The sequence below is a fragment of the Pyrus communis genome, chromosome 16 (genome assembly GCF_041283825.1).
Source record: "Pyrus communis isolate YQ-2024b chromosome 16, ASM4128382v1, whole genome shotgun sequence".
NCBI classification, from domain to species: Eukaryota; Viridiplantae; Streptophyta; class Magnoliopsida; order Rosales; family Rosaceae; genus Pyrus; species Pyrus communis.
This window is the reverse complement of record NC_142580.1, coordinates 6983351-7092691: the sequence shown is the minus strand read 5'-3', so window position 1 is coordinate 7092691 and position 109341 is coordinate 6983351. Positions and strand designations below refer to the sequence as shown.

Genomic DNA, 109341 nt, shown 5'->3' with positions numbered 1-109341 from the left:
AGTTTATGGTTTTGAGATTATACTTATCAACGTCAGAATTAGAGATTACGAGAGAAATTAGAATAAGTAATTAGAGGACGATGTAACAGCAGGCCGACGTTGCTGAAATTTTTACGTTTTTATTTCTGTTTTCTTTTGGTTCGATCTGGACGTTTCGTTCCTCATGCGACCACAAATCTCCGTTTTTCAAGATTCTTTCCCTAGTATGTTTTCTAAAGAGTTATGATTAAGTTCTGCTTAGTTATCCGTTTAATCACTTGTCTAATGGTACGGTCAATACAAAAATGTCCAAAAGAGAGTGCCAAAATCTTGACTTTGCATTTGGGATTCATAGAACTAAACCTTTAGAATGCTTCCTTAAATTATCCAAATTACGTACGTGATTATTCCTGGGTGTTGTTACTAGAAAGACACCAAGTAAAAATACGATACGACTCCAGTTTTATTTTTATTTTAACTTTTTAATAAAATAGTCTCTAAGATTGTCATAGCTTTTTAATTTTTTTTTAATTTTTTTTTAGATTTAAAATTGATAGGAATGACTTCTGAGATTGTCCATCATAAATCATTTTGGTCATTTTTTAAAACATCTCAGTTAAATTGAAGAAACCACCAATTTAAGTGAAGGAGTTGGTTTGACAAAAATGCCCTCAATTTAATGGAAATTTTCATGAAATAATCAAAATGATTGACGGTAGACAATTTTAGAGCCCACGTCTTTCGATTTTAAATCTTATAGACCATAAATAAGGAGTTGTGTAAATCTCATAACCATTTTGGATTAAAAAAAAAAAACAAAAACCTTTGATTTTTTCTGATTTTTGGCGTGTAAAAACGAGAGCAACTTGTATAAACCTATTCAAGTCGTCTTGGTCAATCAATGCAGTGTAAATTAAAATTTAAACATGGTATTATATTATCAGACAAAAACTTTACGAATCTGTTCTGTTTTTTTATATATGTAAGTTTTTAATTCACGAGTAAAAATAAATGTGAAATTGTTGTGCATGCACAGTGAAAGTGTGAAAACATGGCCATTGACTTGAGAATAGTAGCAGCAGTGTCATTATGGATATGTCTGTGCACGGAGGAATGGGGATCGTGTCTCCGATTTTTGCCGTAGCCATTTAGTTTTGTTGCAGTTTTACGGCGCCGTTGCTGTTTCCGTAGGTTGTCGGGGGACTGTTGGGGCTAGCTCGTGATTGAAGCCTTCAATTTACAACTTGACCCAAGAAAACTTATTTGAGAAGAGGGGCATAACTTTGTATGTACAGATAAACGCTCATAATCATTAAAAGTACGATGTTTATCTTCTCAATCATTGAGGTTAACAGAAATCATAAATGTGTAAGTTATAACCTAATTATTGAGTTTTGTACTTCAATTAAAACTGAAGATTTCATTTTTTTGGGCATTAAAATGCATTGAGATCTCAATCTCGTAACATTTTTTTTTTTGTTAATGCATTGAAATGTTTAAGATACTATTAGCTTAGGTTGAACTTGGAAGATTTTTGTGTACACGCATTCGGCTTGAAGTCTTTCTCTAGCTTCATCAAATAATGGTATTACAGTTTTGGATATAGAAATTGGCATCACCTAATTCTTCGTTTAGTAAAGTAGAACTTATATTATGCTAGTATGGACTAGTAAAAGTAAAAAGATACGTTGTAAGCACTAGCTAGTTTAATACGTCGTTAACTACTTGCTTATAGGCGCATTCTATAATTTCATTCTATTATCATATTTGTTAGTTTTCATTCAAAGATCATATTTTCTAAAACTCAACCAAATCCAACATAATTATCATATAATCCAGAAGTCTTAAAATGATAAAAATACACTTGAAAATTGCATGTGAAATACATATACTAAAATTCCTAGAAGTGCGAATTTGGCTTTTCTTTTCTACTGCATCGCTTTTGGGTAATCGGATCAATACCATTTGCCAAAAAAACCACCATAAGATATATAAACAAGCAAAATTTTGCACCATGTCAGCAACAATGTGTTGGCAAAAAATATTTAAATGGAATATTAAACAGAAAACAAAAAAATATACACGTGAACCAAAAAACAAAAAATCGTAAAAAAAGAAGAGATAAATCCTAAAAAGACAAGTAAAACAAAAGAGAAAATGATCATTTCTGAATTCCTTCTATCAAATTTAATTAATAAATTCAGACTTTTGAAATTTGATCCAACGGTTAAAAACAATGGATATGTTTAAAAGTTATAATAATTTAACCGTTAATTTAAATTTAAGAATCCGGATTGGGGGATTAAATGGCTTTAATGGATCTTCCAAACAAAAGAAGAGTAACTGAACCTGTGCTAGTGCTGATTCATTCGTTTGACCTTCATTTGGCTGATTTTGCCACCTGAGTTTGTTGAAACGACCATGTTTATCTCCCCACTCTCACGCCCAACGCGTCCCCGTAACGCTCCCAGAAACAGAGGGGCGCGGTTGTGTGGGGGTGAAAGAGTAAAACCCACGCGCAAGTTCAGTGTTTTTAACCGCGGGTGAAATTTGGAAATACAGAAGATTAACCCAAGATTAGGTGTTTTTACCGGTAACAGAAGTAACTGCCTCCGTAACGACTCGGAAGATAAATATGTATTTGTAGGAGTGAAAGTAAATTACAGCCAACAAACAGTTAAAATAGAGATAAGAGGGAAGAAGGTGAAGAAAGGGTCTCTCTCACCTCCCTCACCCTTCTCTCTCTCTCTCTCCTCTAATTGGGTTCGGGTCGGGTTTAAATACTTGAATTTGTCGGGTTTTAGTACAGGAGGAGGGAGTGAAAAGGCAAAACGAACCGACGAGGGACAGACGAACGGATCTGGGTCAACTCCGTTTGACAGTAAATACAATAAACTCCAGGGGTGAGAAGTTGTAAAAAGGACGTTATGTTTATTAAATGTGTAATTTAGGAGTCGCTTGAAAATATATATATTTATTTGTTGGAGAGCATTCGGCTGTGTGTTTCTTTCTACTCGCTTTTCCCTCTCTTCGTATATAAGACCTTCACTCGGCTTTTTATTCATTTCTAAGAGAAAATATGAGGACCAGGGGCGGCGTTTGTTATCCGAGAGTTGGAGGCAACGGCGGCGGAGATATGTGTTGTCAGAGGAAGAGGAAGAAGGAATTCCCCGGAGGAGAGAGGACGGTCTGCCGGAAAAGGAATAGATTCTCGCCGGAGACGACGACGAGCTCGTCGGCTCCCGATTCATTCGATGCTTTGCCTGACGACCTCCTCATTCTTATCCTCTCGAAACTCAGCGCCACCGCTAACACGCCCGCCGATTTCATCAACGTCTTGATAACGTACGGTCTAGTTTGTATAAATTTTAATTCGATTAATTTGTATAAGCTTGGAGGTTAATCGCGGTTAGTTAGAGAAACGTGGTGGGAGTGTGTTTTGAATTAACGGAACTGACGATTTGATTGGATGACAGATGCAAGCGGTTGAACGGCTTATCTCTCCATTCTCTAGTGCTCTCCAGGGCTAATCCCAAGGCGTTTATCCTCAAGGCCAAGAACTGGTCCGAGTCGGCTCACCGATTCCTCAAGCTCTGCGCCGACGCCGGCAACACCGAGGCCTGCTACACTCTCGGCATGGTCAGTTCACTCCGTAACCCTCCAAATTCTCATTCAATTTCATTTAATTACTTGTTTAATCGCCTTTTATGAACATTTCGCGGCATTATTATTTATTAATTGTTTTTGTTCATTTATCTCTGCAGATTCGCTTCTATTGTTTGCAAAACAGAGGAAGCGGAGCCTCGCTCATGGCCAAGGCGGCGATTGGCTCTCACGCGCCGGCGCTCTATTCGCTCGCCGTCATTCAATTCAACGGCAGCGGAGGCTCCAAAAACGACAAGGACCTCCGGGCCGGAGTGGCGCTATGCGCGCGTGCCGCGTTTCTCGGCCACATCGACGCGCTGCGAGAGCTCGGGCACTGTCTCCAGGACGGTTACGGAGTTCGTCAGAACATAACGGAAGGGCGACGGTTTCTCGTGCAGGCCAACGCACGTGAACTCGCGGCGGTTTTGTCCTCTGCGGCAGTTTCGGGAGTCCCCATGCGCCAGTTACTGACGTGGACTCCACTCCCTCATCCGCACCCTCATCCTCATCCGCAGCTGCGGCACCTGACCGGGTCGGGCTGCCCCTTACTCAGTGACTTCGGGTGCAACGTTCCGGCCCCGGAGGTGCATCCGGCGAACGGGTTTTTGGGAGAGTGGTTCGCTGCTCGGAACGGTTCGCCCGGACCCGGTTTGAGGCTTTGCTCGCACGTGGGGTGCGGGAGGCCTGAGACTAGGAGGCACGAGTTTCGTCGGTGTTCGGTGTGTGGGGCCGTCAACTACTGCTCCCGCGCCTGCCAGGCACTTGATTGGAAGCTGCGCCACAAGGCGGAGTGTACCGCCGTTGAGCGGTGGGTGGATGAGGAAGGTGAGGGTGCTGACGGTGACGGAGCTGTCAATGGTGGCGATGACGTTATGGCTGAGAGTTAAAGATTAGACCGTGACGGTAACGGCAGGAAAATGTGAATTGAAGACGGGAACGGAAAGGGCAAAAAAGGGAAACGGGCCGTTTTTGTGGAAATATATATGTTAAGATAATCATGGCCGTTGGAAATTTTGTTCACCCTTTGTTACACAGAGGGGGATCTCTCGAAGGAAGTATTTTCTTTTCTGTTTTTTTTTCCTTTTTGGTTCTTTTTTTGTACTATAGAGCAACTTTAGCCTTAATTTCGGTAAAGCAAATTTCCAAACTCAAGAAAATTCAAATGTTCTTTCCTCTCTTATTCTTTTCTCCATACGTTTTTTCTTTTTTCGCTCTAAAATTCAAATGTTTCGGTTTCGGATGCAAGGTGGCGGCCACAATCGAGACCAACTGGGCCACAATCGAAACCAACTGACCTAAATTACGTATGCTCCAGACATTATTCTTATTGTTCTTTTTTCTAAATAACAATACACAACTGTCTTTTAGGTAGGTGCCAGATGAGTCATTTTATATTTTTCACGAAAGAAAAATAATTTATACTAAATTTATCTAAATTACAGGAATGTACATTCAAATTTGAATGCATATTTTCAAGTTAACTTGACTAAACTCTTATCAACAAAATTGAACTTGTCATTTCAAATAATACCATTTAATAGTTTTATGGGGTGAGAAAATGGCTTGACTTTAGGGTAAAGTTAAGATGTTCCTTATCTTGGATGTGTAATAAAGGAAATTAGATTCGAAATTCGAATTTACAGCTCAGAAGAGTAGAAATACTTTTTATGCAAATATGAGTGCATGCAGAAGAAAGAAAGAGCACAAGCAATGAAGCGATGAGCAAGTTGTGAGGCAGACACCAAAAGGATGTGTTAATTATCGCACTTGCTTTTAGGTGGTCAAAAGGGATCAGAACACGCATTTAAGTTATTGACCAAGAACAATAAGAACCAAGAGTTAAAAACTAAGAAAATAAATTCATAAAAGCTATTAGAATTATAAAAAAAAATTCATTAGAATTACGATGTTGTGATATTTCTCTGTATTTACAAGAGGAAAGGTTTTATGTTTGATATTTTGAATTAACTTAAATTATTTTACTTAAGGCGATTTTAAGCCAACAAAGCTCCCTACTTTGCGAGGGTCGGTGGGAAACTCGAACCCGTGACCTTCGTCACAAAACAACAATATTTTAGTTGCGTTAAAGCTCACCCCAAATTATTTTACCATATAGTGGAAATATCGTTATACACAAAACTTAATTACAAAAAAAAACCAAAAGGGGAATTGAAAGTAGTGGGAGTGGGCAAAAAAGATGTGCAATTTGCAAGTGGTGGGCATTGTTGTTTTAGGGATTGGTCGTTTATGTTCACAAAACCAAATCAAGTGGAGAAAAAAAGAAAAGAAAATCAAAACAGCATCTCTCCTGGTGGGAGAGCACTTTTATTTATTTTATATATATATATATATATATACTGCTTATTTTCTTTTTGGCTAGAAATTAAAATGATTGTTGGTGATTGCATGCCCAAAAACAACATATGATGTTGAGTTATGGTGGTCCAGGCCCAGAACATTAAAACAAATTAATTGAGATCTGATGGGCGTGAAATTATTGCTCAGCAGCTCCATTTACTCTTTACAAAACCCAACTCCAGGCCCATTCTAACCACAGTAGAAAATTATAGCGGCCTCAAGCCTGTAGTTGTAGAACCGTGAGACATGAGGAAGATGATGAATTGTACTCGTGAAGAAGTTGAGTCGAAAGACGTCGTGTCTAATATTCTCCCAACAGTTTTGTTTGTTTAGTCGTTGTGGTTTAGTGAAACTCAAGAATGAGGTTCTAAAACAACCTAATCAAGTACTCCTTGCAGACCTCTTCTCTGCCCTCCTTTTTTCTGTCCACAATTCAAATCAGATTTCTTTGTATTTTGTTCGTATAATTTCAAAATTTTTACTGGTTACCTCCCACTTAGTTGTGTTATACACTTCTTTTGATTCTCTCTATTAAATTTAACGGGTCTTACAGTTTTGTGAAATATTTATTCAGTACGTCATGTTATGAGTTCAAAATTTTCTCAATACATATATGAAAGACCCTCTCTTAGAAAGAATTCTAACTCCGTCTATAAATAACGATTTTGATACCTCACAATCATGGTACTTGAGGTACAAGTAATTTACAAAACGCATTGAAAAACCAGAGGGTATAGAGATGACCCAGTTTGTTGCTTTCCTAAGTGTAAGCAAAACCCACGGAATTCATGGCTTCCATCTCTGAATTTTGGTCTACAAAACCAATTACAAAATGATGACGACGACGACAAATCACTGCACAAAACCAGACCGTAAATCTGAACATTTTGCATCGTAATTTGGAAAATCCAAATAAATACAAACAAATTAAGAAAAAAGACAAAGGTTTAGCAACTTAACTTCTATCTCTATGTACATGTCAGATTGTGAAATTACTTTTGTCTCAAATGGATCATGCGTAAAACGTCACCATGTTTGTTGTTTGCATTTTTGCTTTCTCTTCTGTGTTTTTTTTATTTTTTATTTTATTAATTAATTAATATTTTGGTTGGAGTTAAATCTGTATTTGCATTTTTTAGTAATATGAAACAAAGTTTCGTGATGGAGTGGGATTTTTTATCAGAATACTGGGAACATGGTTCTGTACATTAAATATTATAATATAAGTGGTTGAATATTAAAAAGAAAAAAATCTAACTACTTGTATTATGACACTTAATGTACCAACCGTGTTTTCGGCACATTGAAAATTTTCTCCATGCAGGGGGCCTAAAGTTTCTTCAAAAGATGGTGCACATTCATTGCCCTTCTGCCTACTCCAACTCCTTTTGAGTTTTGACTGCCTAAACAAGGAAACCGCAGAAGAAGATTAAGTGCTTTTGTATTGTATAGAAGTGGGCAGCTAGCAGATAACTTCTGGGTATACACTAGAGAAGCTCAGCTCAAATTCTTCTAGTGCTTAGTTGAATTGGGAATGGCCAGCTGTATTTCACAACCCAACAGACCCTACATTCTAATACTTTTCAAAATACAACAAAATAAAGTTGTTTGTGTGGTAAGCATCAAAACTTCAACTTTGGTTATGTTTTGATTGAACGAAAGACCTATCAATCATTGAATATGTGGAAAAATACCTAGCAATCACTCAATATATGAAAAAAAAACTATCTTACTGATGGAGTTTGAAGTTCAGTTGACGAAGAACGTTCATCTTACACTAAGAAATCCTGAATTTGATTTCTCCTCTTTCAATGTTGTATGTATTAAAAAAAAAAAAAATCATATTACAGAACATATGTGTTATCCTATTAGTCTATGAGTGTTTGATTGATAGCTTCAGTGGTAGACCACTTTACCATTGATGGAATGAATACGACAATCATTCTCCCTCCTTTGTACTTTGTAAAAAAGTAGTTTGAGATCAACACTTTTATTAAACAATTGAAATGGGCTTGTGAAATTATGACTGTCTTTCGTTTTGTCCCCTCTGACTGAATTCGGTTTTGACACATAACGTTTTATAAGATGTGTTGAAGAGTGCAGTTTCGCTCATCATCCTTAAGTTGTAGTAATACTCATCACTCCATCAATTACTATTAGAAGCAGTTAAGTTTCAAAGTTTGTGTAGCACATAGATTAAAACAAACTCATTCAACAATAATCAATAAAGTGACGAGCAATAATCTTTCTCATGTTCATTTGCCACTTTGAGCAAATTAGTATGTTGATTCATCACTCAAAAAAATCATGAATTCGAAATTTGGGATAAGCACTTGAAATGGGTCCATACGCTTGTTTAAAGTGTTTGGCCCAATTGAAGTTGTAGGCTTCAAATCTTGTACAAGTCCAAAATCATCAAAATTGGGCCTTAATTAGATAATAAATAGAAGTTGATAAGGCTTGGTCCAAACATAGTACTTTTAATCCGCTGCTTTGCCAGTTCGACCCCAAAAATCGTTTGCCATACACTCTGAGCTGAGCGGGAAAGCTCGAATCAACGAACAGGTAAGCTTCCCAATCGATTCTCCTCTTCAAATCTGTTGATATATTTGTTTAATTTTCTATATGATTCGGATTAATCGTTTGCCATCACTTTAAACATAATTACTTGAGCCTGAAGGATTACATTTCGAACACGCAGGAGTCTTATGAATGTGCCTGTAGACGAAGGTCTGCTCCTATCGATGCTTCTGAAGGTGATGAATGCGAAGAAGACGTTGGAGCTCGGTGTCTTCACTGATTATTCTCTTCTCACTACTGCTCTTGCACTGCCCGCCGATGGCAAAGTATGTAATACTCGTTTATTAATATTATTCATGTGTTTTTTTTTTAATTTTCTTTGAAATAGTTAGATTTTCATCCTTTTACGTGTAGTAGCTAGCTAGATTAATATTTCAAATTTCAGATAACAGCAATCGATGTAGATAAAGAAGCCTATGAGGTTGGACTGCCATTTATTCAGAAGGCTGGGGTGGAATATAAGATTAACTTTTGCCTGTCAGATGTCTTCACGGTCCTAGATGATCTCATTATCAAAGTAAGTTAATGTTGGTGATTTAAGTTGGAGAAAGTAGGTTAGGCCATTATAATTTATAACACGGGGTGACCTGTGTGTATTGGAAATTGTACTTGTGTGTGGTTGGAAGGAACCCATACACAATGGAGCTCTTTCCTTTGGCAGAGTGCATGACCGTTAAGCTGGCCCACCTAAGTTTGTCTCTAGATTTCGAGTAACAAATTGGTAAATATGAATAGCATTTGTCTTTAGAATGAAGAGAAAGCTACACAGTTATGGAGAATGTTATCTGCATTCTCAAATTAGCATGTTAAACCTCTTCTATGAGTGTTTAATAATATAATGTTGATCCTGAGTAAATACTAAATAATGGTGAATTTGGGATGTAATATATCATCACGATACTTAGCTTAAGTAATAAGTAGTAGTAGTTAATACTATATTATTTGATTTGGAGAATTAAACGTGCAATCAATTAAGCAAGGGGAGGAAGAAGGGAGCTTTGATTTTGAATTTGTGGATGCCGACAAGGACTGTTACATGGAATATCACAAGCAGCTGATGAAGCTTGTGAAGGTTGGAGGAATCATAGCTTATGATAACACATTGTGGTTTGGGACAGTGGCGGAGCCTGAGGAGAATGTGCAAGAATTTGCAAGGAAGGGCAGAAAACAGTTGCTGGAACTCAACAGCTTTCTTGCCGCGGATGACCACGTTGAGCCAGCCGTTGTTTCCACCGGAGATGGACTCACCCTCTGCATGTGTCTCTGTTAGCTTGCTGAGCAAGAAAAACCTCTCATTTTGAAGTTGTCTAATAAATAATTAAAACAATTTTATCTGTGTCAATTAAAATGGTTATGAACATTATCTTGGTTGCCTTCTTAACGAACTTCATTTAATCTTGGGAGATTTTCTATTCCAAATTTTAAACATAAAATTAATGTGGGTTTTATTTTATTTTGATTTTAAGAAAGTTTTTGTTTTTGTTTTTTTGGAAACAAGGAATTCTGTGTTAATTAATTAAATTTGGGAAATGCTTTTGCTACCGGCCACCTTTTGGGGATGCGTCCGATTAACCTAATGGTTTATGGTGTGCTTAATGTGACCTTAGCATTTGAACTTTGCGTCTGCCCTGTTTTTTAAATGATCATTTTCTCCTAGCATAGCCAAAATGAACATCATCTTGAAAAATACCTCCTTTGTTAAAATTTAACAGAGACGCCTGTTTTTGAATTTTCTTTGTAGCATGTGATCAATGAGACACTCAAATGAAATTATATTTCACCATTCAGTACTACGGTCTGGTAGTATTCCTCTTCACTTGCAAGTGTGAGGTTTTAGACTAGAATTTAGTGGGTGGCGAATTCGATACCAAATTAGGCCGCCCATTGTATGGCTTTGCTGAACTTCTCCTCCCCTTAGTGTAAAAATATCGATGTACTAGTAAAAAAAAAAATTGATGTTATATTTCTAATGATACGGTAATATTTCTTCAGAATAAGTAAGAGTTATATAAAACATGTTTACTATTATCGTGGCGTTTTGAACCACTAATACAAAGTCATGTGGAAAACTCTCAACATGACCTTGTAAAAATAACCTGTGACGTCACAATAGTTGTGGATCTGTTTCATCTAAGTTCTTTCCTAGAATATATATATCATAAAGTGCTATTTTGTAGGGTAAAGTTAAGATGTTCCTTATCTTGGATGTGAAATAAAGGAAATTAGATTCGAAATTGGAATTTACAGCTCAGAAGTGTAGAAATACTTTTTATGCAAAATGAGTGCATGCAGAAGAAAGAAAGAGCACAAGCAATAAAACAAGGAGCAAGTTGTGATGCAGACACCAAAAGGATGTGTTAATGATCGCACTTGCTTTTAGGTGGCAAAATTGGGGGAGGGGGGGATTCTCTACCCTTCTATACCCTCGTATTTGAACGGTATCAATATCTTATATTGATTTTTTTTTTATAGAGATAATAAGACAAAAAACAATATGTGAGAGGAAGGGATGGAAGGGGATGAAAATAGGAGGATAGAGAATCCTCCTATGGTCAAAAGGGGTCAGAACACACATTTAAATTTGAACGTAGCACTTTGGGATCTTTTAAACTTTTGATCTCCAACCGATATGTCAAATTTTAAACATAAAATAATAATTCATATGTATTTTTTTTACATTGGGAATGAAAAGAAACAAAAGGATAATGATTTAAACCATTAAAAAAATAATAAAAAGCATTTAATAATTAATTAAAAAAATCTGAAGGTGGTGTCAAATTTGAGCGTAAGGGGGAGAGATGTCAATTCATCATGCCACATCAGATTTAGCTTATCGGTTGAAAAACATTAATGCAGACTTTTGTTACCGTTATTGCTGATTTGGACATTTTGACATCTCCTTTGGAGATGATCTAAGAAAATAAATTCACAAAAGCTATTAGAATTAAAATATAAAAAAAAAAATCAGTAGAATTATAATATTGTGATATTTCTCTGTATTTACAAGGAAAGAGGTTTTAAGTTTGATATTCTGAATTAACTTAAATTTCGGTCTACAAAACAAGTACAAAATGATGACGACGACGACGAATCACTGCACAAAAATTTGAATATTTTGCATCCTAATTTGGAAAATCCAAATAAATGCAAATAAATTAAGAAAAAAGACAAAGGTTTTGCAACTTAACTTCTATCTCTATGTAAATGTCAGATTGTGAAAATACTTTTGTCTCAAATGGATCATGCATAAAACGTCACCATGTTTATTGTTTGCATTTTTGTTTTCTCTTCTGTTTTTTTTTTTATTAATTAATTAATATTTTGGTTGGAGTTAAATCTGTCTTTGTCTTTTTTTAGTAATATGAAACAAAGTTTAGTGATGCAGTGGGAGATTTTTCAACATACAGAGAACATAGTTCGGTACATTAAGTGTTATAATACAAGTTATTGAATACTTTAAAAAAAAAAAAATCTAACTACTTGTATTATGATACTTAATGTACCAGTTATGTTTTCGGCACATTCAAAAATTTCTCCAGGGGGCCTAAAGTTTCTTCAAAAGATGGTGCGCATTCAATGTCCTTCTGCCTACTCCAACTCATTCTTTTGAGTTTTGACTGCCCAAACAAGCAAACCGCAGAAGCAGTTTTTGAAGGCTGTGTTGTTGGCTAAATAAGTGCTTTTGTATTGTATAGCAGTAGGCAGCTAGCAGATAATTTCTGGGTATACACTTGAGAAGCTCAGCAAAAATTCTTCTAGTGCTTAGTTGAATTGGGAATGGCCAGCTGTATTTCACAACCCAACAAATACTACATTCTAACTACTTTTCAAAATACAACAAAATAAAGTTGTTTGTGTGGTAAGCACCAAATCTCCAACTTTGGTTATGTTTTGATTGAAAGAAAGACCTATCAATCATTGAATATGTGGAAAAATGACATGTCAATCACTTAATATGTGGAAAAATTAACTCACTAATAGAGTTTGGAGTTCAGTTGACAAAGAGCGTTCCTCTTATACTAAGAAATCTTGAATTCGATTTCTCCTCCTTCAATGTTGTATGTGTTAAAAAAAATCATATTACACAACATATGTGTTATCCTATTAGTCTTACGAGTGTTTGATTGATAGCCTCAGTGGTAGACCACTTTACCACTGATAGAAAGAATACGACTATCATTCTCCCCCCTTTGTACTTGTAAAAAAGTAGTTTGAGATCAACACTTTCAATAAACAATTGAAATGGGTTTGTGAAATTATGACTGTCTTTCGTTTAGTCTCCTCTGACTGTGAATTCGATTTTGACACATATATCATTTTAAGATGTGTTGATGAGTATATTTTCGCTCATCATTCTTAAGTGACGGTAATGCTCACTACTTTATCAATTACCATTAGAAGTAGTTAAGTCTCAAAGTTTGTGTAGCAGATACATTAAAACAAACTCATTCAACAATAACCAATAAAGTGACGAGCAATAATATTTCTTATGTTGATTTGCCACTTTGAGCAAATTAGTATGTTGATTCATCACTCAAAAAAAATCATGAATTCGAAATTTGGAATAAGCACTTGAAATGGGTCCATACGCTTGTTTAAAGTGTTTGGCCCAATTGAAGTTGCAGGCTTCAAATCTTGTACAAGTCCAAAATCATCAAAATTGGGCCTTAATTAGATAATAAATAGAAGTTGATAAGGCCTGATCCAAAGAAAATACTTTTAATCCGCTGCTTTGCCAGTTCGACCCCAAAAGTCGTTTGCCATACACCGTGAGCTGAGCAGGAAAGCTCGAATCAACGAACAGGTAAGCTTCCCAATCGATTCTCCTCTTCAAATCTGTTGATATTTTTGTTTAATTTTCTATATGATTCAGACTAATCGCTGCTTAGGTCGTTTAATGAATCAATTTCTTCCCACATTTAAAATTCCCATTCCGCGACTATCCGATCAGTTTGGTTGCCGAGAAAATGCTAGAAAGGAAACGAAAATCTTAAAATTCTCAGTGTATCTGAACGTAAATTTCCCCTATTGAATTCCAATCGAATAATCTATAGTAGTTGAATCGTGTTTTGTATGAATATTTTGGATTTGTATAAGCTAGGGTTTGTGGAACTCTGAACAGAGCTGAGATTTTTAGGTTAACGTTGTTCAGGGACTGAGAGATGGCGTTTATAATGGAGTTTGCTGAGAATTTGGTATTGAGGCTAATGGAGGACCCTAAGGAGAGGGATAGGAAGTTCAGGGAGCACGTGTATGCGGTGAAGGACCGGTGCCAAAAGACCAAGGACATGTGGGCGCTACCCCTCCGTCCCTACGGATTTTGGACCTTTGAGCGCCACAATTCGCAGCTCCGTTGGGATGCTCAGATTAGCCAGGTTGAAGGCCGGAGGGATCCCTATGATGATCTCCTCGAACACAGCAATGATCTCGTTACCCCCAAAACTAAATGAGTGCATAAGGTATGCTTTTTCAGTTTTAAAGGCATTCTGTGTTTCTATTGCATTGTTCGGAATGTGTGGATGCTCTGCATTTGCTTTCAGTGGCCTCCAAGAGAATGGAAGCCAAATACATCTTCATGCTAATTGCTCCAACGCATGTACCCAGGAGAGTGTGTATTGCCATTAGCGGTAGCTTTGTGCTATATGTGTGGGTCATTGCTACAAGTTTCATGTTAATTAGTCTAAATATTTCCGGTGAGAATCTTTCAATAAACTCATGGTTTATATTGGCATGGGACATTGCTGGTCTTGCATGTGTTTTGATTTGTATGACCCTTCTCTTTTAGGTAAGCCCTGGTTCTGTTGGATTGAATCTTTTCATAGGTTAGGCACCAACATTTCATCTGTTTATGCAAATTCATGGTTTTATCTTTACGCTTATCCGCTTGTCACTTTTTGGTACGTAGAGAAACAGTCAGTAAGTTATTTTGTATTTCAACTATCCACTATGTACATTTTATAGACGAGAACAAAGGATTGCATCCGCCTTAGATTTTGTCGAAGGGCATCATCGAAGTTCAAATATGTCCTTTCGAGTTGAAACTAGAAGTGCTATCTTTTACGTTCGATTGTATTGTGGGATAAGCACACTGTAATGGGGTTTTTTGGGCTTCCGCAACCTTTAAGAATAGTGCTTAAGATCTCAGGTTGACGAGATGAATGATATTGGATGCTCTCTTTCCTTGTTGCAGGTCGAGCCATCTGCATAATTCAAGTTGAGGCTTCTGTTGCAGTTCGGAATTTGGTGTTGTCGTAAAACGTTGTTCGGTTTTAATGTTTATTCAAGATTGGTCTCTGTTTGAATAAGAGTCCCATGTATCTTCGGTATTGCGGAACAAAACATTTAATGTGTTAATTCTACAAGTTTTCTATTATCGTACAATCTTTGGTTTTCCATTGGCTTTAGTTTGGGATTACGCAGACAACACGAAATAAAAATTCGAATTAGGTTTTTTTTTTTTTATAAGTTTTGATACCTTAATCTCTGTAAACTGAAAACGTTATTTTTCGGAAAGAAAATGCTATTCACACTTATTTTTATCTTTTACGCACCTTTGTTAAATTTTTATTATTGATTTTCAATTTATTTGATCCAATGATCGAAAATTAAAAATAATGAGACATAAAAATGAGTGTGAATGCCGCTAACACCCTTTGTAATTAGATAGTTTGGACTTGAATCCGGTGTAAGACTCTCTCTTACTATTATGATTTCCTTTCCTCCTTTTTTATCACACTTTTCTTTTTGTCTGTTTCTTTATATAAAAATTTCAAAACAAGACAATTGACGCAGCTTAATTATAAGCGTTTAAATAAAAGGAAAGATAACAGGAGAGGAAATAGAAAGAGAGAATCCTACTCCCTTGTATCCATGGAGTAGGAACTTAAACGAAAACGGTAGCAATGCATGCTGTCGAAATCGTAAGCCGACAGGACTTGCTCGCCCCTTACATATTTGTGAAGATGTAAGAAGCAAAGCAACATCGCCGAATAAACTTCGAGTTCCGACAGATAGTAACCCATCCAACGGAGGCCTCAATATCCATCAGAACCAGACATTTCCCTTCAACCAGAATCGGCACCAAAATCAGTCGGTATCTAAACAATCGCACGCCAAGAGAAGGGTAAACGACCTTTAACAAACTGAGACACAAGTTGAAAGGGTCTAGAAGTAAATTTACAGAAGTCGCTAGCTAAGCTAAGTAGCTATCCACATATCTTCAGTTCATCCACAACCCGCCAACCCTAAACACAAAACTCAAAACAAATCTGATTCTTACGATTCTTCAATCAGAATCGGAAGAATCAGATTCAGATTTGTGCTCGACGTTTGCAGCTGCATCTTCTTTCTTCTCCACCTCTCCCTTTTTAACCGCATTGGATATCTCTTCGATCGGAACAAGGGGTAGATAGCGGAAGATGGCATAGCCTTTGCGGGTCATGTGCTTTACGGTGTGGTTGTATTTGTCAGACCAGCGAGCAGCGGTTGGTGCAGCCTTCTGTGCCACTGTGTGGATGGAAGGGTACTTGTTGAGTCCGACCCACAGCTTCACAGATTGGTTCAAGACAAAGTTCTTGTACTCAGTAGCTGCATAGTGAATAGCTGAGCGTGGACCGCCAGTTTGAGCCTCCCTTACAAATTTCTGTCCCTTCTCCGCTGCTTTCTGGATCAAACAATGCGCTTGGCTCGCAACCTGCTTAGCCACAGGTGGAGCATGCTTATCGAACTTGTCTGTAGCTTCATCTACCTGTTGAAAATGTCATTAGTTCTTCAAGAATCTCGTACTGTACAAATCTTTGCTCATACATGATACATATCAACATCTAATAAATCTCAATCAACGTTGATCATATATGTAAGCATGCACAGAGCATCATAAAACCGCAGAACATATAAACTAAAACTCACTAAGCACGTAGCTCAAAAATCAAGTTAGCAAATACACAAAAAGTAAACTAGTTGGATCAGAAGCATCAGTTATCCATGAAGATGTCGAAATCGCAGTTCACGGATGATCCTTCACTCTTATTACAATGGGATTCCGATGGGACTTTTCGGCATAAGGATACATTCCCAGACACAAAATACAACTACACAAGTAAAAACCCCCTTTCACAATTCATAAGCAAACCAACAGTCACATCCACCGATCAAGCACAACCTCATACAATTTCTACCATCTGTTCACAAAGGACACCAAAAAAAACCATAATTTAGCACTTCACTATTCCTTCGACAATCCGAACCAATCTTACATTTCGACTTTGTAATTTTGCATAAATTACATTTCGACATGCATAACAACCACACATCTTTCTCATTTCACAAATTAACAGTTTCAGTTTCTTTCTTTCGAGTCAGGAAAAGAAGAGAAGAGAATACCTTGGTGTCGAGAAAAGAGAGGACATCGTCAGGAACGCCCTTGAACTTCCGGTAAACAGGACCGACGACGGCGGTGACAGCGCCCTCCACAGTCCCGACCGTTGATCTGAGCGGCCCAGAGTTTTGCTTAGCGTAATCGTACAGACTCGAAACGAACACCAGCGTCTGAATCGCCGCCACCCTCAGAAACCGTAGATGCTTCAGTTCCTTCTCCTTGCTGTTGATCTCTACCCCATCCTGCACACACAAAAAATCAAGAAAATCAGATAGTTGGCAAAGATCTACGCAAACAAAACGCAAAAACAAATCCAAAAAATATAGATAAAACGACAATTCAGATGATCGGAAATTCAATTACATCAACGGTTGCCATTGTTTGCAGATTGTTTTTCTGGTTTTTTAGGCTCCGGGAAGTCGCGACTGAAAGAGCAAATTGTGTTGCGAGGTCGAAAAATAGAGAAATGGTTTTATTTATAGCGGCAGGAGTTACGAGAGGAGTCTGGTGCGTTCGTACGACGGACGGTGGATGTCGGATCTGTTTTGTAGTGAGTGGGCCCCAAAGTAGGTCGACTAAGGTGCCAAAACAAGGAGAAGTGATCCTCTCTCCGGATCCCTTCCTTAAGACCACCAAATCAAGTGATCTGGATTTTTAAAATTTCATCCAATTGTTCATCTGTTTTAAATTCTTAAAAATTATCATAATTTTAAATCGTTAGATGAAATTTTAAAGATCAGGATCATCTATCCGATGGCCTCCGGATCTCTTCTCCAAAAGAAGGGAGGTTTGTGGAAGTTTCGGGAAACGAGCTTGACATAAGGAGTCTCGTGGCGGGTACCCAGTAGCTTTGCCTCCATCATGATCGAGTGTGAGACTGAAATGTTTTCTGTGGGCCTTGTCATTACATCGTACGTGGGTCCCACTACGAAACCACTCGTTCTAAGTCTAAAACTAAACGGACGCATTTTAGGGGAGAGATCTAAGAAACGTTGAAGTCCTCGATTAATTTATTATACAGCGCAATGTAAAGAAGTTTCTTTTTATAATAAAATGATATTATTATTTCAACTTACACTTGAGTTAGAATTCAAGACATAATAAGTTAAAAGAAGTTTTTTTTTTTTTTGAACAAACGAAATTATTTATACTAAAGAAGAGGGGGAGGGGAAAGGCTTAATGTCACAATTGGTTAGTAATAATGTGATTCAAAGTAAGAATCGAACCTAAGACCTCACACTTACTAATGAAGACGAATATCACTAGATCATACTGCTAAGTGGCTATTTATTATTATAAATTTGATAGTTTTCTTAATACTAATTACATTGCTATTTATTATTATAAATTTGATATTTACCTTCATTTATAATTGAGAAATTTTAAATTTAATTCCAGTGAATGACGAGTTTGTAATTTTGACATAAAAGAATTGATGATTGAATTATTACTTAAATAAAATATTAATTAATATTTTTATATTCTTATTAATGACATATTCTTTAATTTATAAATTTAATATTCCGTATCATTGTCCTAAATACTAAATAGCAAAAGTGATTTTGACATGAACTTGCAATTTGCAAGATAAGAAGTCATCTGTTGTTGTAATTATATACTTTTGTTGATAGTAATCCACTACGTACGATTGATTTTGAATAATCTGTGGGCTGCCCCGTCACCAAAGCATTAATTCTTTTAAAACGTAATCTTCAAATCTGTTGGCTTATGTCATTGCTTTCAAAGGATGAGATAATCATAAAAATTGTCTTTCATGAAGAACTTTCTTCCAAACTTCTTTTTTATGTGTTTTTAATAAGAGTGGTGTTGTTCACACATAATTTTTTACCTTTAACATATTTTTATTAATTTTTATTCATCAATTTTCTTCAATTCATTTGATTAGTCGGTCGAAAATTAAAAAACGTTTGAGAAGTAAATAGAGTGTGTATAGCACCACCCTTGAATAAAACATTTTTCCAAACTAGTTTAGAACTTACTATCTGTGCAGTCAAATGATCAACCACTAAACCTGTATTCAGCACCAAAACGCACAGCAGCATTGCGTGTGCTATTTACAATGGGCAAAACCATCCCCAGTTTACCACATTATACTCCTAAGTAATCACCGTAAAGACTTACATAATAAATTTCCGCAAGTATAGGAAAATCGAGTCCGGCAGACGGACAGCAAATGCTGGAAATTTTCAGACGGCTTGAGACTTTTGGCGCTTCAAGTACTGAAGAATTGGCTCCTTCACCTGTACAAAAGTTAAAAAGTCCCAAAGTGCAACATATTAAGGACCATAGCACTTTTTTACTAGCGTTTTGCTGGTCACAAAAACTACAGATTTCGAATCATACGCACCGTGCTTGTTTTCCTCGACCGCTTGTCTTGGCTTGACCTTCCACTGCAGATCACTCTGTCCCCATCGTCACAGTAATCAGTGTTGCCATTTGCTCTGCCATTATCATTTCCCGGCACGAAGCTCTCCCTTGAAGTCACTGGCTGCAGAATATCCAAACAAAATTTAAACTTAGTGTAAACAGTTAAGTTGGAGGAAGAGAAAAAATGACATGAAGTGAAGGGGTGGAGGATCTAAATTAATCGATGCACCTGAGCCCTGCTTGTGGGAGTGTTTGGATGCTCCTTTGTCTTTGAAGTAGTCTGCTCACTCCTCATTGGACTGTAATGAGGTCCGTTCGATTTTATTCTCATTCGTGTGAGATCTGATCCGATGGAGTGGAGGACGCCGCATGTGGATGTGTCCCTGATGTTGCTTCCTGTTAACAAAAGCAGTTCTTAGGCCTTAAAAATGCTTATTAAGAAAGTAACTAGAGACTTGAATTCATTTTAATGTACTGAAAGCACTTGAGGCTTTTACCCTTTGTATGGAAATCCAGATGATTGGACTTGTTATTTGGTTTGTTATTTGGTTCAGTGTTGTCCACATCCTGTGCATTGTAAGAAATCCAAGCAAATATGTAATAGAAGAGAAAAAAACTACGGAAATACTAAATTGATAAAAGATACCATTGCATCATTGTTCAGAGCTTTCTTCACTTCAGCCAGCTTTTTCTCGGTGATCTCAGAACGGATAACACGCTTCCCTGGTTTAGAAAACAAATGAAAATGGTAAGTTAGATATAATTTGATCATGCATAGTACCTAAATACAAGGATTTTAAACTGGATTAATCGCACACACCTAGCCTTCGGTTGTCTTTGGCTTCAAGAAAACCCTCTCGTGCCATTTTATCAATGAACTTGCGCACAGTAGTCTGATTCACCTCTCCACCGAGCTTGTTCTGAAGCTTTGTAGCCGCCACATACTGCATTGGAAGAGCATGATAAAGCGCCTGAGATAGACAAATAGAGTCAGGTTAAACAAAATGTGACAACTGAAACAGTCTTATGAATTAGAAGTAAATTTTCAAAAGTACAGTACTTGGGGATATTAAGAAATTTGAGGACTCTACAGGGAATAGAAAGTTTCGAGACAGGAAACACAATCACCTTCATGTACATGAGATCGTTAACCATTGGAGTTTTGGCAGCAACTGGTACTTGACCATCCATTTCTTCTTTCACCACAGTGAACTTATAATCAGACTTCTGCATCGAGGAGAAAGAGTTTGACTCAAAAGCAATAAAATATGGCCTCATAATTGAAACACAAAGGAGAAAACATAAAGCAAACCTTCGGCCTGTTGAAAGTGTAAGTGTCCCCTGCAGATTTCGATAGAACACCTTCTATGACAAGCTTGTCCATAATCTCTGTGATCCAGCCAAATAGGGTTGGAAAGTAGCAAATCTTGTTACCAAGTCTCACAAAATAAGTTAAACAAAACCAGCAGCTCTAAGGGCATTCTTCAGTTTACCTTCAATCAAAACCTGCAGCATATAAAAAGGGAGAGATGGAGTAAAAAAGTACACTACAATATGCCAACAGAGCAAGGTTTCGACACAGTTTTTTCAGCAGTGACTTGAGAAGTTGAATTACTTACCACTGAGATGTCTGGGAAATTTGAGAGAACATCAGTAAGTTCAACAGTGTCAAGGTGGAGGCTACTGATCCAGTCTTTTATCCGAGCCAGTTGTTGTTCGTCTTGCACTGAATCCTGAGTATTATCTACACATCATAGAAAAAATCATTAGTTGAACTGTGCGGGAAAATCACAAAGGAAACTCGAAAATTAAAAGAAAAGGTAGTTTAGGAACTAAAGCCAAGAAATAGCTGTCATTCAGCACGGTTTTTAAGTTCAAACAAGTTTGTATCACTCTCACTGTGGTATCGAAATTGGTCTGCTAACTTAGTAAAGTGTAATTGCTTTATTACCTTCATCAACCATGCTGTTATCTTCCTGCGGTGCGCTGTTATCTTTCTGTAGTTGTTGCTTATCTGTCAAGAAAACCATTGTTTCTTTAGCTAACAAGTAACAACGCAGGCCAACAGATAATCAGGTGGGAATTACAATACAAAGCCAAACCATACAACAGATTCAGAACCCTCACCTACTGGAGCAACTATATAACGATCGTTTTGTGATTGGTTAAGCTGAAAGTAGTATCAAAACATATCATGTTTCATGTGTAAACTATTTTCTAAAGAAAATACTGACATTAATTAACACCATTAAGCTCATTGGAAGCTCTATATCCAAAGAAGATATAAAATATCACCTCACTGTCAGAATCAGATTCCGAATAATCATCCCCTTGCATAGAATCAGCTCCTAAGCTCACTTCATCATCTTGAATATCGTCATTTTCGTCCTCACAAGGATCAAGGATGCTCTTTACCTGTACACGTAATGAGAGAAACAAAGTTAAATCTGGAACGCAAATCATGAATTTGAATATCACACATTCAAAAAACATTCTCAATTCCCTACCTTCAGCGCTAATACAAGATGCTTGCTGTTTACATTCCCAACCTCCATTCTCAAAGGATTCTTGGCCCATGCATTACGAGCTTCTTCCTCAGAGCAGCTCCTGAAGAATGGAGGCTCATACTCCGCTGGCTGCAATGTGAAATAACTGTGTCGTCTTGTGGCAAACAAAGCATATTTGACAAAACGAGAAAGAAAGTAATCAAACAACACATGAAACTGAACGACTAGAAAGCAATTAAAAATGGTGTACCGTCACATCATCATAATACAGGAGCTTCATCAGTATTGTTCGCTGAAACAGAGAGATTCAAACATCTTTAAGTACCATACCAACACAGAAAAACTCTTCCAGGACATTGCAGAATGCATTAAAATTTGCAGGTAGCTCATCAGAAACTAAGGCGAATTATAGGTTTACCTCTTCAGGCATTTTATCAAGAGTTCTCATCAATTGAACCAATGTGCGAACCATTTTACAAGCAGAACTCCTGGAAATTAACATAGTTGCACCAATTCACAAATTTGCCAAACAGGATGGGAATACAATCTGGAACGAGTTTCGATCAAAGTTACCTCATCTGGTTGGGAGTAATTTCTGCTGTGGAGTTGCACTTGAATGTTCCACCCTCTTTCTTGTTCCCAGATCGACTTATATTCATCGAAACCTCCTGGCTTTCAGAATTTGAGTAACTAAAAGAAACTGAAGGTGAAGGTCAATAAGAACAAGTCAACTCTCTAAAACTGAGGAATTAGAACAAGTCAATTCTCCAAAACTGAGGCAAAATCAAAATTAGACTAAAAAATTCACACTCCAAAATCAACCAGCATTGAACCTAATCAAATTTAGAAAAGTGATTTAGATGACTAATTTCGTGAATGGCTTACAAGTGTATTCCTCAATCATTGGTCCTTCAACTGTTTCGCACACGCAGAATAAAAGTGTTTTCAGGTATTTCTTCTGCAATGCATCGTATACACCTGAAAATAACATAGAATTTTTAGCCAAACAAGGAATCGACAAAACCACATTCAAAAATTTCAAATTAATGATCGGCGAGTACAACGATCTATACCTTTCTCCATCCAATCAATAAGCCTGCGAGACTCGGCATCCATTGGCATTAGCTTTTTTATCTTCATCTCTGTCGAAGATTTCAAAATTTCAACAAAATCACAACCCGAATTTTGAACTAAACTACAACAAATTGTGATCATTAAACAAATTTACCTAAAGCAGGAACAGACTTATCGTTGAAGTACTTCTCCGGAAAGAGGCCTCTGATGTAACTGATATTGAATATAGCAATACGAAGCAGGTTCCTCGTCTGATCTCAGATCAAACGAAATTACTCAGAATCACTTCATACAAGTATCGAGAACTTCGTCGTCACAATCGTATAATAATTACGATCTATGAATTTAACGCGTTTCTTCAATCAAACTTAATCATGCTAAGACATAACACTACTAATATTCAAATACTAATCGTCAATTACTCGCCAAAAACTCGTATGATCTATATTTTGAAAATGCACAACTCTTCCATCATAAATATTTCAGAGTTTCGCAATATATCACATCAAATTTCACCGAGAGAAAGCCAAAGAGATTCAATCGAAGGTGAGAAAAAAATTAAATGAAATGAAAACCGATCAGATTTAGTAAAAACGAAAAGTATCAACTCTGAAATTCAGAAGAATCACTAACAACAACTTCAAATTATCGCTGCGATTGTTGTTAAATAGATGAGCGATCGTTGATTACCAGAAGAAGCGAGTCCTGCTCGGTGATCTCCGCTTCCTTCACCTTCTGTGCGACGACCTGAGGAAGACGAAGAAGTTGCAGTGAGATTCAGAGAGATTCAACAATCGGTACTAGCAGATTGACGAAGATCGTCGAGTATAAAGGAATTGCTCAGATAGCTGAGAAGCTCACCATTGTTGCAATTTTCTCAGAGAGAAAAATGACAGTCGGAAGTTAGAGAGAGAGAGAGAGAAGTAGCGAATGAGAGCTCTGGATTTGATTATGAGGAGCTTGCTAGCTGGACGAAAATTTGAATAGTTACAAATGGCGGGAGGCGGTGAAATATGAAAGTTACTTGAGAGTTGAGACGGTTCACGAATTGCAGAGCATGCGGAACGCGTCGAGTTGAGATAGAGAGTCAGTTGCTGTACACGTGTCCCAAAACGGAAATCGAAAAGTTTGTTACGGCCTCGGTTTTTTATTCCAGGAGCGGTGCACGGAGGCCGTGCCTGTATTAGTCGCTAATCACTATTCGTTAGTGATTAATCAGTTGCAATTTGATAACCAGCGCGCCAAATCCAACGGTAACACCTGATTAGCTGGCACTTAATTAGACATCAGTTCTTCATGCTCGTCTTGATTTAACTACTCCAAGAATTATGGGTAGATTCGTGTGTGACCCAAGGCTGCCTAAATTACTCATGTATAAATCACTTTCGAGGTTGCTCAAAAACGCCTTCGTTTTCTTTTTGCTTCTTAACTACTTTTATGTGTGAAATTGTGAACAAGCGTGAACTGAAATTAAAACATCATTGTAACTACTTTTGAAGATTACCTTTAAATTAATTTTGTCGAACAACTTTCTTACCAAGCAACTTAGCAAACTAAAAATTTTGAAAGGGCAGAAGCTGTACCAAATAATCAACCCCAAACGGGCATTTAATTTCCTTTCTTGTCAAATGAGAGAGTACGTAAATTCATAACTTCTTCCAACATTTTAACTCAGATGATTAAATCACAAAATTCTAAAAACCCAACTTTTCAGTGTCAAATTAAACTTATTATATGGTAATTACTATAGTTTTTTCTTCTTTTGCTACAACATTTCAAATAATGCAGAAAAGGATAAGATGCTGACCGGACTAGTGTAGCAAATGGAAGTTCTTCCTTCACTCATTGTAGATTTTTAGTAAATAGAGATCACCTTCTTTGTGGATGCGAATCACACAATCGGAGGTCGGGTATGACCGTATGAGACGCAGGTGACCACATATCCTTGCTCCATCTGCGTCTCATCCAAGATCACCGCCTCCGATTGATCCACCGATCCCCAAACCAACAACCCGGTACAAGTAGATCAGGCACCGGACCGGCATAAGTAAGGCAACTTCAGACCTGCGCTTTCAGCTGACTCAAGCATGTGAACATCATCTGGAGCTTCAAACTCGTTCTCCTCACCATTTGGTCCCAACAGTTTCACTTTGTATACCACCATTGCAGATACACAGAAAGAAGAAGATTTCACCCCAAACGCTTTAAAAATTGTTCGTCACATAACCAAGAGACGAACTGCGATACTTAACAAAAGCTGAGCCTCTGCCTGATGATGCACTTGTTGTTGAGCATAATGTCAAGAGCCAGGCAGCTGATAAATTAACACTCGCCATCTGAACTCGGGTATTGCGTAGATTTTCCGAAAATAATCGGGTTTAAATGTGTTATATACAGCAAAACTGAAGTGGCACTTCGTAAATAAAAATTTAACAATCAATAAAAAGAGCAAACAGTCTTCCATTTCCTAACATTTTATAAGACCATTAAATTGGTAGGAAACTTATTTGTAAGCAAATTTTCTATCAAGAATTTTATGCGTCGTATTTGAGTCTTTGACCCATGTTACACCCCGATTGTATCCCCGTTTTTCTCAATGAAAGCACATAACTTCATAACAAACAGAACAGCGTTTCTGGTAGGAAAAAATCTAAACGTACAGGAAATACACCCTTTCAAACTGTGAAACTGGTTGTAGGCTCACCTTTCGAAGGGATCGCCTCTGTTTGAGCTAAAAGGATAAACAGCAGCAGCAATTTTCTCCCTAAGGTTGAATTTGCTTGCAATTAGTGGCCGAACATCTTCTACTCCGACCAGGCTCTCCAAAAAAGGAAGTAAGGAGAGTAACTCTTTATCAGAACGATCATCAAACCAGCTCTCGATTGGTATTCCATTGTCTACTTGGAACCCGAATGCCTGAAACAAAGCCAACGCACTCAAAAATGTTATATCTAGAAAAAAACAAAGTTAATAAAATTGAATAAGGGACAAACATAATCCTAGGGGTTTCCTCCTGAGATTGGCATAAATTAAAGTTGTATTCGTGTTTCATATTTCATATTTCACTCGATGTCCCTGACAAAGAGATCCAATGAAGTCTGCGATCCCGTGTCGTAAATGTTCATTAAATGAAATCTGAGATATCCCGTTGACACTAATCCAAACATGCCTTGGCCGAAAGCTTAGAAAGGACTGACTAGATTTTGATTTCAGAGCAGGCAAGGGAACCGACTAATGATGTACATTACAAGCAACAACTGCAGAAAGATCGACCAGTAACTGGAAATATACAATGCTGATAAATTTCACCAAGACTAGAAGGAGCTTCTTTCAACTCACTTTTATTCATCACCATATTAGGCTTATCCCGAAACTCACTGATCCAAGAACAGACAAATACATTCCAAAAACTATGCCAAAATATTCTCCTAGAGACAATAAATTCAATAAATCACCTTCAAGGGCTTAGTGCACAGATAACTGCTAATGGCAGAGAAGGGAAGGTTGGAATAGCATACCTGTGGAGAGTTGTCAATTATGATAGTGTGTGCCAAATCACGACCAAGAACTGACAAATCTTTGAGGTAATTCCCCTCCACAAAAACACACGAATCCCGAAAAACACGATGGCGAAATATCTTCCTTTTTGGGTCCAGCACATTTAGAAGTTGCTCTGCATAAATACTTTGACTAGCTGTAAATATTATGATCTCAAAAAGACTGGACACTCTGTCCAAAAAATCTCTGAGATGAGGACGGCATCGGACATATACTGTGTGCTCTTGGAGGTTAAAATTAACAGGGAAAGTGAAGTCTGCATCATCGCAAGGTTCTAGCGTGGAGTGTACCAAAGTTTCTGCCAGATCAAAGTCAGTCTTAGCATGCAAGTCCAACCAATAGTTCAAACAAATCATCAACAAACGAGGGATGATAAATCAAGGACTAAATGTTGCATCATATTAAACAATACAGTGAGATAAAAATGCATGCCTATGTCCTAGAAAAAGACACATTTGGCACTCCTTACAAAGAAAAACAAATGCAAAAATTTGGACTATAATTTAAAATCAGATCTTCCATCAGACTAGAACCAGCAATGAGAAAATGCCCATGCACGGGTCCCCGTCCTACCATACAGCTACAATTATCATGCAATAAACAATTGAAATGAAGATAAATGGCACATGACTGAAACATTATCAACAAATGTTCTATTTGACTCTCATCATAAAGACGACAAAAGAAAAAATGCTAAAAGGAAGACACATCCAGATTATTTTGGCAGAAGAAAGCAGGCAAAGATCAAGCTCAATGCAATGAGATGTGTAGTTACCAATCGTTCCTAAGTTGATAAAAAAATGATACAACAGTTTGTCATTATTCTCACCATCCAAGTCCAAAACAAGACTAGTAGGAGGGCAACGCCGTGTCTGTTTAGGTAAAAGCATCGGCCGAAAAGTTGGAACAACTGCTGACAAGTCAGGTAAGTTCTTGATAAAGAAGTAAGGATCAAAGTCATCAACTTCCTCATTCTCGTCATCATCTGTGTATAAATCAGTTGACATGGGCTCCTGACCATGCTCATCCACACATTCCAACTTGGAATTTCTCATGGCAAGATATATGGCTGAGACTTCAGAAGAGATGATGGCTGGCTCCACAACTGCATTACAATGAGGATACACATTAATTGTGCCACATACCACATAGTGTTGTGCCTTCTATTTTGCTCATGCATTTTTGTTTCATTTCATTTGTATTACCAGGATATGTTATATTTACTGAAGAAAACGAGTTCTCACAGTAACTCCCTTTGCCTCTAACAATGGATTCGGAAGTCTCTTGAACAACATGACCATTCAGCACATCAACCCTTGAGTACATTATTTCACAATCTTGATGAAAATTGTGGTCTCCATTTCTAAATAAGTTAACAAAATCAACTAGGAAAAAGAGAACTGTAAGGTCACAACATTCCTAAGAAAACCACAAAACATTTTTATGAGATCTTTCTAACCATTAATAGAGAAGGAAAGAGAAACAATTACAAAATCATTGACGTGAAATACATATATAAAATATAAAAATGTTTGTTCATCTACCTCCATTATCAGATTCAACTTCGGCATGTTTAGATATTTGAAATGCAGGAGAAAATATTGTTTCCGCTGTGCAATCAGCAGTTCCCTCTATACAATCCTGCAATTTGAGACATTTCTAAATACTGAATGCTCAGGCAATGTTCTGTTTCTTTTCTTTCTTTTTCTTTTCTTTTTTTTTTTTTTGTGGGGGGGGGGGGGGGGGGGAGAGATAGGGAATAGGGTGGGAGCATAACACATAAAATGCCTTACACGACTTTATAAGGAAACTTAAATGAGCCGGCCATGGCATAGCTAGTTAATTACCTTAATCTCTATGCAATCATCACTCATAGCATCATGCCCCAAACAAGTGTCAGCAGTCTCATCACGCATCGAATCATAATTCAAATCCGAATTGGTTGCAGTAACAGCACCCCCGTTCTTTTTATGAGTGCCACCTGAAAGTTGCGGTAGGAAGATGACGTTTTAGAAACAGTAATTGGACATGTTCTACATAAGAATATAATCATAAAGATAAAATCTTGACGACAAACAAAACGAAGAGCAAAAGTTTCAAAATTGCCAATATTGATAACAGTATACTACCACCCTATACCAAAAGAAATTTGTCCAGGGGATGTCGACACTCAACACTTAGAAGTAAACGTGCACTAATATATTCCACGCAAGCACGAGGAACATTTCCCGAGGTTATTGTGCAACAAGTAAGAAGGTAACCTACCTATTCTTTGCTTCCTTGCTGAAGATGTAATTAGGTCTGCAACTTTCTTTTCCACAACTTGCACACTTTCATACGCTTTCCTCTGAGCTCTTGTGACCTTGGGGCTAGCATGCTCTCGCACAGCAGTTCTTCCAGAACTTCTTTTCTTCGTTTGCATTTTGACTTGAATTAAACAACTTAGCTTTGAGAAGCTGCAGGTGTGCCTACTTGACTTCAGAAGAAAGGATTCAAATTTCAGAAATCAGTTAAGCATCCTACATGCATAATAACATCCAATTTAAGAATCAATCATTCCATACGGGCGAATCAACTATTTCTAATTCAAACAAATCAAGATTTCAAAACTTGGGGTAAATGAAAAATGCAGCCTTTCTAAGTTTTGTACATTTAGTTGCAGCAATTGGTTCGGGAAAAATTCACCACGAACCGAAAAATCAATCAGTAGCTAGAGTACCCCCAAAACTATGCTGAATTAGTAGAAAATTATGCAATTAATAACAGTTCGAAGTAAAGATTAAACCCTAGAAACCCATTAACCAATATCACTGACTGAAGTCCAAAACATACCTAAATCAAATCAATTATCTCACTCCATTCATTTCTCACGAGCAAAATAACACAAATTTCCCCACAAACCCAACATGCAAAACATCAAAACCAAACAAACCCTAAAAATTCAGCTAAAAAAAATGCACCTCACAAAAACCAGAGCTACAAACTCCAGCTAAGCCAAAAACCAATTATTCTCACTCCACCATTTGTACCTGAGCTAAAATCAAACCGGAATACAAGACGCCGGAAGCTGCCGCCGCTATTCCTGTAACCAAACAGTAAACAAACAGCGAATCAGCAGAGAGAACGATTGCCGTCAGTGAAGCTTGAGCATTTGCGAAAACCCTAATTTTGCTCTGCTCGTTAAAAAGCAGGGGGTTTTGGATTTGGAAGGGTTTTCCCTCCAAGGGAAAAGAGAGGGAAAAGTCGGAAGGGATCGAATTTTTTATTTTGTCTGAACAGAGGGATGTGATGATAAATAACTTTCACCGAAATTTTCTCTGAATATTTTTGAAAATGTTTGAAAAATTTTGATCGGTTGAGCAATTTCTTATGGAGGTGTGCAGAGGAAGGTTTTGTACTCGCTGGTGTGGGTGTGAAGCGTACTCGCTTTTGGATGATTGACGCGTGGTGGGTTTTTCAGTTTCGACGGTGCAGATGGAGGTTGTTGGTTCGTTTTGGAATGCAATGAGGGATGTGAAGGTGGGAGAGATTGTTTTTTTCCTTTTCTTGCTGAAATTTCGATAAGGGAGACATATTGTTGCTAGGTATTTGTCTTAATTTCATTTACAAAGGTACGTCAATTTCCGGAATTTCTAAACTTTACCCTTGACTTTTGGATATTCCACCGTGGTCCTGTATTTCTATGATCTTTCAATTGGAATTTGGCCACTATCTAACGTCATTTAAAATTGTAACTCAGTTACTTAAAAACATTTTCATTTGAGATCTTAGAAATTGAGTCGGTGAAGACACACGTGTCACCATCTTGTTCTCCATTTGACAGCAAATTGGTAAAGTTGAAGCAACAACAAAGAAGCGGGTAAAAATGGAATCGCATTGTAGAATGAAAAGTGTTTCAGTCCATTTTCTCTTTTAGTATATATATAATATAATTTGTTATATTCATATCACATGATATTAGACTTAGACGGTTTAACCATCAATATTGGTTTGATTTTGTTGGATAACCCACGTTCTAATTGCGATAAGGACGAATTAATTGTTAATAAATGAATTAATAAGAGTTAAATATTCACAATGAACACTATAGTACATTCATACATCCATAAAGTAAGAATGTTATGGAAAGAGTGAGGATCTTCGCCAGATCCTCTTTGTGAAGATTTCGGAGATCCTCAAATCGTTCATCATATATCGTACGGTCAGAAATCATTGTAAATTTTTTTATTTCAAATTCAATATAAATAGTACCTGACAAAAACTGATTGTACAATGTACGATAAACAGATCTAATTGGAGGATCCGGCGAGGATCCTCTCTCTTATAAAAACTTAAGTCTAATATCGTACAAAACAGAAATTTAGTCTACTCCAACACCTAAATCACTCGCACTACAAGGAAAATAAATTGGAGCTGGCTTCGCTGCCCTCGCACTTCCCATACACTCTCATCCCCTTCTATTTGTGCAGTCACATTTAAATCACGTCAACATTTTATATTACTGTTGCTTTTTGTCTTATTATCTTTATAAAAAAAATCAATATAAAATGTTCACGTGGCTTAACCGTGACCGCACAAAATAGGAGAGAATGAGAGTGTATGAGAAGTGAGAGGGCGGAGAAGCCAGCTCCCAATAAATTAGCTATCTTGTAGTTAAATTCCTAGCTCCACCCTTGACTCAAACTTAACCAAACACAACCATTTAACAATTATTAATTTAGTCGTAGTTTATAAACATTAAAAAGTTTATCAAATGATAATAGGTATCTGTATCAAAAATAAAGGATAATCATTATAAAAAAAATTTCACTTTCAATTTGGATCAGTTATGTATGAGAGTAAACTCTATGTTATAATAAGTTATGCTTTTTCTAGATCCCGTATTAAAGGAACTCACATCCATATGGCAAAAATTGTCAATAAATACAAAAATATGTAATGTCACAAACAAAGATGAACTAAAAGATGGGAACTATGATTTGCGTTCCAAAAATCTCATTATGCACTCCTTGCAAATGTATTTCTCTTTCTAAATATAGAAAGTTTGGAGTTAAAATAAGGATTTGAGGATGCTAATAACAATTCTCCTAATATATATATATATATATATATAATATATAATTGTTTGAGATTGTTTTATTTTTAAGAGTTGATACCATATCTTCGAGTTCATGAGTACGTAATACCTCGTCAACATGGACATCATCTTGGTGAAGCTATAACGCTTCTAGCTTCTCAAGCATGTTTACATATAAGTATTAAAGAGAGCACTGCATGTATACATGCATCAAATTTTGAAGATCAGGTGTCATACCACTATTAAGCAATAACTTTTCTAAAGTTACAAATGACTTGTTTAAAAGTGTTTTTAAATGACTGAAAGCAGTTTTACATAAAGTAGTTTGAAACCAATCCCTACCACAAAATTGAAGTCAATTATGAAAAAGCACTTTTAGTGCTTATTGCAAGAAGCACATAACTGAGACTTCTTGCAGCAAACACTTCAAGTTCAAGTGCTTTTGGAACCTAAAAATATGTTCTCTAACAACGATTTCAGTCATTTAAAAGTACTTTCCAAACGAGCACAAAATTTATTTGGTCCCAATATTATTAACTGTATAGAGGTTTAGAGTATATACATATCAATTGCGAGCAACTGAGCACAGATTGTATGTTTATGACCAATTGGCCAAAGGGAGAAGAAAGAATAATAAGTAAAGGTTTTAATACAATTAAGCCGTATTTATTTTGGGCGACTTGTTGGGAATTCAAAAGTTGGAGGACTGAACAATTGTGTTTTATAAAGTGCTTCGTTGAGAGAATCTTTTCGAAATTTTGAAAGTTGAACCTCATCTGCGAGGGCCACGGAAGCAGCCTCCACCTACCCTCAAATTAAATCGGTGTGTTTCCACGTGTTAACCACGACATGCAATGAAGGGCCCATCAAACGGTGACCCACTTTCATATTTGGGCTCTAGTTTAGAGTTAAGGCCCAAATCGGATTTAGTCACAATTGTTTTTCGTATTAATTTTGTGAACATGATCATGAAAGTTCTAAATAAAATGTTGACTTTTGGTTTATTTTAAGACTTGGTTAAAATACTTATATTCATGTCATATAATTAATATCTTAACGGTTTGATATGACCTCTTAATTTATATAAATTCACATGAATTATATAATGTAAACATTGTGTTCTCCCAATCGGGAAACCCACTTGTCCACCCCCCCCTTCCCCAACACTTACGATTAATATATATTAGCCATACGAAATCGTAATAGGAACCGTTCATTCTTTTTATCATTGTCTAAATATCATATATGTGAAAAGAAAATGTTATTGATGCTTCAAAAATCTCGTTTTACACTCCCCACAAGTGTATTTTTCTTTCTAAGTATAGAAACTTTGAAGTGCAAAATAAGAATTTTGGAGTGCCAATAACAATTTCTTATGTGAAAAAATCATTCAATTTGGAGATCTTATAACCATTCACATGCATCAAACAAATGAACAGTTTGTCATGATAATGCTACTTACTACCAAAATTGTCGATTGGTTTGACAACAAATGAATAAAAAAATCTCTAAATGTTTATCCAAGTCGGCCTACCAAATTAGTTAACACACTAGGACCACCATATTACGGTGTTAGGTAGTATTTTGGGGACTGTAAAAAGCACTCCCCTAAGATATAATAAAGTATTATTTGTTATTTTGCTTGCAGATATTGATGAACTTTTTCTTCAATTATTGTTGTCTTTCTGTTCTGTTAATGCTCGAAAAACAACCCCACGTACGCACTCAAATGCTACAATACAATTGCAAGTAAGTGATCATTAGGTACTCCTAATCCTTGGTTAATTACAACTTAACAAAAGCCTTGTCGTAATTAATGAATATCCATGACTGTAATCTGTTCGACACAAATTATTAATTAGTTCCTTCTATGGAACGAACCAATATACTGATATAGCCAAGCAAGTGTGTGTGTGTGTGTATATATATATATATTTATTTATTTATTAAGAGTATAAGCCACTTGCTCCTTTACACTCAAACTTTACTGGTGTAATGCGCGCATGCATGGATGATTGCCTTAGATATACATATCCTTAATTAGTTAGTTAATTCCTTACACATGAGCAGTGGAAATCAACTTGACGAATATAACTATGTTGAGTAAACTTCTGAAACACGTGACAGATCTAGGAAATATTATTTAGGGAATCAGTAAGAATAGTGCTTGTGATGCGTAAATTTTTTTGGACAAATTAACATGTAAATTGGCATTTTACTGAGTCTTAGTAGGCCTAAGGTTGTTTTCCAAGTCATGCACGCTTGTTGGCAAATACGGGCCAACAATTTACAAGCGAGTATATCGATTGATGTCAATAGTTTTTGAGCGAAAATGCCGACATATACTAACGTATGTCAAGTGAGCCTCCGACAGATGACCATAGTAATGCATACAAAGGCATGAAAGTAGCAACTACCCAGCCTAGTGTCCATAGATGTAATTCATGGAGCAGTTGAAGGGCATCTTTCAAGGCCATCTTAGATTTTTAAAGGGTAGCAGCCAACTCTTTCACAGAGAATTTCTGAGCTTGAAAAGATCAGCTGATCAACTACCTTGCCCCAAAGTGGATATGCCCCTACTTATGAGTTCAATAGTCTTATATAGTTTATTTACATTTATTGATGGATCAATAAGAGAGTATTTAAAGTATGGTTGTGGCATAGGGCAAGTTACTCGTACGGGGTGGAACCTCTGACATTGAGTCCCATCCTCTTGTGATTAGTAAGCTGCCTCATATGATAGGCTTACTCAAGACCTTATCGGCGTTCTCACTGTCTAAAAATCATATAAAAAATAAGTTGTGGTGCTTAAGATTGCGGACAAGTGCCTTGTGTTTCAAACCCTAAAAAGATAATGAGAAAGTAAGAAATATGTCATTATAACTCAAAACCACATTTGGGAACACCTTTAAACGTTGAACTAATTTAGCAATATCTACATGTAGAAGAAGCTTAACCAAAAAGAAAAATATATGAACTTCAACAGACATTACATGTATGGGGGTCCCAATTGAACTTGTGGCGCATCAACATGGCAATTTCAAGTCATATATGCAATATATATGTGGGAGGCAAAGGTGAGTTAAAGTGATTTGCCTTTGGACAAAAGCTAAAGATTTGGATCTGAAAAAGCCTAAACTTTAGGACATGCCTTAAAATATCTTTGCCCTTGTGTACAAGTTTAAGGTATATGGGTTGGTCCACATTAATATTCTCTTCATGATCCATCTCTATCCATCAACTAAATGCATACCACTTGGAAACGCCTAATGACTTGTTAGTTGTGATCAGCTAGTGGTTTTCAATCTTTAGTAATCAATCCGTACAAATTAAGCAGATTAAGGCTTGATTATTAGCAAAAATAGATGCCTTTGGGGCTAAGATTTGAGATACACACACACACACACACACACACACACACATATATATATATATTTTATTTTTTTTCTTTATAAGTTTGTAAATTCCACTATTAGTCTCCCTTGCACAACATTATTTCCATAATTAAATTCATAGGCATATTTTAACTGATGTCATAATTCTCAAGATTTTATAGAGGAGGTCCAACGATCAACTACTAATTGGTCACATGTTAATGTTATTCTCAACTTAATCATATGCTAACCAAACATGTGTATGATGTTTTTTATCACAAAAAACTTGGGCGCAATTAGAAAATTGAAACACTCAATATAAGTTATATTTTATTCTGTCATGTTTTCGACGAGAGACTTTTTACATTAATTTTATGCATGATTAATTAACAACATACAATTGTTTAATAATATTATTGAAAATCTCAATATATATATATATATATATAATGGTTTATTTTTAGCTACGTCTCATGAAGCTCCATTTTGATCTTACTTTGCCCATGTAGCTCAAAAGTTATATTTTTACTCCACAAAACTCAAATTTCATTTCACTTTGATTTGTGGACTCTCTCTACTCCCTCAAACTTATAGGTCGCCTCCTGAAACATATGTGAGACCCAACAACCAATAAGACTATGCCACATGTGCAATAAATTTGATTATAAATCTCCATTACGAGTTAACATTCAACAATCATAGAATATTAAGTTTAAAAGAAATTGAAGAGTTGAAAAAGATAAAAAAAGAAATTGATTAGCATGGTGCACCCAAATCAAAACCCACATAAGAAATTAACATATCTAAGGCACATGAAGCGAATTTTGAGTTTTACATAGATGATTTTCAAGTTTCAGGAGGCAAAACGGGAACAAAATCGAGTTCCAGAGGGTAAAGTGGAACAAATTTTGAATTTCAGAAAGTAAATTGACAATTTTTAAGCTACAACGAGCAAAGTGAAATAAAAATCGAGTTCCAGAGACCATAGCTAAAAATAAGCCATATATAAATGTGAGAGTTCCATCCATGTCACCCGGGTGCATGGTTTGTTTCCAATTGCAATTGATAAGGACAAGCAAAATGAGCACGTTCGGTAAATATATATGGTCTATGTTGTTGTGCAATATAATTAGTCACACCAAATTAAGAATGGGATGGTGCAGATGTTGGTGGGACAATAACTTGCTACAACCACAACTCAAAAAACTCATCACTTAGCTGTGCCTTCCTTTTAAGTTGATGGATTTTAAAGACTCTTTCCTCACTCCACTATAAACTGTTTTGAAAACGATTTTGATGTTAATCTGTTCTTGAAAACAATTTACTTGCAAATGTTCTTTTGGGAAAAGTCAAAGCATTATAGATAAAGATTAATTACCTGCCACTTAGTACTACGGTCTAGTGATATTTCTCTTCACTTGTAAGTGGGGGGGTCTTATGTTCGATTTTCGTCAAAAACGAATTTGAACCATATTATTGCTAGCTCATTGTGAAGCTAAGTCAACCCCCTCCCTTTTAATGTAGGTATATAATATCATTTGGTCAAATAAATAAATAAATAATTATGGATGATGTTTAATTAAGTGGAGGCTTTAATTAGTTATTCAACTTTAAGTTTTTGTGAGATATAATTATGTGAAAGTAAGGATTCGCGATCTACTTTTCATACTAATTAATTGTCATATAAAGGGTTAATTATAATTATTTCGAGTTAAAATAAATGACTAGACTACTGAACCAAAGCCATGCATGGCTTTACAGTTTAGATCGTATCATCCACAAGTGGATTACTTACCTACTCGGGCTTAATTAATTTGACAATGTTTAGTGGTTATGGCGGCTTTGACCTGTATGTGTTCAATGTGTGATTGTTGTGATTGTTAATCATATTTAACCTTTAAAAACCAAGATTCGGTTTATCTCTTTTACTTTGGTTGAAAGCTGTAACATATCTAGTTATTCAGTGGTATACAGTAGAATCTCGATAATTTAATATCTGATAAACTAATAATTTGTTAAATTTAAAAGACAATTACAAAAAATTTGTATAGGTCTAACGTAATATATAAATTAATAGTTTCCTGATTACTTTACACCTTTGAGATGAGAAATCATTGTTGTATGTATGATGTGTTGTTTTGTTTATTTAAATAGGGTTTTTGTTTAGTTAAATGTTCATAAAATAAAATAATGTAGTACTTTGAGCAATGTACAAACTATCTTGGGGAAAAATAAGTTGATTCATGAATTTTACTTGGTTAAAAAAATACATAGAATTGTTAGTTTATAAAACGAGAAGCTAAGTATGATTATTATACTTAGGGAAACACTGAATACCTTGATAAATTAATAAGTTATTAATTAGCCAATAAATTAATAAACTATTAAAAATAATACTAAAGAGACCATATATTTAACCATATTTATAAACTACATAACGTGAATATTGATGATTAAATTATTACTTAAATACTTCATTAATGAGCTTATTTTATATTGAGTCACATCATATGGTTTATAAAGCACCGTGAATATATTGGCAATCAGTCATAAAGTAAGACGTTGAACATTAATGCAAAAGTTCAAACCACTAGCTTTTATAAAATAGTCAAAACAATATTTTACAGTGTTCATGAGCCAAGGATTCCTTACATACATTTTTGTGTAGAGGTTTTGAGTGTCCTTTCCTAACCCCATTTTACTGGCCTCAGATACATTATGCAAGCCACGCCCTAGCTACTTCGATCACTACTCACACCATCGTACAATTTTCAATCAGTGCACTGCATTATATTTCCCCTAATTATTCATAACCACTAGCTTAGCTAGCTTCATTAACTCGTAATGCACTGCGTGGGGCGACGCGGCATGCGAGTGGTTTCTTCATTTCAAGAGAGAGCCTCAAACACTCTGAAAGGTCTACATGCTCAGCCGGTAACCACTTGAATTGGTGCAAAAGCCTAGCAAGCCACAAATGCACGGTAGTTAAACCCAACGCTTTGCCTGGGCAGACTCTCCGGCCAGACCCAAATGGTGCGAGCTTGAGATCCGAGCCCATTATTGACACGTCCTCCTCGATGAACCTCTCAGGCCTGAACACCATCGGGTCCTTCCAGATGGATGGGTCATGGGTTATGGCCCACATATTGACCATCGCAGTTGTGCCAGCTGGGATAAAGACCTTGTCCACATGGACATCATGGACCGCAAGACGGGCCCATGATAGCAAGGGGCCCGGAGGGTGCATTCTGAGAACTTCCTTAACTATGGCTTGCAGATAAGGCAGGTTTGGAAGGTCGGAGTCTCGCACGTGCCTCTTGTTCCCCACGTGTGTGTCAAGTTCTTGTTGTGCTTTGGCTTGGATGTCTTGGTGTAAGACTATCCTTGCCATAATCCACTCCAGAAGTATAGCAACCGTGTCTGTCCCTCGAAATATCATTTCCTGGATAATGTCACAAAACCAAAAGACAAAAAGGCTTGGTTAATTTAAGCACGGAAGATCTTATGGTTGTACTAGGAGCTAGGAGATCAAAATTATTAGGGAAACAAATCTTAGTATACATGTTAATTTAATCTAAATTAGTGCAATGTGCATGTTCCACCAAGAATCTTAAAGTCCCATGAAAAAAATGGTAAACAGGAAAGAGATCAACGTGGATAGCACAAAAGAGATATTTAATAATATAGGCCATATTTAGATAGAATTCGTACGGAGTATGATTTATTCCTAGTGGATAAGGGATAAAAATATCAATAATTAATCCCCAAGAACAAAAATAGCATGTGAAAGGTTCTCCATCATCTTATTGTGGCAATTTCTAATTTTAACTTAATGATGACGGAGTCTAAATCAATCTTCTTGATTACTTAGAAGCATTTAGCATTGATGTATTTGACAATGGTATTTGATTCAATGATTTAAAAAGAGTGATAAAAGACTGCTGAATCAAATTTAATACTTAAATACGTGTTGAAATTGAGTTCAAATAGACATTCAAGAAAAGCCGACTCTAAATGGAACTATATTATAATTTAGAATCTTATGGTCAAATACCAAGTTAGCAGCTAGGGTATGGTGTTATTCAATCATGACTCTAGATAGCTTTTGCAGCAGGATTTTGGATTGTCACTTTTTATAAAGTCCTAGGAACTATAGGGAAAAATATCCCCCATAATTATTGATCTATCAAATGAACTATAATAAACTTAACAACAATTATTCACATGCATATAGATGATCGTTAATTTGTAAGTTGATAAGTTCTAGTATATGTAAATTAATAATTGGCAGTTATTCACATCTGTAAGGGTCATATAAAAATCTTATACCAAATGTTAATCACATTTGTCATCGAAGCAATATATATCCGATTTTATGAATCTGTACGTTTATTAAAGATGTGATCAATATTATTTGATGCATGCAAAAATATATAAAATGACATGTATATATACATATACATATATATTGAGCAAATATAGTGAATTATATCAAGAACAATTTAAAGTTGAGAGATTTTTGATTGCTCACCCACAAAACAGCCACCATGTCTGACTCACTTAGTTTATCTTCTTCCGGCAAAGCTAGCAAAGCACTGAGAAAGTCACTGCCGCCACCGAAATCTCCTGCTCTTATTCTTTCCCTCACAATTTGCTCCACCACACACTTCACCTCAGCCGCCAATTTGTGACACTCCCTCTTCACACCATAAAAGTCCAAAAACCTCAAGGGAAAATAATCCTCCAAATTAAACCTAGAAATCAAGTCGTACCCTTGTTTAACTAGCAACATTAACGTTAGATTAGTACCAACCTCCTTCTCTAAACCTAAATAATTAGTGCCAAAAACACTCTGGATTATGTTATCCAAAGAACCCTTTTGCAATATTGCTTTTAATCCCACAACCCTATTTCCCTTCATCTCATCCCAAATTGTCAACACCATTTCATCAGCCACTTTTTGCCTTAGGGTTTCTAGGCCTCCGATTCTTTTTGGTGAAAACATATGGACGGCTGCTATCCTGCGCAGGTGGCGCCAATATGTTCCTGAAGGAGCAAACCCTATGGCGCGCTCAAACATTAGCAACTTAGCTGATTGCTTGATCGGACGGTCGGAAAATGACGAGCCTCCTAGGATTTGCCTAGCAGTGTCAGGATGGCTGCTGATGATGACACGAGTAGTGCCTAAGCTGAATGCCATGAGCCTGGTTGCGTTGAGTGAAGTTGCCATAGTGGAGAGTTTTTGGTGGGCAAGAGAACCCATATGATGGGGTAGGAATCCTAGTATAGGCCACCCAGCTGGTCCCCGGAGGCTGGAACCGTTTTGAGAGTTTTGGGCATGACTGTAACATGACCATGCAAAACCTCCGGGGACGAGACAGTGACATAGAGAGACAAGGAAAAGGTATAAGAATGAGAGGAGGAAGAGAGTGAGAGTGAGAGAGTTCGAGTACGACGTCGTACCTCCAAACCAAAAGACTAAGATCGAAAGGTTGGCTAGCACGAAGAGTTTCATAACTATAACTATTTGAAGTTAAGCGGGGAAAATCTAAAAGCTAGTGGAATTGCCTAGAAACGGACATTTGTCATGAGGATGGAGTGTGGGTTCATTTGAATATATAGTACGTGGGAAGTTGATTAGGGTTAAGGGCCTAGGTCAGTTTGTTAACCATGGTTAAGCATACCCAAGCTAAGGACCATTTCCATCTTGTTAACAGTTAATATATATTATTCATCTTTAAAAATGTTACTCGATCTTATTGAATGTTGTTCACTAACATATATAACACGTAGAATAATAATATTATGTAGTAATATATTGAGTGTTCATAAAAATTTTACGCTATATTTATAATTAATAGTTACAGAATCTGTATTTTGGAGTAAGGCCAAATGGGTTTCACATGGGTTTCACGTCGAACCCACAATTTGGAATTATATCCCACCTCAAAATCAAAATCACAATCACGAATCCTAGCCTTTTGTTTTTTTTGTAGATTTCCCGAAAACAACTTCACGTTTGAAGATACAAGAAGATGCATATTGTCCAATATCTTAGTGAACAGGTGTTGGGTTTCTAATTTTTCATTCATGCTTCTTGGGTTCGAAACTCTATATCTTTTAAATTATTTTAATAGTTTCAAACCCCCTTATATTAATAATAAATTTAAAAAAAAAAATCCAAGAAGACCATTAACGACCGTGTTCAATGTATTCTTTTTGCCTTATACTCATTAAGGGCAACGACCACATGATGTGTATATCGTAGGTTGATAATGGCATGTGTTTGAAGATATATTTGTTCTCATCAAACATGAGAAAATTTTGAATGTGACAAATACACAGTGGTAGTATGATAATTATTTCCGTGTTATAAGTTATAATATAGGTGTACAATATTATCGATACGCTTGCTCATGGTGAGCAATTTTCAGTTTTTGTTATAGAGTTGTACGCGCTCAAGGCTGGATTGCTTCCAACTCATGAAGATTTTCTCCCTTATAGTGACTGGAACAAATTGTTTGGAAGCGATTCAGTTAGTGAACTCACCAGCATTGACTGTTGATGGTATACTGGTGTACGATATTCGAAATTGATGGTATATTGGTATATTGTAAGTGTTATGCCAAAAGAGTCGAATATGGTGGCATACAAGACGCTTGTTATGCGGTGCGTGCAAGAGGTTTTTTTCTTTTTGATAATTAGTTTTGCAATTGTAAGAAGAGCGTGGTATTTTTTTTCCTTGTTCGGAAGTTTTCACAATTAATTTTCTCCGATACTATTTTTACAAAAGCATATAAGATTACTAAATAACAGTATATATCATGACACGAATACAATGGTAGATGTTATTGATAGTGTGACGGTCACGCTGAAAACTTATCATGAAAGTATGAAACACAACAGCGAGTGCCCACCATGAAACTGCCGGGTTGTCACCTTGGAGGCTTGGACAATATTTTAGCTTGTGAAAATAAAAGCCAACGGTCCAGAATCTATTCAAAGCAGCTGGAATGCATTAACTCCGACATGTCTAATTATCCACACTTGTGGTTAACAATATTCAGCTTTGTTTAAACTTAAAACCCAGCTAAATTAAATTACTAAATTCAACCTTCGATTCGACGGCTGTGTCGGTAGGCGTGGGCCACACATTTAAAAATACTTTTTATACTGCCACTTAGTACTACAGTTTAGTAGTATTCCTCTTTATTTGTAAGTGAGAGATCTTTAGTTCAATTCCGCCAAAAACAAATTCGAACTAAATTATCATGGCTAGCTCATTATAAGATTTAACGCACTCTCTCACCCCTTAGTGTTGATAATATTGTATGTATTAAAAAATAATACTAATATTTTGTATATTAATTTTATAACTCTTGACCTTCTTTAATGTTGTTTAGTGGGATCTGGCTTCTCTGCCCTCCCACATCCCATACATACACTTCCATTCCTTCCTATTTGTGTGATCACGGTTAAGTTACGTCAACATTTTATATTACTATTGCTTTTTGTTTTATTATCTCTATAAAAAAATCAATATAAAATATTGATCTGACTTGACCGTGACCGCACAAAATAAGAAAGGATGGAAGTGTATGGGAAGTGGGAGCACAGAGAAGCCGAATCCTGTTTAATGAGCCCAATTGTTGCGTTCCCGTTGTACGTTAGATTTGCCACTCATATTAGAATAGTTAAAAATCGCAAAGAGCCCGTGTGCTTCCGGCTGATTCTGATTTCTGAGACCAAATCTAAAATTTTACGCCTCAAATCTAAATTACCCAAGTAATTGCGAACCACCGAGGCTTTCCGGATGATTCTTTGCAGCTCGAAGCACATGCCACCACCGAATCGTTTCCAACCACGTCATTCACAAAACACCTCTTACAAAGCATTGCTTGTATTTTAATCCTGGTTAATCCCACGCTGCTCCGTATATCCATGAGTAGCGCCTACTCCTTGCAAGCAATACCAAAATTCTGATTCCGTTGGAAACTAAGGCAGCTCTACCAAAGTTTCTCTTATTGGGGGCTATGCGTGTGCTATGATGTTTACGTAGAAAGCAACATTCCTAAGTATTGCATATAATTACAATAATAAAAACTCAGTTGAGATCAAAATTATGTTTTGGGACGAACATAAAATTGTGGGCAGTGAAAGATGGTAGGGAAATGGATTGGTAATTCAAGCAGGATTTTAACCCTTTCTTAGTCGGAGCCCAGCATTCAACCTGATACAGATGACCATTCCAACTATCCGACCCAGCATCGATCAAGCATGCAACACAGAATTTCCGAAGTATGTTATGTCGTTCAGACTGTTGATAAGTCTCACCATTAGGGGAAAACTCGCATAATCAATGATCCAGATTGACAATCTAAAAACCATGGCTAAAAAGTACGCACAATGTCTCGCAAAATCTATAACAAAACCTCACAACAAATTGATGCAATTTCAATTCCGTTGCAGCCTAACCATTCAGTACAATACAAGCATGATAAGTTTCCGTGGAATACGGGTGCAGAAAGAGCAAGTTTTCACAGATCATTTTGTAAAAGATTCACAAAGTACACACAAAAGAGATATTCCCCCCTTAATTTAATTCCCAAATTCCAGCATGCGCAATATAAAGGCTTCCAAACCACATACTAAGTAAACTAATCACATATCAAAACCAGCTTTAGTATTTAAAATCCAAAGCCAGAAAGACAAGCCCTCCCTCAACCAAATACAGAAAGCATACAACCCATTTGCATCAAAATATATACAAAAATGTACTATCTCAGCCGACTTTCAAGAGAATTTAGCCGACGCTAGCATCCAATACTTGATTTACCAATCAGATTAAAGGTTGCTTTCAATCCAAAAGCACCCGATATCACTGGGGCCTATCAACAATAAACTATAAAGGAGGCAAAGCAGATGACCATAAAGTTAGTAAAATTAAAATCCCACAACACCGAGGGAAGGGGCGTGCAAGCCTCTCCTCCATCAAAGTCTCATTAAACTATGAATTATTAATGATCATGAGGACTCTACTTTGCTCAAAGCACGACAGGCCGATGATAAACAAATCAATACAACTTGTGCAACCTAATAACTCCCTTATTGGTGAAAAGAGAAAAATATATTGAACTATGAGCAGTGTTTAAAAAGAATTAAATCTCAGACAGAGACCACCAATTGGTATTCAACCACTGGGGATCAATCAAAGAGGACACAAGAAGTAGGGAGTCTTTGCGACAGAAACTATATTTTCCATAGTACTAGCCAGACCCTTCTGGGAGGATCTCTTAGAATAAACCCTTAAAAAATGCAACCAAAGTGGAACACTTAGCTAACCATTGCTGCTTTTAACATTATCAAAGTATTTTCCTAGCATCTACGCAACAACCAGCCAAGATATATTAAGGACTAAAAGCATATTATAGTCTAGAGAGCATCTTTTGTTTCCACTAATGGCAAGGTGTCCAATGCGTATATGACACCTTACCCACTACTACATACCAATAATGGAATGTGGCAGCACTACTACATACCAATAATAGAATGTGGCAGCAGGTCATACGGAAGAAGGAAACAACCTTGACACCGACAAGGGGTGAAGTTTTTTTAATAATTAAACACGATGATGCATCCTGGATTCTGCAAATCATCCCTACAGGCACCCCGCTTCAATCACTCAACCCAGTTCTTTCAGAGATTTTTTACCAGTCAATCTATTAGGCTTCCCAACATGACTATTTTTCGAGTGAGCTAAAAGGGATAGTCTACTCCTATCTATATGATAAAACGTTTGGCTCAAAGAGTTTGACCCTAGTTAATTTTTCTCGCACAAAAAGAAAACAATTTCATCTCTGTCATCAGAACTGCAAGCAAATGGCCTCCTTCAAAATATTAGATGACATTGACATTTGATAAACAATATGAACAGGAGAAAATTGGAGCAATAGTCCCTGAACTTTGGCCCAATCGGAGCTTTGGTCTGTAAACTAAAAATCTGTGAGTAGTGGTCCATGAACTTGTTATAATGAGGAACAATGGTCCTTTTGGCTAACTCTGTTAGAACTTCCATTCATTTTTTGTCCCTTTAAACCTTTTATTTTGAATGGAAGTTCTAACGGAGTTAGCCAAAAGAACCATTGCTCCACATTATAACAGGTTCAGAGGCCAATACTCACCGATTTTTAGTTCAGGGACCAAAACCTCAAGTGAGCTAAAGTCTAGGGACCATTGCTCCAATTACCTCTATAAACAACTTTAGGGCCACAAAACATGAACCAGAATTAGATATGACAAAATAAATAAAGGACGGTGTTAGGTTTACAAAGAGTTTTATACTTTGCCTAACAAAGAGTTACAATTTCCCAAGCCTAGAACATTGTCGGAGAACTGCAAATTTATGAGGACAAGAACATCAAAGTTTCATAAAGATTGGGGCTCAAAATGTTCTTATTATAGTTGAAACTAAGAGAATCATTACTTTGAAGGTCAATGATTGTTAATATAAAAAACTGAATGTACAAAAATAAGATATTTACTAAAAAAAGCTGTGTTCCCAACAAAATTGGTTCCACAGTGACCAAACCAAGAACCAAAAGAAAGAGAATCAGAAATAAAATAGGTCTCAATAGATTATCCACTGCTTTATTTCAAAAGATTTGGCCTCACTACTTTTCTCAGACATCATTTCCTGTACTAGATATGCCCTAATAAGTCTTATCCCGAGTAGGAGTTATCATTAACTCGGTCCGCATTGTAGTCAACTCAATTATTGAGGATACTTGAGTGTTGACTGTTGAGACAATAGATGTATAGCTAAAAAATGATTGAGATTTGCAAGTAAAAAGAACTGTTTACGAAGCTAACTTTAAATTTTCAAGCACACAACATATTTCTACCTGTAATTTTAGCTTCCAGGGCTTGGTCTTACACATGATGAGTCAAATAACTGGTAAGAAAAAGCATAAGAACCTTATTTCCATGGAAGTGGGAGATTTCTATTGGTCCAATGATCAAAGTGAACATGCTAGTATGTGCCTGTATAAGAGTTTACAATGTAAAACATGAGAGGCGTACTCTTAGCCTATAAGAGGACTTTCAGAACAAAATAATGGCCTTGAGATAATATATCCGACCAATATTATACTTCCCCTCATTAAAGATGTTTAACAACTGAATCCCTAGTTTTATATTTACCACTAGCAAGTGGCAGCCTCCCTACGTGTATATTATATTTACCACTTATGGTTTAGCGCACCTGTTTATTTGTGTAGTCCATGTATTTCCAAAAAGAATAACAATATTACTTTTTTCACATGCTCAATTTTCTTTCTAAGAAAACATCTAATCATTCATGTAGAGGAACATTTCATCTTGAAAGATTATAATGAATATGTCACAGTGCATTATAATTATTATCTTCCATGAATAAATCATATTGCACAAAACATGATTTCCATTAATTCCAACTTCTTTTAAAAATAAGACTTGGTTCTATCATGATTGCATCAAGCTCTTCATAAGAAAGTAACTTAGTATTTTACCAAATTATATGCTTTAGACACTTAACAATGATGATATATTAATAATTAATTTCCGGGTTAATAATTGATCCATTAGTGGAAAATCAAAATGTGCAATACCAGATTGTTTGAGCCATCTTAGTAAAATACTAAAATTACATTAGCAGCAGAAAATTCAACTGGAGTAGTATATATATATTTTTTAAATGGAAAGTAATAATGAAAGACAACTCTTCATTCTCAGGTTTTCACTCAACTTTTATGTATGTCCGAAGTCTGAACCTAAGAAGAGGACTGGTAGCTTCAAACAATAGCTTGACCAATATAAGCTTCTTCCCTTATTAACCCTGAGGTGAAACATTACTACAAGTTAAACGAAAGAGTTATATACAAAAGGCCTGAACTCCACTTATTTAAAGAGAAAATAGCTACGTCCCTTAACAGTTTAAAGAATAACCAACTTTTACCGATTGGGGACTAAACCATCCTGGATTACCTGGAGAAGGTAAAAAAAACTGCATTTAAGTCTAAATTTCCTATATCTCCAAAAGAACCAAAACCAAACCCCAAATTCTCTCTCCCCTTGTCTCATGCAAGAGAGAGAGGGGGGACTGAAAACTCCATTGACATCATTCACCAATTGCTTCAAAACTTTTTGCTAGCCAGATGACCCACAAAAAGAGGAGAGCAAACTCCGTTACTACTGTTAACTTTGGTGCTGTTCCACTAGTACAGTGACCACTACACTAATGGCAAAAAAAATAAGACAAATGGAGGGAGGGGAAGACAGTTGATTGTGGAAAACTTGTCATGCTGCTGAGTATATCCTTGAAACATGCTGCCAATTTTTCATACAAACTCGATTCAAATTTTTAGGCAGAGATTATGTCAGAGAAGGGCCTTCAGCACACATTCCAAAGATTGGGGAATACTCCTTTTCTTTTGACTTGTTTGTGTGTGGGTTATGACTTATGAGATATGGTCAGTTATCAGATTAAGGGCATTCTGTTATTCTTCAGTGAAGCTGGCTAGAATTACATGCTTTAAAGGGTTGGCTAATTCAGAACTAATAATAAAAGACAAAATTCTAGACCAGACCTCCCTAGCTTACGGATATATTACACCACCAAAAAAAATTTATAAACCCTGAGAAAACCTCTAAAGAGGACTAAAGAGCAAGGTAAAATAAGTAGGTTGATGGGAACATAAGCAAACCAATCAACAGACTATCCAATATTTGCAAGAGCAAACAATAATTCATATAAAAAAATGATGTTCTAATTATCATAGCAACATAAAAAAGTTATGGTCAAAATCAACATGTAGTCAACATACCACATGATTTACTTGAATTACTACAGCTCAACCAGATGAATATCTTAAAGAAAATATTACCCTTCAACCAAATGCATTGGCAGGGTTACTTCCGTCTTATTCTAAATAAAGCTTATCTTGGGGGTGGTGGCGGCATGTGGGATTTTGCCATTCCAACCCATGCAACAATGCCAACAGCAAGGATAACCCATCCAAATATGTCATACTTTAGATCACTGCTCTTCTTGGTCTTGGAACTCTGGGATAAATAAACAATTTAATTAGAAGTTCCTATGAGAAAACTGAAGCATTCTTGCATCTACACACTGAGAAATGTAAACTATCCTAAAGAAACTTATATATGCACTAATAAATATGCCTTCAAGCTAGTTTCAAAATATGGAAAAGATGCTACAAGTAACCGAAACCAAATAAAGAAACTAATATTATAGTGATATTATGTGCTCATTCATGTGTGCTATCTATAGTTAGACACGATTTATCTAATGGTCTTTGTGTGTGTGTGTGTGTGATTCTAACCCTAACCACATCCAGTCAAAATTGAAAGCCATGTGCCATGCTCTGTAACCTTTATGTCTTTTATGGTAGCAGTAACTTATTCATATCACAAGAATACAGTATGACATAACTGAATTAACAAAAAAATCCAACAGTAGTTTCGGAACTTATAATTTGTTAAACCAATCAGATCCCATATGACTGGTGACAAGGCAAATAAAGTGTAATTGGATACAAAAAGAAGAGTAATATACTTGTCAATCACACTTCTAAATAGGGCAGCAGTGTTAACCGACAGTTACTATTTGAACCACTAATTTGTGTAACGTATGTAGACTTCAACCATTCTATAACATATACATATCTGGAAGCACGATAGTTCGCAATCAACCAGAAATATACATATTACAACCCTTAAATAGAATTTTAGTAGTAATTGAGCATGCAGGTTCCTAACCAAATAATAAGTTGAATGACAATATAAGAGAGTTGTTAAACATCTCAATACAAGGAAATTTAATATCAATGATTCAATATCAATTACATGACGGACAGCTAAAAACCAAACACAAAAACATTTGCTACAAACAACATGTTGATGTTGGAACGTATTGCACTTAGAATAAAGAAATAAATTGAGAATCTAACCTTTGTACTGGATGATGAAGGAGCAGGTGCCCCACCCAGAGTTTGCTGACCCAACGGTCCCAGTCCATGCTTATGGATCTCCATATGCAATTCTGGTGCCTATGGATACATGATCAACAATTACCTCTGTTGCACTTGCAATGTAAATTCAATACATAAAAATGTGTATTAAACCAACTACGACAACAATCTCCTAAAGTAATTTGTTGGTACTCAGCTGGATAGAAGGTCCTAAAGTTATCAAATTTACAAAACATGATTGCTTCTGCCCAGCCATATACCCATAACCAACCAGATATATATATATATATATATATATATATATATATATATATTTAAAGTGAAATGAAACTTCTGCCCAGCCATACCCGTAACCAACTAAATGTATCCACGTATGGATGCAATTTAGCATCCGTGACCCTTTCTAAACATTGTCATAGCCCAAAGTGGACCATTTATGAATAGTTTTAAAGTTTGAATTTTCATAAGTCTACAAAGCCCCCTCCTTTTAACTTTATTACCTACTAAATTTGTCATGCCATTGTATTACATACTAGGCCACCAAATATTTGAACATTCCAATCAACCACAATATTAACGTTAAATTCAAGTATCTCTAAGGTAGCCAAGCAATCTCCGAGGTCAATCTACGAAAGTTACACAATACAATACTATAAATCACTAACATAATAACCTGCCAAGTGGAATAACAATAGCAATACCTTAGATGTAACTTCTAAGGACTTCTGATAAAGCTCGTTACCGGGGTCCTACAAAATCAAACCCGCTGTCAATCCTCTCTCTGACTCTAGAATGCTCAAGTATAATATAATATAAAAACTCGGATATCCAATATATAACCTCATCGGCCGCCCTCTGGAAAAACTCAGTGGCCTTATCGAAATAAGGCCTTGCCTCGTCGAGATCAGGGGTCAGAAATGCAAAAGAGGTGTGGGCATTTCCTAGGCACCACAGAGCATCGTGCTTCGTGGGAATTATCTGCAAAGCTTCCTCCAGCTTCGAGATGCAATCTAACCAAAATTTCACGTTCAATTGAATACTCATTACAGAACACAAATTGCAATCGAAAATTGAAAATTGAATGGGAAAAAAACACCATAACAACTAATAATTAGGGTTTATGAAAACAAAATAATAAAAAATTACCAGTAATCATGCTCTTCGAATCCGCAATGCTCTGAAACTGCGACAGTTCGAGCAGCGCTCCTCCCCATTTCGTCAAATTCTGCGGTAAAAAACACCACGGTTAATCCACGCCAGGTGAAAATTAAGAGAGAGAGAGGGAGAGAGAGGGAGAGGAGAGAGAGTCCGAACATCGGCGTCGCGAGGGTTCTTGGCGTAGTTAACTTCGGCGGTTTTGCGAGTGTGCTCGAAGAGCAAGAGGCGATCGAAGTCTTCCTGGGAGAACTGCATGGCGGCTGACGGCGATTTTTGGTGCAAAATAGGTTAGTATGACTCGCTCTCTGGCTCAGAGCAGGGAGTTAGGGTTTGTACGTTTTTTTTGGATGGGAGGAGGAAGAATAGTATACGCTATACAACTTCGAGCTTGCGCGAGCGCGACACAACACGGCAGGATTTCGCGGTTGACACGTGTGTTATCTATCACTTGGCCGCGCGGGTCACGTGACCGGTCTTACAGCAATTTCAAGCCTTGCGGGAGAACAAGAGCATTTACCGTTCGTTTAGAAGTATTTTAAATGATTAAAAACGTTTTTAGAGATAATGTTTTTAAAACCACTTAGTAAAAATCCAAGTTTCTCCTGAAGAAGTACTTAAAAGTTATTTTTGCTAGAAGCACATAACTAGTACCCAATCCCTTCGTTGGGTTGCTCTTACTCCTTATATGGGCCCTCTTCCTAAGCCCACCACCTCAAACCGATGTTTCTTGAGCCTTCTTGGTGGTGAAGTGGGCTCAATCGTGGGCTAACAGGTGGGGGTTCCACCACATCTAATATTAAAATCTCTCTTTTGGCGGGAACGACATTTCGCATGGCGCGTACAAATATCTATCAACTGTCACGACAATATTGTCCATCCGAAACTTGTCAACTGAATATTTCCCGCCAATTCAAAAACCTAAACATCGTTTTCCCCTTTTCCACCACTCATTCCGGACCAGAGCTTCGCCGCCATCAATGGCAGAAGAAGAGATCGCAGCTCGAGAGGAAGAGAACCCAGCAGGAGAAGAAGAAAACCCAGCACAGGAAGAAGAAGAGAACCCAGTACCAGAAGGAGAAGAGAACCCAGTACCAGAAGAAGAAGAGAACCCAGCACAAGAAGAAGAGGAAGAGAACCCAGCAGGAGAAGAAGAAAACCCAGCACAAGAAGAAGAAGAAGAGAACCCAGTACTAGAAGGAGAAGAGAACCCAGTACCAGAAGAAGAAGAGAACCCAGCACGGGAAAAAGAGAAGGCAGCAAAAGGAAAAGGGAAGGCAGTAGCAGAAGAATGGAACGCGAATCTGATCCGACCCGAATTTCCGAACGGTCGGGTCAAGAGGATAATGAAGCTGGATAGGGACATTAACAAGATAAACTCGGAAGCCTTACTCCTCGTCTCGTACTCCGCCCAGCTTTTCCTCGAATTCCTAGCGGAGCGGTCGGCGGAGGTCGCGACGAAGAGGAAGCGCAAGGTCGTGAAGCTCGAGCACATGCGAGTCACAGTCAAGAGGCACCGCCCGACATGTGAATTCCTAAGCGATGAGCTTACTGTGCCCTCTCAGCCGTCCGATCATCGGGCAACCGACCGGAGTCAAGGTCGCTCTGTCGTCAGTAGTTCAGCTCCAGCTAAACGAGACCGGAGCCGCCCCGCTGCCGATGGACCAGCTCCAGCTGGTACTCGTCGGATCGATGGTTTCTTTCACAAGCTGGCAAAAAAATCCCCGATCCAGACAGAAGAAGCCCCGATTGAGATCGACGAAGCCTCAATTGAGACTCACGATGCCCCAATTGAGATTGACAATGGCCCAATCACGAACGACGATGCCCCAATTGAGGTTGATGATGTTCCAATCGAGAGTGACGAAGCTTCAATTGAGAATGAGGAACCCCTAATTGAGACCCACGAAGCCCCAATTGAGATCAACTAGTCATAAATCTTCGGTCTTTATAGGTCGAAAAAAGAAACATTTTGTTTGGTCAGGTTGTAATGGTGAGAAATCAATGGAAACCAGGAGACTAATTAAAACTTTTGTAATTATTTATCTAATTATCCAATGCATTTGATATTTTTGATCGTGGTGGTTATTGATTACAATGTTGTGTATGCAAGTTTTGTTCTCATTGTCTTGAATGATATTTGAATCTGCTTGCTTCTTGTCCTGATCATCGTCGAGAAGTGGGGTATCAAAACAGGAAGGAGGTATTTCAGCTTTTAGTTTTGTTCATGAGAAGTGATTGAGCTTCCTGTTGTTTTTCTATGTACATGATATAGTAAATGGAGCAAATGCATTAGATTAGTGCATGAGGAACAGTAACAAACCTTTTGTTGATGACAGTCGAAGAGACGAAAAGCAGAGGGCATGCCCTTACATTTCTTACATACTTATAACAGCCAATCTTGTTCAAAGGAAATGGGGAAAAACTCTACCATTCTGCTCCCGTGTATGTTTTGTGTTGTTCAAGACAGAAGTTCTTTACTTTCTGGCTTGTGTTCATATCCCAATTATTGCTGTATATTGTTCTAAATTCCGATAACCCCTTTTCTGTGCTTTCTGTTTTCCATTTTATTTCTTATTTTTGAATTAGATTGGTCTTTTTATGCAATTTTTTCTTGTCCTGTTGAGATAAACACATTGTATGTATTACCAATCTTGATTGAATAGCTTAAATGAGAATCACAACAATCCTTGCAATATTACAGTCTGAAACCCATGATTTGCAAGCTGCTTAATGTTTTACTTTTTCTAACCTGCAGTGCATGGTAGTAATAAGAAAACAATCTTAGAACTTATTTATTTGCAATTACAGTTGTCTAAAAATTCTAGACTCTTCTGCCGGTACAGGGTTAATTCTTAAAATACTGTCTCTTTAGCTGAATTACTAAACTTATTCTTCTGGATGATCTATTAGGTCTTTCCGCGCTACTAGCTCTCGCGCCTTTCTCCTTTATGTCCCTCCCCGTAGGACATGGCAATTGGCAAATCAGACATAATTCAGGGAGACTGTGGACCAGAAACCGTTGACACCACTGAAGCTGTTTCATCTCTAAGATGAGAAACAAGGCCAGGTCGAGCAAACATCTTTTGTCTGTGTACCTTCTTGCCTTCCTTTATAAAGGAAATTCCTTGAGGGGCTGAGTTTACACTGTTTGGTCCCAATTGCTGAAGGCCTAGTGAAAGCCTTCTGTTTAGAGGCATGGCGTTGCTAAAACCTCCGTTCAAAGTCCTGCTTGAAGTTCGCCTTGTACTGGTGCTTGGCCTGGTTATGAACAGATTTTCTTGCTCAACTACTACTTGGCTTTGGACCTTCTTCACTTCCTGTGAGGGAAAACTTGCCTCATCACGTTGGTAAGTAATACATAGGCCAATAGACCATTATTGAATGAGAAATTATTCTATCGAGTTACATGCAAATATCTAGGAGGTCTAACTGGAAAACTGCAAACATAAAACAGTTTCTGCAGTCTGATAAACCTTTAATTGCATTGTCAAATAAAACTAACCCGTTGTCTTTGCTTATCCTCCTCCTTTTCCTGCCTTAGCACATTATACTCTTCCAACATTTCTAGGAGTGGTACCTGCATGACATGTTTTCCCTGAAATTGTAGATGACTTGGACTACCAGTCTACCAGAGAGAGAAAGCATGGAAAATTTTGAAGACAAATAAATACAGTGTAAAGATGGAAGCTACTGTGATATTCCGCGGAAGTACAAAACTTAAGACATTCATAGAACCCTGGGACACGTAGGTCCATAATTTCTTGTCATCCTTAAAGACTTAAACCATATTACATCCAGCTTTTGTATCTTCTTATCAGATCGATTAATGTGTATGTGGCTATTTTTCAGTAATATTCATGAAACAAGAGGTTGCATTTAACATATTTATATGCATTCAACTAACGTTTGAGGTCCACTGAACCAAGCGACTAAGAAATTTTTTTATGTTTGAGTGGAGAAAAAGTCTAACAAAAACACCAATCTCTTGATTCAGGTTCTGAAATTTCAATTTATTCCTTGTTCTGAGTGATTTTCCTTTGATTGTGGAAATTTGTTGAACACAAACTTCTCTACTCTAGTTTCAATACAGTATAGCATATTGTATGTATGGCATAGCAATTCTTTACGTACCTCATCATACAAGAAAGTTTTCTTTCTTTCTTCTTCCCAACTCTTAGTATTTGTTATTAGCAAATCCACCAAAGCTGCATTTTATGATATTGTGAGAAAACTTATCTGTATTGGATCTCAGTAACGGTGTGATGCAAAAACATGGCACATACATTAAAGATTTCCGTTCTTCTTTGATTGATATCTAGGGAGAAACTGCAACTCATCTGGCTAAGATATTCTTATTAGCGCTACGTATGGCATCAAAGTTTAGTGTTTGTATGTAAACTTTGATTGGACCTATTACATATGACAATCCTGCTTCTGTTGTATGTGAATGCGTATAGCTAACAAACAGTTTTTGGATTTACCTGGGATTTTGTTGACTAATACTCGGGCACGTTCTGCACGTCTCAGGTTCTTGTGTGCACCTCTGCTGACTGAGTACCGGTTCTCGTCCTAAAAGAGGTGCCCTTCATTAGTAAAACCGAAGTCTATGTGTGTACATATAAAGGTACGAGCCTACTATAAATGAAGATCCATATACTGACTCTACTGTATTCTTCCAACCAACGCTCCTCGTCACGTGCTAGCATCCACTTCTCCACCTTTTCCATGATAGTCATTCTGCTAGAAGCTTCTTCTTTTGCTCTTGATATCTGTTGATCCAAGCTCATTAGGAGATCTGCATGGTCAATCTCCCCTGTTGTACATCAAGTTAAGTTTACAGTCTACTTTATCCATAAAACAAAGTAAATCATCTTATTTCTTACGAAAGAAATGAAAATCACTGAGTCACACCAGAGTTGATGAGGTTAATAAGATTATCAATCTCTGATTGCAAAGGAATTTCCATGTGTGATTTATTGCATATCTCCTTGAGCTCATTCTGTTTCTTGAAAAATAGTTCTTTCATCTTGCTTGCTTTTAAGTGATCCAGTCTCTTGACTTCAGCTTCGGCCTTTTAAAACGAATTTGAATGATGTTATTACTCTTTTCCAATACAACGAATTACCATCAAAATTTATACTTGCCTGTTGTATTATATTTAGGGTCAGGCTTCCTGGATCTGATACTTCTGCCGATGAGAGTGATAATAAGCCAGTGACATGGGAAAACGATTGACGATCCTTATAGGGTGTGTCCATGAGATCCCATAAGTTCGTCAATGCTTTGCCAAGATAGTGAAGCTGAAAAAATATATACATAAAGATATGATACTGATGCTTTATCTGACAAGTGAGATTGTATCTTGAAAATCCCAGAAGAATAGAGTTGTATATTGAAATGGAAAAATATGCGAAATTAGGAAAAATGAGAGAAGTTGAAATACCAAAACCATGGAATTTATGCTTGAGTTTACCATAACTTAGGCTACTTAGTCAGTTCTATGAATTTCTTTCTGTAATTATATCTCTGCACAACTAAGATATATTTAGTGAGAACTGGTACAACTGCGTAGGTAATTGTCACCTTTTCGAGTCGCTTTTGCTTTTCTTCCTCTAGGGATTCAACTGTGCTGTTAAGTTTAGCCAAAATATTGTTGCTTATGTTTTTGGCCAACCCACATAATTCATTCAAGCTTGGATGAACCTTGGTGATAACCATTGAGGCTTCTGTTCCTAATATCAAAGACAAATTGTGGACTGCATCTATATATTTTTCGACTCTCATGAGCCTTTCATTCTGCAAGACAAACCAAAGAAGGAGATTTGAACTTATCATGTAGAAGGACATAGTATTCGTTGTCCATGAAACAATTTCTGAACTACATTATGGTACCTTCTCGTTGTGGAGTGTTTGTAGCTCTGTCTGACACTCCTCTAGTTTCTTCAACGAAAGATCATTCTCATTCACCACGATATTTGATGATAAGTCTCCGTACTCTGACTGACCTGCTATTTCTGCAGAAATTTTCTGAATTTGCCCTTGTACTGCTCGAAACTTATTCACCCTATCTTTTTTCCTCAATCTCATCTCCCTCAATGCCGGCGTGAGTGAATCCAGCTGCTCTTTCAGCGTTCCCACCATTTTTTCTGGCTGATGAGATAATAGAATCACCCCAAGAAAGTAAGGATTTCTTATATTTCCTCAAAGTTCACATATGTATATGAGTTCTATATTAATAACATGCATGCAATGTTAATAGTCATACTAATTTTACAGAGTTAACAGGTATTGCTAAATGATGTACCCGTCCAGGGAGAGACGGTTCGCCCAGCGACAGAAGAAGATGGGTAAACTCAGCCTCAGCTTCAGCCAACTCCTGGTGCAAGCGAGCTCTCGAGGTATTTGCAGCATCAACCTTCTTCCTATAAACCTCCAGACATTCTTGCTCTAAATCCAGCAGCACCTTCTCCCTTTCAAACTGATCTTGCCCAACTTCATTCCAAATCATCTGCTTTCATGTAAGTTAAATAAAACAGAAATTTAAAAGTCTCAGAACGAGAATCATTCAAAGGCATTATAGTTAAGGAGCTTCTTCCGATAATGTAGAACGAAATCTTGCCTGCAATTCCTGAAGCAAGTATCCGCACGAAGTTTCCAAAAGCGTGGAGCTTCGCATTCCCATCGGCGTCTGAAACGAACCCATCTGACGTTTTTCCTTGTTTCTCCAGTGATCAGGGCAAACCTGGCATGCAGTGCAGCCAAGTAGAGGCAGTGCGGAAAGAGAAAGAACGTGGGATGTTCCTTGATAAGGCAGATGTGTTACGGTGGACCTCTTTGGGTGTGAGTTTTGCTTAAAAGACAAGTGTGCCAAAAGGTAGGTAATGTCCAAGCTTTGAGTTCAAGGATCTCTGCAGTTTTTTGTTTTTACAACCCTTGAGCCTTTGTGGCTTTTGGTCGGTCTTTCTTTTTTTTCCCTCTTTTATTATTTGAATAAAAACTTGAGGAGAAATTGTTGTAGTTAGGGTTTCTTATTCACAGGTGCACACCTGTTTTTGCACCGCACCGTACCGCACTGACCATGCTTTGACTTAATTCCTAAGCAAACAAGAATGTAGTTCTGCCTTCACTGTTAACTGTTATAGTCTGTTTTCCTTGCTTTTTTTCGGTTCTAATTTGTATTAGTAACATTTGATTAGCAGCATTCCAGGTTGGGCCCTTCATTACTTTATTTGGAAAATCTTCAGTTATGGATTAGCCCATTAACATTTTGATTGATCATTAGCCTTTTTCATTTTTTTTTTTTAACGTGAAGGTAACTCGAACTTAAGACCTTTTCTGATATCTGGGAGAGTGTGCCACAAATTCATTTGAAAATGCTTGTATGGGAATCATTACAACGCACAAGTGTTTTTTTTTGTGTTAGTATGCACATGTGTGTTTAGTTGGTAGAAATCGTTGTTTAGCCCTTCTAGAAACAGTCTTAAACAAACTTTAAGATCCAATTCAAAATGCTTATGTAAAAATCACTTATAAACACTTTCTGTAAGAAAGTTACAAGGTCTTTGAATCAAGGATTATTTTCAATTTTTTCTGCAAAATGTTATCACATATGTTTTTTATTATATGAAAGCGCTCAACCATTCCCAACAAGTCTTAGAGCTTATTTGAATGTGTTTTTAAAATGACTGAAATCGTTTTTGGTGAAAATGTTTTTAGAACCAATATTTACTAAAAATGCAAGTGAATTCTGGAAAATGACTTAAAGTGCTTCCTTGAAGAAGCACATAACTGGTGTTTCAAGTGCTTTTGGAACCTAAAACTATTTTTCCTAAAAGCGCTTTCAATCAGTTTAAAAGTACATCCAAACAAGCTATTAATTGCTAGTTGGTTGTGGTTGATTCATTAATAATCACACTAATAACATTTGTCTCTCTAATAAAATGTAAATGAGAAAATGCAACTTCACTAACCTGCATTAGGTGTGGGATTAAAATCTTAATAAGATGATTAGCACCACACTTAGAGCTAATTAGCAAAATCATAATGTGACAGTCTTTTGGCTTGTAAAGAGGATAAGATACCAAGAGTAGCTGTGGCTGTCACCCAAAGGAGACATAAAGTAGAAATTGAAACCGAGTTCAAGATCTGCCAAGAAGGAAAGAAAAAGAAAAGTTGAGCAACCCAATCTCTCTTCATATTACGCAAACTGGACTTGTCAGCTTTCAACCACGAGAGTTTGGGAAATCAAACTTGAGGAGTATTTTGTTCTACTCCACGGCCACATGAGAATTGGTTTTCTTTGTGGTTGACAAGTAAGAGGGAAAACCTACAAAATAGCACATTACGATCTCTATTCTAGGAAAGAACTTAAATGAAACAGGTCTACAATTATTGTAACGTCGCGGGCCATTTTTATAAGGTCATGTTGAGAGTCTTATACATGACATTGTATTAATGGTTTGGGATGCCACGATGATGATAAACATGTTTTATTTAACTCTTTCTTACTCTGAAGAGATATTACCGTATTATTAAAAATATATCATCATTTGAGACTTTGAGTGTCTCACTGATCATGTACTACAAAAGGAAGTTCAAAAATAAGTATCTATGTTAAATTTTAGGGTATTTTTCAAGTTGGTATTCATTTGGGCTATATGCTAGGAGAAAATGATCATTCAAAAAACGGGGTAGAAGCAAAAGCCCAAATGCTAAGGTCACGTTAAGCCCACCATAAACCATTAGGTTAGTCGGACATATCCCCAGTCGGTGGCCGGTAGCAAATCACAAGCATTTCCCAAATGTAATTAAAACAGAATTTCCTTGTTTCCAAAAAAATAAAAGCAAAAAAAACAAAAAAAAAATTTTAGCACATCGATATTTTTACATTAAGGGGATGAGTGAAGAGAAAACCACCAGACCATAATACTAAATGACAAAAACTTTTTTAAAATCAAAATAAATAAAACCCACATTAATTTTATGTTTAAAATTTGGAATAGAAAATCTCCCAAGATTAAATGAAGTTCATTAAGAAGGCAACCAAGATGATGTTCATAACCATTTTAATTACCACAGATAAAACTGTCTTAATTATTTATTAGAAAACTTCAAAATGAGAGTTGTTTCTTGCTCAGTAAGCTAACAGAGACGCCTGCAGAGGGTGAGTCCATCTCCGATGGAAACAACGGCTAGCTCAACACGGTCATCCGCGGCGAGAAAGCTGTTGAGTTCCAGCAAATGTTTTCTGCCTTTCCTTGCAAATTCTTGCACATTCTCCTCAGGCTCCGCCACTGTCCCAAACCACAATGTGTTATCATAAGCTATGATTCCTCCAACCTTCACAAGCTTCATCAGCAGCTTGTGATATCCCATGTAGGAGTCCTTGTCGGCATCCACAAATGCAAAATCAAAGCTCCCTTCTTCCTCCCCCTGCTTAATTGATTGCACGTTTAATTCTCCAAATCAAATAATATACTAACTACTACTTATTACTTAAGCTAAGTATCGTGATGATATATTACATCCCAAATTCATCATTATTTACTCAGAATCAACATTATATTATTAAACACTCATAGAAGAGGTTTAACATGCTAATTTGAGAGTGCAGATAACATTCTCCATAACAATGTAGCTTTCTCTTTGTTTTAAAGACAAATGCTATTCATATTTACCAATTTGTTACTCGAAATCAGTGTTTTAAAAGACTCGGCTTGGGGCGCGCCTAGGCGGCCTTGGAGACGGGGCTGCACCATTTTTGCCTCTATTTTAAGGGAGTTGGCAAAATACACCCCTAGGCTTCTTGGGGCGCGCCTAGGAGCCTGAGGCATCAATTGGGCGTCCCTTTTTCTTTTTTAAGTTTCAAAAATCTGGAATTTTTTGAGAGTTGTAGAGCTGTTTTGAGTTGCAGGCCATGAACACCAGCGAAGTAGATGAAGAAGATGAAGAAGAAGGCTAGGTTTTTTAGGCTAAGTTGGTGTTTTTATTTATTTTTTTCTTTTTTAATGCTTAAACTGACTCCACTTTGTCACGTTTATTACCCCATTATCTTCACTTTTTTTTAAACTAATCCCACTATAAAGACATTTGTTACCCCACTATCTCTTTTCTCTTCACTTTTTTATTCCTAATATTTATTTTCTCATATACTAGATATATATTAGATAAGCATTGTTTTGTTTTTGTTTTTATTATTTTCCTGAATATTCTCATGATTGGCCGTAGAAAAGAAAACATCATTTTATTTGGATTATTATTTTCTTATTGTTATATTATTCTTCTCTTTTTTTAAGACTACCTATCCCACCCAAATATCATCCAAAACTCTCACATAAATAGCCACTTACTTAAGTAGATGTTTGAAATTGATTAATTTGATTGCTTGATTAAGTCTGGTTATGTGAGTTAAACTTGTCTGTAACTATTATATTTTTATATGTATAAAATATGTATTAAAAAATTAGGTCTCGTGAGGCTTTGACTCACGCTTTAAAGCTTTCGTCTAGGTAAGGCTATCCATCAAACGCCTCACTCATGCCTTCGCCTTTTAAAAATTGCTTGAAATATAGAGACAAACTTAGGTGGGCCAGCTTGACCAGCTTAACGGGCATGCACTCTGGTAAGAGCTCCACTGTATATGGGTTCCTTCCAACCACACACAAGTACAATTTCCAATGCACACAGGCCACCCGGCGTTATAAATTATAATGGCCTAACCTACTTTCTCCCAACATAAATCACAAACATTAACTTACTTTGGTAATGAGATCATTTAGGACCGTGAAGGCATCTGACCGGCAGAAGTTAATCTTATGTTCCACCCCAGCCTTCTGAATAAATGGCAGTCCAACCTCATAGGCTTCTTTATCTACATCGATTGCTGTTATCTGAAATTTGAAAATATTAATCTAGCTGGCCACTACACGTAAAAGGATGAAATTAATCTAACTATTTCGAAGAAAATTTAAAAAACAAAAAACACATGAATAATATTAATAAACGAGTATTACATACTTTGCCATCAGCAGGCAGTGCAAGAGCAGTAGTGAGAAGAGAATAACCAGTGAAGACACCGAGCTCCAACGTCTTCTTCGCATTCATCACCTTCAGAAGCATCGATAGAAGCAGACCTTCATCTACAGGCACATTCATAAGACTCCTGCGTGTTCGAAATGTAATCCTTCAGGCTCAAGTAATTATACATTCATTTATGAAGAAGCGTACAAGAGGATTGGGTGCAAAATGTGGCCTCGTTAAGAGTACTACAAATATCAAACCCTACCAGACCGCATATTTCTCGATGGTGGCCTCCCTTAGTTGCTTCAGTTGCTCGTGTTCTCTTGGAAAGCAGCTTGTTTCAAAGATGTACTGTAATATCAGAAATTAAGGCCGTTAATTGACTGCGTTGTTTGAGGATAAGACCATTAATTAACGCAAAATATAATTAGCACCTTCTGTTTCTTTAGTTTGTAAATATTTCAACAACAACAAAATGCGGACAAGTAAACCTGAATTTCAAGAATTTTTGATACAACGATATATTTACGAATTGCGAACTCGTAATTCCAAACCGTTTTCTTAAAAAAAAAAATAAATAAATGACAAAGGAAATAGTTTAATGCAGAAGATAGACATTTGTGCATCACGCAGCTTCATGAGTTGTAACTGAACGTATAAACAGGGACACTTGTACATCATGCATGATATACTTGTTCATCATGATATATGGCCATCTCATAATTTAAAAAAAAAAAGAAAAAAAAAGAATCTGATTCCCTCATTGAAAAATTTAATAATAAAAAAGCATCTCACTTTTAGCTGAAAAGACTAAAGATTATAAATGTTGATTTTTTTTTTTTTTTTTTCCACGGTACGAGAAATTTTTATTAAAAACAATTAGAACGAAAATGTTGAAAACTCCAATCCGAATCTGAAAGAAAGAAATCTGGAAAACGAGAAAGAACTAGGCAATAACTAGGGATAGAAAATCACTCATATGAAACAGGAGGTCAAGACGGTGGTGTTACAAACTAATCATGGGATACAGTGTAAGAAAATTAAAATGCCTGATAAGTTTGGAAGAACGTCATTATGACGGTCTAGTTTAATATGAATCTCTCTTTTATAAGAAGCGCATATGATCCGTAGAAGCGACGGGTCACATTAGAGAAAAGAAAACGAGAGTGTACCTTGAGAAGTGCTGGGGTTTTGAGGATTATCTTCTCCGGTCTGTCGTCTGCCATGGCTGAGTGAACAACAAAAGGGCAAATGTTTATTTTCTTCAATTTCTAATTTTCTGTGAAATAAGCAGTTGGGTGCATTGTGTGTTTTATATTGGGAATTTGGGAGTAAAGGGGTAGGCGGCAATAACATGGCCTAAAAGGAAAGGTCGTGCCAGACTTTTGGACTGGGCTTCACTTTTTATTTAATAGAAGTGGGCCGTGTGGCTGGTTGGGCTGTTTTACATTTATGGTTCAGTGGAGAATGATTTATATGCAACAGGGTTATTGTTGAACAGTGTTTTGGTTTAACGTTTATGATATAATGTTAGTAAATAAAAGATAATTATTAAGGAGTGTATTGTATATAACGTTCAATGGATTTTCACAGAGTTATGAACATAAAGATTTTGAGGGAGTTTAGTTGCCTTTAATAAGTTCATGTGGATTTGATTTGAATTTTACGTAGATCTTAATGAAGTTTGTAAGATTTTTATCATGAATTTTGGAGCTCTTATTGTATATAAAATTTGATGGACTTCATAGAGTTTTGTTTGACTATCAAATTCAAGCGTATACAATATAATTTTGTGGTATTCAATTAAGATTTTTGTGAGTCTCACATAGATGTATGTGTATTAAAAAATTCGTTGATTTTAAAGGATTTTATAGACTTTGAGTGCTTTTATAATAAATATTTTGTAATTGTGAATCCAATCACCACCCATAAGGTTTTGCTGAATTTTACTTTTCCCAATTCTAATATATTCCACCACTCATCATAATTAATACAATGATTATCTCTGGCTACCACCACCACCACCTTACCATGAGCATCTACGTTACCTCTACTACCAACAATGTCACCTCACCGCCACTACACCACCACAACTACTATCATCTAGCCATGACCATCACCATGACCCTATCACCCCCACCATCACCTTATCAATACCACCACCATCGTACCATAACCTCTTATGATCACTCGCCAATGTCATCACTACCATGACTGCCATCTCTACTACCACCATCTTATATACCTTACCCATCGTCACCACCATCTTTACAACTACCATAACCTTCTACGACTTTCTATGGCCGCCACCCCCACCATGACCACCAGCTTTACCACCATTATCACCACCTCATCAAGACTGTACCCACCCCCACTCCTCCATCACCCCAACATTAGGCTGCAACCACAATCTCACCACCCTTACTCTTATCTCCTTCACCAACGATTAAAGGTGGCAAATCAACTCATTGGGTTGTTAATAGGTACCCCCATCACAGAATAAAATTGAAATATCAATATTTATTAAATGGTCATTAAAAAATTCAAGTCAATACATAAAATTCTATTAAGATAATGGTATTACGAGTGTCTTAATAATATCACATAACAGTGCCTTGTCACCTATACTATTTTATTTGCAGTTACCATCCATCATCATTAGCCATTAATCCATCCAACTTTTCTTCGAAACCGTTCTCCATGTCTACTTTACTCTGTTGATAGGGACCATTGCAACTTGAAAACTTATTGAGGAAGTTGGGTACTTTAATGGAGGAATAACTTAATGGGTACTGATCTGGTTGTGCCATAGTTGGGTTGTGGAATTTAGTGTTAGTGGTACACCAAACCACACACAACAACCCCACCCCCCCCCCCCCAAAAAAAAAAAAACACTAAGATTATCCCAAATAACATCCAGGTGCATCTTCACCACAATTCATCATCTTTGTCCGAACATGAAAATACAACATACTCTAAAAGTCAAATTGACACCACACGAGACATCATCATGTAGTTTAGCGTACCATACATGTTGCTTTCTGCTCCCCATGAATAAAGGCCCGAGCCAACATGCTATGGGCAAAAAATAATCTGAACGTTAAAAAACCGATCGAACCAGCACTGAATATGCAAAATTTCTTTTGTGCTCCATGTATCTATTATCTTGAATTTTTAACCGTTAAATTCTAGTCATCGTATCTTTGACCACAATCTATGTCATACCTCGACCCGGAATGTCCAACTAGACTCCGAATCGAGTTGTGTTGGCCAACACCAGGAAGGTGACGAAGTCATAAAATGTAGTGATGTGGAAAACGTGAGTAAATTTAAACCTATAAGTGACTAAATGCAAGAGTGCGCATGTGAGTGGGATTGAACCCAATTCACACGTAATGTCAGAGCATAAGTACAGTACAGTAAAAGTAAGATAAGAATTATATCATCGAAGGTACTCTCCTATACCAACATTTGCCAATAATCCTCGTCGACACGAAAGCTTGGCCACTAAAACCTGGAGAGGCGAAAAACGAAGATGAGTGGGCCTAAAAATAATAAAATAATTAAAATAGTAATTTTACAAAAATATCTTTTGGATTCGTAGTTTTGTAAAATCTTCGTCGTAACTCTAATTTCAATTTTGCTTGCGCCCACGCGTTCGTAGTGACGAGTACTATGATAATATGCTGAAAATGGTTCATACGTGTTATGATACGACGGCCAACGAAGGTCAATCTTGCCTCTAGGGGCATTTTTATCAATTCACACTTTTAAAATTGATAAAATCGTAAAATTAAGAATGTGTTGTTACAATCTAACAATTAAATATCCGAAGTATAAGAACCTCACAAGCGCCGCCGCCACCACCACCACATATAAATAGAAACTTCAAACTTGTGGTCTCTTTTATTTTCAGCATTTGGTTAACTTTAACGAAACAAAACCCCCTGCTTTTCTCTGTGTTTCCTGTTCGTTGCATTTGTAAGTAAAATGTCAGGTCTAAGAGCCCCTTCTGATTATTCTGAGGAGCCACCTCGTCATCCAAGTCTCCTTGTTAATTCCCAGGTCGGATCATCACATGAATATTAATGTCATTATTTTATTTATCCATTTTCTTGTCTATGTATCTGTTTTGCGTCGTGCAGGAACCTTTTAATGCAGAACCACCACGTGCGGCGTTAATAGAGTCGTACGTGACACCGGTGGATTTGTTCTACAAACGAAACCATGGCCCTATCCCAGTCGTGGATGACATTGAAAGGTTAAAAACATCTTACCATTTTTAGAATAATTTATTTATAATAATTTGGCTTTTTAGCCAAAATAATCCCTGATATTTGTTTAACTTCTCATTTTGGTCCCTAAGATTTGAAATCGATAGAATTGGTCTTTGAGTTTATCCACAATCAATCATTTTGGTTCTTCAACGAAAAATCTCCATAAAATAAGAATAAAATGACAAAAATACCATCAATTTTTGTTAAATCATTTTGGCTATTGTTTATTATATTGAAGGTAATTTTGTCATTTTGATCCTTATTTAACATAATTTTTCACCGAAGGTTCAAAATGATTAATGGTAGACAATCTCAAGGATTACTTCTATTGATTTCAAATCTTAGGGAACAAAATGATGAGTTAGGCAAATCTCATGAACCATTTTGGCAAAAAAGCCTAATAATTTCAAAAAACATAAGCTTGCTAAGTTGACTGTAGCAACGTGCTCTTCTCAAAGCTTGAGTTTGATTCTCACTCTTCGTATTTTAGAATAGATTAGGAGGAGAAAAGACTTCAAACCAATTTTTTCTTTACTTTTTTGTTCAATTTCATGAATCTTCAATTGTCTCCTCCAAAGCAATGTTATACCCCTTTATATTTACTTAATTAGTGTAGTCCTCGTGACGACTCTTAATGTTGGTGAGAAATACTTCGAGAATCGAACTAAAGAGAAAGACGTCAACTGTTAATGTTTGTTGCAACAACAATTGGGTTCAAAGTTTCTTTTGTTCTTCAAAACGGTGTTTTGGGTGTTATTGACTACGGCAATGGAGTTTTTGCGGGCTTGTTTGTGAAGAACCCGTTCATTGACGGCTACAATATATTTGGCGGAGCAGGTATCGATTGTCTATATGCGGTTTGGTGGAGAAACCCTTGGAGATATCAATGGCTGACATTGTGTAAGTACTTATTAGTATATCGGAGGGAGACCTAATCATGATTAGTTAATCTGCTTAAACAATAACATTTCGGTTTTGCGAAAACAGGAATCTGCCGAAGCACATTGTGACAGCCACTCTACAAGTAAGTTTGTTAACTGTGATGCTGAACATTGTATAATTTAGTTACAGCCGCTCGATAGTAATTCGATTTGGTTTGTTTCAAGCTAAGCAGTGTGCAGGTAACAGAAGAACTGCAATGAGCAAAGTGAAAACAGTGAAAGGCGTTGGCTGGGACGTTTCTGCCATTGGAAACGGTAAATTTGCTACTATCTGTCATTAATTTCTTTCACTGTTAAAATGCGAGTGTTTAAACTTCATCGTGTTTGTTTGTCTTATGTCTTCTTTCAGCCGTTTGGGGTGGGGCTAAACTCGCTGATGTTCTCCAACTTGCGGGAATCGCTAAGTTAGCATCAGTTTCCCCGTTGGGAGGAAAGCACGTTGAGTTTGTAAGCGTTGATATGTGCAAGGTGAGCTTCAATTTTTGTGCGACATGTTAATCGCCTTACTCGGGAATGTTTTATATGGTACAATGATTTCTTAAGGAGGAAAAAGGAGGACCCTACAAGGCGTCAATACCGTTGATTCAAGCAACAAACTCGGATGCTGAAGTTTTACTAGCATATGAAATGAATGGAGAGGTAAAGGAATAGCTTGTGTGAAACTCTTTTTGTTTTGGATCAAATTTCTTGAATTGTTCTTATACTATCTGACCATGTTGCTATTTTAAAGCCTCTAAACCGGGATCACGGGTATCCGCTGCGTGTAGTTGTTCCGGGTGTTATAGGTGCGCGTTCTGTCAAATGGCTGAGTTCCATCAACATAATCGAAAACGAATGCCAGGTTGGTTTTCACAAATCCAATTGCGTGGCCTACTCTTTATGCTTGTGACTCCTGAGATGGATGTAATAACTGTGTTTTGTGGTTGAACAGGGATTCTTTATGCAAAGGGACTACAAAATGTTTCCTCCTACTGTGAACTGGGAAAATATCGATTGGTCAACCCGGCGGCCTCAGATGGATTTTCCTGTTCAGGTACTTCTAGATATCAGTAGTCTGCTCCTAGCCTCCTGCTACGACTCTTTTCACGTCGTTACTGCTCAATGCAGCTTCAGTATCTAACTTTACTGATATGATTCTTGATGAAATAATGGATATTGTGTTTGATGGTTTCTGCAGTCTGTAATTTGTTCTTTGGAGGAAGAAAACGCTGTAAAGCCTGGAAAAGTACGTTTTCTGTATACAATTAGTCATTATATTTTGTCACACTGCCCTTCACAATTTACTTCCATGTGATGTAATTATGCACACAAGCGCGTGTTTCTGTGCAGGTAGTAGTTCATGGATATGCCGTGTCTGGAGGTGGGCGGGGGATTGAGCGAGTAGATGTATCGTTTGATGGTGGCAAGACGTGGGTGGAAGCAACCCGATACCAAAAGAGCGGAGCTCCATATGTTGCAGATGATACGAGTAGTGACAAGTGGGGATGGGTGCTTTTTAAGGCTGAGGCGAGTGTCTCTCGCAGCACTGAAATCGTCGCTAAAGCAGTAAGTAACCGTTGCTTGTAATTCGACCAGTTCTCTGCTCATGTTATCTTACACATGAATCTTGTTGAACAGATCGATATAGCTGCAAACGTCCAACCCGAAAATGTGGACGCCATCTGGAACCTGAGAGGAATACTGAACACATCGTGGCATAGGGTTCGAATTCACGTTGAACACACCGATTTGTGATTCTTTTTCGTTCGAATATTTTCTGGTGTACACATTGTACGCTCTTCGAGAGTTGCTCGGTGTTTTAAGGGTAAGCTCTGTATGTAATTCAAGCAACCAGGATTCTTAGCCTACTACAGAACCTGGGGATTTCAGTTGGCACCATATCACTTTGTTTCCAGTTTGACATGTTCGTTCATAAATATGCAATCATTCTCTATAAGATATGTAAGATTCATACTGATTTATTTCCCGAGCGGTGTTTCGAATCATATGAAATTCAAGTTAGAAAACTCTCGATCTGATACCAATTTAGATGCTGCCTTCAGCAATCCAGTTTCATTAAGCAAATATTACATAGACATCGATCTGAATAGCCTAATTGGAAACCACATTTCTTGGGAAGGGCCGCTAATTTGTTTAGCCATCTCGTCGAAAATCAACTGGACGACTACCCAAGGATACTATACACCATTTTTCTGCATTGCGCAAGCTAGAAAATATATCACGATAGCCAAAATCAGCAGCAATGCGGACAGTCGTGTTATTACAACATTAGAACTCAAATAAATTTACAGTGCTCGGAAGTCCGACAACTAGCAATTGTTAAAAAATTAGTGACCCGATGCAACTGATCATCAAGAGAAAGTACCTCCCAATATGTGACTTGAAGAACGGTACTGAACCTCTCAAATGACACAGAGAATTGGCAGGGTCAACGAATAGACAAGTCGCAAGCTATGAAGAACGCTATTGAATCTCTCAAACATTACCCGCAGAATCTGTGGGTGTTGTGGTGCCTATATTTCTTTACCCCGTTAAGGGTTGTCACTATGATGGAAAAAAGGATCTTGAATATACAACAAACGCAAGCTCCTGAAATCACTTTCTCCTCCGCCACCAGTCTGGTATTTTCAACCTTTGGATTCTATGTACAGAGAGTTTGACAGCAGAGAGCTTGTGCTTCACCTGTCTCCATAGCATATTGACTGCATCCTCTTTCTCTGGGGGGTAATTGAATTCAAAATGGTGGGAGATATTCTTAAGTGTCCTCCACATTTCAATCCATCTCTCCTTTGAAACATTACGGAGCTGATTAACCATGTAATCAGGTTTCAAAGCCTCTTTGAATGAGAAGAATAGTGAGAATTTGGTGTAGTCAATTTCATCCTCAAACGGGAGCTCAATTTCATCACTCACGATGACAGGAACACAGTGGCTCACAATAGCATCAAATAGGCGACAAGATGAAGGAGTGTCTCCAGCAGGATGCAGACAGAATTTTGATAAACGCATCCGTTGCGTAGACTGAGATAACAGAAAGACAAACGAACGAGAAACATTAGAAGTTATATTTATACATTAATAAATGAATCATTCCTCAAACTTCTGATGGCTACCAAAAAAATCCTCCTATGCCAATGGAAAGTTATCCATCCGAAGGAAAAAGCAGATCACATAAATGTAAGTTTCCAACCTTCCATGCACCCTCAACCTTCCCGTCTTCTTTATGTGAGGGCATATATTAAAAACCTTCTTGAATAAACTTAAAAGTAAGGAATTTATTCTTGCGATCATTGCATTAGATATTCAGATAGAAAGTACAAGTAGGGGGACTACGGTATGCACATAAATAGTTTTAATAAGAAGGCTAAAGATCATAAAGAAATGTAAATGATGCCAAGGACGACAAAGAATCATTTCCAGTGACTAGTGTTTAAAACCATATTTTCCAGGATAAAGAATATGCACGAAACAATATCACCTATGACCCATTATAAAACTCCATACTCAATGCATACCGATTTTATGTTCTCTCCTGTTGCAACACTTCGCTCATAGTGAACATCATCATAACCAGCTAAGACTTTTGCCAGTTTAACACGAACAATGCCTTCCTGCATATAACAAGACCGTAGATAATCAATTGTAGATCGAAGTACAAGGTTTCAAGATGGGATGCTGTTATTTCAAGCAACTTTGAAGCTAACATACATCTTTCCTGTATGTCCTTCCCTGGAAGAACAGAAGCGTAGTACGGGACTCAAATGGATCTGGACGGTCATCATCTGTAAAGGAATCCACAACATGTACGTATGGGGTGACCACATCTTTGCTCAGATTTGACATTAAATGAGGATACCTGCCAAAATCTACAACAATCTGAATTGACGCATTGACCTGTGGTCGAAGAAATCTGAAAGCATTGGGATGTGTCAAAGGGATAACATGGTCTCGCCCTCCAGATCTTTGCCAGTACTTTGATTCTCCCAAGATTTTCAATAAATCTATCTGAAATCAGAAAAAAAAAAAAAAAAAAAAAAAAAAGAAAGTTTAGTCATAACAAGACTATGGAATTCCACACAGAAAAAGGTCAATTGGAAACACCACAAGGATCTATTTGACAGTGATTTGAAAAATCTGTAGCGCTAGAGAGAGGACTTAAACTTTGAGAAGCCTGTTGACAAAGACCAAGTAAAGATAACAAGTGGAGACACATTCTAACTTACTAAAAATTGTTCTACAATTTCTTGTATAAATGAAGAAATCAAACAAGGCCCGGGTCTCGAATTCGATATGTCAGCTAAACAAGAAAATCCCAGTTTTTACATCGCATCTAAGCTCAGCTAACCACTTTAATCTCAATTTCAGCAGAAGACTCTGTTCAATTGCCTACAAAACTACAACTTAGAAATGAAACTTTCATGTCCAATACAAATAGGGTAAAGAAACTCAATCAAGCCACCGGAATTCGATGTTTTCAACGACCCAATTCAACACCCAACTATCAAATTTAAAAATCAACAGTCAAAACCCAATGTTTACCTGCAATTGGCGATCAATCCGAGTAGCCGGGTCTGTCATGTTGTGCCCATGAGTATTGAAGCTCAACGAAGAGAAAAACGGCACAAAGAACGCATCGGCCAATTCCGGATCAGAAACCCTAACCGCCTCTCTCCCGTCACCGCCATTACCGTCGAACAAAAGCGAGCCCATCATCCAGTACTCAATACTGTGCTGCCTCTTGAGCCCGGAGTTCTTTGGCCACGGAGGCCAAGTCCGGGCGGTGACAGGAGTCTGGTCGGTGCTCCGGCGGTTCATAATTCCGACGTTGAAGCGGCGCGGGAGATCGTACATGTAGACCTTGAGAGGCGGGGAGGTGGTGGCGCAGAGGGACTGGACAACCGACGGCGGCGATGAGGGGAGGAGCGGGAGGAAGTAGGATCGGATGTCGACGGTGCCGATGAAGATTGAGTAGGTGAGGAGGAGGAGGAAGGCGATGATGAGGGCGAAGGCGGCTTTTCCGTACATTTTGTGAGATCTGGCGTTTGGCATTACTGGGTGCGCGGGCAGTATAATAGTACTGGGACTCAACTGTCCGTTTGATTTGGTTAGGGAGGCAAAATCGATGCACTTTTCACGCCTTGGGCCATTGCTTTGCTTCAAGCATTCATTTGGGACTTGGGAGGAACAAAAGAAAAGAATTTTCTAGTCAGCAGTCAGTAGAGAGATTTCTTTCTTTCGAAGACACGAACTGGTACATCACTTATCACAATACAAGTGGTTGAATTATTAGAAAAAATAAGCAAAATTTTAAAATCCGAAGATCAATTTTACTCAATTTTATTTTATTCTTTATTTAGCGCTAGGCTCTTGTGCCGTTCTACTAGTGCCATGCGGTTTTTAGAATATTTCTGATTAACAATTTCCGTCATAAGTGATATTACTATAAAGAGAAAAACCCAACCATCAAGCCAATTGACTACTTACGAATCCTCGACTTTTTAAAATCATTTAAAATCCGATGTTCAAATATAATTACGTGGATTTAACATAAAAAATACAATAAAATTCCTCCAAATCCTTAAATTTTAAAAAAACTTTGAAACTTCCAAACAACCCAATCCTATTTCTATAATTTTGTATTAAAGCATCTCCAACAATATTGGCCAAGTTTATTTTAGAGAACTTTAATAAAAAACTCTTGGTATTGTTCACTTTAACGAAAAACCACATTTTTACACTAAAAAGTCAATACTGGTATTATTCACTTTACCTTTTATTTTGTCCTTATTGTTAAAACTCAAAATTTTCAAGTCATTTTCATTAATTTTCCTTTTATTTTATTGTAGCTAGCCAAATAACTCAAATGTTAATTTAGTTGTTCATCAATTCCAACAACACTAGCTATTTTATGTTAAGTTAAAATACTTTAATATTATTTTTTCATAAAAATAACAATCCAAGCCCTTTTTCTTCTCTTGAAGTTTATAAACAATGCAATTTTATAGTTTTTAACTCTCTCTCCTCCTTGTTAAATCTAGCTAGTTATTGTTCACAAAGTTAAGATAGTTAGGGATTTAGCTAGTTTGTTGGAGCTTGATTTTTCTATAATTTCTTGTTAAATTTACCCAAAAAATCTTATTAAAGCATATCCAAAGAGAATGTCAAATTCTAAGTAGAGACGCCACTATGCATATTTAACATAAAAAATCATTACAAACAAAGTATTATTTACTGACTCAATTTGAAACCTTTGTATTTTTTTTTGTCAAAGAAGTTTTTGTGATTAGAAGTCAAATTGACATTAACGCCAATTTTATTTTTGATTAGTTTAATGACGGATCCCTTCTTCCACTAGCATTTCAAACAATAAAAATTTGGTTTCAACAATTTTTCTAATAAATACAATCATTTAAAGCTTTACACTATAAAAAAACAATTGAGTTACAGAAACACAAAATTTTTGGTAGATTATAGAGGCTTTTTAGGCAAAATGATCGTGAAAATTGACATAACTTCTCCCTTTGGTTTATGAGATTTGAAATCGATAAAAGTGATCCCTGATTTTGACCACCATCCATCATTTTTGTTCTTTTGTGAAAAAAACTTTCATTAAATAAGATAAAATGACAAAATACCCTAATTTTGTCAAATTATTTTGGCTATTGTTTATTAAATTGAGGATAATTTTATTATTTTGATTCTTATTTAACAAATATTTTAATAATCAAAATAATTAATGGTGGAGAATTAGGACCACTTGTATCGAAGTTTAGAAAGCCAATCTATAATTGGCACATCACGCAGGCCACGAGTATGATGTCTTATATTTTGTCTCTTTTGAGTCCATTTTCTAATTTTTTTAACACTTGTCCCTCTATTTAACTTCATATCTAACACTGTTAAATTTTCAATTAAGTTTAATTAAAAAAATAAAAATTGAAGTTAAACAAAACAACCAAAAACCCAACAGCAACCCTTCCCAACCAACATTGTTTCGCAACCACCAACCCCCAATCTCCTCCCCACCATGCTTGTCAGCTGCATTTTCTCACCATCGGCAAGGTTTCCTTTGTTGGGGATATATGATCTAATTATAGTCCAAGCATCCTTTCTTTCTATTTATCTCTCTTCCTTTCTCTCGTCGGTGAAACCAAATCGGATCTTAGAGTCAGTGGCAGAGCCATGAATTTAAGACAATGGGGTCAAAAGTTGAGCTTCCATTATTAGACATAACAGGCCAAAAACGCAGGTCTGACGATCTATAGGTTGCCAGGTGATAGATTCATGGTGGTGGGAAGATTTAGCACGGGGAGAAGAGGTGCTGATGGAGTGATGGCTAACAAATGGAGCAACAGCTCCTGTTGGACCCTAAACTGCTTCTGGTTCCAAGGATAGACGGCAGCAAGTGGAGCTCCAATGGATGAATTGTTGCTGCATCGAAGAAGAAAGAACAAAATAAGGTTTTAGTCCCAACGGCTAGTTTTCAGTTTAAATGCTTTGTATGTGTGTGTGAGAGTGACAAGTGTACACTTCAGATTAGATCACTTAAAACCTCAATGAAGGACTATGATCAAATCTGGAGGAGAATGGGTGTAATATTTGTTTAAATTCTCTTGTCCCCCACTCTTTAAAAATGTTTTCGGAGTTGGCAATGCACCAAACCCTACAAACATTCCTTATTAAATGAAGTAATGGCAGGTGCAATTTGCACAGCCTTGTAGTCGTCCAACATCTCTGCATTATTTGTTCCATTTTTCTGTACAGTTCTAAACCCCATGAAACTAATCAAACAAACACAAACAAACTTTATCAGCTCCTTCTTCTTCTTCTTGTTTGGCCACAAGGTTATTGGGGTCAAGGAATCCCATTGCCCCCATCTTGGCTCCGCTAGTGCTTAGAGTCGTCTTCGTGTCGGTTCAAATCTCAACGTTTGTTCAATCCTTACAGATTTCACCATCGCGCGGGGTTTTCTTTATTTGCATTTATCTCTCTTCCTCCCTCTTGTCGGCAAAGACGAATTAGATATTAGAATTGTATTTGCGTCGGTTTAAATCTTGATGTTCGTCGTCGGTTCAATCCTTACAGATTTCACCAATATTCAGTTGATTAGATATCTTCCTTCAATCCCCAAATCCCAATAACTTGAAAGAATGTTTGCTAGTTCTGTAGTATGCCGATTGGCGGCAATGGGTTGTAAAGGGTGGAACTCAAAAGTTTATTCTTGGTTTTTGTATTACTTTAATTTTTGGTTTTTTTTTTAATTTAATTTTATAAAAAGTTAACAGTGTTAAATTTGAGTTAAGTCAAGAGAATACGGGTTAAAAAATTAGAAGGAGGGACACAAGAGAAACACGAAATAGGGGACAACAGGCTCGTGGCCCATATATATTGAGTGATATGTGTGTTAAAAAATTAATAATTTAAAAAATAAAATTTTTCATCACTTCTATTAAAACACGTAGTGCACCACTTATGTTTCGTCAGGATAAAAAATTTCTTCCCAACATCCCTTATTTGGGAATCGGATCCCCTCTAGATCCAACCATCCTGAGCCCACTAATTAATGAATCCAGACCAATGAAATTTGATCTAACGGCTACAAACAGGAATCTTTTAAAAATTATAATAATTATAGTTGTTGAATCAAATTTTAAAGATCAATTGATTAATGGGCTCAGATGGTTGGATCCGGAGGGGATCCGGTTCCCTTATCTGGGAAAGGTGGCTCTTTGCGTACGCAATTCCCCACTTTCCGACTTCCTTCACCTCTCCGAACCAAAAGCCACCACAACGATCACAAGTTCCCAACGTCCCGTATCTGGGGAAGGTAGTTTTTTGCGTACGCACTACCCCAACTCTCCGACTTCCTTCACCTCTCCGAACCAAAAGCCACCGCAACGATCACAAGTTCCCAACGTCCCGTATCTGGGGAAGGTAGTTCTTTGCGTACGCACTTCCCCTCTCTCCGACTTCCTTCACCTCTCCGATTCAAAAGCCACCATTTCCAATCGTCTCTTCACAAATCCGCACACCCACCAACTGCATAGAGATCGGGAAAAAATGGCGTTGGGATTTAGCTCCGGCGACGCGCCTGGCTTCAAGTTGCTGCTCATTCTGGTAGCGACGTACGGCCTCATGGCGGCGCTGGTTCACTCCGTACTGTACATGCGCTTCATCAAGCCGCTCGACATCGACGCCCCTCTCGATCGCTTCTCCGAAGCCAGAGCCGTCGAGCACGTTCGAGTGTTGGCCCATGAGATCGACGGCCGCCAGGTGAGCTCATTTTTCAATGCCCTCACTGTTTTTTCTCGATTTTTTGTTCAAATTGAAAAGAAAAACAATTTGGGATTTTTCCTGGGTTTGATTTGAATTCGCTATTGTAATTTCTATTGGAGAGATTGGGGACACGTTTTGGGTTGAGGTACTTATTTGTAATTTCCTAATTTGTTGATAGGAAGGGCGTCCTGGCTTGACCGAAGCTGCTCGGTACATTACAGGGCAGTTGGAAATGATAAAGGAGCGAGCTGGGTCCAATGTTAGGTCTGTAATACACTATAAAGATTGTTTCTTTTTTATTTATTCATTGTTTATCCGAGTTTCGTGTGGCAATGGTGCCAAAATTTTTATACTTGCAGAATTGAGATAGAAGAGTCCGTTGTTAATGGCACCTTTAATATGATGTTTTTGGGCCATGGCATTTCTCTTGGTTACAGAAACCACACAAATATTGTGATGAGGTAAACTATACACATTTTCGATTACTTTAATTTCTTGTCAATATGCTGCCGGTCTCAGTTTTGTCACTACTTATTGCTGTCGCTATATCTATTGTTTTGGTCAAAGTTTTAAGAATATTATGAGTAATGCAGTGGCATTGATGTTTTCATCTTGCTGCAGTTTAGTAAATTTCACTTCACATTACATTGTATTCAATGGCAGGATATCGTCAATACATTCACAAGACAATGAACCATCAGTTTTGTTAAATGGACATTTTGACAGTCCACTTGCTTCCCCAGGTGCTGCTGATTGCGGTTCATGTGTAGGTGTGTGGAAACAAACTTTCACTTGATTTTAACCATTTCTTGCATGTTCATGTCATTTTCTTTATTTTTCTATTCTTTTGCAGCATCAATGCTGGAAATAGCAAGGCTAATGGTGGATTCTGGATGGGTTCCTCCTCGGCCTGTTATTTTTCTTTTTAATGGGGCTGAAGAGCTTTTCTTGTTGGTAAGTTATTTCCATAATATTTAGTCTGGAAGTTATTGCATCATTTGCTACCAATCCAGGTTTTATATAGTCTCAAAAATTAATATATATATATATATATATATTTTTTTTTTAGCTTGCTATTGGCATCTGATATGTTTAAGCTCATTGGAGGTGATTTCTTATGTTATTAGGGTTCTCATGGCTTCATGAAGACACATCAATGGCGTGAGACTATTGGGGCTTTTATAAATGTGGAGGCATCAGGGACCCGCGGTCCTGGTAGGATATCATCACTTGTCAATATTACCTTCTTCAAGATGTCTAAGTTGTTTGTTTAACTTGGTAATGCTACTCCAGAGTGCATCTAGGTGTTTGTTATTGCTTTTCATTTCCCATGATAATTTGGGAGTAGTATGTCAGCTAGAATACTCAAACTACCTTGCTTGGATGACCGAGTTATAATTTAAGTTGTCTTGAAGAGATAGGATGCATTTGCTTTACAAAATATCTTTTCCAGATGATCTCTTGATGTGACCTTTATTGGCATAAGTATTCATTACATTTTGAGAGGGTGGTGCTATCCACACACCCCTTTTTACCTTCCACACACCCCCTCAATTTCCGGCCGTCGGATTGAATGAATTGAGAGGATCAAAGGACAAAAATTAACAAAGGGTTTTTGGAAGGTAAAAGGGGGTGTGTGGATAGCAATGAATTTCATTTCCAGTTTTATTGCTTAGTAAACCGAATTTTTTTTGTGCCGCAGCATTCTTTGTTGATTTCTGTACTCTTGAGTTTTGCAGATTTAGTTTGTCAATCAGGACCTGGTTCTTGGCCCTCTCAGGTCTATGCTCAATCAGCCGTATATCCTATGGCACATAGCGCAGCTCAGGTTAATGTTTTGCCTTTTCCACTACTAATTATCAATTTTGATTTTGATGTGTGCAGCTTATTCTGACTCGCTCATTCATTTGATATCTTACATTGTTGTGTTTTGTAAGTGTTTAGTTTTTCCTACTGCAAAATGCATCAGCTAACTTTTTTCGTAACTCCAGTTTCATATTAATAATGCAATTGGATAAACGGGATATTTTTACGCTATTGATTCTACCCATTACAACGTTACGATCTTCTAGTACCTTAGAATCTTTAGTGGCGATACTAATTCAGATAATATATATTTTTTTAGTTTGTCTCATTTTATAAACTGGCTTACTTCTGGATTGATTTATGTGCCATCTGCAGGATGTTTTTCCTGTCATTCCTGGAGATACAGATTTCCGTATATTTTCTCAAGATTATGGCAACATTCCAGGCTTGGATATTATCTTTCTCCTTGGTGGTTATTTTTATCATACATCCTATGATACAATGGAGAGATTATTGTATGCATTACATCTGCTATTTTGGTACATATTTACTTAATTTGATTTTTCAAACCACTTCGTCCCTAAGCACTTCCTCTGATACATTCCAATGCCTCCAGACCTGGAAGTATGCAAGCTCGGGGAGAGAATTTGGTTAGCGTAATTAAGGCCTTCACCAATTCTTCTAAGCTACAAGTTAAACATGAAAGAGAGTCGAATGCATATCACTATGACGGAGAACGTGCTGTTTTCTTTGATTATTTATCATTGTTTATGGTATGGTACCAAGCTGGTGATTTGTAGTATTTTCATGATACTGTTGATTTGACAAGTATGTGCTCGGCTGATATATGATATATGATACTCGTGCTTTCTCTCTCATGATGAGTATTACAGATTTACTATACGCGGAAGGTAGCCAGGCTACTTCACAGTATTCCTATTGCCATTTTCTTAGCTATGCCATTTTTTTCACACAAGCAGAATCGTGGGCTTGTTTCTTGGTTTTCAACTTTCTGCGATTTTACGAAAGGTAAATCCGCTACTTTTCAATGTAAATACGTTCCTTATTGCTAAGAGTCCTACTTTTGCACCCGACAAATTTGGTTCTCTACTTAGTGGGCAGAATTCATTATGTAACTTGCGTTTGTCTTCGTATTGAAATATTTGACATCTTATCAAGAATTTTCAACATTGTTGTCCAATTTGTTAATTTTGCAGGAATGATTTTCCATGCTACTGGGATTTTTCTGGCAATTGTATTTCCAATTATCTTTGCCATCCTGAGATTGCTGTTCACTAGTTGTGCTATGAATTGGTTGGTTCATGTTTGTTGAGTTCTTCCTTTATAATTTATAGTCCTGTTAGCATTGTGCTTTTACAAGATTATGAGTCTAGCTTTTAATCAATATTGAAACTTTTCAGTAGAATTTAATTACGCTCATTGATCAGACACTTTATTTCAGCAGTTAAGCTTCATATCATTGATGAAAGGGCTGCCCGTTTTAGTTTGTATGGTTTATAGTGATAACAGATAAATTTCTTTCCACTGAAATGGTGTGTCTCGCTTGGTTGAAGTTCTGGATCATAATGTAAAAAAAAAATCAAGTTAAATGTATAATTTCTAGTCCACTAGTTCTAGCTCCTACAAAAAAGAAGAGAAAAGAAATCTATCTAAGCTCCTGATATGTGTATTTTGAAGATGGAGCTTTGTTCCTTGAAACTCTCACTTACCTTTTGTGTTCAAATGCAGGTTTGCTCATCCATATTTGGCTTACTTGATGTTCGTCCCCTGCTCACTTGTTGGTATGTTGATTCCTAGAATTATTTGGAGTAGCTTTCCCCTCTCTCAAGATGCATCAGCTCTCAAGTCTTTAAAAGAGGTACTCTTATGCACCAGACAAGACCAAGTTTATCTTTTTTCCCCAATAGAAGACAATTATGGAGAAATGCTTTTTTTTTTCATTTATTGGTTGAAAAGTTATAGATTTCTTTAAAATCTCATTGATTACATTATCTGGTTTGTCAATCAGCTTGCATATAATAAGAAAATGTTTTGAAACTATGACCTACTAAGTTTAGTGTGGGCTTATATTTCTGCCTTAGAAATTAATTTGGTGGCATCATGTCTCTTTTTCAGTCTGTAGACCTATTGTCTAATGTCTGTGCAGTAATCCCAGCATGTTAAGTTAGCAAATCAATCATCATACGTCTGAATCTTGCAGGCTTTATCTGATGAAGCGAGGTTTTGGGGAGCATTTGGATTATACGCTATATCAACTTTGGTAAGTGGCATAGTTACTTTTTTCATAGTTTCACTTAAAAGTTTTATTGATCACTTAAAAGGATGAATCATGAACTTAAGATGCGTAACTCATATTTGTTTAGTTAAACCTGAGACAGCTAAAACTATTTTAGTGAAAGCAGGCTTACCTTTTGGCTGGGCTTAGCGGAGGCTTCTTGACTTTTTCAATATCTACCTCTATGCTTCCTGGATGGATTTCATACTGCTTATCAGTCAAATTATTTGGTCACCAGTCACTCAGGTACCCGTTTCCAGAGTTATTAAAGTTATAATTTAATGGGTGTTTTTGTTTGTGTGTTTCCTGTCTTACAGTTCTCGGTAACATTTTAGTCCTGTTCTCATAGTTCGAAAAGAAATTACAGTTCTTTAACAGAATATATATCATTTCTCTCAGGTCAACATTATTTTACGTGTTACCTGTACTTCCATGCCTTGCATACTCTGTATATTTTGGTGGATTTCTTGTACAATTTGTGGTTGAAAAGCTGGGTATGATGGGTGCTTTGCCACCTCCATATGGTTAGTATTTTTGAACTTTCCTTCATTACTGCTGTTATGTGTTACCTTCACATATGAGTTATTATGTTCTTCAAGTCAGTTTTTTTATTGAATCAATATATGGTGGTTTCCCATTTTTATCATAGTTGGGAGATTCAGTTCTCTATGGATACGTTGTGCTTGCAATAGAGCAAGATTATTAAGATTTTGTTGTTAAATATGGTTCATTCTGAAACTTTGAATTATGCTGCAAGTACTTTGGATTCCCGTTATTCAAGAATTCACAAAATCTTCTTTTAATCATCAGTTGCATTCTTGCAGGTTATTTTGTTCCTGATGTTGTGATGGCAACAACAGTGGGAGCTGTGACTGGTTTGTGTGTAGGCCCTCTGATACCAATCTGTGGTCGCTGGTTAGCTAGGTCATCCATTTTGCAGGTTTTGCTGCACATTAGTGTGCTAGGCTTGGCTTTGTCGTCTCAGTTCTTTCCATACAGTGTGGACGCTCCTAAGCGGATTCTTTTCCAGCATACGTTTCTTACTGCAGGTATTCAAGCTAGCAAAATGATTAAGTATAATTCCAAAATGCTTTCCTTTTGATCAGATTTATCCTAGATCCTATGCAAACAGTTTTTCTTGCGTGGCAGATGCAAATCAGGTTATGGACTCCAGCTATGATTTTTCTGTTGTAGATTCCAATTCTTTACTTTTTGTATTCAAACATGCACCGGAGGTGGCAAAGGAATTGCACATTAGTTCAGAGTTATCTTTTGAAACTGCAAAGTTATCTCAGCCGGAAAATTTTATGGTATGTAAGATTGTAATGAGTTTACGTCAATTAACTATTAAAGACAGCCTTCCATGACCTTTTTTTATATTTATACTCTAGTTCTTATCCTTGAGATTGGATCACTCATCCTAAGTATTATCCATGGTCCTCATGTCGTGCACTTAGTCATTGTTCTTTGTGTCTGATTAATCACCTGAATGATTTTTTTACTGATGAGCCTAATATGTACTCGAGATTCAAGAGCAGACCTACACTTTAGTCTTACTGTAAACCATGGATAACTTGTTCATGCAGGTCAATTGCTATGTTCAGTTAATTGTTCAACATTAATTGCGATGAAAGATTATCTGATGGCCTTTTTGTATGTATGTGCAGGGAATTTTTCCTGTGTCTTTTTTGTTCTCAAGAAGCTTGAAGTTCCCTGCAAAAAGTGACAGTATTTTGAAGCAATACAGGCAGTTCCCCCATCTGTCTACTTATGAGCCGCATACGGTTTTCATTGAGGGATCTCGCAGAGTATACTTGCAACTGTCTTTAGGGTAAGTAGAACAAACCACCACATACATGACCTACTATTGGATACTGAATAGGCTTTCAACACCGTTTTTCTGGATTCTTTTTATTAATTTCAGTTGCAAGTTTTAAAGTTTACTGTGTGATACCTTTCTGTCAGTTCCTTAAAGGAGGTTTGGGTTACCGTCCTCAACATAACAGGCCCTTTATCCAGTTGGTCATTTGCAGACAATACACTTCCAGGTAACGGAAAGTTTTTTGCGTTTTGAGTTTCTTATACACATTTACCTTTTCACATGGTGTATGCTTATGCTTGAGAAAAATTGGAACAGCTACTGTAACGAATGACGGAGGTCCACCATCATACATATGCCGGCTTAGTGGAGCTAGCTCTGAGAATTGGAACTTCTGGTTAGAGGTAAAGCTCTTTTACCTGGTGTTGGTTTATTTTCTTTACTGCTCATATCGCAAATCTCTCTGTCAGCTGCTTTAGTTTATTTTCTTTAGCTGCTCATATTGCAAATCTCTCCGTCAGCCGCTCAAGTTTGCTTGCGATAATTGCAGGCTAGGGGATCCGACGGTTTGAGGGTTGACATAGCTGTCATAGACCAATATATGGTTGACGAAACAAAGAAGCTGAGAGGCCTTTTTCCAGAGTGGGTGGATGTCGTTGCTTATTCGAGCTTCTTGTCAAGTTATATCTTCTAGTTTAGTTTTACTTTACCACCGGCAAGTCCAGAAATGCAAAAGACAAAGCGATAAATTTTTTTTTTTTGAGAAGAAACGATAACACTTCAACAAGAATTACAGAATAGTGGATAAGAAATCCACCATGTAGCAAAAGCCAAGACCTCTCAAACAGATCTGATAACAAGTAACATAACCTCAACCATAATCATTTTACGGCTGCTAACATATCCCGCACTATATGAGAAAGAGAATGATCCTTGAACTCATTCGAAACTGATGCGTGGAGGGTTGCCTAGTATCTTACTCTACCCCATAGTTCTGCTACCCCCACCCCCATTATAATCTTCAAAAACTCTTCTGTTACGCTCCAACCAAATGTTCCAAAAAACTGCCAACATCAAATAGCCCCACAAAGCTTTAGCTTTCCTCCCCTTTCCTAAAGCCTCAAAATTGGTGCTTAGAAGCTCGAAACAACCCTTTGGAATGACCCAACTAACTCTAACTTCCTGAACCAATTTCCATCACAATTGTATTGAGTAAGAACAATGGAGAAAAATATGATTAACACTCTCCTCAGATTTACACAACTGCACCAATGGGGAGAAATACAAATAAAAGGCCTTCGCCTTTGAACTTGATCACAAGTGTTGACCTTCCCAGTAGCCACAAACCACACAAGAACTTTGACCTTCAGAGGAGCTTTTGATTTCCAAATCTGAGAAAAGGGTGGAAAATGTTGCACAGTTCCATTGTTGCTCAAGAAAGAGCAATAGGTTTTGCAAGTGAACAATCTTGATAAGTCTAGTTTCCACCTTCTGTTATCCGCTCTTGATTGAATCAAACGAACATTTTCCACCTTCTGTAATAACCTAGCTGCCTCTTCTATATCCAACTCATTCAAATTTCTTCTGAAATCAAAATTCCAACTCAAAGAATGAAGAGAAAAATCCACAAAACTTGAAATGATCTGGTTATGCATTCTCAATAACAAGAATAATCTAGGATATGGCTCTTTCAATGGTCCACCTTCCAACCAATCATCCTCCCAAAACCTCACCCTCTTCCCGTTGCCCACCTCAAACTTGCAGCACTCTAGGAACGATTAAAGACCAGACGAAATATCATTCCAAGGGCTATGACTTGAAACACGCAGCGAAGGATTTGCATCCCACCCATTATCCTGCAACCTGTACTTGCTTCTTATCACCTTGTGCCAAAGAGAATTTGATTCCTTTGGGAATCTCCACAACCACTTAGCCAGTAACGCTTCATTCCAAATTCCCCACGCCTAAACCTTCTTCCTCCTCACTTTTAATAACTACCTTCCATTTCACCAAATGGTTTTTCTTTCCTTCCCCTACCCCTTCCCAAAGAAACACTTCCAGTAGTTTTTCTAGCCATCCAATCACCTTGCAAGGAATTTTGAACGAAGACATGTAATAAATTGGCAAACTTCCCAAAACAAATTGAATCCAAGTTAATCTACCACCTCTAGATAAGAAAGCCTTCTTCCAACTTTGAAGTCTTTTTTCCATCTTTTCTACAACTGGATCCCAAAAGGTAAGTGTTCTTGGCCTTCCCCCAAGAGGGAGACCCAAATACTTTATTGGTCAGCTACCCACCTCACAACCCTAGGAATCTGCCATCCTTTTAATTTTCTCACAATCTGAGATTATTCCAGCTAGAGAGCACTTTGCTTTGTTAATTTTCAAACCTGAAATAGTACAAAATAAATTGAGCAACTCTAATAAATTGTTCCAAACTTCCTCAGCCCTCGCCAAGAAAAAAAATGGTGTCATCAGCAAATTGAAGATGTGAAATCTCCACCTTTTCTTTCCCAATGCACAAACCTTTAATCAGACGATTCTCTTGTGCCTTCTGCAACAATCTACTCAAGACATCAACTAATAAGGTGAAAAGAAAAGGTGACAATGGATCACCTTGTCTCAAACCTCTTGAAGCTTTAAATTTTCCTATAGGCATCCCATTGATCAAAACTGGGAAATTTGCAAAACTTAGACAACCCTGACCCATTTCCTCCATCTATTGCCAAAGCCTTTTCATTGTAAGACTTCATCCAAAAATCTCCACTCCACATGATCATAAGCCTTTTCAAAATCAATCTTGAACACCAATCCCTCCATTTTCTTCTGACTCACCTCTACTACAACCTCATTTGCAATGAGGACCGCATCCAAAATTTGTCTATCTTAAATAAAAGCTCCTTGATATAGAGAGATTGTGCTACCCATAACCTCCCTTAGTCTTGATGCAAGCACTTTCGCCACAATTTGTATAAACTAGTAACTAGGCTTATAGGCATGTAGTCCGTCACTTTCAAAGAATCTGACTTTTTCAGAATAAGACAAATGAATGTTTCATTTGTCACTGCATTTATTATCCCTTTCTCAAAGAACTCCTCCATCACCTTCAAAATATCCACTTTCAAGATATCCCAACAATTTTGAAACATTAGCAAAGAGAACCCATCTGGACCTGGCAACTTATCCCTTCCACAATCAAAAACTGCTCTTTGAACTTCCAATTCCTCAAAAGGCCTCTCAAGCCAAGTTGCCTCAGATTCACTTATTGAGCACCAGTTAATGTCTTCCAAACCCCAACACACCTCTTCATTGCTGCTAAACAGGGACTTGAAAAAGTTAACAATTTGTTTTCTATCTCTTCTGCATCCTCTACCACTCCACCATCTTCCACTTCCAATCTTTCTATATAATTTCTCTTCCTTCTTCCATTAGCTATTTTATGAAAAAATTTAGTGTTACCGTCCCCATCTTTAGCCCACTCCACTTTACTTCTTTGCCTCCACTTCACTTCTTCCTTGAAAGCCAAATCTTCCACAAGGAAAAGTAACTCTTCCCTCTTTCTTTTTGAAGCAACATCTAACCCTTCCATCCCTTCTCTCATATCTAATTCCTCTAAACTAGCCTTAGCTTCCTTAATATCTTTCTCGACATCACCAAAAACCTCCTTACTCCATCTTTGCAACTTCCTTTTTAGAGCTTTTAACTTGCTAAAAAATTTATAACCCTCCCAACCCTCAACCTGCTCAGATTGCCACCATTGTTTGAATTTGTTCCTGAAATCTGGGTGTTGTAGCCACATGTTTTTGAACCTGAAAGGACTTGGCCCCCATTTCACCTTGTTAGTATCCAACTCGATTGGACAATGATTTGAAATTACCCTTGCCAAAGCCTTTTGTCTTACATTTGGAAAGATCTCTTCCCATCCAACAAAGACCAAGTATCTGTCTAACCTCCGACGCACTGCTTCTTCTCTAAAATTTGACCAAGTAAATTGAGCATTGAGCAACTCTAGATCTTTGAGTTCTGTGTCTTGGATAAACTCATTAAAAGTCCTCATGCTTGTAGTCATCCTTCCCCCATTTGATTTCTCATTTACATATCTCACCACATTGAAATCTCCTCCTACACACCATCTTGGTCCACAAAGCCCGTAAAGGCTTGCCATTTCTTCCCAAAACTCCCTTCTCTCTTTATTTTTACAGGGACCATAGACCCCTGATAGCCACCAGTCCAACCCATTCAATGCTTTAATTTTTATGGAGACTGAGAATACTCCAACCAAAGATTCAATAACTGAGATTTGTTTTGTGTTCCGTATCACTGCTATACCCCCAGATCTTCCTTGTGCAGGTGCGAAATAAGAGCATGTTTACTTGCATTTTTGGGAATGAGACATGAAAAGTATAGTAGTTCCACTTGCACTGCTATAGCTATCGCCATGGGTTAGGAACAAACGGTAGGAGTGAGGAACGAGGGTTGCTCCGCAGGCTCTTCATGGGCACAGCACAAGCGTTCCACGTTCTCCCACTTCTCATATTTCACCACCAAGACAAGTTCATCCACTGACTCCACCAAATAGATAGACGCGGGCTGCATGTCACGGACGACAATGTCCATAACCTGGGACAATAGCTTTCGCCACCGAAGTCCCATACCTCCACTCAGTTATCCACCCTTAATGCAAATAACCGAACGTCCACAAAATTAATTGGAAGAAGAAAATAAATTTGAAATTTTGACAAAAGTTACAATTTACAAAATGATATGTATCGATCATTCGTGCGGATTCATAAACAAATAAATTTAGAATTTTCACGTAGAAAAAAACTTGAATTTGGGACCTCCAATTTTCAAGTTTTAAGTTCCATTTAAACATGTGTCAATTCTAAATTTGTATGAGTTAGAGTTTAAAAATAACAAATTCCGTATTCAAATTCTATTGTTCTTTTAAATTAACCATACATTAAAATTCACAAATTATAAAAAAAAAAATTTCCATCATTTCAATTTCGGTTATTTTAAAATCCCTTAATAATATTTAATTTTTTCATTCAAACGAAATGTGACGGTTTAGGTGATAGGTTAGAGAACACTCTTGTAGTAGTGTTGATGCGACCAAGACGACGAAGTTTTACTGCTTTGTCGACCATTGTTTTTGGGACTACATGCACAAAATTATGCTCTGAATCACTTCTCAACTTTTTAAGTTTTTAATTCCTAATTTCGGTTTATTTTTTAAATATTTATTTTTGAATTGGTATTGGGCTTTGAATAGAGCCCACATAACAAACATTACGTGGTTGCTAGCATGAAGCCCAAAGAAGCCCAATTGAGGGTCCATTAGCATATTAGAGGCCTGGTTATTACTAGGGTTTCATTCCATTTGTTTATAAAATCACAAGTCCCACAAGAACTCGCCTCTTCTGCGTCTAAGCAAAAGCAAGCGTAAACCCTTCACTGAGGCAGAAGCTCCATCGGCCGCCATGGTAACCCTTCTCACGTCCTTCCCCTCAATCTTCTATTTCTCTCTTCCTCCTGTTGGAAATTCAGTTTGTTTCTGAATCTCTGCGCCTTCAAATGCACTGACAGTGATTTTGTTTTGTATTTTTTTTCCAGGTGAAGTACTCCAGAGAGCCCGACAATATCACCAAGTGTATGTACTCTTATCGATTTACTGTTACGGATCTAATGGGTTTTTGTATATGAATCTTGGTTTTGTTTTTCCAGGAAAATTGTTTTGATGTGATTGTGGGTTTTGATTTGTTTCGATTGTTTCAGCTTGCAAAGCAAGAGGTTCTGACCTGAGGGTTCATTTCAAGGTATTGTTACTATTCTTTATTGTTCGTAGAGTTAAACGTTTCGAGTTACATGCTTTTGGGTTTTTGTTTTAGCATGCGACGATTTGGTAGTGAAATGTGGGATTTCTATTCGGTTTCTTTTGCCTATGTCAATGAATCTGCTCTGTTTTTGATTGTTGGGTGGAGATTCAGTAGTTAATGTAATATTTTGAATTGGTTATATCGGTCCGCTTGTTGTGGGATGTGTGTTCAGTTTACTAAAATTTGTTGTCTGAGAACAATTGAATTGGTATGGTGGCTGGGTTTCTAGTTTTACGTGTCTTGCGAATCTAGTTAAAGGTGTTTGCTTTTCCAGTTTTATGATTAGAAAAACTGGAGTTAGGAGGTAGCGAGTTTTAGACGTTTGTACAATTAGCTGAAGGTGAGAAAAAGGTTGTGATTTCATGCTCTTTACTGACTTAGCACTGACTCAAACTCTGGTGGTTTGGTTCGCATATATACATGCATTAATTTGTCGAACCCTGATGAAAAAAGCAGGGCTCTGTTGCCTTCTGTGAACTGAGCTCCCGTATACTTCAGGAAGATCACTAGCATTGTTTTTGGGTGAACCTCTGTACTTTGCATATGTTGCATTTTGTGACTGAAGGTTCAGTTAATGACGCCACATTTTGTCATTTATGATTTTTTTCATGTTTTTGAAACCTGATTTTAAAAAAGAAGGGTTATTTACCTTCTGTGAACTTGTCCCCCGTAAATTTCAGGAAATCTATTGCATTGTTTTTGGGTGAACCTCTTTTCTTTGCTTCTTTTGCACTCATGTGAATGAAGGTTCAGTTCTTGACCCCACATTTGGTCATGTTTAAGATTTTTCAATTTTTCAAAACCTGATTTAAAAAAGCAGGGCTTAGTTACCTTCTGTGAACTGGGCTCCCGTAAACTTCAGGAAAATCAATTGCATTGTTTTTGGGTGAACCTCTGTACTTTGCATCTGTTGCATTTTTGTGACTGAAGGTTCAGTTAATGACGCCACATTTTTCTCATGAATGTGTATTTTTGTTTATTTCAAACCTGATTCGAATTAAGGATCTTGTGACGTTTTTTCATAAATAATTATAAGAAGACATTGTTAGAATCACCTCTGTAGTGTGTGGATAGTACCATGATTTTGCTGCCTTGCATGGAGTGTTGACACTTGTAAAAACAATTTTGTGCTTGCGTTTTAGAATTTTAGAATTTTTTTAAATTACTAATTTTGAGGTTTTGACTTGCGTTGCTATTGTGTTTAACAGAACACAAGGGAAACTGCGTTTTCTATCAGAAAGATGCGCTTGGACAAGGCAAAGAGTTATTTGGAGGATGTTCTGGCTCACAAACAGGCCATTCCCTTCCGTCGTTTCTGCCGTGGAGTTGGGCGTACTGCCCAGGCAAAGAACAGGCATTCCAATGGGCAAGGACGCTGGCCTGTCAAGTCTGCCAAGTTCATATTAGATTTGCTTAAGAATGCTGAGAGCAATGCTGAAGTAAGTTACATCATCTTACATTCTGCTTATCACTTGGTATTGTTATCTTTATCTGCTATGGAGACTAATAATTTCTAATCAATTTTTCAGGTGAAGGGTTTGGATGTTGATTCCCTAATCGTATCTCACATCCAGGTCAACCAAGCACAGAAGCAAAGGCGCCGAACCTACAGGGCTCACGGAAGAATCAACCGTAAGTTCCAACCAATCATCCTCTCATCTTATTTTCTTGTTGAGAATTGTTGTTTTTATATTGATTTGTATTGCTAAACCAATTGCAGCCTACATGTCATCGCCCTGCCATATTGAGCTGATCCTTTCCGAGAAGGAAGAACCCGTCAAGAAAGAGGTAATTTGAAGATTGTACATTTAGTACGACTGTATGTCGTTGAAAATACGCGAGGCAAGTTGTTAACCAATTCGATTATCTGTTATCATTGCAGCCCGAGAGCCAGTTGGCAACAAGCAAATCGAAGAAGGCTGCTCTTAGGAGCGGTGCTTCCTCTTAGAGCGTATCATTCGTCGAATCGAAGGGTTGCTGGTTTCCTTTGATGAGGGTTTTTTGCTGCTTTTTATATAGTTTGAGATGTTATGTAGACAACTTTTGGGCCTCTCGTTGTTTTAGTACCAAATTATGTTTTGTTTGGGTAATATGCTTGATAACCAATGGTAGACATAATTTCATACTGAAGCCCCACGTTATCATGCCCCTGGTGCTGTTGTTTGTCAATGGTCTCGAATCAATGGCATTCTGTTATCTCTGCAAAACCGAAATTTAAATTTTGGATTAATGATGTGTTTTTTTGAACAAATAATATTATTCGTGTTAGGGGGGGGGGGATGGGGTGGGCTTAGCGTCGTAATTGGCAAACAATATTGTGGTTCAAATTTGTTTTTGGTGAGAATCGAACTTAAGATTTTTTATTTACGAGTGAAGATAAATACTATTAAATTGTGGTATTAAGTGATAAATTCGTTTTTGACGAGAATTGAATTTAAGACTTTTCATTTATCATTTTTTGTATGCTTCTATAAGTGCTCCTTGGAAGTGCTTTTGTTAGAAGCAGAACACTGATTCAAACTGAAAACCAATGTTTATTGGAACAGAAACTTACATGAAAAGGGTTCATCGTCATATGATGTCAGGTGGGATAAAATTTGCATATGATAATGCATTATTGGATTGGTTATAGCCTAAATGCCTTTTAAGTAAAAATATTCCCAAATATAGCTAAATTAATCTAAAAACATATTATTTTCAAAAAGTTAATGTGAAAAGAGATTAGGTTAAAACGATATTTAACAGTTTTTTGGCCTAAAATTTAGGCCGTGCCATAGCTAAAAGTTGTATCTGATCAAATGAATAAGATGTTGGATTTCTACTCATGTGTTCAACATTCGAAACTCTTCCTTTTCTAAACTAATATAACAATTTCGAATTCTCCGCTTTCGTTAATAATTATAATAATTATAAAATAAAAATAAAAAGAAGGGAATTTTAACGAAAAGCTTTCGGTACTGTTTATTTTAACGAAAAATCATATTTTTACATTAAAAAGACAATCATGGTACTATTTACTTTACACTTTATTTTTTCTCTATCATTAAAACTTATAATTTCAAATTATTTTAATTAGTTTTCTTTAAAAACAAAAGGAGCTGGCATCCTTGGGTTAGAAATCGCAGGCCTAGCTAGTTGGAGAACTTTCAATTGGGCCGGTAAATACCCCGGAACTTAATCGACCCGAAATTTATCAAACCCACCAGAGCAAACCACGTATGCGCCGTGCTTATCAGCCGTCAGATTCAAAATCAACGTCCACGAACTCTTTCCGAGAGTCAACGAGCGTATCGATTTTATTTTTCTAATTTCGCCCCTTCAGAAATTCTCACACCCTCTCCCTTTGTCGCTCGCCCGTGCCTTCATCAGTTGGTCCGTTCGCAGGTAAAAACTCACTCCTTCTCTCTCTCTCTCTCTCTCTCTCTCTCTCGTGGAATTTCAATTTCTAGGGATTTCTCAGATCCCAATTTTTGTTCGAACATTTTTCTTTTCGATTCCGTCATCGACCTTTATGAATTTGGTGCTTTTTTGTTCTTTGGCAGCTGAATGAATTCATATCCAACCAAATGATTTTCATGATCTCGTCAATTTTCTCTTTTATTATTGCTTTTTCTGTGAAATTATGGTAATGTAATTTATGCTTCCAAATTTGTTTAATTTTTCAGCTTGCAGAGGAAGAGCTGACCTCAGAGTTCATTCCAAGGTACTGTTTCTAGGGTTTTTGTGGCACAGTTTCGAATGTTGCGAATTTGCGTAATTTTGTTTTGATCCGTTAATTAATCCGAATGAGGAAGATCACTTCTTTAATTTTTTGGTATAATTTGCAGATGGATTGGCAAGGGCAAAGGCTAGCTGAGCAGCTGATGCAGATACTGCTACTGGTGTTCGCCGTGGTTGGATTCGCCGCAGGTTACATCACTGGGTCCTTCCAGACGATGGTTCTGACTTATGCTGGTGGTGTGGTTCTCACCACATTGGTCACCGTCCCCAATTGGCCCTTCTTCAATCGCCACCCGCTCAAGTGGCTGGACCCGAGCGAAGCTGAGAAGCATCCCAAGCCGCAGCCGCAGCAGCCCGTGAGCTCGAAGAAGAAAGCCTCCAAGAAGTAAGAAGTAGGTCAGTTTTCTTGAGACTGATCACAGCAATGAGATATTAACATTGTACTCAAACTTCCATTTCCAGCACTTATACAATGACTAGAAGAGAATTTCATGGTATTTGCAGCATTGTGTTTTGTGCGATCTTGTTTTAATAGGTTTGGTTTCGGATTCGTAAATAGGAAACCCTTCAATTTGCTTTTGATAGTGTTTTAGGTAAAACCGAGCGTCTAGGATTCGCACGGCCGACCCCACTTGGTAGGATTTGTTGTTGATGTTGTTGACTTGTTGCACCCACAAGCAATCCCTATCTATTGAGAGTGTAAAGATCTCTGAGATTGAATCGGTTGCCAATTATAAACGTTGCTTGCATTTCACTACAAAAGAATCTAGCAATCTGATTACACTCACGCTGTTCTGTACGGCTGAGGTCAGTCTAAACACTGTTACAACATCACGGCTCAAACTTTAACTATTTACAACGTACAAAATGAGTGAGCTTTCTATTGGTTTTCATCCCTCATTGCCCTCAGAAAGGCATCATTTTCCTCATCTAGTGAGCTGTCGTCGTCATCCAGCTCGTCTAATTCATCGAGTAAAGATTGGTTCGTACTCTTGCGAGATACTCTCCTGTGCTTCTTCAGCTCCAACCGTGGTTCAGCTTGTTGAACGCCCTTATCTCCTGCCTTGTACCTGCAAACAATTTGTCCATTCAGGCTCATTAGCAGGACAAACAAAACATACGACATTTGTGCAGATACTAATTAAGTCTGCATAAGCACAACGATGAATGCCAGGGCAAAGTTAAACCGGCAGAAAATTATGAATAGTCAAACGATTCAAGCCATAGAGACGGTGAAATACTAGCTGCTTTCATACCACTATGTTTCGGTGGAGCATATGATTTCTTTTTCACCGTAACAACCATGGTGGTGCGGATTATCAGCATTCAAGTACTTAAACCACAGAAGTTGAAGTATTTAGTCGAAAAGCATGCATAATCAAGGTTAATACCCTGATATATATAACACAAGCATACCTGACATCACCCTCCTTTTTAGTTCCATACGTCCTTAACTGAAATTCCTCTCTGATTCGGATCTCATCAAGAAGTTGGAAATAGTACGGATATCTTTCCCAGTCAGCACTAACGACGCACCCCGGTTCACCAAGATGCAGGCAATCATTGAATGAGCATTTAGCAGGCTCACCGTCACTGAGCATCTTCCTGATCTGATAGGATAAAAGCGAAAGTAGCAGTAGAAAGTAACAAAAGTTAACATGTGCCAACAATGTGAGGGAAACGAACTTAATGGACATGAGTCAAGTGAAGGGCATAAAATAAAAAGTACACAAACCTCTGGAAATGTTTGTGCTAGAGATTGCTTTGTGACTTTTAGTAAACTAGGCTGGTTGAAGCCAGGAGTGTCGGCAAGATAACCCCCGGTAGACAAAGGAAGCAACGAGACATTGCGAGTAGTGTGCTTCCCTCTGCCACTTCTTGTTGAAACCTGTCCAACAAGCTGATCCCCATACCATTTGCTGCCTAAAATCTGAAATAAGTACAGGAAACAACGGATATATGAGCACCAAACTCACACGAACAAAATGATCGAAACGAAAGAAAGAATGAATGAAGGGAGTGATGAAACCCACCGGATGAAACAAATTTTCCCCTTCTGCATCATCGGAAGCATGGTGGTTGCTCCTCAAAGCATTAATCAGACTAGACTTTCCGACGCCACTTGGACCCACAATAACACTTGTCTGATCTCTCAATATGAATGCAAGAGAATCAAGGCCATGGTTAGATTCAACACTGCAGAAAACCGGGTTGTAGCCCCACTTATGTAGCCTAGACTTCCATGCAACCTTTGCCTGAAAATTTCATCGAAGGTTAGTACACTTAAGAATCAATACTACCAAAACAGAGTATACAGAAGACGGACAAATTATATTGCATCCATAAAAGTAAACCACATTTAGCATGTCAGAACAATTCATCCCAATTCGCGTTCCAATTCGGTTCCACAGGTGATTTTACTATGCAGGATAACAATAGATTACAAGGAGAAATATGATCGAGCTCAATAACTAATTGTAGGCGCTGTTGCGCGCTACTGTATGATGACAGATTAGATTCGAACGAGTCTTCAACAGGATCAAAATTTCAGAACCAGTTTGATGCATCGTTGAACTATTACATGAAAAACACAGAGCACCGGATCAAAAATTCAGAAACATTTTGATGCTGCATTGGATTGTTCTACTTTTTCTCAGAGGCCAATTCTCATCCGGAAAACTAAGTTTACTCACGTAACACAAGAGATTAACAATAATTAGAACTAAGCAGCAAACTAAGCACCAAAATTAAAATTAATAAAGAATCCGATCAAACCTCTTCGTCAACCAGCTCAGACTTGTTGAGACCGAGTGTGAGCGGAATTCCCGTGGACTCGGCCTCGATCAGGAACCTGGTGAGCGCGAACGGCTCGAGCTTGGGCTGCTCCATGGAGAAGAGCACGAGCAGATGGTCAACATTCGCAACCGGAGGGTCAAGAATCTCGGAGCTCCGTTGGTATACATTCTCGATCATTCCCCGGCGGTCCACCCAATCAATCGAACCTACCAGCACCTTGTCCCCAACCAGCACTCTCCTCTTAATTTTCTTCAGCACCGCCTTCACGACGCACAGCAGCTCCACTTTGCTCTCTTCGATGCTTCTGGGAGGCTCCACGATGACGCGCATGAAGTTGGCCTGGGCGGCGGCGACGGTGCCGACGGTTTGGGACTCGGAGAGAGGCGGCTTGTCCTGGGGAGACAGGACCGGGGCGAGGGAGGAGTAGTCCTTGAAGGTGTGTTTGGCTCTGAGGAGCTTCTTGTTCGGGGGCTGGGATTTCCTGGAGACGTTAGGGTTCTGGTGCTGTTTGGCTACAGCGACCGTGGCGCACCGGAGGGTTGAGATTTGGCGGATGAGTTTGGCGACGGTTGGGAGAGCAGCGGTGGTGGGGATGATGGTGCGGTGGCGCAGGATGGACATGGAGGAAATTGGCATGGAGATTGTGGCGGTGCTTGGATACAGAGATTAATTTGGTTTGGTTGCGAATAAACTGTTTGGGAATTTGGTTCAGTTGAAAAGGGGATTATGGTTATAGAGATTCTTCATTTCTGTTATCAGCAGATTGGAGTGAGCACTGCACAGTGCACAGGCATTCTGCATTTCTCAGCTGGGTCGAGACTTCATGGGTATTACAAAACGACGTCGTATAGAGAATTCATGGTTTGGACCAACACTGGATTTAGGCCCAATTTTGTGCAGTAGACTTTATAACTTGATTTAGCCCGATTTAGCCCAAAGTTAGGCCTCATAAAATGTAATGTAGCCTTTCTTTGGGTCTTGGAACACGTAGTTTTCCTTTTGGTTTAGTGTACTCCTCTCTTTGTTTCTTAGAGTCACTGATTCGGCTCACACGAATACGAGAACGATATTTACATTTACTTATAATGATAAAAAGTTAATGTAAGATTGTAATGTAACTTTGTTGTGAGTTTATTGGTGCGTTAATCATGACTTCGAGTCTACAACCACTGCCCCGTTAATCAAAATTGACAAGACTTTTATGTGACAAGCTAAAGGTTATCGCATAATGTAGAGTATGGTAACTCATGAACCATGACCAAAAGCGTCTCCAATAGAGATCGTATAATCGTGGAGTTCTTAAATATAAGTATAAAAGGTTTTCAACGAGTCGGAATAGAAGTCCTCAAAGTATTCTAATATATAGAGAACTTGCGAGATATCTCAAAGAAATTCTCAAATATGAGGATTGCTTAAGACTTAAAAGGTGGGTCTGCCTGTTGATTTTGAGTGGGAACCAAACCCACGAATGTTTGAATGCTGCACAACATAGCTTCATTCTGGGTTTTTTTTCTAATTGTTTATTGTTTTTTGAACCAACCCACGTGAAAGATTTCTACAACTTGTTTTTTTTTTAACCATTGGGAAACCAACAGTAGAGATAGCTTTTTGATTTTCATCAACGACCACAATACTACAACGAGATGAACAATGATTTTTTACTATTTTAGTCCCTCTATTTAAGAATTTTACCATCAAAACCTCTCATTGCAGACAACATTCCTTTAAGGACTCGAATATTACATTAAAGTCTCTCAATGAGACTTCAAAGTTAGTGGTGACCATTGAAAATGCCCTAAAATTGGCAACGAAGTCAACACCTAAAAGAGGGTACTTTTTTTATAACTATTTTGTTTTTCTTCGTCTCACCACCTATACGATGCCACCCATGGATAAGATAACCATTTCATCGAATCTATTTTAGATAGAGGAGAACGTGCACGGGCAAAAGGAGGAATAAAGAATGGTGAAGGAATGACGGTAGAAGAAATATAAAAAGAACGTGCATCGAATTACAGACAAATAGAAATCACTATTGTCGTTTTGTTATTCTCTCCTTTATTTATTTATTTTTTCTATCCCACCCACTACCTCCCTTTTTTATTCTCAGTTGTTGGTTATTCTCAATTCTTCGTTACTCTCATATATGTTCCTCCTTTGTACTAACATCAGAAGTAAAAAATTAAAAACGAAAGAGTTATTAAATGACTCTTAATTTCACAAAACACGTGACAAAAGAGATCATTTTAGTCAAAATTTTTGCAAACGTCAAATTTGTAGGTGAGTTACATATAATAAGAGCTTGTGATTTGGTCATTATCTCATGGTGTTTGGCAAATCTATGGGAGTCAATGGTATTATATTATCCCGGATAGGATGACGAACATAACCTCATTTCATACACTTACAAATTCTTATCCCTTCTTCTATGCAATACAGCAACAACTTACGTTTCATGACAAACATGAAACTCAAAGATAATCTACAGCAGCAACGTCTTATTTTATTAAGTGGAATCGGCTCTATGAATTCTATAACGTCACTGCGCTTGGTTTTGCGTTAAGTCTTCTGTTAACTCCAAGTACTTCGTGTCTTTTCTTAAAGTTTCTTTCCAAGTTTCCTAAGTCCTCCTCTACTTCTTTTGCCCTAAGTCTTTATTCATATCTCAATTTTTAATCAGAGTATCTGTAGATTTCCCGCTTACATGTCCAAACACAAAGATAATCACTAAACCAATTTTATGACTAATTCAAATCCTCCTACAGAACATCACCATGTTTATTAAAGATACAAATTCTGCCTACCCAACTTTTATAGTAAGTAGTGTACGTGTAATGATATCTCTAAAGCGTTTCGGAATGTCGGATAAACAAGAGGATACTACTTTCTTTATTCTCGGTCAGGTAATGTTAGGGAAAATAAATTTTTTAAACTTAATTTGTAAATCAAATGATGTGGATGTCAATTATTGGATTATTATTTAAGTAATGATTAACGTGTTTATTTCTTATTAGTGACACATTATTTGATTTGCCAACTTAGTTTAAAATTTTAGCCTCCTTAACATTATCCTTCTTGCTCAGAACACCACCATGTTTATTAACAATGCTTTTCGCAGTCAACTTGCTACAATTTGATAAAAGCCTAAAAGCAATTTAGGTCAAAAATGTTGGTTGTTTATTTGATGGACACTAGGGATGTCGGTTGTAAATTTGCAAAAAAATAGCAAAACATATTCTCTTGGTTTTCCCAAACTGATTTCAACTTAAGGATGGATCAGATGTTTGGTTTTGTTAAAAATATCTAATTAGGTAAAATTCATTTGTTTTGTTGCACAATTGGATTGACCTTTAGGAGAAAAGTCTTCGCTATTTTCGATTGTATTTTCCTTATAGTTACCTCGCAATTACGTATCTTGATTTTCATGCATGAGAGATAAACATCCCGTTTGCAAAGCAAAATCTTAATTGAGACAAACACCAAAAACAAAACCAACCAAAAAAAAAAAACCAACCCCTAGAGGCCTGCACGCAAGGATCATTGGCCATTTAGGTAGACATAACCACAACCACCAGATGATAACCATACTGACGTGTTGCATGAGATTCTGAACTAAATCACAATTACCTACCAAATAATTTTTTTAATGCTTTCTTCGAACAATCAAGGAGCTTAATTATATTGGAATACTAACTAATGCGTGATTTTTATATCGGATTATAATCTAATGATGATGTGGTAGCCAAAATCATATAGGAATGTGACCACCTGCTCTGCCCATTACGGGAAGGCCAAGCTACCCCCATCCGTTCACTTCACCGACCCCTTCAACGTGTGCCCACCACACCCATCCAATGGCCAATCCGCCGTCGACTTCGACCCATATTTGCCTGTCAGTCGACCTATCCAACCACACCCACACAACGGCAGTACACAACGATTTTATCCCACCGCAACAGAACACCACAAATCCAAACATAAATTACGTCGATCCCAGGGAGTATTTTTCATGTGATTCTTACATGGTCATGTTGTTTTACTTTTAGCGTAAGAATATTTTAAGTTTATGATATATCAATTGTGTTGCTATAAGTTGTTTAAGAGAGTATTATATCATTTAATTATAGTATAATATGTGAATTGTTAACAACGTTTGACAAGATAATCGTTTTATGCAAATTTTCTCAAATGATAGAAATTCACGTCGTGTCAATTTATAAAGGAAAAAGAGGAACAAACAGAAAAGTAAACAGTTCAAAAATCACTGTGAAGATGTCGATTTTCACCCCCCTTTGCATGAGCATCACAAAAATTGGGGGGAATTATTGTTGAAGTATTAACCTACCAAGTGGCGTAATTTGAAGGAATGTTAGATTATGTTGAAATTGACCGTTTAATGGATAAGACCACACATTTTCTTCTGGCTCCGGAGAGTTGATAGCAGCCTTAGACACTGAGAATCTCTTGGTCCATTTTCAACCTAGATGCTTATAAATCAACAATCTTCTATAAATTCCTCTTAGACACCATCCACACACACACACACATATAGATAGGAATTAATTGTGGAACTCACTTCGTACGAACTTCAACGATCCGAACTGTCTATTTTGTAAGTCTCGATTCATAAATCATGCTTTCAAAAATTCAATTTAATCCCAAACATTTGTCCATTTAATTATGATGATGAAATCTTAATGTTTCTTAGAACATAACATTCATTAGTTTTCTTGAAATAAATTAGATGTCTCAAATATTTCTAATTTGACTAATATTTTGTGAGAATTATCTATGAGGTGGATCTTAAAAATTACACGATTCAGATTATTGAAATTCGATGTGATACAAGCCCCACAATTAGCCCTTATTTTGAAAAAAAGGAAGTGTGAAGCCAATGAAAGAACAGGGGGCACGTGCCCTCCTCAAAATTTTGGACTGGAAGAAAACATGGGATGAATTGATATGCTTGTGGCATTTTGTGATCGCATTCATGTACTTGGAGCATGACTCGCATTGCAATAGCTACCAGATATTTTTAGAATCTCTTGTTTTCACCCGAGCAACGAAAAATATCTTGAGAGTAATGTGTTCTCTACCATATATCTTTTATTTTTTTTTGTTTTTTTGTTAATGAGAGTGAGATTTTGAATTGACAATATTTTTATTAGTGGTGGTTTTATATAACTAACAATATTATTGCACGATTGTAACAATTTTTCGTCTGTTCTATGCCGTGGTGGATGCACTTTGAGGTCAAGGTGATCTTAGGATCACTCAGAGTTTGAAAAATATACATGTAAACATCTTTCGAAGATTCTCTAAATTTTTGGAATGGGTCTATTTTGTGCCCACTAAGTGTTTTATGTAATGTTTTCTAGTTATATCTCGGCAGCACACAGCAGATTGCATCGAAAACATTTGATACGTACACGAGAGAAACTTACCTATAACATAAGTGCAATCTAAGATTCAACACCAGTATCTCAAGTGCACAAAGAAAACTTACTTACACCATAAATTCCAGTTGCATGGTTGTTCTTCTCTAATTACAGTGCTCATAAATGATAATATTATTATTTATTTTGTAATTTTTTGCTGTGAATCCAAAAACCAGTCGATCCAACTTTGCAGAAGTCCACACTGTCATCAAGGTTGGATTGAACTTCCCGATGCCCCATCTATCCTCTTCAACTTAACCGTCCAAACTCATTTATCTTCTGAAAATAAATTCACAAAAAAAGGAAAATACATAAAAACCAGTATTATACATGTATATATAGTACTCATTATTTCTTTTTCCCGTATAAATCCAAAAGTGCTTCTGAGTCCTAGGTCGTCCAAAAGTGCTTCTGAGTCGTTCATCACTTGTTTTGATGACCAGGTGCGTTGACCGGGAGTTCTGATTTGGTTAACCTCACTTCTGCTCCACGCAGATCATTCACACAAAAATCAATCTCCGAGTCATTACACGCTGGACAATCCCCACCTGTCATTCTGACAATCAAACAAAATAAAAACAAAAAAGATAACTTGATAAATAAAAAATAAAAAGTTAATTTTATTTTCCCATTATTTCGTAAACAAAACTAAGATCTTCCGTTTCGAATCGATTTTTTTGTTTTCTAATTTTTATGTTCAAAGTTGACGAAGTTAAAAGATTCAAACAGTTTATTTTATATTATACGATGCTTATTATTTATATCGCACAATAAAGAATCTGAATCATTTTTTTTAACAACTCAAATCTCTTGTCCTTCGGTTTTGGATGGGGAGAGGGGAGATTTTTCAATATGACTGGCACACGACGTGATACATCACTTGTCACTATACAAATTGTATGATATGTGTGTTAAAAAGTTAATAACTTAAAAAATAAAATTTTCCACCACTTACATAAAAAATACGTAATGTACTACTCGTGTTTCCGTTATAATTAAAAATTTATCTGGAGAGAGAGGATATCGATACGTCTGTTCCTTACTCTGACGTGGTCGGGGGCTTTGTCGTCAGTTTAATCCTCTTCCCATGTAATTCGGGTCCTATAAAACTCCTCGTGTTCCGCTCTCTCAAGCACCTCATCAAACATTCTGATTGTTTCTAATTTTAGCCTCCTCCTTCACACGTTATAATCTCTCTCCAAATTCTGTGAAACTTTTCTGGATAATCTCCTTTTTTAGGTAATCTTCATTAATCCTCTCTGTTAATCTCAGATTTACATTCCTGCTTTTGCTTATATATATGCTCTTGTTTTCAACATTTCCTAATCAGGTTCAGCTTCCATTTTTTTTCTTTTTGATTAAGTTTATGCTGTTTTGAATTCGAGCGTTATTCTAATCTAATCTAAATTACGGGAGGAGATTTGAACTTGAGTAGGGGAGCACACTGGTTTAGCCAATTTGGCTACGGCCAGGTCTGGATATAGTTTATGCTTTAATTATGCATAATTATTATGTTTCACTAATCCCATCTTAGCTAAGCTAACCCAAATCGACATATTTGGATTTCATTCTGATTTGTTCAAGATATTGGTATTTTTACGTGTTCAGATATCATTCAAATTTTCTGTTATCGAGAGTGTCAATCACGTCGGAGAATTAAAACTTTGCCTGCTAGTTTGAATGATAATATTAGAGCAGTTTTAGCTCTCAGGAGCTGAAATTTGTGTATATTTGCAAACGTTTCGAGGCTGTATCTTCTTTGTCGGTTTGGGATTTGGGTTGATGATTTTCTGCATTGGTTTTGATCGAGATATTACGTTACGTGATCGCATCATTATCTAATTGTGATTGGATCTGGTTGTCTTGAGCTCCATTTTTATTGTATCCTGAAAGGATGATTAGATCTGGTACTAAAATTAAGATTTTTTTCAATCTGATTAGCTAAACAAAGTGGGTAGGCAGGTTTCTTCCTTGGCCCGTCTGGACTAGTTCTGCTGCCGGCCTTGACTACGAAGGCCGCCGGTGCTTGTATCAATCTTTTGTGTTCATGTCTTTGTTTCTGAAGTTTTTACAAAGTTAGTGTCACAAATATAGACACTTCCCCTAAAAGTATATACGCGAATTGAATGCGGAGTATAGTTTTTTTTTTTTATTGAATTTCGGTTGTTGCTGTCTGAATCACCGATCACTGCCTTGTTGTTTGAAGTGCTAAAATTGTGTTATGGCAATATTCGAGCTGAATCTTCTGACTCATTTGTGATTCATTCAGGTGATTATCCACTTGGACATGTTATGGAAGTTACTGGGGGCTAAAACCTGCCAAGTATATAGCATTGACTGGTATGATTTCTTCGACCTGTCTTACTCCTTGACCGCAGATGAATTGTTTATCGTTTTGTTCCTATTCTTGAAACAAGATTCCGCTAATTTTGCTCCACGATATGCAGGTACTTGGGCAATGTGTGGAGCAAGAAAGAAGTTAAGGAGCAACTACTTTGGGAACAGAAGTTTTGTTATGGAATTTGAACCCTGTCGACACAGAAAATTTCCTGCGTTTACTGCTTGTGTTGTGCGTTTTGCGACATATTTTATGCCTTGGTCTTGTAAAATTCCTATAGGTGACGGATATCATGAATTCCTTTAATCAAAAGTCTGCTTTAAAAAAAAAAGAATACGCATTGTTGGGAGATACTTAACCGATCATAGGGGATATTACCTGCATCTCGTTTGACATGCATAGCTTCTCAATCTACAAGATGCCGGCTTTTGTGAGTGAAAAGAAGAGGTTCAAAGATCCAAATACGGGCCTATCCAATTCAGTCAAGCAAGATACACCAATTCGTAAAGAAAGCTTTCGCGGTTTGACTTCTCTGGTTGTAGATGATTTTGACAGCCCCATTCTGCCCGGATTGCCAGATGACATAGCAAAATATTGCCTTGCGCTTGTTCCTCGTTCAGACTTCCCTGCAATGGGTGGTGTGTGTAAGAAATGGAGGTATTTTCTTCAAAGCAAAGAACTCATCACTGTGCGGCGATTAGCTGGGTTGCTTGAGGAGTGGCTCTATGTGTTGACAACCGATTCCAAAGGAAAGGAAAACCACTGGGAGGTTTTAGATTGCCATGGACATAAGCACCATGTTCTTCCTCCCATGCCTGGTCCAACGAGATCTGGATTTGGGGTGGTGGTTCTCAATGGAAAGCTTCTTGTCGTTGGTGGATATTCTATGATCACCGAGACCACCGTTGCATCAGAAGATGTTTACCAATTTGATACTTGCCTCAACAGGTTTGTTTTGTGTCCATTTTCAGTGATCAGTCTCTTCCTTTAATTTCCTTTCTTCAAAACCTTCATAAATGTATAAGAATGCCCCGTATTTTCCCTCACCATGGCTACTTTCGCCGACATATTAGACTCTAACGAATGTTGTATGTTAAATGTGGTTCTCTGCACAAGCTTAACTTCATAAGAATCCAATCTTATCGTTTGTTCGTAATTGTAGGTGGGGCAAATTGGCAAACATGAATGTTGCTCGACATGACTTTGCTTGTGCGGAACTAAGTGGTATGATTTACGCAGTTGGCGGATATGGTATAGATGGCAGCAGTCTATCCAGTGCCGAGGTGTACAATCCTGACACCGATACTTGGACCCTGATAAGCAGTATTCGCCGCCCCCGCTATGGCTGCTTTGCCTGTGGATTTGAAGGAAAGCTGTATGTTATGGGCGGAAGGTCAAGCTTCACCATTGGTAATTCGAAGTTTGTTGATGTCTACGACCCTGAGAGTCACACCTGGTGTGAGATGAAGAAGAATGGTTGTGTCATGGTCACTGCTCATGCTGTGCTGGAAAAGAAGCTGTTCTGTTCGGAGTGGAAGAACCAGCGCAAACTTTCGATTTACAATCCCTACGACAATTCTTGGGAGATGGTACAGATTCCGTTGACAGGAAGCACAAGCATTAAGTTCCGATTTGGGACACTGGACGAGAAACTTTTGTTGTTGTCGCTCGAGGAGGAGCCTGGTTATCGTACTTTGTTGTACGATCCAAATGCAACACCAGGATCAGAGTGGCAGACTTCTGAGGTAAAGATGTCTGGTCCGTGCTTGTGCTGTGTTACAATCAAGGTGTGAAACTGTAAGGTGTGCCCGAAAGGCAAAGGTTAGAGGACGTTCGTAAAACTCTAAAAATCAGTTGAACTTCTTGTATTGACTGGATTTTAGGACACTCTAGTGTAACTGTATTTGTTTGTTCCGTTGCCCGGATTAGGACTCTTGGGTTCAGCTTCGTGCATTGCTCGGAGTTGAGTCTACTTTGATCATGTATTAACTTCATTGCATTCGATTATATTCCTGTCGGATCACTCTGTGGCATCTCTTTTTTATCTTCTTGAGATTTTTAATCTGACACTTCGATTTTGATCTAAGTACGGTTCAACTACAATAACTCGATTACAAATGAATCAGATTTTTTTTTTAATAATTTTTTTGTAGAAAAGTATTAGGCGAGATTAGCTATTCGTCAATAGTTTCGTCGAGGCACCAACCCTCCTCCAAAGAACCAAAGAAGAAAGGATTGTTGCACCTAGGTTTTCTACGTCCCCCTCAATTGGATTTTACAAATCTACATCGGTTAATCTCTCATTGCTACATAATTGTCTTCAACTAACATTAAACATAAAATTAACCACATCAGGTGGCTCAGTGGTAAGAGCGCGGATTGCGGCTCCAATAAACAAAAAAATGTGAGAGGACCCGGGTTTGATGTTTCGAACTGATGAGTCTGCTTACCTGTGGCACGGGTAGAGTAAAATTTCTCATAGCCTGAAATGGGTGAATAACCGCGTCTTACCATCAATTGTTCTTTTAAAAAAAATATGAAAAAAACATTAAACAAAAAATTATCTTTAATAAAAAAGAACCCCCAAAAATAAAATTTTTAATAAAAAGGAGCCCTAAAAAATTTGAAATTAAAAAGATCCCCAAAATCGTTTGACTAATGTGAAGGAGAGGGAAAAAGACTCAGAGAAAAAGCGGGGACAAAGAAACCAAAAGCAGGCACAGGTAAAGCGTCGAACAGCGGAGCTACACCACACTCTCTCTCTCTCTCTACATTCAACAGCGAGTGATTTCAGCCGCAGCGGCGACAATGTTCGGAGCTCAATCTTCGTCGTCCCCCTTCGGCACGCCTTCGTCAACCCCAGCGTTCGGGACGCCGTCGTCAACCCCAGCCTTCGGGACGCCGTCGTCGACCCCGGCTTTCGGGACGCCGTCGTCGACCCCGGCATTCGGGACGCCATCTTCGACGCCATCGTTCTTTACTCCTTCGACCCCGGCCTTTGGAACTCCGTCGACGTCTGCATTTTCCGCCGGTGGCTTCGGCGGCTCCTTATTCAACACTCCGTTCTCTTCTCAAACTCAGCAGCAACAACAACAGCAGCAAACGCCGTCGTTTCAGCAGCCTCAGTCTGCTGGCGGCTTTGGGTTTCAGGCTCCGTTCTCTGCGCCGCAGCAGCCGACGCCCTTCCCTAATTCTCAATTGACGACTCAGATGGCTCCTGTCGCTCCTCTCCCTTTCTCTCTCGCCGATCGCGATATTCAAGTAAGCATTTCCCTTTTTTTTTTTTAATTTTATTTTATTGATGATTCAGTGCCAAAACCGTAACCTAACCCCCAGCTTTCACTTTTCGTTTTGATTTGACGGATTTTGGTTTTCTCTGCTAGGCAATTGTTGATGCTTACAAGGACGAGCCTGGAAACCCTAAATATGCTTTTAAGGTTCTTTTCTAATTTTTTTTTTTTTTTTTGCATTAATTTTTTTAGATTTTCGAATGCATTGGCTTCACGCCCATGATATCTGTACCTGTATGTTTGGTTCCTGAGGAAATAGCAGTAAGGTTGTGAATTTTGAAGGTGCTGAATCGGTTAAGTTCATGTTTGATTTAAAACCGTAATTTATTATTTTCCTCTGCTTTTGAGAAACCTAGTTTCGGAGATTCGTGTGAGAAATGAATGACTGTCTTGATTTTTGCAGCATTTGCTGTTTAGCGTAACTGATCCGCAGTTCAGGGTGAAGCCTGCTGGTGTATCGGATGTGAGTTTATTGTTCCCCTTTTATTTCCTAGGTGCCAGTGGGATTATCTGGCTTTTTTTTCTGGCTAAGTTTGGAGAATAGTTTGCATTGCCAGATAATGTGGGCAGAGGCTATGGCGAAGCTTGAAGGTCTGGAAAGTACTGACAGGGAACGCCTGTGGCCTCAGCTTGTTCAGGGTTTTAAAGATCTCTCTCAACGCCTGAAGGTAATTGTTGTTAGTTTGAAGCATAGAGATATTGTTTAGAGTATTTTTGTGTGTTGTTTCTGTTGTTGCTACTTGGAAATAGTACATTTAAGTAATATTTTGAGTTTTTTTGTTGCTAAAACTTAAAATTCACTGGTTGGTGTTCGTGAATGCCAATTTTGGATTAAGATGTTATTGTCCAGGGATATTTATGAGTTCTGAGATGGCAGTTACTGAGACTTGGTAAACCATTCTGTAAAATTGTTGGTTACCCACCAGAGTTGCTGTCCCATGTTTGTCGTTGGATCACTGCTATTATGCAAGTATTAAACTAATATGGGGTTTGAGTAGAAAAAAATTGCAAGAACCAGTTGGTGACACCGACGTATATATTTGGAGAAATTCGTTATCATTTACTAATGTCTAATGTTGTCAAACTGAATTGATGCAGCTCCAAGATGAAGTCCTTCTTTCAGATGCTGAGAGATTGCAAATGACCCAAAGCAATGTCAAGATGGTACCTTTTATTGTTCAAATGTCCATCTACTATTACCACATAATTTGAAAATGGGTCTCACGTCTTTTGCCATTTGCAGCTTCAAAGGCATTTTCAAGCTGACACTCTTCCTTGGATCGAAAGAATGAGGCAAAAAGAACAAGGTCTTCAAAGGCGCCTTTTGAGGGTGGGTACACTTTCTCCAATATATTTAAAAAACTGTAAATAGTGAGTAAGATGGGTTTCATCAGTACCTTGTAATTTTCTAGCCTACGTTAAGCTAAAAGCTTCACATAGTGATGAAGTAAAATAAGGTTCAGACCTCATTGTCCTTTATTGACCGTGTTGATTTTGAAGTTGGCTTAGAATAAAATACCGTCATTGCAATCTGGCCCTGTTACTTACAGTGCTTAACCAACATCTAGAAGGCCGGATTTATGACTGTTGTTTGCTTGGAGGGTTTAAATCATGTTTGTGCAGGTAGCTTATGCATTTTGTATTTTGCCAAGTGTTTTTGACATCTTTGTTCTCATTTGTTATTCCAAAAGGTGATGAGAATACTGGAGGCACTAGAGGGAAAGGGTTTCCGACTGCCTTTAATGAAAGGTGAAGTAGAATTGGCCGAGAAGTTAGCTGCAGTTACAAGACAGGTATGTTATTATTATGCTCTTTATCCCTTTTATATGCATCCTACTCTTTGTGTGTCATTGGGTGAAGATACTAACAAGCAGATGGATTTCCAGCTGAAAGGATCGGGAGCTGAACTTTCTAGGAGGGTACAAAACCTATTAACCATATCCCGTGTCCAAGAGAATTCTATTGGTGGCGGTGGTTTAGGTTATCTTCCAGGATCAACCAAAATACACGAACAGAGTCTTGCTGCTATGCAAGAGGTAAGAGCAGACTTGTTTGAAACACTTCCTTTATATAATAACATCAGAATTGGGTAAATGAGTGTACTTTTTATGTGGAGCAGGTGTTACAGCAGCAGACGGAAGCTATTGCGAGACTCGGCAATGTTTTGAAGCGAGATATTAGGGATATGGAGATTATAATGGCTGAGGATATGGAAACAACACAGAACGGGAGCTAAGACGGGAAAATGAAACAAATTGTTGGTTTGTTAATTGTAATATTTTGATTTAAATTTTCGCGTTTGATTGAGCATCAACAACCCCTGAATCATTAACAGAGGTCGAGTTAAACTATGCAAATCAATTCAGCTGACCACCAGAGATGAGATTCAGTGTTATACTTGCAGCATCATTTGCAATGAACATTAGCTCTTATTTTACAAATTTTCAATGGTCGTTGCAAGCAGGAGATGTTGCAAGAAACCGGTATATACCCAGTTTCCTTTTTCTTTTGTGTAATCCTTCAAGTGTCTCCTTGGGAGTCCTCTTGCTGGTGGACCCCACCCGACAATGATTCGTTTATACAATAGAATCTACGAAGTTTAGGGACGGCCTTGAGGGTAGTTGAAAGAGGTGGCTTCGTATTATGTTAAGAGTATTCTCAGTATGGGGTTATATATAGGGCTATAAAAGTGATGAATATAGCTTATTTTAAAGCTCTAAGGAATCATTAGGGTTTTATAAAAGAATCTCTTTCAATGAAGGGCTATTTCTTTCAGGTTTTATATGATGTTATATATATATTTATGAAGTAATCTGATTATGTGATAATTTTTTTATTTTTTATTTTTATGTACTTTTCAACCTAAAAAAGTTCGAATTGTGACAAAGTTTGATTTCATCACTTATGAACCGTTTGTTGGATTAGAGTCTTTTATTTCAATCTCATGCATTGAAAGATATAAACTCCCATTTCGCCCTCTGAATTAATTTGATTTTCACATACAACACAACAATTTACTTAGCATCAATTGGTAAATTAGTATCATACAATTTTGAAAAAAATTATTTGAAAATTTCACCTACTAATGCCCATGAACATTAAATCAATTGAAATTTAAAACAATCATTAATCAGCCAAATTGCAAGAAAAATATGTAAAAAAAAAGAAAAAAAGAAAGGAGAGTATAAATGTATTTGCAAGTGGAGGGAGTGATAGAATTTTGCTCACATGGAATGCTACTTTTTTTGTAAGATCCATTGTTTTTTGGGATTAGATGTCACCCAATTTTATGATACCCAAGAAATAAAGTTGTTAGCCCCAACGGTGGATCTGGCCTTATTTTCCGATTTATTGGGGATAAAATTTCTCACTAAAACTTGAAATATAGTAGGCTTATGGAGGCTAAAGCACCCATTGAAGATGCTCTAAGGAAACACAGAAGAAATGCTGAAGTAGATAAAAAAAGGGCTTAGTACAAAAAATACACACACACGCTGAAGTGGGTAAAAAGAAGAGGATTAGGAAACACACAAAATAGGAAAGTCATGCTGAAGTGTATAAAAAGACAACATTTTAAGTTATCCTGATGACTTGGGACTATGTTTCTTTTTTCAACTAGGATTCTTGTTTCAATTAGGGCTATCATGTTCACTATATAAACAGTTATTTGAGGTGTGTTTGTTAAAACTTATTGTCGCTCTTGTAGCTCGATCAATCGCATTCGCGCACGCACGCTCGCTCTAGCTCTCGTTATTCGTTAAGGATGGCGGATCGAGAGTTCATGAAGAAGATTCACAAATGTGCTCTCAAAGTGACTTTCAAGTGTCCCTGCAGAGCCCATGAACAGAAATTAATGAAAACGATGAAGAAAATTGGAGTCTATGAAATAAGTCTGGATATGAAGCATGGGAAGTTGGAGGTGATTGGCAGATTGGATACAGACCAGCTCATCCGGAAGCTTAAAGAAACAAAGATGCTTATGGACGTGGAGCTCTGGGAAGATCAAAACGGTTTAAAAAAACGCTCAAGCTGATCAACTCAATAACGAGTTCAAGAACATGACTGTCGGTGTTGGGGAGAGTAGCAAAGGTACTCGCAAAGGTAAGAAAACAGTCAAGTTTGTTTTGCCCGACGAGGAGGAGGAATTTGAAGCAAGTCGTAGGGGAAAAGGCAAAAGGATCGTCGAGTCGAATTCGTCCGACGAGGAAGAACTCGATGCATGTGACGGTGACGGTGACGAGGGTGACGGGTTTGATGACTGCGATGTTCATAGCGATGAGGGAGATGGGGCTAGTTCTATTCGAATGAATAGCAATGGAGGGAATAAAAAACAACGTGGTAAGG

The 109341-nt window shown here is 37.4% G+C and overlaps 20 protein-coding genes and 3 non-coding genes across 40 annotated transcripts; 13 read left to right on the top strand and 10 right to left on the bottom strand.

Annotated features, from left to right (window-relative positions):
* The first annotated feature begins 2669 nt into the window (after positions 1-2669).
* On the top strand, positions 2670-4804 carry LOC137732017 (F-box protein At1g67340). The gene is made up of 3 exons (XM_068471300.2): positions 2670-3324; positions 3456-3618; positions 3744-4804. Exons 1-3 carry the CDS (start codon positions 3059-3061, stop codon positions 4509-4511), a joined length of 1197 nt encoding a protein of 398 aa, XP_068327401.1. The 5' UTR covers positions 2670-3058; the 3' UTR covers positions 4512-4804.
* Positions 4805-8667: 3863 nt separating this feature from the next.
* LOC137731728 (flavonoid 3',5'-methyltransferase-like) lies at positions 8668-9885 on the top strand. The gene is made up of 3 exons (XM_068470920.2): positions 8668-8828; positions 8948-9079; positions 9539-9885. Exons 1-3 carry the CDS (start codon positions 8691-8693, stop codon positions 9830-9832), a joined length of 564 nt encoding a protein of 187 aa, XP_068327021.2. The 5' UTR covers positions 8668-8690; the 3' UTR covers positions 9833-9885.
* Positions 9886-13245: 3360 nt separating this feature from the next.
* LOC137731725 (uncharacterized) lies at positions 13246-14943 on the top strand. Of its 2 annotated transcripts, none has more exons than XM_068470919.2 (3): positions 13246-13366; positions 13715-14021; positions 14753-14943. In XM_068470919.2, the coding sequence occupies exon 2, from the start codon at positions 13725-13727 to the stop codon at positions 14010-14012; it is 288 nt and encodes a 95-aa protein (XP_068327020.1). In that variant the 5' UTR covers positions 13246-13366; positions 13715-13724; the 3' UTR covers positions 14013-14021; positions 14753-14943. The 2 variants fall into 2 exon arrangements, with proteins under 2 accessions (XP_068327020.1, XP_068327019.1); XM_068470918.2 differs by having other exon boundaries at positions 13279-13366; positions 13700-14021.
* A 402-nt stretch (positions 14944-15345) lies between these two features.
* LOC137731724 (REF/SRPP-like protein At1g67360) lies at positions 15346-17461 on the bottom strand. The gene is made up of 3 exons (XM_068470917.2): positions 17303-17461; positions 16945-17181; positions 15346-16309 (listed from the first exon to the last, which is right to left on the bottom strand). The coding sequence occupies exons 1-3, from the start codon at positions 17315-17317 to the stop codon at positions 15848-15850; spliced, it is 714 nt and encodes a 237-aa protein (XP_068327018.2). The 5' UTR covers positions 17318-17461; the 3' UTR covers positions 15346-15847.
* A 1405-nt stretch (positions 17462-18866) lies between these two features.
* On the bottom strand, positions 18867-25136 carry LOC137732595 (meiosis-specific protein ASY1). Of its 6 annotated transcripts, none has more exons than XM_088687414.1 (22): positions 24716-25136; positions 23770-24182; positions 23599-23655; positions 23063-23159; positions 22908-22976; positions 22720-22812; positions 22408-22534; positions 22253-22322; positions 22085-22126; positions 21835-21963; positions 21623-21742; positions 21455-21497; positions 21279-21341; positions 20943-21071; positions 20640-20716; positions 20456-20554; positions 20148-20298; positions 19974-20050; positions 19825-19894; positions 19557-19723; positions 19308-19448; positions 18867-19200 (listed from the first exon to the last, which is right to left on the bottom strand). In XM_088687414.1, the coding sequence occupies exons 2-22, from the start codon at positions 23770-23772 to the stop codon at positions 19147-19149; spliced, it is 1878 nt and encodes a 625-aa protein (XP_088543540.1). In that variant the 5' UTR covers positions 23773-24182; positions 24716-25136; the 3' UTR covers positions 18867-19146. The 6 variants fall into 6 exon arrangements, with proteins under 6 accessions (XP_088543540.1, XP_088543536.1, XP_088543537.1 ...); XM_088687410.1 differs by lacking the exon at positions 24716-25136 and adding an exon at positions 20821-20833 and having other exon boundaries at positions 20947-21071; positions 21279-21368; positions 23770-23907; XM_088687411.1 differs by lacking the exon at positions 24716-25136 and adding an exon at positions 20821-20833 and having other exon boundaries at positions 20456-20551; positions 20947-21071; positions 21279-21368; positions 23770-23907.
* On the bottom strand, positions 24487-30014 carry LOC137731723 (uncharacterized). Of its 7 annotated transcripts, none has more exons than XM_088687419.1 (9): positions 29496-30014; positions 28732-28942; positions 28314-28447; positions 28011-28107; positions 27672-27851; positions 27296-27571; positions 26427-26764; positions 25613-25824; positions 24487-25244 (listed from the first exon to the last, which is right to left on the bottom strand). In XM_088687419.1, exons 2-9 carry the CDS (start codon positions 28886-28888, stop codon positions 25208-25210), a joined length of 1431 nt encoding a protein of 476 aa, XP_088543545.1. In that variant the 5' UTR covers positions 28889-28942; positions 29496-30014; the 3' UTR covers positions 24487-25207. The 7 variants fall into 7 exon arrangements, with proteins under 7 accessions (XP_088543545.1, XP_088543547.1, XP_088543542.1 ...); XM_088687416.1 differs by lacking the exon at positions 24487-25244 and adding an exon at positions 25400-25543; XM_088687418.1 differs by lacking the exon at positions 24487-25244 and adding an exon at positions 25400-25543 and having other exon boundaries at positions 28732-28937; positions 29496-29735.
* A 7472-nt stretch (positions 30015-37486) lies between these two features.
* Positions 37487-40506, bottom strand: LOC137730604 (cytochrome P450 78A5-like). Its single transcript, XM_068469590.2, has 2 exons — positions 39449-40506; positions 37487-38359 (listed from the first exon to the last, which is right to left on the bottom strand). Exons 1-2 carry the CDS (start codon positions 40430-40432, stop codon positions 37739-37741), a joined length of 1605 nt encoding a protein of 534 aa, XP_068325691.2. The 5' UTR covers positions 40433-40506; the 3' UTR covers positions 37487-37738.
* A 7172-nt stretch (positions 40507-47678) lies between these two features.
* Positions 47679-50512, bottom strand: LOC137732212 (mitochondrial import receptor subunit TOM20). Its single transcript, XM_068471512.2, has 6 exons — positions 50259-50512; positions 50091-50169; positions 49785-49954; positions 49646-49693; positions 48924-49022; positions 47679-48015 (listed from the first exon to the last, which is right to left on the bottom strand). The coding sequence occupies exons 1-6, from the start codon at positions 50355-50357 to the stop codon at positions 47890-47892; spliced, it is 621 nt and encodes a 206-aa protein (XP_068327613.2). The 5' UTR covers positions 50358-50512; the 3' UTR covers positions 47679-47889.
* Positions 50513-50954: 442 nt separating this feature from the next.
* Positions 50955-52175, top strand: LOC137730524 (uncharacterized). The gene has a single exon (XM_068469515.2). The coding sequence runs from the start codon at positions 51080-51082 to the stop codon at positions 52028-52030; it is 951 nt and encodes a 316-aa protein (XP_068325616.2). The 5' UTR covers positions 50955-51079; the 3' UTR covers positions 52031-52175.
* A 560-nt stretch (positions 52176-52735) lies between these two features.
* On the bottom strand, positions 52736-57062 carry LOC137730636 (65-kDa microtubule-associated protein 8-like). 3 transcript variants are annotated; one of them, XM_088687109.1, is made up of 11 exons: positions 56722-57062; positions 56407-56610; positions 55995-56252; positions 55686-55898; positions 55247-55402; positions 55014-55173; positions 54764-54915; positions 54584-54671; positions 54234-54307; positions 53605-53697; positions 52736-53419 (listed from the first exon to the last, which is right to left on the bottom strand). In XM_088687109.1, the coding sequence occupies exons 1-11, from the start codon at positions 56803-56805 to the stop codon at positions 53096-53098; spliced, it is 1806 nt and encodes a 601-aa protein (XP_088543235.1). In that variant the 5' UTR covers positions 56806-57062; the 3' UTR covers positions 52736-53095. The 3 variants fall into 3 exon arrangements, with proteins under 3 accessions (XP_088543235.1, XP_088543236.1, XP_068325713.2); XM_088687110.1 differs by having other exon boundaries at positions 53605-53679; positions 56722-57058; XM_068469612.2 differs by having other exon boundaries at positions 53605-53727; positions 56722-56999.
* Positions 57063-59080: 2018 nt separating this feature from the next.
* LOC137732533 (flavonoid 3',5'-methyltransferase) lies at positions 59081-62440 on the bottom strand. Of its 2 annotated transcripts, none has more exons than XM_068471852.2 (5): positions 62294-62440; positions 61387-61472; positions 61119-61263; positions 60860-60991; positions 59081-59537 (listed from the first exon to the last, which is right to left on the bottom strand). In XM_068471852.2, exons 1-5 carry the CDS (start codon positions 62345-62347, stop codon positions 59244-59246), a joined length of 711 nt encoding a protein of 236 aa, XP_068327953.2. In that variant the 5' UTR covers positions 62348-62440; the 3' UTR covers positions 59081-59243. The 2 variants fall into 2 exon arrangements, with proteins under 2 accessions (XP_068327953.2, XP_068327955.2); XM_068471854.2 differs by having other exon boundaries at positions 59081-59534.
* A 2554-nt stretch (positions 62441-64994) lies between these two features.
* LOC137731105 (sulfite oxidase) lies at positions 64995-68275 on the top strand. Of its 2 annotated transcripts, none has more exons than XM_068470186.2 (12): positions 64995-65186; positions 65267-65382; positions 66236-66298; positions 66386-66422; positions 66513-66594; positions 66689-66807; positions 66883-66978; positions 67070-67180; positions 67271-67372; positions 67517-67564; positions 67669-67884; positions 67957-68275. In XM_068470186.2, exons 1-12 carry the CDS (start codon positions 65112-65114, stop codon positions 68071-68073), a joined length of 1182 nt encoding a protein of 393 aa, XP_068326287.2. In that variant the 5' UTR covers positions 64995-65111; the 3' UTR covers positions 68074-68275. The 2 variants fall into 2 exon arrangements, with proteins under 2 accessions (XP_068326287.2, XP_088544051.1); XM_088687925.1 differs by having other exon boundaries at positions 65025-65186; positions 66510-66594.
* Positions 68276-68337: 62 nt separating this feature from the next.
* Positions 68338-71606, bottom strand: LOC137731104 (putative arabinosyltransferase ARAD1). Its single transcript, XM_068470184.2, has 4 exons — positions 70879-71606; positions 70048-70344; positions 69855-69950; positions 68338-69360 (listed from the first exon to the last, which is right to left on the bottom strand). Exons 1-4 carry the CDS (start codon positions 71386-71388, stop codon positions 68935-68937), a joined length of 1329 nt encoding a protein of 442 aa, XP_068326285.2. The 5' UTR covers positions 71389-71606; the 3' UTR covers positions 68338-68934.
* A 3418-nt stretch (positions 71607-75024) lies between these two features.
* LOC137731101 (uncharacterized) lies at positions 75025-82365 on the top strand. Its single transcript, XM_068470180.2, has 21 exons — positions 75025-75612; positions 75794-75879; positions 75975-76076; positions 76279-76385; positions 76469-76569; positions 76743-76830; positions 77355-77443; positions 77797-77936; positions 78038-78194; positions 78315-78450; positions 78639-78735; positions 79171-79300; positions 79643-79702; positions 79845-79963; positions 80117-80241; positions 80542-80766; positions 80867-81027; positions 81385-81548; positions 81683-81765; positions 81855-81940; positions 82087-82365. Exons 1-21 carry the CDS (start codon positions 75400-75402, stop codon positions 82228-82230), a joined length of 2613 nt encoding a protein of 870 aa, XP_068326281.2. The 5' UTR covers positions 75025-75399; the 3' UTR covers positions 82231-82365.
* A 2433-nt stretch (positions 82366-84798) lies between these two features.
* On the bottom strand, positions 84799-85701 carry LOC148689894 (uncharacterized). The gene has a single exon (XM_088687869.1). It carries the CDS (start codon positions 85699-85701, stop codon positions 84799-84801), a length of 903 nt encoding a protein of 300 aa, XP_088543995.1.
* A 1207-nt stretch (positions 85702-86908) lies between these two features.
* LOC137732142 (large ribosomal subunit protein uL22z) lies at positions 86909-89505 on the top strand. Its single transcript, XM_068471442.2, has 7 exons — positions 86909-87022; positions 87153-87189; positions 87315-87355; positions 88624-88854; positions 88945-89047; positions 89136-89203; positions 89298-89505. Exons 1-7 carry the CDS (start codon positions 87020-87022, stop codon positions 89361-89363), a joined length of 549 nt encoding a protein of 182 aa, XP_068327543.2. The 5' UTR covers positions 86909-87019; the 3' UTR covers positions 89364-89505.
* LOC137733081 (small nucleolar RNA snoR74) lies at positions 87862-88003 on the top strand. Its single transcript, XR_011068399.1, has one exon. It is a non-coding gene; the product is annotated as a small nucleolar RNA snoR74 (small nucleolar RNA).
* On the top strand, positions 88045-88185 carry LOC137733082 (small nucleolar RNA snoR74). Its single transcript, XR_011068400.2, has one exon. It is a non-coding gene; the product is annotated as a small nucleolar RNA snoR74 (small nucleolar RNA).
* Positions 88226-88368, top strand: LOC137733080 (small nucleolar RNA snoR74). The gene has a single exon (XR_011068398.2). It is a non-coding gene; the product is annotated as a small nucleolar RNA snoR74 (small nucleolar RNA).
* A 1172-nt stretch (positions 89506-90677) lies between the features above and the next one.
* Positions 90678-91632, top strand: LOC137731015 (signal peptidase complex subunit 1). The gene is made up of 3 exons (XM_068470053.2): positions 90678-90799; positions 91081-91118; positions 91243-91632. The coding sequence occupies exon 3, from the start codon at positions 91243-91245 to the stop codon at positions 91522-91524; it is 282 nt and encodes a 93-aa protein (XP_068326154.1). The 5' UTR covers positions 90678-90799; positions 91081-91118; the 3' UTR covers positions 91525-91632.
* A 234-nt stretch (positions 91633-91866) lies between these two features.
* Positions 91867-94728, bottom strand: LOC137731014 (small ribosomal subunit biogenesis GTPase RsgA 1, mitochondrial). Its single transcript, XM_068470052.2, has 5 exons — positions 93911-94728; positions 93169-93390; positions 92871-93065; positions 92552-92745; positions 91867-92205 (listed from the first exon to the last, which is right to left on the bottom strand). The coding sequence occupies exons 1-5, from the start codon at positions 94565-94567 to the stop codon at positions 92016-92018; spliced, it is 1458 nt and encodes a 485-aa protein (XP_068326153.2). The 5' UTR covers positions 94568-94728; the 3' UTR covers positions 91867-92015.
* A 5692-nt stretch (positions 94729-100420) lies between these two features.
* LOC137730816 (F-box/kelch-repeat protein At1g67480) lies at positions 100421-103740 on the top strand. Of its 2 annotated transcripts, none has more exons than XM_068469798.2 (4): positions 100421-100608; positions 101639-101709; positions 101817-102655; positions 102870-103740. In XM_068469798.2, exons 3-4 carry the CDS (start codon positions 102102-102104, stop codon positions 103498-103500), a joined length of 1185 nt encoding a protein of 394 aa, XP_068325899.2. In that variant the 5' UTR covers positions 100421-100608; positions 101639-101709; positions 101817-102101; the 3' UTR covers positions 103501-103740. The 2 variants fall into 2 exon arrangements, with proteins under 2 accessions (XP_068325899.2, XP_068325900.2); XM_068469799.2 differs by lacking the exon at positions 100421-100608 and adding an exon at positions 100694-100841.
* A 620-nt stretch (positions 103741-104360) lies between these two features.
* LOC137730815 (nuclear pore complex protein NUP54) lies at positions 104361-107438 on the top strand. The gene is made up of 9 exons (XM_068469797.2): positions 104361-104968; positions 105091-105144; positions 105401-105460; positions 105555-105665; positions 106096-106161; positions 106241-106327; positions 106689-106790; positions 106884-107033; positions 107117-107438. The coding sequence occupies exons 1-9, from the start codon at positions 104516-104518 to the stop codon at positions 107231-107233; spliced, it is 1200 nt and encodes a 399-aa protein (XP_068325898.2). The 5' UTR covers positions 104361-104515; the 3' UTR covers positions 107234-107438.
* Positions 107439-109341: the final 1903 nt, after the last annotated feature.

What these genes read in the sequence shown, in the direction of transcription:
- LOC137731724 (XM_068470917.2), bottom strand. An exon ending in TCTCTTTTCTCGACACCAAG is followed by an intron (nt 16,310 to 16,944) that starts GTATTCTCTTCT and finishes CATTTTCAACAG; the next exon opens with GTAGATGAAGCTACAGACAA.
- LOC137731105 (XM_088687925.1), top strand. Translation starts at nt 65,112, where the DNA reads ATGTCAGGTCTAAGAGCCCCTTCTGATTATTCTGAGGAGCCACCTCGT. An exon ending in TTGTGACAGCCACTCTACAA is followed by an intron (nt 66,423 to 66,509) that starts GTAAGTTTGTTA and finishes TTTCAAGCTAAG; the next exon opens with CAGTGTGCAGGTAACAGAAG. An exon ending in ACGCTGTAAAGCCTGGAAAA is followed by an intron (nt 67,565 to 67,668) that starts GTACGTTTTCTG and finishes GTTTCTGTGCAG; the next exon opens with GTAGTAGTTCATGGATATGC.
- LOC137730636 (XM_068469612.2), bottom strand. Translation starts at nt 56,805, where the DNA reads ATGGGTTCGTTTCAGACGCCGATGGGAATGCGAAGCTCCACGCTTTTG. An exon ending in AGCAAAAGCGACTCGAAAAG is followed by an intron (nt 55,403 to 55,685) that starts GTGACAATTACC and finishes ATATTTTTTCAG; the next exon opens with CTTCACTATCTTGGCAAAGC. An exon ending in GGTTGGAAGAATACAGTAGA is followed by an intron (nt 54,672 to 54,763) that starts GTCAGTATATGG and finishes CACCTCTTTTAG; the next exon opens with GACGAGAACCGGTACTCAGT.
- LOC137731101 (XM_068470180.2), top strand. Translation starts at nt 75,400, where the DNA reads ATGGCGTTGGGATTTAGCTCCGGCGACGCGCCTGGCTTCAAGTTGCTG. An exon ending in ATGAGATCGACGGCCGCCAG is followed by an intron (nt 75,613 to 75,793) that starts GTGAGCTCATTT and finishes ATTTGTTGATAG; the next exon opens with GAAGGGCGTCCTGGCTTGAC. An exon ending in TGATTGCGGTTCATGTGTAG is followed by an intron (nt 76,386 to 76,468) that starts GTGTGTGGAAAC and finishes ATTCTTTTGCAG; the next exon opens with CATCAATGCTGGAAATAGCA.
- LOC148689894 (XM_088687869.1), bottom strand. Translation starts at nt 85,701, where the DNA reads ATGGCAAGCCTTTACGGGCTTTGTGGACCAAGATGGTGTGTAGGAGGA.
- LOC137731015 (XM_068470053.2), top strand. Translation starts at nt 91,243, where the DNA reads ATGGATTGGCAAGGGCAAAGGCTAGCTGAGCAGCTGATGCAGATACTG.
- LOC137731725 (XM_068470919.2), top strand. Translation starts at nt 13,725, where the DNA reads ATGGCGTTTATAATGGAGTTTGCTGAGAATTTGGTATTGAGGCTAATG.
- LOC137732595 (XM_088687410.1), bottom strand. An exon ending in TGTATTATGATGATGTGACG is followed by an intron (nt 21,964 to 22,084) that starts GTACACCATTTT and finishes TTCACATTGCAG; the next exon opens with CCAGCGGAGTATGAGCCTCC. An exon ending in CTCCCACAAGCAGGGCTCAG is followed by an intron (nt 19,449 to 19,556) that starts GTGCATCGATTA and finishes GATATTCTGCAG; the next exon opens with CCAGTGACTTCAAGGGAGAG.
- LOC137730524 (XM_068469515.2), top strand. Translation starts at nt 51,080, where the DNA reads ATGGCAGAAGAAGAGATCGCAGCTCGAGAGGAAGAGAACCCAGCAGGA.
- LOC137732017 (XM_068471300.2), top strand. Translation starts at nt 3,059, where the DNA reads ATGAGGACCAGGGGCGGCGTTTGTTATCCGAGAGTTGGAGGCAACGGC. An exon ending in TTCATCAACGTCTTGATAAC is followed by an intron (nt 3,325 to 3,455) that starts GTACGGTCTAGT and finishes ATTGGATGACAG; the next exon opens with ATGCAAGCGGTTGAACGGCT. An exon ending in CCTGCTACACTCTCGGCATG is followed by an intron (nt 3,619 to 3,743) that starts GTCAGTTCACTC and finishes TTATCTCTGCAG; the next exon opens with ATTCGCTTCTATTGTTTGCA.
- LOC137732212 (XM_068471512.2), bottom strand. Translation starts at nt 50,357, where the DNA reads ATGCAGTTCTCCCAGGAAGACTTCGATCGCCTCTTGCTCTTCGAGCAC. An exon ending in AGAACCCTCGCGACGCCGAT is followed by an intron (nt 50,170 to 50,258) that starts GTTCGGACTCTC and finishes TTTTTACCGCAG; the next exon opens with AATTTGACGAAATGGGGAGG. An exon ending in CTTCATCATCCAGTACAAAG is followed by an intron (nt 48,016 to 48,923) that starts GTTAGATTCTCA and finishes TATTTATCCCAG; the next exon opens with AGTTCCAAGACCAAGAAGAG.
- LOC137732142 (XM_068471442.2), top strand. An exon ending in GCCCGACAATATCACCAAGT is followed by an intron (nt 87,190 to 87,314) that starts GTATGTACTCTT and finishes CGATTGTTTCAG; the next exon opens with CTTGCAAAGCAAGAGGTTCT. An exon ending in AAGAACCCGTCAAGAAAGAG is followed by an intron (nt 89,204 to 89,297) that starts GTAATTTGAAGA and finishes TTATCATTGCAG; the next exon opens with CCCGAGAGCCAGTTGGCAAC.
- LOC137731723 (XM_088687416.1), bottom strand. Translation starts at nt 28,888, where the DNA reads ATGCAAACGAAGAAAAGAAGTTCTGGAAGAACTGCTGTGCGAGAGCAT. An exon ending in AGCAAGGAAGCAAAGAATAG is followed by an intron (nt 28,448 to 28,731) that starts GTAGGTTACCTT and finishes CGCAACTTTCAG; the next exon opens with GTGGCACTCATAAAAAGAAC. An exon ending in AGAGGCGATCCCTTCGAAAG is followed by an intron (nt 25,544 to 25,612) that starts GTGAGCCTACAA and finishes TTTTCCTACCAG; the next exon opens with AAACGCTGTTCTGTTTGTTA.
- LOC137731014 (XM_068470052.2), bottom strand. Translation starts at nt 94,567, where the DNA reads ATGCCAATTTCCTCCATGTCCATCCTGCGCCACCGCACCATCATCCCC. An exon ending in GGGAAAATTTGTTTCATCCG is followed by an intron (nt 93,066 to 93,168) that starts GTGGGTTTCATC and finishes TACTTATTTCAG; the next exon opens with ATTTTAGGCAGCAAATGGTA. An exon ending in AAAAAGGAGGGTGATGTCAG is followed by an intron (nt 92,206 to 92,551) that starts GTATGCTTGTGT and finishes AATTGTTTGCAG; the next exon opens with GTACAAGGCAGGAGATAAGG.
- LOC137731104 (XM_068470184.2), bottom strand. Translation starts at nt 71,388, where the DNA reads ATGCCAAACGCCAGATCTCACAAAATGTACGGAAAAGCCGCCTTCGCC. An exon ending in GGATTGATCGCCAATTGCAG is followed by an intron (nt 70,345 to 70,878) that starts GTAAACATTGGG and finishes TTCTGATTTCAG; the next exon opens with ATAGATTTATTGAAAATCTT. An exon ending in GAAGGACATACAGGAAAGAT is followed by an intron (nt 69,951 to 70,047) that starts GTATGTTAGCTT and finishes TGTTATATGCAG; the next exon opens with GAAGGCATTGTTCGTGTTAA.
- LOC137731728 (XM_068470920.2), top strand. Translation starts at nt 8,691, where the DNA reads ATGAATGTGCCTGTAGACGAAGGTCTGCTCCTATCGATGCTTCTGAAG. An exon ending in CACTGCCCGCCGATGGCAAA is followed by an intron (nt 8,829 to 8,947) that starts GTATGTAATACT and finishes TTCAAATTTCAG; the next exon opens with ATAACAGCAATCGATGTAGA. An exon ending in TAGATGATCTCATTATCAAA is followed by an intron (nt 9,080 to 9,538) that starts GTAAGTTAATGT and finishes CAATCAATTAAG; the next exon opens with CAAGGGGAGGAAGAAGGGAG.
- LOC137730815 (XM_068469797.2), top strand. Translation starts at nt 104,516, where the DNA reads ATGTTCGGAGCTCAATCTTCGTCGTCCCCCTTCGGCACGCCTTCGTCA. An exon ending in ACCCTAAATATGCTTTTAAG is followed by an intron (nt 105,145 to 105,400) that starts GTTCTTTTCTAA and finishes TGATTTTTGCAG; the next exon opens with CATTTGCTGTTTAGCGTAAC. An exon ending in ATCTCTCTCAACGCCTGAAG is followed by an intron (nt 105,666 to 106,095) that starts GTAATTGTTGTT and finishes GAATTGATGCAG; the next exon opens with CTCCAAGATGAAGTCCTTCT.
- LOC137730816 (XM_068469798.2), top strand. Translation starts at nt 102,102, where the DNA reads ATGCATAGCTTCTCAATCTACAAGATGCCGGCTTTTGTGAGTGAAAAG. An exon ending in TTTGATACTTGCCTCAACAG is followed by an intron (nt 102,656 to 102,869) that starts GTTTGTTTTGTG and finishes TCGTAATTGTAG; the next exon opens with GTGGGGCAAATTGGCAAACA.
- LOC137730604 (XM_068469590.2), bottom strand. Translation starts at nt 40,432, where the DNA reads ATGAAACTCTTCGTGCTAGCCAACCTTTCGATCTTAGTCTTTTGGTTT. An exon ending in ACATGGTGGCTGTTTTGTGG is followed by an intron (nt 38,360 to 39,448) that starts GTGAGCAATCAA and finishes GACATTATCCAG; the next exon opens with GAAATGATATTTCGAGGGAC.
- LOC137732533 (XM_068471852.2), bottom strand. Translation starts at nt 62,347, where the DNA reads ATGGCAGACGACAGACCGGAGAAGATAATCCTCAAAACCCCAGCACTT. An exon ending in AAACCCCAGCACTTCTCAAG is followed by an intron (nt 61,473 to 62,293) that starts GTACACTCTCGT and finishes CTGATATTACAG; the next exon opens with TACATCTTTGAAACAAGCTG. An exon ending in ATCGAGAAATATGCGGTCTG is followed by an intron (nt 61,264 to 61,386) that starts GTAGGGTTTGAT and finishes TCGAACACGCAG; the next exon opens with GAGTCTTATGAATGTGCCTG.